This window comes from Physcomitrium patens, chromosome 20, assembly GCF_059467195.1.
Source record: "Physcomitrium patens ecotype Gransden chromosome 20, ASM5946719v1, whole genome shotgun sequence".
NCBI lineage: Eukaryota > Viridiplantae > Streptophyta > Bryopsida > Funariales > Funariaceae > Physcomitrium > Physcomitrium patens.
The window spans coordinates 4664879-4790939 of NC_143429.1; the positions used below are offsets into that span (position 1 = coordinate 4664879).

General features: G+C 36.5%; 12 protein-coding genes and 4 long non-coding RNA genes across 31 annotated transcripts; 9 read left to right on the top strand and 7 right to left on the bottom strand.

Moving 5' to 3' along the window:
* The first annotated feature begins 9358 nt into the window (after positions 1-9358).
* On the top strand, positions 9359-12814 carry LOC149987262 (uncharacterized). The gene is made up of 2 exons (XR_016498997.1): positions 9359-11297; positions 11604-12814. It is a non-coding gene; the product is annotated as an uncharacterized LOC149987262 (long non-coding RNA).
* Positions 12403-14008, bottom strand: LOC141044563 (uncharacterized). Of its 2 annotated transcripts, XR_016498998.1 has the most exons (3): positions 13737-14008; positions 13178-13260; positions 12403-12812 (listed from the first exon to the last, which is right to left on the bottom strand). It is a non-coding gene; the product is annotated as an uncharacterized LOC141044563 (long non-coding RNA). The 2 variants fall into 2 exon arrangements; XR_012216161.2 differs by having other exon boundaries at positions 12403-13260.
* A 10275-nt stretch (positions 14009-24283) lies between these two features.
* LOC141044591 (uncharacterized) lies at positions 24284-33867 on the top strand. 3 transcript variants are annotated; one of them, XM_073529408.2, is made up of 19 exons: positions 24285-25276; positions 25424-25553; positions 25724-25767; positions 25897-25972; positions 26094-26177; positions 26411-26538; positions 26911-27052; positions 27334-27453; positions 27676-27789; positions 27951-28030; positions 28200-28254; positions 28715-28825; positions 29190-29242; positions 29501-29599; positions 30121-30414; positions 30679-30756; positions 31114-31179; positions 31403-31648; positions 32362-33867. In XM_073529408.2, the coding sequence occupies exons 1-18, from the start codon at positions 25250-25252 to the stop codon at positions 31619-31621; spliced, it is 1920 nt and encodes a 639-aa protein (XP_073385509.1). In that variant the 5' UTR covers positions 24285-25249; the 3' UTR covers positions 31622-31648; positions 32362-33867. The 3 variants fall into 3 exon arrangements, with proteins under 3 accessions (XP_090101163.1, XP_073385509.1, XP_073385508.1); XM_073529407.2 differs by having other exon boundaries at positions 24286-25276; positions 31403-31643; XM_090245037.1 differs by lacking the exons at positions 30679-30756; positions 32362-33867 and having other exon boundaries at positions 24284-25276; positions 31403-32346.
* On the bottom strand, positions 33087-35712 carry LOC112273180 (uncharacterized). 2 transcript variants are annotated; one of them, XM_024501658.3, is made up of 7 exons: positions 35579-35712; positions 35184-35261; positions 35000-35048; positions 34688-34793; positions 34492-34544; positions 34094-34156; positions 33087-33942 (listed from the first exon to the last, which is right to left on the bottom strand). In XM_024501658.3, the coding sequence occupies exons 1-7, from the start codon at positions 35629-35631 to the stop codon at positions 33460-33462; spliced, it is 885 nt and encodes a 294-aa protein (XP_024357426.2). In that variant the 5' UTR covers positions 35632-35712; the 3' UTR covers positions 33087-33459. The 2 variants fall into 2 exon arrangements, with proteins under 2 accessions (XP_024357426.2, XP_090101165.1); XM_090245039.1 differs by having other exon boundaries at positions 34688-34866.
* Positions 35713-40313: 4601 nt separating this feature from the next.
* On the top strand, positions 40314-44809 carry LOC112273605 (succinate--CoA ligase [ADP-forming] subunit beta, mitochondrial). Of its 2 annotated transcripts, XM_024502546.3 has the most exons (13): positions 40314-40517; positions 40606-40716; positions 40861-40972; positions 41217-41281; positions 41542-41619; positions 41913-41987; positions 42162-42314; positions 42730-42864; positions 43006-43170; positions 43420-43542; positions 43842-43913; positions 44044-44121; positions 44517-44809. In XM_024502546.3, exons 1-12 carry the CDS (start codon positions 40404-40406, stop codon positions 44119-44121), a joined length of 1281 nt encoding a protein of 426 aa, XP_024358314.1. In that variant the 5' UTR covers positions 40314-40403; the 3' UTR covers positions 44517-44809. The 2 variants fall into 2 exon arrangements, with proteins under 2 accessions (XP_024358314.1, XP_024358313.1); XM_024502545.3 differs by lacking the exon at positions 44517-44809 and having other exon boundaries at positions 44044-44453.
* A 1878-nt stretch (positions 44810-46687) lies between these two features.
* Positions 46688-52862, top strand: LOC112273529 (uncharacterized). Of its 6 annotated transcripts, none has more exons than XM_024502430.3 (4): positions 46688-47083; positions 47433-47578; positions 51163-51499; positions 51688-52862. In XM_024502430.3, the coding sequence occupies exons 2-4, from the start codon at positions 47531-47533 to the stop codon at positions 52572-52574; spliced, it is 1272 nt and encodes a 423-aa protein (XP_024358198.1). In that variant the 5' UTR covers positions 46688-47083; positions 47433-47530; the 3' UTR covers positions 52575-52862. The 6 variants fall into 6 exon arrangements, with proteins under 6 accessions (XP_024358198.1, XP_024358197.1, XP_024358200.1 ...); XM_024502429.3 differs by having other exon boundaries at positions 46689-47291; XM_024502432.3 differs by having other exon boundaries at positions 46693-46870.
* Positions 52863-58086: 5224 nt separating this feature from the next.
* Positions 58087-59801, bottom strand: LOC112273530 (putative 12-oxophytodienoate reductase 11). The gene is made up of 3 exons (XM_024502433.3): positions 59594-59801; positions 59193-59464; positions 58087-59027 (listed from the first exon to the last, which is right to left on the bottom strand). The coding sequence occupies exons 1-3, from the start codon at positions 59713-59715 to the stop codon at positions 58237-58239; spliced, it is 1185 nt and encodes a 394-aa protein (XP_024358201.1). The 5' UTR covers positions 59716-59801; the 3' UTR covers positions 58087-58236.
* Positions 59802-61244: 1443 nt separating this feature from the next.
* Positions 61245-67622, bottom strand: LOC112272928 (AUGMIN subunit 3). Of its 2 annotated transcripts, none has more exons than XM_024501117.3 (18): positions 67072-67622; positions 66860-66896; positions 66465-66568; positions 66145-66340; positions 65834-65900; positions 65434-65537; positions 65075-65159; positions 64780-64837; positions 64468-64599; positions 64230-64299; positions 63839-63896; positions 63426-63481; positions 63130-63282; positions 62835-62946; positions 62406-62547; positions 62168-62243; positions 61761-61856; positions 61245-61442 (listed from the first exon to the last, which is right to left on the bottom strand). In XM_024501117.3, the coding sequence occupies exons 1-18, from the start codon at positions 67245-67247 to the stop codon at positions 61314-61316; spliced, it is 1851 nt and encodes a 616-aa protein (XP_024356885.1). In that variant the 5' UTR covers positions 67248-67622; the 3' UTR covers positions 61245-61313. The 2 variants fall into 2 exon arrangements, with proteins under 2 accessions (XP_024356885.1, XP_024356883.1); XM_024501115.3 differs by having other exon boundaries at positions 62138-62243.
* Positions 67623-69958: 2336 nt separating this feature from the next.
* LOC112273497 (eukaryotic translation initiation factor 3 subunit E) lies at positions 69959-74137 on the top strand. The gene is made up of 7 exons (XM_024502388.3): positions 69959-70294; positions 70961-71115; positions 71640-71867; positions 72467-72588; positions 72789-73008; positions 73224-73504; positions 73772-74137. Exons 1-7 carry the CDS (start codon positions 70087-70089, stop codon positions 73878-73880), a joined length of 1323 nt encoding a protein of 440 aa, XP_024358156.1. The 5' UTR covers positions 69959-70086; the 3' UTR covers positions 73881-74137.
* Positions 74138-78094: 3957 nt separating this feature from the next.
* On the bottom strand, positions 78095-81166 carry LOC112273129 (putative pectate lyase 21). 2 transcript variants are annotated; one of them, XM_024501569.3, is made up of 4 exons: positions 80777-81166; positions 80192-80552; positions 79880-80072; positions 78095-79729 (listed from the first exon to the last, which is right to left on the bottom strand). In XM_024501569.3, exons 1-4 carry the CDS (start codon positions 81148-81150, stop codon positions 78678-78680), a joined length of 1980 nt encoding a protein of 659 aa, XP_024357337.2. In that variant the 5' UTR covers positions 81151-81166; the 3' UTR covers positions 78095-78677. The 2 variants fall into 2 exon arrangements, with proteins under 2 accessions (XP_024357337.2, XP_024357338.1); XM_024501570.3 differs by having other exon boundaries at positions 80800-80941.
* A 2733-nt stretch (positions 81167-83899) lies between these two features.
* On the top strand, positions 83900-90530 carry LOC112273714 (uncharacterized). Of its 3 annotated transcripts, none has more exons than XM_024502812.3 (7): positions 83900-86850; positions 87220-87333; positions 87481-87601; positions 88006-88229; positions 89105-89247; positions 89379-89528; positions 90072-90530. In XM_024502812.3, exons 1-7 carry the CDS (start codon positions 86115-86117, stop codon positions 90216-90218), a joined length of 1635 nt encoding a protein of 544 aa, XP_024358580.1. In that variant the 5' UTR covers positions 83900-86114; the 3' UTR covers positions 90219-90530. The 3 variants fall into 3 exon arrangements, with proteins under 3 accessions (XP_024358580.1, XP_024358581.1, XP_024358583.1); XM_024502813.3 differs by having other exon boundaries at positions 87235-87333; XM_024502815.3 differs by lacking the exon at positions 87220-87333 and having other exon boundaries at positions 83902-86850.
* A 1990-nt stretch (positions 90531-92520) lies between these two features.
* On the top strand, positions 92521-94450 carry LOC112273391 (phosphoenolpyruvate/phosphate translocator 1, chloroplastic). Its single transcript, XM_024502106.3, has one exon. The coding sequence runs from the start codon at positions 92649-92651 to the stop codon at positions 93942-93944; it is 1296 nt and encodes a 431-aa protein (XP_024357874.1). The 5' UTR covers positions 92521-92648; the 3' UTR covers positions 93945-94450.
* Positions 94451-95386: 936 nt separating this feature from the next.
* Positions 95387-98762, bottom strand: LOC112273390 (ATP-dependent zinc metalloprotease FTSH 2, chloroplastic). 2 transcript variants are annotated; one of them, XM_024502104.3, is made up of 6 exons: positions 98668-98762; positions 97358-98323; positions 96956-97251; positions 96448-96761; positions 96083-96323; positions 95387-95939 (listed from the first exon to the last, which is right to left on the bottom strand). In XM_024502104.3, exons 2-6 carry the CDS (start codon positions 98247-98249, stop codon positions 95598-95600), a joined length of 2085 nt encoding a protein of 694 aa, XP_024357872.1. In that variant the 5' UTR covers positions 98250-98323; positions 98668-98762; the 3' UTR covers positions 95387-95597. The 2 variants fall into 2 exon arrangements, with proteins under 2 accessions (XP_024357872.1, XP_024357873.1); XM_024502105.3 differs by having other exon boundaries at positions 98530-98762.
* A 1593-nt stretch (positions 98763-100355) lies between these two features.
* LOC112273392 (expansin-A15) lies at positions 100356-102426 on the bottom strand. Its single transcript, XM_024502107.3, has 4 exons — positions 102161-102426; positions 101601-101734; positions 101169-101487; positions 100356-101065 (listed from the first exon to the last, which is right to left on the bottom strand). The coding sequence occupies exons 2-4, from the start codon at positions 101728-101730 to the stop codon at positions 100762-100764; spliced, it is 753 nt and encodes a 250-aa protein (XP_024357875.1). The 5' UTR covers positions 101731-101734; positions 102161-102426; the 3' UTR covers positions 100356-100761.
* A 2012-nt stretch (positions 102427-104438) lies between these two features.
* LOC112273393 (uncharacterized) lies at positions 104439-106094 on the top strand. Its single transcript, XR_002966993.3, has 2 exons — positions 104439-104912; positions 105040-106094. It is a non-coding gene; the product is annotated as an uncharacterized LOC112273393 (long non-coding RNA).
* Positions 106095-109320: 3226 nt separating this feature from the next.
* LOC149987263 (uncharacterized) lies at positions 109321-113590 on the top strand. Its single transcript, XR_016499029.1, has 2 exons — positions 109321-112547; positions 112832-113590. It is a non-coding gene; the product is annotated as an uncharacterized LOC149987263 (long non-coding RNA).
* Positions 113591-126061: the final 12471 nt, after the last annotated feature.

Below are 126061 nucleotides of genomic sequence, written 5' to 3' on the forward strand. Positions count from 1 at the left end.
TTTATTTGACTAATAAAATTTTGAATCAAATTACAAGAAAAATTAAGTTTATAAGAAATCTAATCTATTTGAAGATTATATTTTTTTAACCATAATAATTTTAAAATAATTGGATTAGATCGAAATCTTATCATATTAAATATTACTATGCCATTATGACCTTTAATTTTTACATCTAAAGAAACAATCTCATGAATAACATCTCTATGAGCATAATTAAAAGCTCTAATGATTAGTTACAATTCTTTTTGTAATTTTAACATATTTTCACTAATTTTAATGCTAATATAATTAATTAATAGATCCAAATTATTTTTTTAGTTAATTATGACTTTGATTATATTTTTAGGTGGTTAATTAGATGGATGCTTCTAATTAGTAGATTAATTGACTATTTTAAAATTAAAAAGAAAAAATAGTAAATTTAGAAGGTCTATAATTTCTATTTCTTCAATTACTTTAAATCTTTTTCTTAGTAATAAAATTATAATTTTAGTAGAATTTCTCTTCTAATTCTTATGAATTATATCTTAAATTAATCCAAAATCTTAATTTTCAATCCAAAAGCTAATTTCTAATATGACTATCATTAGAAAGTCCCTTAAACCTTATTACTCTATCTTCTTAATTAATTTTGAAGATTTTTAAGCTTAAATTTTATTTTGTAATTTAATTGGATTAAAAATATAAAGTCTAATTGTTAAATTAATTATGATCTTAAAAAGATGGAGACAAGCTAAATTTTTGGTGGATTTTCCTCTCATAGTAATTTTAATCACTCCTTGAAGTTGAAAAAAAATAATAATAATAAGAAAAAATCACAAATTCAAGGCTAATTTACAATTAGGTTTTGGATTTGCTAAGAGTTCATGCTTAAGGGAGTTTAAATTGGAGAATGGTGATTACGAAGGCTTTGGTGGCAAGGATCCTTGTTGATTTCCAAGTAGGCTAATTAGAATTATAATTATAGTTGAAATTTACAACTAAATTAGTAAATTAATTAATTCTTATGATTTAGATCTTAGATTTGAGCTTAAGAATAGTTGATCTTAGGATGAAAATATGTTTTAAAGACATTGGTGATATTAGTTTTATCAAAAAAGTGTTGGTTTTTGAGTTCTAGGCATTTCCAACCTTGAAATCGGGTTTGGGGTGAGAGTTATTGAGGACCCTTGATCTTGGTTAGGGATTTTTCAATTTTGATGGTGGAGATGTGTCTCCCACTTTTGAGCCTCCTCCCACCTAGTTAAGAGGGCTTGGGTGACTGAGGTCCCTCTCTCTCTCTCCATCTTCTTGTGGCAAAGCCATGGCAAAATGTTCCCCCATCTTGTGAATGCAAATCTTCTTCTTTAAACTTATATGGCCTCAGTTTTAACTTGCTCAGTTTATCTCTTTTTATTTTCTTTCTATAAAAATTTGTAAGAAAATTTTACTCACCCTTAACTTTATAATGGCATAAGGCAAACCTGATTTGAAGTCGTGATGAATTTTTGGCGAGTTTTCAAGGTGGCAGGGGTCTATTGTCTTAGCAGTGTAGGAGCATCGGCTCAAAAAAATCTATAACTCGGTGATCTCTGACTCAACTTTGATGTGGATTGTTATAATAAGTGCAATCTAAAGCTTAGTTCACTAAAAACTTTAAGTCATTGATTCTTGATCTATATCAAATTTTTAATGAATTTTTAAATGCAAACGGATCTGCTGCCAAGGCAGTGTTAAACAACTAGTTTGAAAAATTGTATCTTAGTACTTACTTACATTTTTTTGCTAGGATTTGTTGGAAAAAGAACTATACTAAATTTGGTTTTAGATAAAATTATACTTGTAAATTTTAAATTACTAAATGATTTTTAGTGAATTTTTAAGTAAAAGGGGGTCTGCTGCCTAAGCACCTCAAGTCGCCCTGCTTTGAAAACACACATCTCAAATTTCAAACCTTGGATCACCATGAAATTTGGTAGATAGAAGAGATTCTATGTCAACCTCAACCACAAAAAATTTCAAGTACATAGGAGCTATGTGGAATTGTTAGAAAATTTTTGAATGACAAGGGATCTGCTGCCCTCAACTTGACATACTTTAAGTAAGTTTTTCTTCCCTAATCACCCTTTAATCACATCTCTTAGCACCTAAATTACTATATTATCACTCATTCATCTTATTACCATCAATTAATGTTATTTAATAATTTCAAAGGACTTTTATCTCACTTGGAAATTAATCTTAAATTCTTATCTTTCCATCCATTCTTACTCTTAAGGTTAAAATAAAAATAAATAAATAAATAAATAAAAATTAATCTGATATTTTAATTTTTTCTTATTTTTTTAACCTTAACCTTTTAATTTTAATTTTTAACCTTCAACTTTAAACTTTTACTTTTAACCTTCAACTTTTATTTTTTTTACTTTTAAATTTTTACTTAACTTTTAATTATTAATTCTAGCTTAAATTTTATTTTATTTTATTTTATTTATTTTAATTTTTTAATCTTCCAACTTTCATCTTTTATCTTAAAAAAATCTTAATATCATGTTAGTGCTGAACTTAAATATTTAAGGCTGTTTATTACTGAATTTCTAATTCTAGATGAAGTTTTGTCATAAAAACTTCATTTGTAGATAACTTCTTATATAGAATTCCGATTTACATGATCAATACTACCTTGGAAAGCCTTAAACTAGCACTCTAGCATGGTATTCATTGTTTTTATTTTATTTTATTTTAATTCATAATTTTCAAAGTTTAAGTTTGATAGAATAAGTTTTGGAAGGCACTTAATTAAATGAACTACAAATGCTAAAAATTAAATCATAAAAAAGTGTAACTAACTTTATAAGTTATTGGATTAATCTTGATTATTACCTTATTTCGGTTTTCTTATCTTATAGATGATTTGCATCTCCACATTAATTAGTATTGGGCTCTGATGTAAGTTATGATCTAATTAAATCAAATTTAAGTGAGGGGAGAAAAATCCACTCACAATCTCCAAAAGATAGCAAATAATTATCTATGACTTATATATATATATATATATATGTTTAGTTTTTTTTTATTAATGATATTTGTAGTTTTTTAAAAAACTCTTTGTCTATAAAATAAACTGAGGCTCTTGAATCTAACAAGGCTAAGATTTGGTATTTTTTTGTCCTAAATAAACTTCAATTATAAAATAAGTTGAAAGAACTAAGTAGAAAATAAGACCTTTATTAGGTATTACACAAGATTTCTACTACATAGTCCCTGTTGTAGCTTGAAAAACTTATTTTTTGACACATTATTTTCTTTGGAAACCATGCTTTTCATTTTATAATTGTATTATTTCTTTGGATAATATTGAGTAATAAGCTCATATTATCCATTATTTATGCAAAAACCTTCTTCATGACAATAAGTCTTTTTTTGCTTAGTAAGAAATTTAAAATGTATTGTATTAATTTGGATAAGCTTTGGCCCAAATAAATAAGATATTGAAAACTTAGAAGGTGTCACTATAGCTTAACTTGTACTTCTTCAATCAAATATTTGTTCTTGAAATCTTTTAAAGAGTCAATTATCACATGCAATAGCTTCAGCAATAAATTGCTTTAGTGAATCTATTTTTGGCATTTTCAATAATGAATCTTAGATATTATCTTTTAACTTATATCAAAAATGATTGATAAGAACTTTTTTATTTCAATCCACATTATAAGTAAGGTTTTGGAATTCAGCAACATATAAGTAGCAATACAAGCTTAGTCTTTATTACTCTTTTTCAATCACTTTTTCTAAATGTAGCCATAAAAACTTTGAAAGATGAATTCAAATTATTAAAAAGTTACAAAAAAAAAATTATCAAAAGTCCAAATCAAGAGAGAGCACTTTCTCATAGAAGTACACCTATGAATTCTATTTGAATAAATCCATCAAGATATTGAAAAAGATGTAACTATAAATAGAGCTTAACTTGTTGTAAAAATCCTTGAAATTTTAATCTTATTCCCTCAAACTTCTTGAACATACTAATCTTTGCTTTCTTTGTACTTATAGAAGTAAGACTTCTTGAATTTGATTATAATGCTAATCTACTTGCTTCATTCAATTACACAACTTCTTGGCATAGACTCTAAACTTCTTCCATATGTATAGAAATAATACTTCTATAATTTATATTATAAATACATGACATTTCTACTCTTAGATTGTTGACAAGGTCATAAAAATCTGTAATAGTTGCAAATCTATTCCTACTTTTGTTGAGAATAGCATCCATAATCTTTCTTTTTATAGATAATTAAAAAAAAATTAAAAAATTAAAAAAAAATAGAAGAGGTTAATCCAAAACTTCTAATATCAAATGAAAATTTCTACAATGAAGGATAATCCACTCTCTTTAAGGAAAAAATCAATGTTAAAAAATTAAAGTATTTATTTTAAGGTAGATAGTCTACAACCTTCAAAATATAATAATAGAAGTAAGATTATCTATTCACTTCTAAAATAAGATAAAAATAATAAGTCAGTATTCTTATGAAATTATCAAGAACATGAATCTTGAAGAAATAAATCTTCAATACACTCTTGTGTCACTCAAAAATAATATAGTATTAAACTAAAATGGTTGTTGCTAAAGACAAAAAGACTAAAAAGTCTTGAAACAAGTTTAAAGATTAAGAAGGCATTGACAAGTATGAAGAAGGCTTCACTCTTTTTTCTATATATACTCTCTAACCAAGTACTACATAGCAAATTTCTATAAGACCTCCAACATGTATTGATTTTGCTAGACACACATCTTAACTTATAAGATAAGTCATCTAGATATGCGCCACATAATTAACTTGTTCTACAAGCTACCAACATGTGTGATACATAATTAATTTTTTGACCAATTTTTTCACCTATCAATCAATTACAAACATATGTAAAGTAAAAATCACATCTTTGAAGCTTCTAAGAAGCTATTCTAGAAGATATTATGAAATTAATTGATATTTACTTATTTCTACCTATTCATATAAGTAACTATTAGAATAAATGATTATGTCTATAATTTTAGGTCTTTTATCTTGTACCACTCTTATAATTCACTCTTTTATTTTACATGGATCTCAAAATTCTTGCTACCAATAAGTACATCATTGACATAGATAATTAATACAAGAACTAGTTCCTCAATGTATATTAATTATAAACAAAGATTTAATTTTGAATGCTTTGAACAAAGATTTAATAAAGATTTATCCAAATTCTTATTCCATATATATCTAAATTACTTCAAGTCATACAAAGTCTTTAATAATTGCAACATCTTACATTTGTATTTCAATGGAACTTCCAAACCTTTTGAAATCTTCATATAAATATTTTCTTCTTTAAATTCACTATTTTATTAAGCTAAAATAATATCAAGTTCTAACATACTTCAATTAAAGGTAGTAGCAATTGCAACAAATAAGAAAATTATTGCAAAATAAGAAATTGGTGCAAAAGTTTTTTAGTAATTAAGTCCTTTTATTTGAGTAAAATCTTTTGCAACTAATTGTGCTTTAAAATATTTAATAGAGCCAGATGCTTTAAAATATTTCTTATAAAATTTGTTAAAATGTGCTTTAAAACATTTACTAGCAAGCTTTTTTTTTAAATCCATTTTAAATCTATAGACTTCTTACCATTGGATAAAAATAAAAAGTTCCATGTACCATGATTCTTCAAAGAATTGAGTTCTTCATTCATAGCATGACTCCACTCTTAACAAAAAGGTGAATCCATGGCTTGCTCAATAGTCTTTAATTTTGTATATTCATCAACATGAACTACATCCATTTTTTTAATTTTTAAGTCATAATCTCTTCAAATAAAATTGATATTTTTTTTTCAAGGTATGTAATACATCCTACTACCACTTATAATATTTATCAAATCAATGCCATTTATATAATAAGATCTTCATAATAGAGCTTGAGTAGTTATTTCTACTTTTAGTTGATGGAATTCTACTACTTTTATTGTTATAGGATTTGTTTTCTCTTCAACCATTTTACTACCCAATCCATCATACACATATGATCTTGAGGCTTAAGATTGGAATATTTCTAATTCAATTAGATGTTGAAATTTTAGCAAATCAAGACTATATCCATGGTCTATATCTTTTCTAATTTTTTCTTGAGGAGTTACTAGCTCACCAAGTAATTCATCCTTATTATCAAGAAAAATCACAATTTGACAAATAATCATCTTCTTTTTCTCAAGTAAAAAAAATTTATATCCTTTTGCTACTTCTAAATATCCAAAAAAAATATCATTCTTTGCCTTTTTTTCAAGCTTTTGATGTTTCTCTTTTGATATATGATATCAAGCAAAAAAACCAAAATGTTAAACATTTTAAAAAGAAGGTTTTTTATCATAAAAAAAATTGTTTCATGTCTTACCATCAAGTCTTACAAGTAGAAGGTGATTACAAGTCTAAGTCACAAATTTTTCTATAAACGCTCAATATTCATAATCCAACTTTGCATCATCTAAAAATATTTGTATTCCTTCAAATATAGTTTATATCATATGCTCTATTAAACCAATAATTTCATGTGTATATACAAAAGTGATCATGTCTTGAATGCCTTCAGCTTTCAAGTAAAAACCAAGCTTACTATTTAAGAATTCAATGCCTTGATTAATAGAACATATATATATATATATATATATATATATATACTTTTCTTTCAATTCTTCTTTATCCCTGTACTTTCCAAGTCTTAAAAAATACAAGTACTTGGTCCTTAGTTTAAAGAAATGCAAGGCTATAATAGCTAGAATATTCATCAATCTACTTAGCTAATCATTTGGTGCTAGCAAAGCTAGTTGAATTGAAATAACTAAGATCAAACATTATCATATCCAAAATACCATTCGCATGCTTATGCTTGTGTGAGAAAGGGTGTCCATGGACCTTGCCAATAATACATGATTTACATGTAGGTATTTTATCCTTCTCCTTTTTGTTCTTTAATTCTTTTACTTAATTTATCTATTTTTTTTTCATATTATATACATAGAAGCATGTACTAATGCTTGATATCATTCAATAAGTATGTAACTCAAAATATATGAATTATAAATTATATCAACTTCTTCAATTTTGCAAGGTATAAGATAAGCTTTATTGGCTAATGTGTCTTGTGTGAGTAAGTCATGTGAAGGTAGTATTCAATTGATTCTATTGACATCTAAGTTAAATTTATAACCTTTCTTATATAAAATTACATATGATAATAAAATATCAAATATTCCAAGAATCTAGTGGACATCCTTCATAATCATAGGAATGTATTTTCTTATAAGGTCTAAAACTATAAGATGCATCTCAATTGAGCCTCTTGATTTATTAATGCCACTATCAAAGCCTTGGAGTTGGATAGTCATATTTTCATTAAAATTGAGAAGCTTACTCTTATATCTTTAAATTTATACATTCACTATACTATCAATGTGTATATTATGTCACAATTAAAACAATGATGCAATCATTATTTTTGAATTAAATGATGTCTCTTGGATTGAAAGAATAATAATAATTCTAATATTTATTATACTATTGCTATTTTTAGGATATTTTGCATCACCTCACTAATGTTTATTTTGTCCACAAGCCCTATAAGTACTTCTGAACTTATTAATCATAGATTTTTGTTTTTTTTTTGTAGATGGTATTTTTTTAAGACTTATTTTTTTCTTACATGCATTATTAAAGCACAAAATAGAGAACTAATCTTTTCATTCTTTTGGATCTCTTTCTCAAAGAGAATAGATTGCATTACTTCTTCTGTAATCTCTTCTCTTTTTCTCAATTTAATCAACCAAACAAGTGGATCCTAAGATTTTGATAATGTAATAAATATAAGAAATGCCATGCTTTATTTATCTATTTTATTACTAGCTTCAATATATTGATCTCTAAGATCAAAAATCTCTCTAAGAAAAATCTCTATATATTTTCTATCCACATATCAAAGATTATACAATTTCTTCATTAAAGATATTTCAATAATAACTCCCAAGGGCTTTTAGATCTTAGCTAATATGTCCCACACCTCCTTTGTAATATTGTAGTTGCATATATAAGTTAATTGCAAAGGCTTAACATTGAGTGTAATCAATGCTTATACTTTTACTTTGCTTGATTCTTATTTTAATTTTTCATTAATATCCATAGGACATTCTAATGTCTTGTCTATATGCATGTAGAGCTTGTAAATGCATAGCAAATGTTTCATAACAAATGCACATGTATCATGGTTTTTTTCATCTAACCAATCAATACAATGATCTATTAAAGAGGATGATATTGCCAAATACAATTAATGGAATAGCAACAAATAACTATAATGGAATAATTAAAAAATGATTTATAAAATATAATATATAGAAAGTAGTAGTAGTACCAAGCTATATTGGAGCAAAAAAAAAAAACTTATTTTTATTACTAGCAATAAATAGAGTTTAATTAAATAAAAATTAGCATGAATAGAATTAAATTCTAACTCCAGCAAAGCTCTAGTAGCTTCAGATTCGATTGCTCCAGCTCCAACAACTCCAAAAAAACTTTAACAACTCTTGCAGCTCCTTTGCTTTGGCAATATTCTAATTGCGATGGAGTTTTGGCAACAAGTAGATCATCCACATTAAAAAATCATCTAAGATTTCATCTATAGAAAACATCCAAATTTTGTCTGCAACATTGTTCATCTAGCTCTGATACCATATCACAAAAACAAGATGTATAATGAAAATATGATGGACATCATTTGTTGCAAAAAAAATGTGCTATTAGTTATAGAAAGGATACTTTCAATGTCTTAGTTAAGAGCTGGATAAGTAACAACTTTTTGTACATAAAGTATGGGACATTCAACGATTATGAAGTAGTATGAAAGATTTGTGTTCTATCAACATGGAGTGAGTGCATCCTAACTATTTTTGTTTTACAATTACATCTGCTTCATTGCAAAATTGATGCATAGAATCATGCTACTTAGGGACACAACAATCGTCTAATTGCAATCTTCTTCCAGATGAGTCTGTCGAAGAAGATCCTTACTTCCATTACGAATTTTAAGGACACATTGCCTTTGCTTTGACCATATTCTCACACGCAGACAATTTTGTCAAGATTTGTGATTGCTTCTGAGCAGCAAGAATGTGAAGAGAAAGTTGGCTACAAACCTTAGTAGAAAAATGGAAGTACTTGAAAAAGTCTGAGGAAACTTCATTCCTTGTGAAAGAAGAGGACTTTGGAACTCATGTTCGCTGTCTAATTTATCTATGCCCAGTAGGTTTGGGTGCTATCGCTTATAATTATTTTTCATTGTGTTGGAGGGGTTGTCTTGCCGTCGTTTCTCAAAGCTATGAAGATTTTGGAGTACGCCATGTGCTTGTATTTTGCATTATTTTGGGTGTTGCAACTGATGCTTTACTTGTACTGTAGGTCTGACTGAAGGTTTTTATATCTTCGCAAGTGCGGTGGTCTTCACCCACTTCTCGGCCCAAATGTGCAACGACGGCGAGTCTCCATTAGGGGATTGGAGTTTCAGGGTAAGATAGTTGTGCTTAAGGAATCTCTTCTTCTGCACGACAACTTCCACGCGGTAAGTGCTATTTGAGTTGCAATTTGCAGTGGGAAACAATTTGTTCTTTTCAAAATTGAACATTGACATTTAAGCATGCGTGGACCTCACATGTGTTAGCGAGATGCCTTGGTGTTTAGGCTTCCCATCCATTGCATCGGACATGTACCTAGACCGGGTATCTATTTTTGACGCTGGTAATATTATATAACAAAGATGAACTCAGCAGTTCTTCGTTGTAAAGATTGAGAGCTCTTGTAGTAGAGAAGCAGACTCGTTGCAAACACTTCAGTCTCGCTTTAATCCCCTGTGCCATCATTCTGCTCTGTAATGTCATTACTTGATTGATACTTGGCACGTGTAATATGGTATCAGAGTGGAGAAGATAGTAGAGAAAGTTACGAACATGAGTAACTTTATGAGCATGATGGGCCTTGTGGTAGCGCAGTCGAAGATGTTAGTGGGACCAGAAAATTACAAGTCTTGGAAGAGTACGATCTAGAGCGTATTAGAAAGAGAGGATCTATGGGAAGTAGTGGCTCTGATTGAAACGACGTCACAGAGATATAGTATAAGGAGAGTCATGTCTGAAATCGAAGCCTCTTCAAACATGACCACAACGGAGCACAAGCTTGAAGGAGCTGACAACAACACGGCGCCACAAACATCTCAAGAACGAGAACTCATCAAAAGGAGAAAAACGCAAGCTATGGGCTTTCTCAGACTTTTGCTAATCGACATGGTAAAACCATACATCTTAACCATAACTGATCCTGCAGTCGCATGGAAAATACTTTCTAATATTTATTCAACGCAGATAATCGCGGATGTCATGAAAATCCTTGATAAGTGGAAGAATCTCAGCATGACAGACGGAATGACGATATCAGTTTTTATGCAAAACATGTATGATCTCTTGAATGATATGAGAGAGATAAATCAACTTCCATCAGATATAGTAGCAGTTCATAAAATATTGAAAATAATTCTCGCAAAATTTGAAAGCATTTGTAAGGGTGCTGCAATCCGAGAAGGATACACCAACTCTGGCAAATCTAAGAAGTCGCTTGCACATGGATAAGATGGTGATTAAATAGCACGAGGAGCAGAACGGAGAGGCACTTGTATTAAATTTCAGGAACAACAACATCGACAAGCTCAGGACAACGTTTAGACATCGAGCTGCGAGCTCATCCAGTAGTTCGTTCTGTAAGGGAGGACCACGAAACCGATCACAGCATAGAAAGCGAAGAGGTGAACAAGTGTGTCATAGATGCGGTAAACCGGGGCATATAGCCCGATTTTGTAGAGCGCCAGAACCAATTCAACATCAATCAAGAGCCAACATCGCAAAGGAAATTTCGAGGAGTAACTTTCCAACATCGGAAGAAATTCAAAAGGCTCTGCAAGTTCTTTCAGTAGTATCGTTGCAGGATAAAGGATAGATTATCGACAGCGGCCCATTAAGACACTTTTCAAGGAATCAGAGTGTTTTTTCGAACATGGAGTCATCGTTCCAACAAGGTGCGGTTGCCACCGCAAATGGCAAATTGCACAGTGTGAGGGGACAAGGAAATGTGAACATAGTGGTTCAAAACGAAGAAATAAATTGCCTCCGTAATGTCCTTTACGTACCCGGTCTAAAGCAAAATTTACTATCAGTTGGGGAGTATGTCCAAAATACAGGTTAGTTGATTGTTTTTGGAAGGGATCAATGCTTTACTGTAACTCAAACAAATCCACCGAAGGTAGTTATATTGGGCTGTTAGGATGAATGATCCAGTCTATACAAACTGATCAATGATAAGATCCCACAGCCGGCAAAATCAGTGAAACACAGTCGAACGCCTAAACAGCATTTTGAAATTAATACTATAAATACATCACAGACATTAGAAGAAATTACCTAGTTATGGCACTGCCATCTTGGGCATGCGGGAAATTCAACACTCATGTTAATAAATTCTGAACACACTTCTGTATTTACTACAGATCTAATTACATGTCAATACTGCCTCAAAGGAAGGCAGACTCAAAACTAGATACCCAGATATAGAGCAAGCAGATCAAAAGATTATATGTATAAATATTACATGCTGATTTATGTGGACCATTGCCGGTGGCGTCATTATCAAGTACAAAATATTTTCTGCTCGTAATTGATGAATACTCTAGGAAAATGTGGATTTGCTTTCTTAAAAACAAAAGCCAAACTTTGGTAAATTTGTTGAATTTAAAACTATGATTGAAAGACAAACAGAAAAAACTAATCAAGGAGATAAGGACGGAAAAATGGAAAAGAATTTACTTCTTGAACTATTGGTTAAAATATGGCATTACAAGACATTATACATAGCCTTACACACCCCAACAAAATGGGGTAGTTGAAAGAAGAAATTGCTCTACCATGGAAAAAGTTCAAAGTACGCTACTGCATTGAAAATTGTCCACTTATTTATGGCCAAAAGCAGCAAAAATGGCAGTATATTTATTAAATAGACAACCTACGCATGTGAAATTTTAAAACAAATCTTTGGAAGACTTTTTTTCAGGAAAAACCTCAATTCAACCATCTGAGGGTTTTTGGTTATTTATCTCACATACTCATAAGTTGTCAATGAAGAAATAAACTGCAATCAAGATAATTAGTTGGCAGTTTTGCGGGCTACGATGAGAAAATTAAAGCATACATGATATTCTTGCATCATTCACCCAAAATTATATTGTCCAAAGACGTCTTTTTTTAAAAATCCAAGCTCGTGGACTATGAAAAATATAACCAGAAGAACAATTATGAATACGCTTCACTGGAATATCTCGAATCTGGGAATCCATACATAAATGCCCTTTCCCGCTAACGGAGGAGCCCACATAGACCTCGACATCAGTAATCCTGTGCCAAATTGAGCCTATTCAAATGACGACAAAAGCAATGGAGACTCTGCCAATCTCAGTGACCAGCAAAAGACGAAGCATCAACTATTTCGGGCAGCAATAAAAATAAAAATAAAAATAAAATATCCGAGAAGAGAAAATAAGTTATTGGTCTATCTAATATATGACATATTATTATTTGAAGGTTCTGATTTGCGTAGCTCTAACCAAAATTCATCAATTCCAATATGGACAACTCCTACCGGAACAAGAGCAAGGAAATTAACCCAGCATCGTAGCATCTCACAAGTCTTCCATTAGGTGAATCTGCAATTTACACAAAATGGATCTATAAAGCAAAATTAAACATATATGGGTCACTTCAATAACATAGCATTAAATTAGTTGCTAGAGGATTTGAACAAAAGGAGGGAATTGACTACGAAGAAACATTTGTACCAATGGTAAAATGGGCAATCATTAGAGCCATGATGTTGGTTGCCACTCAAAAAAATTGGAAATTATCTCAAATGGATGTCAAAATGGTATTTCTTCGTGAAGAATTAAAAGAAGAAGTTTATGTAACCCAACTCCAAGGTTTTGAAGTACCAGGCAAGGAACAAATGGTATGTAGAGTATATAAGGCATTATATGGATTAAAGCACATATATTATAAAAAAATAGATTCTTACCTAAAAAAAAGTAGGTTCTCAACAAGGCAATGGATTTAAATCATTATGAATCTATATGTAGATGATCTCATCATGATGGAAAACTGCACATAAAATCTCATCAAATTCAAGAAAGAATTACATGAAAAATTTGAAATGTCAAAATTGTTAGAAAAAGGAAGTTACTCTATATTTAGAAACAAAATACAGACAAATAAAAGAAGGAATACTTGTGATCCGAAAGGCTTAAGCACAAAATATATTGATAAATTCAGGGATGGAAAACTAAGCACCTGCAACAACTTCTATGGATAAGAAAAGAAAACTGAAAATAGATATGGAGGAAGAAGAAGTGGATCCTACACAATATTGTAGTAGCGTAGGAAAATGTCTAGATTTGACCCACATTCAACCAGACATACAATTTGCAATAGAAGTTATAAGTAGATTTATGGCAAGACCTCAACAATCTCATTTATTAGTAGCCAAAAGAATATTATGTTACATTAAGGGCACTCAAAATTATGAAATATTACATCAAAATGACAACTAAGAAAATCTTTTAATTACAAACACTCACCACAAAAGATAATAGCGCCCTATTCACGTAATGGATGGATTGACATTGCAGCAATAGTTTGTATTTTATCAGAGAAGACACCCTGGCAATCTCAAAAACAGGAGGAGTAACCAAGCAAACAAAGTTGACCGGCGAATCGTGACGGCGCTCCTAGAATAATGCCATTACTGCTTGTCACAAAATCAGAGCAATGGAAACTCGGAATTCAGAATTAGCTTCGAACGGCACCACTGAAATTAGAACTTGAAAGAAACCCTTCGAGATTGTCTCGACGCAAAACGGTGGAAGTTCATAGCCCCAGAAGCGAGGGAGGGTGATAGCGAGATGTCCAGGCCTCCCATCTCTCACGTCGGGTATGTACTTAGACCGGGTATCTATTTTGTACGCTGGTAATTTTGTATAAGATGAACTCGGCAATTCCCAGTAATAAAGATTGAGAGCTCCTGTAGAGGAGAAGCTGACTTAGTACAAACACTTTAGTCTCGTTTTGATCTCGTGTGTTGTCATTCTGCTCTGTAATGTCATTACTCGATTGATACTTGGCATGTGTAATAACCTGCTCTGTGTCGTCGTCAAAACCGGGTACCACTACACCTTCGAGGCGATTGCAAGGATTTTGCAACAATGCGAAGCGCACATTAGCAGAGAACAATCGTCTCAAGTGACTGATCGTTGTCCTCGCACAATCCTTTGAACCTCCGCTCTCCTAAATCTGCCGCAAGTGCTGTTTTGACATGTGTTTGCTTGTCCAATGGAAGTTTTTTAGCAGAAAAAACACTGGTTTAGCATTTGAGATGTCTGCAAGACTTTTAGTAGCCATTTCTGACACATAAGTGTACACATTTTCATCTTAAAAAGGTCATGTTCTATGAAATTGCAATTTTTACATGGTGTTTGCACCCAAGGTTGTCTTGGCTTGGTTATTTCTACAGCTAATGTGGGCTCAGTGAATATATGACATGAGTTTTTTATTATTATTATTATTATTGCTTGCCCCACTTTAAGATGAGGGTATCTTCCTAATTTTGTTATAACATTATTACTATTATTTATTTATAATGCGGCCAAGTTTTATTGTAAATTATTATTCACTCGCTAATTTGTCAAGATGTGAGTGTGTTAATATGGTGCATTTTTTTGTATTCTTCAATCTCTAGTTTCTTATTTTGTTCTCTTGCACTCATCTTTAAAGGTTTCATCTTTCTTCTCTATATAGTAATATTTACTTTTACACTTGAAATTCCTTCCAAATTAAGAATTATTTCTAAAATTCTATAAATAAATAAATAAATATATGACAATAGTATTAATCTTATTTCATGTTGATCATAAGAGCCTCTAATTTTTGCAACTATCTCTTTAGAAGATTTAAGATACTTGGTGACCAGAAAAAGAATTCCATTTAAGAATAAGTATAGAATAGGATCCTCTTTCTTGAGGGGATTTCTTTAGCACTAGATTATGTGCTGCAAAAGCAATGATAATGTTGCTAATAGCACCAACTTGTGATTTATTAAAAGATAGACATGAAAAGCATTTATTACTAGGAAATAGATCACAATGTTTTAATTATCAAGGCTAATGTCTAAAATAATTCATATGTATTATTTATTAGAAATTTACAAATAATAGATAGTATCCAAAAAAAGAATGAAAAAGAACTTTATGATTTTTTCAATAATTTAAGTAGAATATAGGATTTTCAATTGATTTAAATTTATTCTATTACTACAAAAAAAAAATCATTAAAGCATGAAAATATGACTTATATTTGATATTAGCATTTTAACAACATCAAAAGACTTCTTAAAATTTATTAAAAAAATTTAAGAAATTTTCAGAAATTTATAAAATATAATTTTAATATTTTTCTAAATATGGATTTTCTTCTTTTCAAAGCCATTACAAAGAATTGGAATTTTTTTTAAAGACCTAACAAGGTTTCTATACTAAATAGATATTTTAAGCATGATATTAAATTTAAAGTTACAAAAAAAAAAAAAAATACTATAAGAAGAAATTAGAATAATTAGCAACTATAGTGGTGATAATAGGAAAGAAAGTACATATTATATATGAAATGTAGTGCTTTGAATGTAGTTAGAAGGATACAAATAAGACCTTGTGGTTCCATGATAGCATGCACACCACTTGTAAGCCTTGATGAGGTTCAAATCCTTGACCACTGAATCAAATTGTTCTTGAAATAAAATCCAATTATATAATTTTTTTATTATTTACTTTTTAACTTCAAATTTTTATAAATTATTTATAGTAAATTAGACTTTTTATCCAATAAAAAGATAAATAATTTATGAAGATAACATGTTCATGATTTTTTCCAAATTGGCATAAAGAATGTATTGTATTTTCTAAAGATATCTTTCAAAATTCCTTCTACTTTTGTAATTTAGTTAAATATTGTGTAAGTTATTGACTATATTTTTTGATTCAAATCATATGTTGTTTGAATTGAAGTTTGTATGATGTTGAGCTTATTCGCAATCAATGCATTAGATCTTATATTCTCTACTCACTTTTATTGTAATGTTGCCAATTCAGTCTTCGATATTTTGAACTTGGATTTGAAATAGGTAATCGATTCTTATAATGTTAAATTTACAAGGGTGTTACATTCAAAGATTACTAAGTTTGATATTGAGCGATTTAACTTGATTATGCTTGTTGATTAACATCTCTTCCAATTTAGAGCAATTAGACATTCATATTTTATCTTTAGAAAATATTTCAATTATAAGTGTGAGGATGGTATAAAATATTTGGATGATTGTATTAATCTTTTATAAAAATTAACCAACTAAAGAAATATCTTTGATGGTTGTCGTGGGAGCCAAAGATATGACATTAAGACTATTGGTTGTAATGCCAAGGTTAGCGATAAAAACCAAAATTAATTTGAACTTGACTACAATATCTTGAGTAGATTGAAATTAATTAGTTTTGAATTGATATGTAGCTGCTGTCAAGGACAAGAACTCGATGAAAGCTAAAGAGTAAGTGAGACTTTTCTCAAAAAGAAATAGGACAAAATAGAAATATGTATATTAAGAAAGAAACTGGAATGGCTATTGCCAAAATACAAGAAAACTAGAGACCCTTGAAACTAGACTAGAACCAAGAAAGGAGTTGACAAGAGTGAAGAGGGCTTCACTCTTGCCTCTATATATACTATCTAACTAGAAGCCACGTGGCGATGTTCTATAAGACCTCCAATATATGTTGACTTTCTAGGCCACATGCCTTTGCTTGCAAGGCAAGTTTTCTATGGATAGACCACGTAGTTAGCTTGTTCTTTAAGCTTCCAACATGCGTGGCACATGGCTAACTTGTTGACCAAGTTTCTAACCTAAAAGTCAACTAAAGACTCCTATAAAGTCAAAGCAGCGTCTATGAAGCTTCTAAGAAGCTTCTCTAGAAGATATTACACAATTAACCTACTTTTACATACTTTTATCTATTCATATAGGTAATTATATGTATGTCCGTGACATTACCCCCGCTTCTAGGGACGAGTTCCACGAGGAGCGGTGATTATATATTGAGAAAATCTAATATGCGGCGAATTGTATTTGCTACATACTCTGATCTTTGTTCTCTTCGAAGATAGTTGATGGGTCCTCTTAGCCATCGATAGTGTCCCATTCCAGGGCGAGAAGACCACCCTGTTATTTGATCACTGTTGAGGCCTTCATAACTTCCTTCAAATAATACATTTGAAAGACCATCAGGAGTCGTTCCTATCTCCAATAATATCACCAAACATCGAGAATCTCTTCCAAGGTCGTGATACCAAACGCGTTGTATCTCACCATCTATTCGAGGAAGAACATGTCGTTCTTGAGGGTCTTCATTTCGGTTGCGTCATCTTGAAGGTTGTGACAATCGCAATGTCTCATCCGGTAAGTCAGCAAACGAAGGTTCTTGAGTTGAATCCGCTGGTTGTTGGCTCTCCATCTAATTAGCGTCACAAAATGCAAAGAAGTTACAAACAAGGATAGGAAATTGAATGTTATCTTGCCTCAATCTTGTCTCTTTTATAAGAGAGGTTTTCATCTAGGTTTTAATGGATGTCGTTGATGAAAAACTTTGACTTTAGCTGATGCATTTGCTAGATTCCTGGATGGCTCCGATGTGCGCTCACTAATATCATATCCGCACCAATGAACAAGATATTCCAGCTTATTTCGGCGCCGCCTTGAGTCTAATATCTCTTCCACCTCAAATTCTTCATTATTATCTACTTCTATAGGAGGCGGTGGCATTTGTCTTCTTCCTTGTATATCCACTGTCTTATATGGTTCAAGAAGAGACACGTGGAATACAGGATGGATCTTCATTGACTCCGGTAGATGTAACCGATATGCAACTGGATTGATCTGTTCAGAAACAGAAAAGGGGCCAAGCCTACGATAGTCCAATTTGTCACAAGGTCGAGTGGTCTTGATATTGCGACGAAGTAGCCATACCTTATCACCCACGTTGAGTTGTGGTTGCTCTTTACGATATACATCTGCATTTATCTTTTGTCGTTCTTGAGCTTTCTTCAACTGCGCCTTCATTATTGCATGTAACTCTGACAACCGATTTGCCATATCTTCTGCTGCAGGATTATCAACTTTTGAAAAATCAAAAGTATCAAGTCGTGGATGATAGCCATAATTGGCAAAGAAAGGTGTTTGTTGCATGGAGGAATGTACTGTATTATTATAAGCAAACTCTGCCAATGGCAGAAGGTTTGTCCAATCATCTTGTTGGTAGTTGATGGTACACCTTAAATACTGTTCCAAGACTTGGTTTACGCGCTCTGTTTGTCCATCAGTTTGAGGATGGAAAGCTGAAGATAGCTTTATGTCCACTTTTAAAATCTTGAAAAGAGTCCTCCAGAATCTCGACACAAATTGAGTTCCCCTATCCGATATGATATCTTTAGGTAATCCATGATAGCGATAGATATTATCAATGAAAAGCTTAGCTGTTTCTTCACCTGTGATAGATTTTGTACATGGCATAAAATGTGCCATCTTGGTGAAACGATCTACTATCACAAATATAGAATCATAAGATCTTGAGTTTGGAAGATCTGTGATGAAATCCATAGAAACAGAAGACCATGGTTGTTCTGGTATAGGTAATGGCTGAAGAAGTCTGTAAGGTCGATGTCGAGGAATTTTTGATCTTGAACAAATATCACATGATTGTACAAAGTCTTTAACTGACTTCCACATTTAAGGCCACCAAAAATCTCTTGATATGAGTTCCAAAGTCTTATTATATCCAAAGTGCCCTGCTGCTGGAAAGTCATGACGTGCTTGAAGAACACGCAAACGTGCTTTTCCTTCTAGAACATATAGGCGTCCTTCAAAATATAATAGATTATTCTTGAACTCGAACTTAGAAGAATCATGAGACTTGGAAGAATTATTCTCGATATCATGAACAAGAGGGTCTGAGGACATACTGGACTGGATTTGCTTGAGAAAAGTTGAATCAACAGTCAATGTTGATTTCACTGCTCGGAGATGAAATTGCTCCGGTTTCAAGAGGACCGTTCTTTGTTGCTCAAAAGCTGCATCTCCTTCTTTTGGTGCAAAATAAGAACGTCTAGACAGGGCATCGGACAAACCTTGTTGTTTTCCTGGCCGATAAGTGATAATGAAGTCGAATCTTGACAAAGACATACTCCAACGAGCTTGACGACGATTCAACACGCGTGCTGACATGAAATACTCGAGGTTCTTGTGATCTGTATACACAGTGACTGGACTAGAAGCACCTTCTAGATAATGACGCCATTCTTGAAAGGAATCCACGATTGCAAGAAGTTCTTTATCGTGGATCTCATAATTGATCTCGGCTGCTGAGAATTTTCTTGAATGAAAAGCTATCGGATGAAGTTTGTCATCTGTTCCCATTTGTGATAAAACTGCACCCAAGGCAAAATCCGATGCGTCTGTTTCCATAAAAAATGCCTTGGAAAAGTCAACACGATATAAGACTGGTGCAGAGACAAACGATGTCTTCAAGGCTTCAAATGCTGCTTCCGCTTCTTGATTCCATTGGAATTTATCTTTACTAGTCAAGCGTGTAAGTGGAGCTGCAACTCGTGAGAAGTCTTTGATGAAGATCCGATAGTAATTGGCAAATCCCAAGAAACATTGGACATCTCTCACAGTCTTTGGAATCTTCCAATCCATGATTGTTTGGACTTTCTTAGAATCCATCATAAGACCATCATTTGAAATGATGTATCCTAAAAAGTCAACTTGAGTAGTGTGAAATACACACTTTTCCATCTTGGCGTACAATCCTGCATCTCTGAGTTTTTATAATACTTGACGAACATGTATTTCATGTTCTTCAACATTCTTAGAATAAATCAGGATATCGTCTAGGTAGCAGACGACAAAATTGTCTAAGAATTCACGAAATACATCATTCATGAGATGTTGAAAAGCAGCTGGTGCATTCGTGAGTCCAAAAGGCATGACATTATATTCAAAATGCCCGTACCTGGTTCGAAACGCAGTCTTCCATTCATCTCCTTCTTTGATCCGTACTAGATTACATGCTCCTCTTAGATCTATTTTTGTATAGATCTTAGCTTGATTTAACTGGTCAAGGAGTCCTGATATCAAAGGTAATGGATACTTGTTCTTGATTGTGATCTTGTTGAGTCCTCGATAGTCAACACACATTCGTAAAGATCCATCTTTTTTCTTTACGAATAAAATTGGAGCTCCTGCTGGAGATTTTGAATGGCGTATGAAATTCTTCGCTAAATTCTCGTCAATATATGTCTTGAGTTCAGCCAACTCATCTTGCGATAAACTGTAAATTGGTCCAAATGGTGGCTGAGTTCCTTCCTTGAGATCGATTGAACAATCGTATGGGCGATGCTCAGGAAGAATATCTGCATTCTTTTTCTCAAAAACGTCTTGATAATCCTGATATTGACTTGGAATGCCACTTGAAGTCTTTACGCTTTCAGAAATAGGTGCAGCATAAATAGCAAAAGTTGATCCTTCTTTTGCTGCGTGTATAAATGCTTTTGCACCTATAAGTGCGGGTTTTACTATACTAGACTCATGGTTTTTTACTTGATTAATAGAACTGTTACTAATGCTCCGAGGAAAATCAAGTTTACGAGAAGTCCAATCTATTCGAGGATTATACTTTTCTAACCATGATAAGCCTAAAATTACTGGATTAGAGGGAGACCTAATTATATTAAAAATTATGCAACTACTATGACCATTTATTACTACATCTACAGGAAGTGTTTCGTGAGTTACATCTCCAGAAGACAACGGACGACCATCTATGACTTCTACGTGTACAAGTTTAGTTTTTTGTATTAATGATATTCTATGACATCTAGCAAATTCTTCATCTAAGAAACAAGCTGAGGCTCCTGAATCTATCAAGGCAGAGGCTTTGTAATTATTAGGTCCTAAACGCACATCTATTATAAAACAAGGAGATGGTTCTGAGGAGAGGATAGGACCTTCATTAGAAGTTGTACAAGATTCCAGCCGCATGGTCCCTATTGTAGCTGGACGTACTCGTTTTCCGACATACTGTCTTCTTTGATAGCCGTACTCCTCATTTTGTAGTTACGTCGCTTCTTTGGACAATGTTGAGCAGTGTGCTTAGGTTCTCCACAATATAAGCACAATCCTTCTTGTCGACGACGAGACTTTTCTTGCTCAGTAAGAGGTTTGAAACGTACCGCATCAATTTGCATATCCTCTACTTCTGAAGGTATGTGTTGAGGAGACGTCGGTGTTGCCATTGAATTGTAGTAACGTTGAGGCCTACTTTTGCGACTCTCGGATCGAAATTCAAAAAGTCGATTGTCGCACTTCACAGCAAAGTCAATTGCTTGACTCAATGTTTGAGGATCAGGTAAATTAAGCATCAATTTCTTTACCTCATATTGTAATCCGTAGAGAAATTGACTCACAAGTGCGGCATCATCCCACTTGATATCAGTTGCAAGTTCTCGAAATTGCGAAGCATATAATGTTACTGATCGATTGCCTTGTCGCAAAATACGGATCTTGTTGGTTGCAACACGAATTGCATCATGTTCTCCAAACATGGATCGAAACTCCGCCAAAAAAGCCTCCAGATTATCCAATATTGGATCTCGTCGTTCAAGAAAAGATGAAAACCATGACAATGCTGAACCTGAAAGAAGTGTACCAATGAATCTTACTTGTGACCCTGGAGTTGGATAGCTCTGGGGTTGAAGTTCAATCACTAGTTGGACCTGATTGATGAATCCTCGAAACTTGGATCTGGTACCATCAAACTTCTCGGGCAAGGCAACTCTCGGTTCTCTAACACTCGAAGGGTGTTCCATTCTGGGAGAAGGGACATGGTTTGGTGCAGATGTTGAAGCAGCCCCAATCATCTCTATATCTTCACTTCCTACCATTCTTGTTGCTCCTTGTGGTGGTAAATTGAGTTGATGCATCGCAAGCATTAACTCCCTCAATTGTTCTTGCATCTGTGCCATTGCACTCTTCATTTCAACAAGCTCTGCCATAGTAGCACTTAGAAAAGAGAAGATGTCTAACAACGCTCAAAAAAAATAGAAAGAGGGGAATTGATAACAAAGAAAATACTAAGAACAATATCAGTTTAAAAGAGGGTAATCCGCAACTTCTAATGCGCTTATGTCTTATCAAGAAAAAGGGGTAATCCACTCTTAATCAAGAAAAGACAAAGCTCTGATATTGTAAGTGTACTCTTGTCAATCTGTCAAGGACAAGAACTCGATGAAAGCTAAAGAGTAAGTGAGACTTTTCTCAAAAAGAAATAGGACAAAATAGAAATATGTATATTAAGAAAGAAACTGGAATGGCTATTGCCAAAATACAAGAAAACTAGAGACCCTTGAAACTAGACTAGAAGCAAGAAAGGAGTTGACAAGAGTGAAGAGGGCTTCACTCTTGCCTCTATATATATTACCTAACTAGAAGCCACGTGGCGATGTTCTATAAGACCTCCAATATATGTTGACTTTCTAGGCCACATGCCTTTGCTTGCAAGGCAAGTTTTCTATGGATAGACCACGTAGTTAGCTTGTTCTTTAAGCTTCCAACATGCGTGGCACATGGCTAACTTGTTGACCAAGTTTCTAACCTAAAAGTCAACTATAGACTCCTATAAAGTCAAAGCAGCGTCTATGAAGCTTCTAAGAAGCTTCTCTAGAAGATATTACACAATTAACCTACTTTTACATACTTTTATCTATTCATATAGGTAATTATATGTATGTCCGTGACAGCTGCTTTCTTATACATCTCTCTCTTCATGTGTTGCACCAAAATAAAACCATCAATATTAATATTAGAAGCAAAATACATGTTTATAAAAAATAAAAATTATAGACAAATGTTGCAAGTATTTTAAAGGGTCATTTGAAGGGTCATAAATAGTATAGTACTAGTCATATTGATCTTTGTTGTAGTGGCTTGCTTAAGTTTAAATTAGATTTGTTTAAGTTTAATTATTGTCTTGGCTAAAATTAAAAAATCTTTAAAGAATAATTTATTTTTAATTAAATTATTAATAAATCTATAAATTTATATAATTAATAAATACCATTTTTTTTCTTATTAATTATCAAATTTTTAACCTTCAATTTGAATTTCTAAACTACTTCTAGTTCTATTGCAATAAAAAAAACATCACTTTAATAGTAATTTTTTTTAACCAACGTCAAGAATTTAACTTAATTTGGCTGCAATCTAAGATACAATAATAAAAAAATAGTCTTAAAAAACTTGTTAAAGCAATTTATATTAAAATCTTGAAAGAAATTAAATACATATTGTTTTTTAGGTTTTAAATAGTCCACATATCAAAATATGGATTCCAAGCTTGCAATGTCCAAATATATATATATATATATATATATATATATATAAAGATATTGAAGTAACACTTGGAGAAATTTCTAAATAGATGTAGATTCATTCAAAGTCTTTTTTTTAGGAGAGATAGAGCCTCTTATTAATCTTTCCTTTTAATCTCTTACTTTCATAATGTACAGTTTGCTACCCACAAAGTATGTGATTATAATATCTTATTATAATTTGGCTACTACTTTCTCCACAAGTTTCCAATCTACGGTAGTTTTGTGTAGATTTGTTTATAAAAGGAGACTAATCTTCCTTTTAGAAAACTCAAAGGATAGAAATTCACTTGGGGTTTGTCAAGTTGGATGTAAACAACCATTTTGGCAATAAAAGTTGAAAAAAGTAATACCCTCCTATTCTTTGTTTAGATCCATTAGTAAATTGAAGGTAGTTGCTACAATAAGAATATAGTTGATATTGTAATTGGTTCTTGTATTCCTAGCATCTTTTCTAATGCGCTCTATCAATGTGCACAATATTATCAAAGTCAAATGGAAAATTGGTAAAATCTTTAAAATAAATAATAAAAATAAAAATAACTTCTTCAACCTTCAGTGAGGTACTAGCAACTAAGAAACTTTTGAAACCAAGCTTCAAGGAAAAGATTGTTTGCTACTTATATTTCTTCCATTGGAGAAATACAAATTGTAGATCCACAATAAATATTATATATAAAGAAATGATTTAGTAACCAAATGACTTTGATAATCATTAAGCTTGCAAAATGGATTTTTTCTTGTAATTTATAAATTAATCTATGTTAAAAAAATTATGGTTTTTAAATATAGTAATGAAGGTTGTTTTCGAAAATCAGACAAAATGACAAAACAAAAGAAACAATGGTGCTGGGAAGATGGTGACATATTTTAGATTTTGAAATAAATAAAATCGAGACTAAGTGAGGATCATTCTTTGCCACTAAAATCAAGTAAAGACATATAAATATACTAACAATCTAATGCAATTGTAAAAGTATGCTCAAACCATAAGCTCCAATGCTATTTTTGCTCTCCACGTATTAATTCTTCAATTATACACCCTTTCTTGTTTTTTCCAACCACACACTTCTTCAAGTTTTCAAAACCTTCATTTCCTTTTCAAAAAATAGTGAAAGTACTTGCAACTAGTGATCATATAAATAGCAATGATAATACTATTAGCAAGATTCTTGGATTTTGAGGCAAGTAAAAAAAAAAAAAAAAAATCAACATTGGATTGTTTACTTTTTCATCAATTGTTTAGAGAATATTTTGATGTCAAGCAGTGAATCAATACTTTTTGGCACATAAAAATTGCTTTGCTAAATGCGCTCATATAAGTATCTTCTTTCTATATTCAGCTAAGACCTAATATTATATTTTTCACAAGCCATGTCGTCACTAAAGATGCCCTAGTTTGTCTTTCCTATTGAAGTAGAGTTTGCACTAAAGAAAAAAGAAACACTAACAGATATTGTTGCATTTTTGTTTCTCTTCCAATAATTTATTCATAAACAGACACTTAGAAATGGAAATAGAAATCAATCGTTTTAAAAATTAAACAAAGTATTGTATCAAAATCATCATGGAGTTTGAAGGAATGCATTTACAAGTAATCTCACCACCTACCTCATACTTTACGGACAACGCAACAATATTTGCAAATTCTTTGTTTTCCTATTTTATATGTTACTCTTTTTTTCATTTACATATTTGTTTAGTTTGTATTTTATTTGGATCATTTGGGTTTCATGTGTAGGTCCAAATTAGAACAAAAATAAATTTATGGGATTGGAAGGTATCAAATATTCAATTACCAATTGGAAATGGTCATCAACCTTTCCAATGGTTGGGTTATGTGGCATGCAATTATATTGCCTTTGAAAACAGTACTTCCCTCTTAAAATCAAAAATAATATCAATATTTTTCAAAGTATATTGCTTCAAAACTCAGATTCAATATTATTTAAATATCGTTTTGACATAAAATTCTGTGACAAAATGGAATCATCATGATGAACACAGTTCGATGAGCTTAATTTCACAATCCTATTTGTAGGACTTGTGACCTCAAGATGCATTCCGCAAGGCATTTTAGTGAAGGTGTGTTTTCCAAATTAAGTAAAATGTGGAATTGAATTCAACATGAAGCAATATCAATGCATCATTCATGTACATCGAATTAGATTAAATGTGGGTTCAAAAAAAAAAAAAAACATACAAATTTTGTAGGGAAAGTTGGTGGATGTGGAAAGAATTATAAAAGATACATGTCATGACGGAGAAAATGTTATTGTAGAGTATTCTGGTAAGAATTTTTATACATTTGATATATATATATATATATATATTCATATACACTAAAAAATCATTCAATATCATCAATGTCATCAATATGCATATCAATTTAATTAAGATATGGATGTCAGGTGGTCCGGAAGCTTACACTCAATGTTGGGAAGGACGAATATCAGATCGTGATAAAAGGGAAAGGGCCTCCCTAATTAGAGCAGGTTCAACAAATTATTTACTCACTTGAGCTTTATTTTATTTGATTTTACTATATAGATGACTTCATGTTGTATGTGTACTCCTAGGTTTAATGATTTGTTTGCCACTAGTTATGCAATTCCAAATGAAACCAACACAACTATTGTAGACAAGAGCATTGTTTTGTTGAATTTCTTCATTTACAAAATCAAATGTTCTATGCTCAAGCATGAAATATTTAAAGAAAATTTTTTAGGTTATGATATGGGAGACAACACTGAAATATATGACTTGATTAATGAGATTGATGCATTGGTAACTAAAGTGGTGAACTTAATACATGATGTTGTTATTGAAGTGGATGAAATTCTTCATGGAAACAAGGTAGTTTGTGCTACCAAGTTTTGACTTATACTAAATTTTCTATGTCATTGGGAGAAAACCACAGAAAAAATATTTGAAATTGCTATTACAAGCTTCTCCTTTTCTAGTTTGATAATACAAGGATTTTAATCAAATACATCAAAAACATTTATTAATGGTGCAGCTTGAAAGAAAATAGAAATTTTCAAAAAGAAAAACGTATAATCAAATGGGAATGATTAAGTATATAAAGTATTCAAACCATTAAATCAAGGCATATATTCACAATAAATCGAAAATATGGATTTTTTTGTTGTTTTCTCTGTTTGTTGTTACTTTCAGATTTTATATAATATTATTAATTTAATAACTATTGAACAATTTTTATATTAGCTTGGAATACAAAATGGTGAAGATGGCACTTCTATGGATATACTCTTAAGTGCTCAAAACATACCATCACTGCAACCACAAGAAGCAATAACACAACAAAAAAAAGAAGAAGAACCACCACTACCTCAAATGCAATATCAACGTGAGGCATTTTAATACCTCTAAAATCAAGAGTAATATCATTTAAGAAACTACATTTAATATGAAAATTTTAAAATTAAAATTCTATCATATTATATATATATATATATATATTACATAATACAATTAAAATAATTAATAAGATAATAATTTTATATAAAAGATTATTAATATTAATGATATTAAAATTTGGGTTACTTAATTCAATAGCAAAAAAACTATTTTCACTTAAGTGTGCTATCATATAATGAAATATCACACTTTATGGTATGAAATAATCAGTTGATGAAGAAGGAAACCCACTTCTTGATGAAAGTGGTAATCCAATTTTATTGCCGCCACCAATTCCCGACCCTCCCAAAGATAAAGAAACTTATATGGAGCTTGCCCTTTCAATATTTGGTAATTTTTCTATTTGTTTATATATTTATCTTTATATATGCACATATGAACTGTACAAAAATAAATAAATAAATAAATAAAATTTCACAAATCACCTTTATGACTTTAAATATCATGGAATATTCTTTAATTTATTGTTTTTGTGTTTAATCTAAAAAATGAATTATTCGTGATGAATTATTATTGAAGCTTGTTCAAAACTTTTTTTTAATACAAGTGTAGAAGAATGGGATTATGGGATTATTAAAAGGATACAAGTAGCATTAGAAGACATGGATGGAGATTTGGCACGGCATGAGTTCCAAATCGGACGGGAAGTAATGAAAGCACATGATGGTATTTTCTTTTTCTTTCTTTTTTATTTTCATTTTCCTTTTTACCTATGTTGTTAAGACACATATTTTTCTAAATGCTTATTTACTCATTTATATAAAAAAAAATTCACTTAGGAAGTCTAATGTACTAAGTACATTTGTTCATTTATACAAAAATATCAGGTCAATTACAGGCACTTCTTTTGTGGTATAGTTCAAAGGGTTTTCAACTTCATGACAAAGACTTTGGAGTTTTGAATTTTGTGAGTTTCAATTCACGTTATTATTTTATTTTTGTATCTTTTCTATGTGTGTGTTTGTGTATATATATATATATATATATGTGTGTGTGTGTGTGTGTGTGTGTGTGTGAATGAGAAAAAATAATAATTTTATGAGTTGTAATAATCAATGCAATGTTGTCTTTTACAGCAACAATGGCAAAAGCTATGGCAAGAATTAAATGTTCCTACAAATATTTTAGATTGTAAGTTTAGATGCATAATACTAAAAAGTTGATCTATTACTTGACAAAAGAATTTTTTAAAAAAAACATGTTTTCTTCAAATAATAATAATAATAATAATAATAATAATTCTCTTATTTTTCCAAATTCCTTCAATAATATACTTAAACATAAAATTCTCAGATACTATGATGTTTTTTATTCAACTACTCTATCCATTTTATTGCCTTTGTCTTCAGAAATCTAGTCCTTCTCACTACCCCAATATTATTTTAAAATATAAGACATATACATATATTCTTATATATATAACCAATGTATGAGGTGTTTTCAAATTTGAGTATCTCTGTTAATTTACTAAAAAGAGCTCACATGTGTGAGCACACACACACATGCATTCATATATGTATATATATATATATATATATATACATATATAGTACAATCTATGTGTGTGTGTATAACATAGAGACAATGGCAGCTTCATTGATAAATCCACTTTGGTACAAAATGAAAGATGTGGGTCAAATTAAAGGATGTTATCAGCTCAATGCATATGGATTCTATGCAGCCATAATGCACCTCACTCTCGGTGCCCCCTCACCCTCACAAAATCATTTCTAGTAAACAATTCATGACACATGTTTGTGTTGATACCATAGACTATTTTTTAAATGTTGTTACATCATTTACATTGAAAAAGCATTCTACTTGAGACTTGTATGTATATATATATATATATATATATATGAACAGACATGTCTAAGTATACTTATCAGAAAATTACTGATGTATATCAACTATTAGTATAAAAACACAGAATTCAATAATTCAATGGTTGATGTCAAGGTCATGAAAATGTGCTCATGCATAATTTAAAAACTGTTTTTTTTCTTTTTTTTCTTTTTAATTTTTTTTTTATTTTACTCATTTGTAGTTATGTTGGGTTTACATAGATTTATATACAGGATATAAATCTACACCAGAGTTGTCAAATTTTTCAGAAATGGTATTACATCTTATTTATCCCAGTTTTCATGTTTATTAAGATATTGATTTACTTGCATTAGCTGTAGAATCTTATATGCACAAAAACAATCAATTATTTATTAGTTATTTACTTTGAGAATAAATGAATGTGCTCAGCTCAAGCTTATTGAAAAGAAACCATCTCTTACAAAAGTCAGCCTTCATTGGGTAATTTAAATCCAATGTTCAAATCAAACCTGATTGTGATACCATTTGCATCTAAAACATAAATTTGCAGATTTTTCATTTCCTCGAAGACATTATTGTGCCTTCTTTTAAGGTCATATTAAGTCCCAAACTTAAATTATTTCATGAAGTTGACACTTCAAAGCATGAGGTATTATTTTTGCTTACGAATTTGTATCGAATTATGGAGAGACTAACATTAGTCCCCTTCTACCTTGATTCTTTGAAAAAGAACGCAATGAAAAACTATGCACTAGAATTCCAGGGAAAGTAGAAGGGAGAATGATAATGAAAAAAATTATAAAAAAAATAAAAAAGAAAAAAACTAAAACCAAAACACACACATACAAACAAACTAACAAAAACAAGTTATGTTAATAACATTCTTGTATAAAAAATAACAACAAACATAACTTGATGGTGTTTAATTTTTATTATTTTGGGATGGTCGTTTAAGTAGTTTAAACAAATGATTGGAATTTAAATCAAATGAACATTTAGAATGTTGGTAGTTACTTGAAATTATAGTATTTTAGTAAGTTTTTTTAAATAAATAAAAAAGTATCCACATAATATTTAAAAGTACAAAAACAAATATATTTTTTCGAACTATTTATAGGATTCATATACCCACATGAATTTTTTTAGTAAGAAATATGAAATCATTTTCAGAGTGTGTTCAAAAGTATTGAAGAAACTATCTCCAATGCCATCTACATAAGACATTTAGGTGCCGAGAAAAAGGAGCTTGATTTGGCAGCTTTAAAGGCAGAAGAGGAAAAAGTAAAAGCAGCAAAGGAAGCACCTCAACCCCTTCCTCCTTCTCTTCTTCCTCCCCCTAAAAAGAAAAACCCTAATGGAAAGAAAGAAAAGAAGGGTAAAGTTAAAGAGCCTCCCCAAATGGAAGATAAAGAAATTCAAGTGCGTGTTTGTGAAGAAGTTAAGAACTTGATTCCATATTTTAGGGTATGTTATGAATTTTATTATAGAAAACAAATATATCTGATTGTATATATATATATATATATATATTCATTCCTAAGAAGAGAATGTCTTTATTATGTTTTTTTTATTTGAAAAGTAATATTACTATTTGTGCTTTCTTTTATTTTACAAATATGAAAATTTGATTGGTGCTACGACCATTGTGTTTGTGATTTTCTATAAAGTAGCTATTGATAATGTGAAATTTATGTTTGATTTCTGTTTTGTATTTTTTTTCAAATGAAGAAATGGAAAATATTGGGTGATGAGTTTGATCATGAAGTTGCCATATTGGCTATTATTTTTGCCTTACAAAACAATCTGGTATATATATATATAATGAAATAGTCACAATTATAAACTGATTTCATAGATGACCAATGGTGAAGAAAATAAATGAAAATAATGAATCATAAATGTGTATAAGTTCATTCTTGAATCAGAGTGAAGAAAAAAGTTCAGGAAAATTAAAATAAAATAAAATAATAATAACTATGTTTGAATATAAATAAATGATGTGAAATGGAGTTGTGGAATCAACGGGTTCTGTCAAAAGAATAGAATTATAAGATAGAAACTAAATCTCCTTGAATATTTAAGCTTCAAGCTTAACAATACATATACAAGATACCCTAACTTTTAGATAACTAAGCCTACAATTGAATTTATTACTTTGTTTAGGATGTGAGTGAGTTTACACCACTTCCAACTGACAAACTCACATTTGGAATTGCAGAATTTAAAAGGGTAATTTGCATATGTAATTTTCACATGTATTTTTATAACTCAAAATTCAACTATCTTAAAAATAAATAAATAAATAAATAAATAGAGATTCTCTAATGAGCATGCATAATAATTTTTTCAAAGATATAATTGATTTCAACTTTAAAATAAAAGAAATGAACTTATTGATCATAGTTATCATACAAAGCACTTTATGTAATTTTATTGGTTTATTGCTGTGTAGATGATGTCAGCCGCATGCCATGCCGCATACATGAAAGTCCCTATTAAACGAGTTTCTGAATTCTCATTTTTCCAAAAGCATTTAAATGAGTGCTTTAAGCGAGGAGGTTTAGCAAAGGATGTATATTCAGATTACAAAGAAAAGAAGCACTACTTGGCATCAATTTGTTTGAGATATGGGGGAAAATCTCCTCCTCAACCACCCATGTTGGGAAAATAAGCCAAATTGCTTTTTCTTCATTGTATGGTATATATATATATATATATATATATATGGGGATGATTTTTTTATATATATATAAATAATTGTACGTTGTGTCCATAAATGTTACCATGTGCGTTTGATAATGTGGGTGGATCTTATTAGAAATTTACACACAAGTTTGAAATGTTCAGTTAAAAACATAAAATAATAACATCACCACATGAAAACAACACATTCTATACTTATAATCTTTGTTTACTTTTGATGTTTTCAATGGAGCTATTTTTATTCTTTCATTGCTAAAATTGGTGCTTTGTTATAGAAAAAGAAGTCATTTGTTGTGCATCACAATGAATACTTTATACTTTAAGGGTCAAATCATTCAGTATTTATGGAACATGAAGTACTGTACTAAGTCTAATCTATGATGATGTAAACAAATAAGACTTTATCATGCATTTTTACACCATTCTGTTCTACTCTATATTGATTTAGTTTGCTTTTGAACTTTTCACACATTTTTCTTTTTCTTCTTCTTTGTTTATATATTAAATATTGATACTCAATTGTAGCAAAATTCTGAAATTCAGCACCATTTGTTGACCACCAATTCAATTGAGCATAAATATCAATATCAAATATGCATATCCTCACAGACATACAAAGCATTACATTGAATTGAACTTAATCAGCGTTTTTTCATGTAAACTAAACTAACCATAATTAGGGACCCAACTGTGTTTTCAACATTTCAGATTGGTGAACAACACCGACTTCGTCAAGAGATGACAAATCCTGTGAGCTCTGATTGAGAATCAATAGTGGAAAAGTAGCCTTGAACCAAATCAGAAATGACAAAACTCATCGCCACTACTTCAAAGTGAATGAAAGAAACGCAGATCCATCATGTTTACAGAATGGTTAACAAACTGATGAGTTCAAGAAACACCTCATTGGTTCAGGTTTTGGTGAACAATACCTAAAGGATGCAAATCAGAAGGTCTTGACAACTACCATCGTGAAGAGTCACACTTACGTTGCTCTTTCCTTCTTAACACTGATTTCATCAATCTGCGTTAAGTGGAAAATGGGAGTCATGACCGAGGAGGTTGGTGAAGTCAATTGCTGAGGTGAGCACTTCTCCAAACGGTTGCGATAGGGTTTGTTGTGAGAATGAGAATGATATGAGAATGAGAGATTATCGATGTTAGGGTGCTATTACTGATCTTCGGATTGGACCCACTCGATGAAAGGAGAGTATGTGAAAAGATATGACGCGGTTCCGTACCCGAAGCCAGGCAAACAATCGTAGGCACACGCCCACAGCAAGCATTGAATCCCTAGGCAGTGCATTAGCCAAATATTTCTGTGGAAAGCTGGACACGTAATGCCCCCACCACGGTTCAAACAATGCAACTTTGATAAATCATGCGTTTCAGGCTCCAAGCATGTGGTCAAGCAGTAAAAGGAAGATCAGAAATGCCAAATGGAATGTACAGCATTGACAGTAAAAATATATGATAGTTACACAGCATTTTAATATTGACTTGCTTCAGTTTCCAAACTCGTGGAAGTTTTCTGCACTTCAACTAACCTATCAAATCAACAGCTCTTCGTAACTAGGATACTCTTTGCATTGTCCTTTCATTGGTGAGCACCAGGTTTAGGGTTTTTGGTGAGCAGTTAGCCCTTCCAGATTGTGAGACCCTCTCCGAAATATGGAAGGAGCTGAAGACCAAAATTGGGATCGACGGTGATCAACACTGACCCACGAGTTCGAAGGACGCACATGAGGGGGAACATTTGCTAGAAAGATTCTCAAAGGGAGTTGATTTGTGACGACGTGTAAACCCCTATGGACCGCTTGCCGTAACATCCGCTTGAGACTCATTGCAATCGACCATTGAGGCATTCTTCAAACTCGTTTCAGTTGACGGTGCAGCTGAGGCATCTGCTTCGTCAACCAGCTGCCACTCTTCCTTGCCAGTGGGAACCTCTGATGCACTCTCCTTTAAACCTTCTCCAACCGCAACCACTTCTGAAGGTTGTGACGTGTCAACATCTACTGATCTCTCCTTGGATTCTGGGCTGTCAACATCAACCATCTCCACATCAGCCACAACTTCTGCTGCAGGTTCCTCCATGTGATCAGCTCGCACTAGATCATCGTTGGGTTTACCGGTAACATCTGGAGTTGAATCTACATTCTCCCTCTTCGGCGACCCCAAGGGTTTCTGATCCATGTCCTTCGCTGGTATGGGCGTTGGTGCTGGCACTGATGCAACCCCAGGGTATGGTCCTGGTGATGGTGCAAAGGTTGATGTCACCAACAGCAGCTGAGGACACGAGACAACAAGTGAAATGTAGTGAGTTAATTTATTCGACAGTGAGGTTGGGTTTGAAGCGTCAGACGAGGAAACAAACGATTACACATAAATCACGAAAAAAATAAATAAAGAAGCGAAATCAAGCGGACTAAACACTAACCTTCTCAAAGGCGAGGGCAACCTTGTCAAGATTGGGATACCTGTCTCGAGGATTCAACAACACCTATTGACAATGCACTCATCGTTGAACCTTCATCAATAACTAAATTCTTTTTCCTTACATTTCATGTTATTTTTAAAGCAAGATCGTGAAAGAAGAAACTATGTAAACTTGAAAATATATCCTCAAATATCTCCAAAAACCAATACGACCATACGATCATGGCTGAAGTATTTAGTTTAAGCCGAGGCAACAAGGGCTCAAGGAACAAAGTTTCCAATATCTCCGTAAACCTCATTTCCAAGTTGTACCTGAGAAACTAATTTTATCTGGATTGCACAAATGTCATCATAAAGCATACGCTTCGACAAGAAGGATATAAAGTTAGACTCGCTAACCTCACAAAAGCGCTGAAGTGTGAAGGGTGCTCCATCTGTGAATGACTCCAATCCTGCTCCCACATCGAAAACCGATTTCAGCACAAGGCTCTTAAAACGGAAAAGAAAAAGGACATCTCTGAAAACGATGACTACATTTTCATAAATCAACATCCTCAAAATTCCGAGGGAGGAAGCAGAGAAGAGTGAAAGGAACCTGAGGTGAGCCTGTCTTCGAGCTCCTGATAGCTTTCACCAGTAACAAGTGGTCTTGGGGGCCCAACTGTGACATCCGCATGACTTTTGTAATAATCTTGCAGTACCTGAATCGACACGCCACATCCAAGCATTCCCAAGAGCTCTTAATGAATATCCTCGATTCTTCACTTTGATTCGCTGAGAGATGACAGAACTGAAATTCAGAAAGGACACGAACATTCTACGCAAAAGTTCAAATGAAATAAAATTAACGCGACAAAGCATGAAATAGCAGAAGAAACCTATGAAGTTCCTTATTCGGAAGCCATACCTGTTTGAGCCGGAAAAGAAGAAGCTCCTTGAGCTCATTCCATCTATGCCTGGCGAAACGACAACGCAACAAAGCCGAGGTTGAGAACAAGACACACCGCTGCCGATTCACACCGTCAAGAAATTCATCCAATTCCCCATTCTCCGACGCGCAAAGTTCAAACCCCGCCAAACTGTGAACTTACCAATACAGTCCGGTCATGGCGGAAACCTCCAATATGCCGCGCAGCTCGTCAGTAAACTCGCGCTTGTCGGCATCCTGCCTGTGAAATCCTGTTTCAGAACCTCCTCCAGGCCATACATCCCAAACCTACCGCAATACATAAACAACCAAACCAACAAACAAACCCTAACCAGGCCCGAAAAGACAAACAATGCAGAAAGCAACATTACTCTCCAACTATCAAAGTAAAGTTGCACTAATCCAAGCAAACGAGCAGACCAAAGGACAATGTTCAAGTTCTCGACATCCAGAGCTGATCGCCAAAACAGGGCACAACAGTCCGGGACAATCCGACACCCTAACTGAGAATGAAAATGCACTTTCGCATGACTGACTGAGAGAGATAGTGAAATGCACCTGCAAAACGCCGAAAGCTCGGCCACGCAGGGCAAGTCACGGAAGACCTCCATGACAAGCGCGACGGGGCAATGGCGAGCTCGGATCGTGTCAAGGGGTGTCCGCAGTGACGAGCTACGGGGCCATGGCACCCCCTCCCCTGGTCTCTCTCTCCGTCTCTCTCTCGCCTCCTCCTTCCCTCCCTCCGCGGCACCTTGCCCATGGTTACACCCCAAGGCCACGGCTCTTCTCCTGGTCACGGTCGCCAGCACTACCTATGTTCGTCACCTTTACGTCAGCTCCCTTGTGAAAAAGACGAAGTAATGCTAGAAATTCATAATAGAATTTGGTGAAATAAACTACAAATTACCTGGGAGTATGTACACTATGCATGGCCTGGAAACAGTTCTGAAACTGAATTACATATGTAGGGGTAATTTCTTTGCGTAGAATTTTCCTGTTGTATTTTTTACTAAAATATGCCATATCCCTAGGAAAGTTATGTTGAAGCTTTGCTGATTTCAAATCCTCTCTAGAAGTGTCACATGCCAAGGAAAACATCAAGATACACGTACAACCTAGACCATTGTAAACACCATTGATGTGTTCCTTGGCATTGTCAGGGACTTCTTGGTTTTGACTATGTCAATGCTCAACACAAGCATCCCACAATTGACAAGGATGAGCCACATCATGTTGTGTATTGTTTTCTTTAGCTGATGTCTACTATTTAATGTTGCATAATTATGCTAAATCCACAAATGTCACATAATGATCCCCTGCAATAGTAGCCACAACATGCTAGCTTTTCTTATATTGCCACATTATTCTCTATGCAAAAATACCATGTTTCCATCTGAGGTGAAGGTTTAACAATATTTCCTCTTTTTTCTGTGTCTATGGTGGGTTGGATAGCACCTCTTGACATAATGCCTCTTTATCCTTAACTCAAATCATGTATATTATTTTCATCAACAATGTCTCTTCTGACCCCTATACTCAGCAACTTGCTTGCACTCATAGGCTGGCTAGGCAGAGAGGAGATATATATATATATATATATATTTTGAATACCTTGAATTTCCATAACTATACTCACAACACCAGCACACATTCCCAAAATTTGTATAATATCATTCCTTGTTGTCTTTTGAGGAAAGTATGACAACACTGGTCAATTCTATCACTTACTTGACCTCTCCACACATTAACAGCTATTGACTGATGGCATAAGAGTCATGTAAGGCCAGCTTCTTTGCATTCTTTCTATCTATCCCAAATATTATTCTATTTTAGTTTGTAAGATTTTAGATTAGTTCCTATCATTTGGGATGCCTATAATGTGGCTTGTGCAAGGGCTCAAGGCCTCTCATAAAACGATCAACCAAATTACTAAGTTATAAGTATTTGCTTGTATCTGATATGTTTGTATCAAGAGGAGAATCCAGTAACAGATTGCATCTCAGGTCAGTATGTATTCTTTACAAGTCTAAAAAACTGTACAGTGGGGTACAGAAATAATTCGAATTTTTTTCTAGAGCACCACTTTTGCTAAAAAAATCTTGTTGTTCAATTGAATGTTGTGATCATGTTGGATGGAATTTTTCCCCGACACTTGGCCATCTATTTTTGGAGTGCAAGAGGTGTCTAATTGCATGTAATTAGCCATGTGTCTTCAAAAGCAGATTGCAAATGTGATGATTAATGTGGAAGTGGTTAGGTGAGCTAAAAAATCATAGTTGCAATTAGGCATGCATGCAGCCAGCAAAATGGAGTGATAGCATAGAATGCTTGGATGGGGTGACTTATATAATCCATCTGAAGATGTGAAGCACATTGCACTGCCACAGATTGAGATTGTGAAGCACATACAGATTTTAGAAGTGTTCTTTTTTGGTTTTGGACATCGTTAGCTTCAGTGACTCCTCTCCTTCAAACTAGAAGTTGGTTTGTGCTATTTGAAGGCTTACAGCAAGCACCATGAAGTACAAAACATTGTCCCCTATTCAGAAGAATCAGATTGTGGGGATGAGGAAGGTTGGGATGAAGTGTAAGGACATTGCAGAAGTCTTCAGTGCTCCCTGTTCCACCATTTCAACTATCTTGAGTCATTGGAAGGTCCATAGAAGTGTGGAGTCATTGAAATCACAATGTGGCAGACCCAGGAAGTTGTCTGAGCGGGATTTTCGGGTGTTATGTCATGCTGTCAGTTCAAATAGAAGGCATACTCTGGTAGAACTTGCAAACTTGGTGAGTGTTTCCCGAACTACTGTTCGATTCTACCTCAGTGAGCTTGGTTTTAGAAATTGTATAGCACCTAAAAAGCCCTATTTGAATGTCAAACATAAAGCAGATAGGCTTGCATTTGCACGTGCTTATGAGAGTTGGACGTTTGAAGATTGGTGTAATATTATTTGGACGGATGAGTCGTCATTCGAAACTGGCAAAAATCCACGGTAAATTAGAGTGTGGCGGAAGGCGTACGAAAAATATAATTGGGATTGTATAGCACCAAGTTTTAAGTCTGGACGTAGTTCAGTGATGGTTTGGGGTGCCTTTACTGGCTTTGATAAGTCTCCATTGGTCATCATTCCTTTAGATAAGAGATCAGCAAGGGATTTTGTCACTATTGTTTATGAAGGAGTATTAAGTGGCTTTTATTTCTTACATGATGACCCTAAGCAATTGATATTGATGGAGGATGGCGCTCCAGTCCACCATAGCTCATTGCCACTGCAATGGAGACGTGCTCATGGTATAGAAAAGTTGTTTTGGCCTGCCAATTCACCGGACTTGAATCCAATAAAGAACGTTTGGATGGTTGTAAAAGATTTGCTCAAACATCATAGTAGACCTAATAGTAAGCTAGAAATGATAGAAAAAATTCAATCCGTATGGGATACCATATCTATAGAGTGGCTTCGTACATTGATTTCCACTATGCCTTATAGGATGCAAGCGGTGATTGCAGCTGGGGGTGGTAGTACGAGATGGTAGATATTATGTAACAAAAAGCTCTCTTGATGTATATTTTCACAACTTTATAATGCAAACTTATTACACCATGAAACTAGATTCTACTATCTTCGCAATGCATTTTACGGCTCAAAAATGCGTTCATTTTTGACACTGCTGGAGCTTTTTGAAGTTCAGTGATTTCTAACATTGATTCACTTTGAAAAAAAATTCGAATTATTTCTGTACCCCACTGTACAAGGTAGCAGGTCTCCTGTCGCATTACAAATACCTAATCACTCTCTCATCATGAACTGACTTATTGTGGGACATCATAGATGATCCCATGCAACATTTAATTGGCTTAGAGCGACTTCTCAAGCCTGTTATTTGTTGTGAAGTGGCCCAAATTGATCTTCTGCCTCTTTGGCTACAATAAACATAAACATCACCGTAGTACGTATGTCACAATAAGCTGGCATACCTGCTTCATGAAGGCAAGATGCTTGAAGATAAGGAAAATCCAACCCAATTAATGATATAGTAGAGCAGTGCTACAGGCTGTAACTCAACAATTATTCCTCACATTGTGGAAGCTCAAAGGTAATCTTTGAGTGCATAAAGAGTGCAGTAGATGAGGCTTAGGGACCATCTTCCTCTCATATATGATTGGAAGTGCCTTAACCAATATTGCATCATGAGTTGGAGATTTAATTGCCCTAGTTCTAATGCTTTGATAATCCACTTAATTTTTAGTGTTGTGATGGTGTCTTTTAAATGTATAAAGTTAATGCCTCTTTTGTCTCTAGGTTGACAATATTGAATCCATCATAATTTTGACCTAGAACATTCAGTTGTCCCAAAGGTGAGAAAGGCTCCCAATGAGGCCTTCACTTCTGCAATTCTTTATTCTATTCCCCCATACTGATATGAAGAAAAACAGCGATGAAAGCAAAATACTGTTAACAACCACACCCCATCTTTTAGCATTGATTTGGGTGGTGCACCAATAGACAAGTTGAAAATAACTTTCATGTAAATATCCTAACAATGTATATATATATATATATATACATATATATACACACACAAGATGAAGTGTATGTCTTCAATTAATCTTGTTGAAGCCATTCACATGACTGTATTAGTGCTGTAAACTTTGTCTGGTTTTTATTTGTTCTATTTTATCCTCCTTCTTTTCATTCCAATATGGTGTAACTCTTTATATTCTGTAAAATATTGACATCTTAACAATTCTGAAACACATTTATCTCTTGTAAAGCCCTCTTCAATTTTAACACTAAAATCCTCTACACACAATACATAATTACTTTTATAACTTATATCTAGTCCCACTCCACTCCTCTTCCATTACCAAAGAGGGACTACTAGATTTACTCTACCTTACCCTCACCAAGAATCACTTCTCCTTTCCCAAGTCCAATCGAAAAAGGAACGAGGAAAAGGACAAGTAGGATCAGACACGTAGGTTCCACGTCACAGGGTCAGCGTCCCTGCGGTGGTGACACGCACCACTCAAGTCGAGCTGACGTCATCGCGAGTTGCCAGCGTGGATGGCCTGCGATTCGGAGACGGTGGGAACGGGCGGTGACGCACAGGACGCGGGCTTGGGACATGTGAGCGGGCATGGGATTGGATCCCCGCGAGGGGAACTTCCAGTTCCCAGTAACACTGGCAGTGAGTGACGGGCGTCGCGCCCCATCACCGCAGCGGGCCTGAAACCCTAATTCCTCGTCCTTGCTTGGCGTTGCGTTGCTTTGATTTGCTTGTTGCTTGCTTGGTTGAGTGGCTTCTCAGTGCACTTTCAATTTGTGCCCCTCCCCGTTGCTGGACTCCGATCCTCTTCGGCGTCGCTCCTGCCTCCGTCGACATGGTGCGCCATGTGGCCTCCCGCCTTCTGGCTCGCCTCGCTGCTCGCTCAAGCCCTGCCCCGTTGCCTTGTCTCCACCAGCAGTCGCGATCTCTCAACATCCATGAGTATCAGGTGCGTGTATTTGCTCTTTGCTCTGTTTTGCCGTGCGCGATACCTCCTGCCCCTGTACTGAGCCTCTCTCACTCTGCTTTTTTTTCAGGGCGCTGCATTGATGAGCAAATTCGGAGTGAATGTGCCCAAGGGTGCCGTTGTCTCTTCCACGTCCGAGATCGCTAAAGTTCTCGAGGAGCAATTTCTAGATGACACAGAGGTGATCCTCTTGTGCTCTGCTGCGCTTCTGATTCTCGTCTCCTGCTTCAGTTTTGGCCGGTCCAACTTCGATTCGATCTTCAGCGTTTGCTTGCAGGATGATGTGCAATTTCAGTTCGTTAATGCGATCTAGTGCTGCATGCAGTTGGTGGTCAAGAGTCAAGTGCTGGCAGGTGGTCGAGGGTTAGGTACTTTCAAGAATGGACTTAAGGGTGGTGTTCACATTGTCAAGAGAGACCAGGTGGAGGAGATGGCAGGTACACCCTCCTTTCCATTTTGATAGAAGCTGGTTCTAGAGGGGTAGAACAATTTGGTTATGTTTTTCTTTATTAGACTAGGCATGTTGTTGATTCTATCATTGTCCGAATGAGCATCATCCGAACGAGCCTCAAATCGGCACTTGTCAAGTTTATTATTGTCGCTGAATGTTGGATTCGGTCGAAGTGCCACTCTATTTATTCAAGTCGTGGGGTATTAAGTTGGTGGATGTAACTTTGGCAGGCAAAATGCTTGGACAGGTCCTGGTGACTAAGCAGACTGGAGCAGAGGGAAAACCGGTGAACCAGGTGATAATTTCTTTTGTTGATGCTTTCTTTTGCTTGTACTCTACATGATTATGTATGAAGGCTTTGCTGGTACATGATGCAAGTGAATTTTTTTTGAAGTAATTTATATGACCACGAAGAGTTTTTTTTCCAGCTTTGATGGGTATGTTTTCATTAGATTCAAAGCTCTCTTGTTACTTTTATTTTGTGGTTTTATGCTTTCGTCTTCCTCTGTAACTTGTACGAGTATAGGTTGCTTATGTTGGCTGTTTTGGATTCAGGTGTTTTTGTGTGAAAAGCTCAACTTAATCAACGAGATGTATTTTGCCATTGCTTTAGATCGAGCTAGTGCGGGGCCAGTAAGTGCATCTCCCCTGATTTTAAAAAGAAAAACTTATTTATTCGGTCTTCACCCGTACGAGCACTTGGAAGGAACGATTTTAGTGGCACTAAGTTTTAAAGTGTGATTGTAACCTTGCACTTTTACTGTAATTTTTTCTTCAGTTCTTCAGCTCTATTTTCCTGCGCAGGAGGAATGGATAATGACCGCTGTGTTTTTTTTATCTGTGTTATTTGTAAGCAAAGCACTTGATCGATTGTACTTGTTATACGATGGTACTGTTAGGACTAAATCTGAAGGTGGTGTTGGCAGGTCATGATTGCTTGCGCTAAGGGTGGAACCAGCATAGAGGACCTTGCTGAGAAATATCCGGATCAGATTATCAAGGTTTTCTTTGTGTTGGTGTTTGTATTTGTGTTTGATGTTTGCAGAATGTAATTAGAGACTTACAGGCCGTTTTTTTTTTATTATTATTATTATCTTGTTCTGGGATTATGCTTCCTTGCATATAACGATTTAGCAGTAGCATGTGAGGTGAAATTGTGAGCTCTAAGTGTGCAGGTTCCAATCAACATCAACAAAGGTATTTCAGATGAAGAAGCCGAGAAAGTTGTGAAAGGATTGGCTCCAAAGAAGGTCGACATGCAGCAAGGCATTGACCAAATTAAGAAGTTTTACAAGTTGTTCACAGAAACAGACTGTACTCAAGTTGAGGTATACCGTTTCTCTGCCGTTGTACTTGTGGTTAGCTTGCTGTATTTGAAATTCATTCCATTAGTGAATACCTGGGCTTTTATCATACAGTAGTCAGGCTTTCAGTGCTTTGGTTTCAAGTCTTACTCGCTTTCTTGGATTCTACCGTGATTTTTCTGTTTTGTTTTTGTGTTTTTTTAATCTTTTTTATTCTTCTCCATTGGTTATAGTTTAGGTTGTATTTTTCTGTCTTTTCCACACGTGACTGAACGCTGCGTTGGTTATCGTCTTCGTGTCAGCAGGCTTTGATGCCTCTAGGTAGATTATTTTGTAGTCCTTATGGTGGTTGTTCAAGTATGCAGTACTTACAGATACTCTATGTCAAGGGGTTTAACAAGGGTTGAGCTTATGTTGCATCATCTGTATTTGGTTTCAGATCAACCCCTTGGCAGAAACGTCAACAGGAGTTATGATGGCCGCCGACGCGAAGCTTAACTTTGATGACAATGCAGCCTTCCGTCAAAAGGAAATCTTTGCCATGCGAGACACAACACAGGAAGACCCTCGTGAGGTTTGTTGTAGACAGCTTAGTACTTTTCTGTATGATATAACATCTGTTGAACTGCACTTTGTAATACGAAGATTATCTGCTTTGGAAACAATCTCAATTACTTCCAGTTTGATGGACTTGCCAGTGTCGTGGTTTCCTTAGGTTGCTGCTGGAAAGGTGGACCTGAATTACATAGGATTGGATGGTGAAATTGGATGCATGGTGAATGGAGCGGGGCTTGCAATGGCTACAATGGATATCATTAAGCTCAGTGGAGGGACCCCTGCCAATTTCTTGGATGTGGGTGGCAACGCAACTGAGCAACAGGTGTGCTTTGGTTCCAGCTCATCTGCTTGACTTAGCAATCCATCACGTTCTCGTTAACTTTTGGTGTATATTCAGCTTGCAATATGGTTAAGATTGAAGTAAACGGGTTTGTAACGTTGTTGGGAATTTAGTCCATTGCAATCATGTAACCATGTAATCAACTACCATAGCTGTAGTTGTTGCTGTTGTGAAGCAATTGGGTGGTATGTTCGTTGATAGTTAACCGACCTTGATATGTCGCTTGTGCAGGTTGTGGAAGCTTTTAAAATTCTGACTTCCGACACGAGAGTGAAAGCTATTCTGGTGAACATTTTTGGTGGGATCATGAAGTGTGATGTTATTGCTGCTGGAATTGTGGCTGCTGCTAAACAGGTATACTTGTCTAAGTGTGGCAGAAGAATGTTTTGCTGAGTTTTGTTCCTTCAATACTCGTAACATTCTGATATGGAAGTCTATACATAAGCATGTTCATTATTTTTCTTGGCTGATTTGGTGCTAAACCAGTTTTGGCATCTGAGAAATTTGGGTTAACAAAATTTATGGTTGCATAGAGAAGCTACGAAATAAGCAAGGTTGTGCACCATTTATCCAAATTAGGTTAATTGGGATTTGAGGGTTAGCAACGACGATCTGGCAGACTTCTTTTAATACCGAAATTGTTGAATCTGCAGGTGAATTTGAAAGTTCCACTAGTAGTACGTTTGGAGGGTACGAATGTGGATGTTGGGAAGACCATCCTGAAGGTATCAGAATTATGTTACCTTCGTCGTGCGATTCTGACGTTAGGTCAGGTGTATTGGTGGCAAACTTAGAATTTACGGTTAATTTTGGAATGCTAATATACGTGTGGAACTCCCGTGGTGCTTGGTGCAGGAAAGCGGTATGACCATCATCACAGCTGATGATCTTGATGATGCAGCAAAGAAGGCAGTTAAAGCTTTGAAGCAATAGGTGTATTTCCATCCCTTGCAATGTTTCTGAGGGCACACACCAGGGATTCGTGGGTTCGAGGAAATGTTGTTGTTATCAGATGAGGTCACCAGACAGGTTACACCAGATGTTGAACCCACTGTAACTAGTGAATAATTTCCAGTGATATTGAATATTCTCAGCTGATGTCATGTATCATTCTCAGAGGCAACATTATTTACGATTGTTCAGGGTTACTCAAATTTAAAGGAAGTGTGAAGAATACGCTCTACTATAGATGCGAGAAAATTATTTTTTCTCACGAGCCATGGTTTAGGGTGCAGTTTTTTATGAGATCTTATTTTTTTTGTGAATCTTGTTCGTTAATGAGCTTTAATGATCATGAGGTGCTTAGCATTCTTCGCCTTGTTTTTCAGTTACTTTGGAGCTCTTGTTGTCACCTGCCTGCACCTTACACTACATTCAACAGTCACAAACACGTGCATCAGGTTCGGGTTTGTCAACTGAAATGAATAAATTCGACAGCACTATCAGAGCACATAGTTTGCATATGAATATACCGGCCAGTGGTATTTTCTACCATGTAAGAACTTTTTTACAAATGATGTATTCAAAGCACTCACAATACCACTTAGGTGCGTGTTTACTAAAATATTGAGTTTTGATGAATAAATCAAGTCTGGGTACATGGCAGTAACATTCTTGATCCTATGCGAATTAGAAATCGTATTTAAGTTGAAATAATCATGTTCTTGCATTTTATGTGGGAAACTTAACATGTTTGTTATGTGCCATTGAATCAAAGTTTTACTTTACAAACACGTGTACATTAACACCATGGTTTTTGCAGCGAGATTGTCAAACATTATAATTGGGATCAAATTGGCTTAAGAATAGTTGGAATTTGTTATGAATGCATTGATATAAATAATAAATATCAATAAATTGGAGTACTATATGCTTCAACTACACATGTTTGCATAATTTTACAAGATTTTTTTTTTTGGAATACATTTTAAAGCAATTACTGTATTAAATCATCAACACAATTTTTGAAAGTGAATGTGAAGTTTGATGTATTCCTTATTTCTGATTATTTATACTTTAGATATGTATATATATATATATAGATGTCTACTTATTGATGAAATTTTTTAGTTTACTGAACCTTTATATGGTTTAGAATAACATTAATTCTTATGTAATTTTGTTACTATTTTAAATTAAATTAGATGTTTTCGAAAAGAATAAGAAATCATGTTATAACCGAAAGCTTTACAAAAAAACAAGAAAACAAAATTCAAACAAGAACAATCACATGAATTTAAAATTTAAAAAAAATAAATTTTATATAAAAATACTTTAGTTTTCTGTCATTGATTCTAAGTCACTACTTGTAATCATTAACCAAAAACACTATTTTATTATTATTTATTGTTTTATAGTTTTAAGACCACCAATGAAAGTTGAGCATATTGATGTTTAACATGAATGTATGTTTGCCCAAATCAAATCTTTACCAACTAGAGAATAGTAGCTGTAATAGTTGCAATAACAATAACAACAATACCCATTATTATTATAATTATTATTATTGCTCCCATGTGAATCCCGTTCAAAAAAATGTACACCTTTCAGAATGGTAAACATCAAAAGTACATGATCTTCATGAACAACAAACACATGACATGGAACCATCACTCACTCCAATCTTTCTCAATCATCAATTTGTTAATAATAAGTAGAATGAATGAGTGATGATCACTCCAACATGTTACACAACCCATCATTCTTAATACTATTTTGAACCATACTTGGTCACAAAGTCACAATTCTTATCTCCTCTGTCTAAAGTTTTAACCACCTAATTTCACCATATTGCACATTAGTATATTATTAAAAATCATTTATGTCAGAGGGGAACAAACGGGGAACACATGAGGAACATACGGGGAACAGATGGGAACACACGGGGAACTAACGGGGAACATAGAGGAACATACGAGAACAGAGGGAACAGTAGGGAACAATGAGGAACGTAAGGGAACAGGGGTTCTAAAGTAGGTCAGAGGCGAGGACGAGCCAGTGACAGGGTCAGAGTCAGACTGAGCCAAATTTCAATTCAGGAATCCACACTATTTTGACGCGGATTTGCACGAATCCGATTCACACACGACCACTTCTTAAAACAAATCCGTAATGCATCCAACCTCGACGCCTGGTAGCCCTTCACACTGACAAATCCCTGTTCGATTTGCCGCTCTCCTCACCAGCCGTCAGATCTCTCCTCGCAGCTGTATTTTTTCCACCGTCAGATGCCCACCAGGTGCTGCCTGAAGAGACGTGGAGAAGCAATGCGCTTGAGATTTTGGGCGGGGTCAACCGAGCCGTCCGATGCTCGAGCAGATCGTACGGTAGCATCATCTTTTCAAGCCAATTCCGGAACGACATCGTGGCCGTTAAAGACAAAAGAGTGTGGATCTGGGCCGTCGGTTTAGAAAGAAACACACAGGAAAGAAAAGGACAGAGGAGACTGGGGGGAGCTTCTCGAAATTCCATTGCGATTGTGCTTTGTTGTTGTTGTTGTTTGATTGACGTCATCGTGAGAGGGAAAGAGTGTTGTGTGTTTGCATCGGGAGACGGTAATTGACATGTGCGAGCGATTTCGAGGCACAGGGCTTGAGTCAGAGTGCCGTCAGTGCCTGGAATTGAGAGGGATTTTATCGTCTCGAAGTGGAGTTCGATTTATGAGCCGATCGGTAGTGTTGATGTGCGTCTTAGAACCTGGCAACGTTTTTGAGCTCGGTGCAGGGAGCATCTTTGTTGTTGTAGGTTTTATTTTTTATTTTTATTTTGAGACGAAGGAGGGGAAGTAGGTTTTGTGAGGTTTTCTCGAGGGTGTGGTTGGGAAGCGTAGTGCACAAAGGGTGGAGGGCGACGACGTGGCCTGGTTGTAGTTGAGGGTGCAGGTTTTCGAGTTGCGGTAGGTAGAGGTTCGGTGGATTCATCCGTGCTTAGAGGATTGTATACAAAGTTTTTAAAATTGTGTAGTTCTTGATGTGTTTTTGGTGAGGATCGGCGGATAGCTTCAGTTTCTTCAGGGATTTTGTCAGATATTTACGTTCTTTGTCTTTGTTGTCGGCAGTGTTGCGTATTGCACTGCTCATACTAAATTTGAGGAATGATCTGCGGTAGTGAACTCTCCCTGTGATAATCTTGCGACTGTGATTGTGACATTGCGTATTTTAGGCAGGCCATGAATAGTTGTGGCATTCTTGGCTTTTCCATGCTACATGCTTAAATTACTCTTTTATCTGGCGATGTTCGTGCAGGTTGTCTCGTAGGTATTGTAAGAGGGCAGGATTTCATCACCAGTTCAGCGGAGCTTGGGGAAATTGGAGGGATTGATATTTTACAGTTCCATAGAGAGATGGCTGCGATGTTCGGTGTTTCGAGATATAGCAGCAGTGGGGTTGAGGTATATTCTTCTTTCTTACAGTTTTGAGATGGTTGCGGATATGGTCTGTGATGTGAAGGATGGAGCGGAAATGTGAGGATGGGAGTGGGAGAATGGCAAAGGGATCGTGGTCGCGTTTTTCATCTTTCACGTGCTTGAGTGCGTATTCTAACGAGAGAACCGCCTAGTGAAGCTTGTTCGAGAACTTCGGTTTCCAGAATTGAGTTACTTCAACTCGTGCTGCAGTGATGGTTGATTTTTTTTTGTTTTCAGCGCTGACAGCTCCTTATTATATTGATTGGTTGATACTTAGCAAGCTTCTTTTAGTCGTGAGGTTTTGCAATCTTTAAAATGTGGGTACCAGTAACCGGATTAAATTAAGTGTAAGTTACGGCGTAGTGCTTCAGCGCTGGCGATTGGAACCCAAATTGGTCAGGAATTCCTATTTCGACGCATGCACAGTGCAAACAATAAACCCAGCTGACCAGAGTGGACCTTTTGCCTCAATTGAATTGATTTGTGTTAATTTTTAATTTCAAGAATCGTCTAGGAACGAGCTACCCTCGATTTTCTCCGAAACTCGTTGGTAAGCTTTGGAGGAAACCGTTTGGTCCTAGGCATGGTCGGTCGTAATGATGATGCTGGAGTCACCATCTCTGGAGAAATATGCGGATAAGTTAAGATTTCGTTCGGCAGCGGGAGAAACGAGTCGCTGTGAACAGGCAAGGGCTATCCGCGTTAAGAGTTTCGCTGGAAATGTTGTTAGTACCTGTCTTTATCGATCCATCCTCCTTGCACGGAGGCAGGCCGTCGTTGCTTGGATTAAAGTTGACGATCCTTTTCGACTTTACCATACTTTCATAAATTTTACGTGACGATGTCCTGGATCTATTGGTTTCTCTTCAGTGCTGGATCGATAACGTATAGATTACGACGATTAGGAGTATTTCCGTTTTTCAGCAAGAAGTTGGAGAGCTTTGTTTAGATTGAAACCTCGCCCAAGTCTGGGTCCCTTGTTTCTCCTGGATTACATCATCGAATTTACTTTTACCTTGGTTTTAATCTAGGGTTAGGACCTCGTAATTCCACTCCAACTGCTTCGTTTCTGGCATTTTCCTGATTGCCTTCTTCTGGAAGATGGAGTAAAATTCATGGTTGAGCGACTTGAGTGTACGAAGGTGGTGTATTTAGCACAAGCGATGTCCAGGATGCCTGGTGGCTTTTGCTCACTGTGCTGCTCAATATCCAGTCTCGGGTTAATACTATACATGTATGATCATGTGAGTTATCCTAGGTTAGTGTTGGTCGAAAAGGTCGATAAGGAAGAGTGGTGACTGACCTCAAATAAGTTCGCGAGATGATCTAGGGTCCAGTTGGGTGTTGAGAAACGACCATGGTGGGGTCCTATGTTGTACTCAATGAACATTCCGGAAATTTGTGGCATCGTCACTTGTGCACGCAATCGTTCAGGTGTTTGCAACTTGAAGCCCCTGAGGTACAGCATTGTAGGACAGATGCGAAGAGATTTCTGAAGTGTGTTAGTTGGAACTCGCTGCGGGATGCTTCAAGTTCCTTCTCAAGCTATTTAGTGATCGTGGGGCTTACTTCCTCCCTTCTTGGGTGAATCGCTTCACTCAAATTGTACTGAACACCGGGATGAAATAATAGACTTATAAGAGCTAGGTCTTTGACCTCATATGGATTGAGACCACCTTCCGAACGCACTGAGTATCTGGTGTTCTCCTCTTTGTGTGGGATTTGGCCGATTTGGGAGTGGTCTCCCTTGGTGAATGCAAACTTCAAATTGTATGGTATTTTATGTGAAGTCAGCAGGCATGCCTCAAATTTGGTTGGTTTGCTGTGCTATAAATGTTTCAGCCGGATATTTGTTGTTGTACTTCAGGAATCTATCGTCTCGATGTCCTTTCTCAATTGCCTTGAATTTCTTATTCTTGAGTTATTTTTTGAAACGGTCATTAATGATCCCATTACCAGCGAATCTCTCTGGGTAGTGCAGCATCACTTTGCGCTAACAGTTGTAGTCTTCAGTTCAATGCTCTTACCAACTAACCATAGTCGTATACATCGTCTGTCTCCGGAATATCAGCAGTTGCTTCTTCGAAAGCATATTTCGTCTTCAAATCAGGATCCTGTATTTAGGGTTCTTAGGGCTTCGAGTTTTGTGGAGATGCAGCTTAGACTGGTTTTGTTTCATCTTCTAAATTTAGTTGTGATTTTATCTGTGGATTCTACTGCACGTCATCTGAGGTCCTGTGTATTTCCTGGGTACCTCAGCCCATTCCAGTTTATAGAAAAGAAGTATAGGAGATGAGTGCTATTATCACAGCACTTGTTTTAATATTAATGTTGCTCCATTTGAATAGTCTAAGGTTTCTTTCCTTACTTTCTGTACTACTCATGCGAATCATTATTTTTTAATGTATAACCCTTCCTATTTCCTTATGGTACCTTCGGTTGAATTCCAAAAACACCTTTAGTAACCTAACAAAAATGTTGTGGTTCAGGATCTTGTATGTTGTTCGATATTATGATTCAATGCTTGGATCGTAATGGAGGCGTGCATCGAAGGATCAAATAGAGGAACAAAATGCAGAATTTTCGAACGAGTCCTTCTCGTTAGCCTAATTTAATTTCCTGTTACAGTCAGTAGATAAATAATGGGGTGCAAAGTATCCAAAAGCCGTGTAGAATCGCATGCACTAGAACTTCTTGGTTGTAGCAAACTCTCCCGAAGCTACTCATCACCAAGTCAGGTGATAGATGGTGAATATTCTTATAAAAATCCGAGAACTGATGTTGATCATGTAGTATCCCTTACGTCGAGTACATATGGTTCATTACGATTAGACTCTCTGCCTCGAAGTGTGAACCGTGAGGGTGTGAAACCTCATTCAAATCAGAAGCACGTGGAAACTGTCCGTATGTGGGGGCTCACAGAGCTTTTTGAAGATGAGAAAGAAACATCTCAAACTTTATGGGGATTGATGGAAGAGTCAGGAGTTTCTGGACATGATAATGGGATGGCATCAACATTTCATACAGTTGAAGATGTGGATAGTGTTTTAGATGCTAGGAAGTCTGTTTTGAGAGACTATCGTTTGCGAAAGGGTTCTTCGATGGAGGCACTAGCTGTTGATAAGTCGCATGAATTCGTAATGGATTCTGATAAAATGAGTACCACTTATTCTGCCATGTTACAGAAACGACGTGCACAAGCAGTGCAGGGTACTGAAGAAGCCAGAGAGTTAGAGTACTTAAGGAGGGAAAATCTGTCTCGGAGTCGAGAGTTCATTCCTACTGAAAAAAGTCGTGGTTTCCGAAGTCAGGAACTTGGTTCTGAAAGAAGGAACAATCTTTCCCGAAGTCAGGAGTTTGCCAGGCCTCCTATAGTTAAGCCTCTAGTAGGTGCTACACGTCGTAGTCTTGATGAGAGTGAGATTTTTATGTCTCAACCTGACCTTGTGTTGAGAAGTCCTATGTTAAAGGGCTTAGGTGGACACCAAAGGCCGAGAAGTCGCCTTATTCAGCAGTCCTCTATGTCGTCTGATGTTAATTCTGAATGCAAAAGTAAATTTTTGTTGCAGGGTCATGTTCAGCCTGTTGTTGAGAAGACAACTACCTTGCCTAGATCTGTTGACTCAACCAAGGGTAGTTTGAACTTCAGCTCAACTGACAAGAGGAGTCGAACTGGCCAACCAAAGACTGGAAAAGTTCTAGAGCCACGAGTTGCATCTGCTGTAGCTGCACTTTCACGCCCGAGAGAGCATAAGTCATCAGTAACTGTCCAAGATATGCCTGGAAGAAAAACTGAGGTTTTTCAAGACCAGTCATTTATTGTAACAAAGACAAATTATGGTGCTCCGAAAACTTGTGAACATGGGTTTGGTGCATCTATTGCACCTCATGATGCAAAAACTCAAGGTATGTAGAGGGCGAAAAGAATTTCTCTGATTGTGTAAAGCAGTTTTTTGTTGATAAATGTGGACATTCTCACCATGTCTGCTTGGACTATGCTAACATGTGTTTTTTAGTGTTGTGTTCGCGATACTTTTTATGGCAAGATTACAAATGCCTCGTTACTTCTAAATTTCTTTTCTTTCCCACCACAGAACGACAAGAAAGTATTGTGGAGGATGCAATTATTGACGGCTATGAACTTGTCACGAAGGCAGAAGTAATTGAGGCAGAACGTCTGGAGAGTCCACCATTGGATCCAGAATTGCTAGCGTCTTTCGAAGAAGCTTTAGAGATGTTTTGTGCAGATGACTGGTGCACTGTTCGGCTTGGTGAGGGTGAGGCAGCCGTAACTTCTGGAAGCATCTCAGACCTTGATAGTCCATCTTGGCTGCGAGATGCATCCGACCTTCCTGACTACACTTCTACTAAGGTCAAGCTGAATAAATTCGAGATCTTGGAAGACCATGTGGAAAAACCCCACTCTCGTCCAGAGTCACTCAAGAAAGTCCCGTCATTGAAGGTTGCACCAATGGATACTGAAGAGCAGAAAATGAAAATAAACGCTTTGGAGAAAGATGAGAAGTGTCCTCCAGGTGGGAAAGAGCGATGTGTTTTGTACACCACAAGCTTGCGCGGCATACGAAAAACCTTCGAGGATTGCAGCCAATTAAAGACTATTTTGCAAAATTCAAATGTTCAAATTGATGAGAGGGACATAGCAATTCATGCAGAATTTCGGCATGAATTGACAAAACTCCTTGGAAGAGCAGCACCTGTTCCAAGGTTGTTTATCAGAGGCAAGTATATTGGAGGTAGAGAGGAGGTTAGTCAACTGCATGAAGATGGAATTTTGAGCATGTTGCTTGAAGATCTACCCAAGCAAGGCGCCCAAGCTATCTGTGAAGGTTGTGGTGGAGTGAGGTTCATCCCATGTTCAACTTGCAGTGGAAGTTGTAAAGTGATCACTGAAGAAGGTAAGTTCACTTTCTGTAAAGAATGCAACGAAAATGGGCTGAGTAGATGCCCTCTGTGCCTTTGATTGTAAGGTACATCGAAGCCCTATACGATTGTGTATAAAAACTTGTATAGTATCTGAAGCTTGTAGCAGAGGTGTGGCGCTGTCTTACTGATCATCATCTGCTCTTTGTATTGAATTTATGCGAGGTTCGGTAGTGATGATGTGTTCATTAAGTGAAGTTTAAAAACAATTCACCTACAAGTTTTCATGTTTTCTTCGATCGATTGTGCATGTGTGACAAACATTTATATATTGTTGTTACACAAAAAAAGAAAGCATTTGAGAGGTCTCTGCCATTTAACACTTCCATATGAGTTTGTGTAGTGTCGGATTTTATCCACGACCTCATCGCAGTCCTCTTCCTGATTTTTGTATAAAATCGAACTTGGTGCGTCTGGTCTCATATGAAAGACGAAGTAATTTTTTTGAAAGAACACTAAGGCAATTACCAATAGTGCTAAATGTCATAGGTTTCAGAGAGGGTTGTTTTTTGAAGTTGTCTTTTATCAATTATAGTAAAGATAAGATGTGGATAAAAAATTGGTGACATGCAAGTACACGTTGTTATTGAAGGAAACCATTTCAACCTTAATAGAATCACTAGAAAAGGGTGTTATATTCTTTGACTCATCATTTAATCATTGATCCACTTGGTTTTTTTTCAATGTTCTATATATATAAAGTAAAGAGGGAAAGCATGTTATGCAAATTCGAGTTGTCCAAAGACCACAATTTATGGTGGAAGACCATAGAATAAGAGTTTGGCATGAGTCTAAGTGTCTCTATTAATATTTTAACCATGTTAGACTTATAAATGTTATGTATGTTTTGTTCTAATTTTTATTATCTTTTACTTTAATTTTTAGTGAAATACAAATATTTTAGATGGTAGTCTTTGTTGACATAGTATATGAAAAAAATACATTATAAGAAAGGTTTTAAGAAAGAAAAAGAAAAAGAAAAAGAAGATATATAATTAAAAAGATCTAAAAATGCATATAACAAAATCATTAGAAAAGTGGCTAAAAAATAATTGGCTATATCTAATAAATATATTTGTTTTCTTATCTATTATCAATAGACATTTTAGTTCTTGAATAAACATAAAAGCTCTATTTTTTTATTTATATTCTTTAAGTTCTTATCCTTGTCATTCTTTTTAGCAAGTATAAACTTTATACTTGCAAAAAGATGCCATTATTTCTTGTTTTATCAAGGAAATATCAACCATGGAGGTTTTAAAAAAATAACTACAAAACTTTGAAGTTGTAAAGCATTCCATATCAATGAACAAAATTGTTTAGAATTGTTTTATTTATCTATGTGTAGATCTCTATAAATATTTTTGCAAAATCTTGCTAATATGTCTATATCAAATTTATTAAGGAGTTTGTATATTTCAATCATGGAAGCTATTATTTGATTTTAAGTTTGTATAAAATTCTACTACTTCCTTCAAATTTAAAGTACTTCAAATTCTAATTTATATTACTTAAAAAATGTGGTAAAATAAATTAAAATTAGTTGATGTACAAGTTTTGGATGGATTCAATGACATATACAGAAAAGATTTAAATAAATATAAGCTAGAAATAATTGTTACCAACTTTAGAAATATAAAAGACAATACAAAAATTTAAATCAAATATAATTATTTTATTTATTTTATTTATTAAAAAATATATAATTAAATAACTCATATTACTAATTAGGTCAAAAGGGACTAAAATCAAGTATTTAAGTGTGTGATAATTAATTATTTTATTTATTTTAATGTAGAAAAGTCTACAAGTATTAAATAATATATATATATATATATATATATATAAATAATGATGATAATAATAATAATAATCATGGATCTAGTAGAAACCATTTTCCAAGTAACGAGTACGGTTTTATAATTATCATTAATTAGAAGAAAAAAATTCTTTAGAACAAAATAAATTCAATATAGAAAGAAAAACTTGGTGCAAAATTAGGTACATCATTAAAAATATAACTTATCAATGATCCATCAATAGACCATAATATCCTAGAAATATGAACCAATTCAAAATCATTATATCAAAAGTCTGATAAGGCACACATAATAAAGACAAATAAACAAGCAAATTTTGTAGTTCCAATCATACTCTTTGTTCTAAGTCTTTGCAGAGAGCTATTACATATGCTTAAATTAAAATAATATAATCTAATTATAGAAAATATTTATATTTAGTAAATAATAAAATAGTTTTTTTTAGATAATTATTTGAATATAATATATATATATATATATATATAATTAGTATAACAACCAACAATAATAATAAAAGATTAGAGATACAAAGTTCTATTACTCTAATATACAACATTAATTTGAGATTGAAGCATAATTGGTAATGGAGTCTATTGCTACTTCATTAAATTATCTAACGAATGGATAGCACATAATTTTCATGGTGATATCTAATAAAGAAATTATAAGCAAATAAGATTTTTCCAAAGCAATACATGTTGGTGTAATAAAGGAATCAAGTTCTATAGAAGTTACTATATTAAAATACAATGAAGTATCAAAATTTATTTTAAAAGAGAAAATTATAATAACCTAAATTTCAAGTAATATAATATGTTGAGGCTATGTATTCATTACAATATGAAGATATTACAAAATGCCATATTGTTATTAGCAAAATTAGACCTCAATTATTCAATACATTACAAAAAAAATCAAAGTTGAAATTGGTTTTTATAGAATATGTTTTTTTTCTTTATTTGCTCTGTACTTTTTTATAAAAAAAACACATTTGAACATGAAAACATTCTGAGCACAATAGATTTTGGTTCAAGAAAGAACCATAAGAATTACATGTTGATAAAGTAGAAGATTAGTCTTATCACTAAATTTTATATTTATTTCAAAATTTACAAGGCATAGTAGAAATTACTTATCTAAATCAACAAAAATAATATTCTTAATCATCAAACTACACTTTAGAATCAAATAAATAATCATTAGTCAACAAGACTAATTTCAATATAACAAGCACAATATTAGTTATTGTTATGAAGTGTTGCTCCTTGATGGTAGAAAAATCAAAATTATTAAATGATTCTTTTGATGCCTTCATCTTACATTACAATCCAATGCTAAAGAAGGTTTGCTAAAGCTCTATTTAAACAAAAAATCTAATTCTACTAATGATAAAATTACTACTATTGAAAAATAATCCAAAAGAATTAGATTATTGGTATTTTTTTTGTCAGTTAAGAAGCTTTAGGTCTCCTATTCAATGACTATTATATATCAAAGAATCATAATCTAGACAAGCCTCTTAGTAGGCACTAAGATCATGATAATTGTTTTGGAACCAAAATATAATTAAAAAATTGAACTAGATTTTATTTATAAGTTATAACATTACTTAATATTACTTATCATAATTACTTCAAGTACTCAACTGTTTAAGGCACCAATTTAGCTTTTCTTAAGTATAAAACAAATGTTTGTGGCTGGTATTTTTGGTTTAAGAATAATGCTTTGCAATGATAAGAATCTCTATAAAAGAGATCACAGTATTGAATTCTATAAATAATATGTCCTCTTATTGATTTGATTTTGTTTTAAAAACCATTATTTCTATTTTTTAAAACTTAAATACTCTATAAATTGCAATGATAAGAAGTCAATGTAATAGAAAACAAATTCTTCAAAAAAAACATCTCCAAGAGAATCTACACAACATAAATAGTAGTCTTGATCTATCAAAAGACGGATTTGAGTTTTTTTTTTTTTTTTTTTTTTTTCTTTTTTCTCATTTTTAAGATGTCAAATATTAAATATGTTATTATATAAATTTTATGTGACAAAAGATCCTCTTGAAGTATTAATATAAAGTAGTTACTTGTACTATATTATTTTTATATATAATATATGTATGCTTCAAGAAAATAATTGGAATATAATTATAAAAGGTTGTAATAGTTTTTTTTTAATAAAACAAAATTCTAGCATATTACGAGGTAAGTAGATGGTGGTTTCTGAAGACCTATTTTCTTTTCCAAGGTTTCTTTATTTCAAATACAAAACTTAAATATTCTTGAAATAGTTGAACAAAAAGAATAAACATATATACTTAATTAAATATATTCTGTATACTTTCAAATGCTTTATTTGAATAAAATATCAAAACATACATTTTTATATTACAAACTACTTTATTTAATATTAAAAAATAAGACCAGCATAAACTTTGGTTGAATTTGGACTTATTTAAATAATTTGCATAAACTTTAAAGTTCATCTATTGGCTTTTCATCACAAATAAAAGATGATAATAAGTTCTTCATTAATAAAATTAAATTTATAAATTTATTTATTGATATTAAAATAAAATATAAAATTTTAAAAGAATAATTATAAAAAATAGCATTTTTCTTTCTTGTTCACATTTCTTTTTTGTAATATGGACTATTATATCTACTTATTTAAATAGATTAAAATACAAGCAACTTTGTTCTATATCTACTATTTATATTTTAATCTTGGATACATCATGTTTTGTAAAAATATACATATACATTTATATATAAATATATATATATATATATATATATATATATCATGTGCTGTCTTTGTAGCACTTGTAATTAAAAACATTAAAAGATGAGAATAGGTAAGTGAAAGCCCAATAGAGCATTAAAAAGTCAATAAGAAAGTAATATAATACAAACCACTAAAAAAATAAAAATGTTTATTATGATTTTAGTATTTCTTGGCTATTTTGGTATCCCTCAAAGTTGATCATTGGTATGTTTTAGAATATTGAGTATTTTATTACCAACAATTATCTTATTTTCCCCTCATCCAATTTTAAGTGCCCTACATTCATGCCCTATTTATAACATATAATATATTTATTGTAATAATTTTTACATTACTTTACAATCACAAAATATAATGCATTGCACTTCATTGAATTCTTTTGAAAGTACATAACTTCAGAAATACAGTCAAATTACGATTGATTGCTTCGCCCAAAACATTCCCAACTCAAGAAATCATTACACAAGAAAAAACTTGAATCCACAACACTAGTTTCCGTCCACGTCGGAAGACAGCGTGTGGTATCGACGGCGCTGCCGCTGTGGTGCGACGTACCGCCACGCTACCGACACACCCCACGTTGTCTGTGGTGAAGAGTTCGGCCATGAACGACCCCAGCGTATATATTCTCGGTTTCTCTGTTAATACTATCCCAGTTTCAATTCCAAAATCTTGTTACTAACGTCACTGAAAACACTCATTTTGCTCGAAGTGTGAAATAATTTGAGTGCTCGAGGATCATTGCTGGGGCATGTACACATTCTGTGGAAATGATCGATACAAGAGTATCATCTAAATTAGAATCCACGACGGTATAGTTTGTTACCTCTACAGAATATACATATGTGTATGAGCATGGTGCATTTCGTCGATATCAAGAGTTAAGAAAATACGACTCGTTCGCATTCGCACTGTTGTGATGAGGTCTCGGAAGTGCCGATGTCGAGCTATTCAAAACTGCATAGATCATTCACTATTGAATTGCGTTTTGCACTAGTGCTGGAAAGAGTGTACATGAATGTGAGCGTCCACTGCTACATTGACCTACCTTCTAAAGGTAGACTAATGGCTAGTAATCAAACTAACAGTGGTTTATTTCTTGGCTTTCGGCGCCACTTCTTCCAAAAAGGGATAGTCGGTGTAGCCGAGAACGGGATCCTGAATGTAGAATGTTGACCGGTCGTACTGGTTCAGCGGAGCGTGCACGGAGAATCGCTTCGGTAGATCTGGGTTTGCAAGGAACACCCTGCCATAAGCCACGGCATCCGCTTTACCAGACTCGATGGCTTCGTTGCCGGACTTTTGGGTGAATCCTCCAGCAACTATAAGATTGCCTCGGTAAGCGTTCCTAATCGGCCAGATACTATGCTTGGACTCGATTAAAGTTTCGCTCTTAAATGTAAATCGAGGTTCCACGACGTGCAGATAGAGAAGGTTGTACTTGTTGAGAGTGTTGGCGATGTAAACCGAAAGGCCGGTAGGATCCGAGTCCCCCCCGTCGTAGTGATCTGTGAAAGGAGAGATGCGAATTCCAACGCGCTGAGCTCCGACCTCTTTCGTCACGGCTTCGACGACCTCTTCCATGAATCGACAACGGTTGGCCAGGGACCCACCATACTCGTCGGTTCTGTCGTTGACGCCATCCTTCAGGAATTGGTCGATTAGGTATGCATGTGCGGCGTGAATCTCTACTCCATCGAATCCAGCTTCTATTACATTTCGTGCGGCGGAGCGGTAGTAGTCGACATACTTCGGGATTTCACTCGTTTCTAAGGCCCGGGGGGTCGAGCAATCCACGTATCCATCACAGGTTGGGAGTTGCAACTTCCCTTCCGAGATCGCTCGATTGGTTGACGAGACAGGTGCATTGCCCTTGTTGTAGGCTGCAAGGCAACGTCACACAATAAGTACCATTGGACGAGAAATTACAAGATTCCGCCACACACACACACACACAAAGAAAAATAAATAAATACATATATATATATATATATATATATATAGTATCGCCGTTCTCTTTTGAGTCATATCAAGGGCCGCGAGCTTACAAGTATGAGAGACGCGGCCGACATGCCAAATTTGACAGATGAAGATTCCGCCCTTTTCGTGCACAGCTTGCACAATTGGCTTCCACGCTTCAACATGTTCCTGGGTCCAGATTCCAGGGGTATGCGGATACCCGTTACTGTCTTCTGAAATGCCAGTCGCCTCAGCGATCAGTAGACCCCCGGGACTAGTGCGCTGCGCATAATAGAGTGCGGCGTGCGGCTGCGGCTTGCACCCGTAAGAGCGAGACCTTGTGAGCGGAGCCAACACCACCCTGCATCACAACACCACGTTAATTCCACGTCAGGGTGCGTTTGATGTCCCCACTGCTCATCACGAGGTTTGGTTCACAGTTGCGAAGAGAGAAGCACTGCAACCCAACATCTTCCCCACATCGACGTACCGGTGAGCGAGCTTAAAGGGTCCCAGCTGCAATGGCGTCAACAACTTCTGTTCTTGTATTGTCTTCTCCGCATCCTGGCCTCTCACGCCATTGGCACCCTGTCCCTGTCCACCATCCTCCATTTTGTCTACGATATCTTAACCCACACTTCAAACTCAAACCGACTCGTGAACCCAGTTGATGCAATTACGCAATTCCTGCAACGAGCAACACTTGTGCACCGTAGCGATATCCGATGGTTCCTTAAATCTAGCGCTGACAAATACGAGATAAATGAAGAATGCATGCGAACAGTGAACCTTCGTACCAAAAAGGTGTGGTCACAGGTCACGCGATCGGCACCTCCGACGTGAATGATGGCTCTCGAAAAGGTGACGGTCCTAAAGCATTCCTCCAGAGTAAGGATGCTTCGCCGGAACCTTCAATCTCGCACCGCAACGTCCAGATTCGATCTCCTCAATTTTTCCCCTTCTAACGTAATGTAGCAGCAGAACGACCCACAGATTTCATGGAATCACTTCCTGCTTTTGGTCTGCGTTATTGCGTTGTCCTCATTCGCTCTCTCTCTATCTCTCTCTCTCGCTATTAAGGGTTCACACGCAACTAAACAGGTTCGCTTTATTCTCAAAAATATCTTGAAATTGTAATATGTTCGAAAAGAAGTGGAGCTTACGAAGATTGTGGAGGTGGTTCGGCACCTCCGAATCGAAACATGTATACGTTGTTGCATTTCAATCTTAAGTTCGTAACTGCTCGATTTCGTGTGGTTGGTACATGTTTTGGCTACAATCTCAAGTCTAAAATGTTTTTTCATTTCTCAACCGTTGAAGTTCGAAGTTTTACGATGCGGATTTTGTGGACAGCTTTAAGTTCACAATGCAGAGTCGAAGATTGATGCAAAAATGAGCTTCGCAGGTCCTTTTCATGTTCATTTTATGACACAAATTGGAACGAGAATTAGCTACAAATGCTGTAATACTTTATTAAATGCATTACCCTACACGTGTATTTTGCACATACAAATATTTCAAATGCATCCGATTTATCTTAACAATACATTCAATAGTTTAAAAATCAAAACCAAAATCTGTCTGCCCAACTTGAAACACGCTGTAAACTCCCGTTTTGTGATGATGAAATGTAATTACCGAATATATATGAACGGACCATTATGTATGTAGTACACTACAAATATTCTTATTCTTTCAGACACAATCATACAGCTCTTCAGATTGCTGACGAACGATTTAATTTCACATTAGGATTTTAACTCATTTCATACAATGCCTAGATATTGGATGTTATTAAAGAGTCCACCTTACTCCTTTTCCTGATAAAAGCATCACATTGGATGTATGTGAAGCTATGACATTCAAAGACAAACAGGGGCATTTACCAATTAATTTGAACGTATGTGAGTTAATGGGCGGTTGAGTTGAATGGAGAAACATGCATTGTTACCGGTTCGATCAGAGCGATATATGGTCATAGTTGGGGGCCACTTGCTTCCGCATGTTGATAGAAACCACCAACAATATTCATATGATTATGTAGAAACAAGGGACTAGCTGGTCGAAATACATCGAACGACAGGATCATTGAATAAGAAAGCATCATCGAATCACTAGCAACTAATCAATACATTGAGTAATGGAGCAGCGAAAGAAAAATTCAACTTAGATCTGATGTTGTACAAAGTCTATGGAAAATAAACACAATGCTAGGTTTGCAGAGCCATGACTCTGGCTGAAAGCTCTCGCACTTGGGTTCGTAAGCGGTCAGGTGCACAGAAAAAGTCCACAAAGACCTGTCTTTCCCGCCCAACTTCATGCGGGTGGTGCTTCACAATCTGCAAAATATATCCAAGTGTGTGACTAACTTAGAATGAATTGGGTACTTGTATCAACTTCAATTCCTTCATCTAGTGCCAATGAAATGTCATCTCAAGTGGTGTATGAGAAACTACAACCGTAGCACGTCTAGCCCACAGAATTGCACGTGAACCGCTTGACCTCAACCCAAACAAAAATTAGCCCATTGCTACAAATACAGACCTTATGAGTATGCGGTTGGATGTTGAATCACTTTAGAAGGATTGAACAGATTTGACTTAAGTTGTCATAAGAAGGGAAATGTGAACGCATTGGTAGCGAGGATCATTGCTTACCTCTGCCTTTTCACGGTGCTCACGAGTGACTTCTTCAATAGCTGAAGAAAGCTGTGAATTTACTTTCTCCATTTCACCAAGCTCCTTCATGAGGGGCTGTATTCAGCCAAAGCCAAGTATGTTAGCTTGTTAAGGTGAAGATGAAGGTAGATGCAACAATAAATCCTTGAAGGACTTGTCTCGAGTACATATTCCCACTTTTGGTTCGGCGAACCACTCCTAGCCTATGCATATATTCCTAAAATTCTTCCAAGCACAATCCAGCTCTAGAAATTAAGTTGAAGATGGCTTTTGCATGTTCATTCCACTGAGTAAAAAACTACCACATCTCCAAGATGGTGCCTCCTAGGCAAAACATAACTAGAATTAATACTAACCAGATCTGGAATTGAATGGTGGATGCATACCCAAGGACTCAGAATTGGTTGAGCGGTAGTTGACGACGCAAACAAGAGCTGCTGCATCTTGTGAATAACATGACACCTGCCAATTAAAAATATAAGTTAAGAGATGGTCTGCTCCAAGAACCAACAAAATTGAATCCAGAGTTCAGGTATGAAGAAAAGCACTCTAAATATGTCATCTTTAGTTCCTGCAAACCACACGATCGCTAACTCACGAATTTGAACAGAACCGCAAACTTACAGGTCATTGATGCACTTATGTTTGTCTTGGAGCAAAGAGTGATGCATTTCATCGCGCAAAGTTTCAAGCTCCACTTGCACTTGGTTTATCTGCTGCACAAGACCTGGTGCTGACACATACTGTGGCAATCCCCCTTGCTCATCTGCATGAGATTCAAAGTCAAGATAATCGAGGAATATTCTGACGGAGGTGGATCACAAGGCCGTTTAAAATTGTTTTGTATATATATTTTAAGAAAAAATTCAAGATAGTTCGAGTACTACTTGGTCTAGCCCCATCCCACCACTATTTTCCAGTCCAATTGAATACTTGAAATGAATGTGGACAATAAATATCTAAACTAGCATTTTATTTATCTGCAAGAGGGTAATTAAGTTAGGAGGAATAAGCAAAAAATTATGAGGGCAATAATTGGCCGTAATAATTTACATGTATGGATATTGAGAAGGTCGCGCACACGATGAAGGAATGTGTCACGATCATCAACACCTCCATGTTCTTGAGCCTCGGTCGCTGCCAATGCTAATCCTACACATCTCTCCTGCATTCCGAAATATTTACAGAAACAGCCATTCAGAATAGAAGAAATAACAGGAATAGCCTAACAGATGAATTCGTAATATGAATTTAACATTTTTGGGTGAATTTTTTCAGACATACTGCAACTCATGGGAACAGTTAGCGAAACCAATTACAAAGAAAACAAGAGGCTTAGAAGACATACAATGCGACCTAGAGTGTTAGAAGTATAAGCCTGCAATTCTGCATCCACAAGACGTAACAACTCGTAGGCACCATTCGTTGTTTTTCTTTCCAGATGACAGGCAACTTGAAGAAATCGATGCCTTGCCAGTTGATCCACCAAAAAGCCTATAAACTGCCAATCATAATATATTCACAAGATGAGACTTTGGAAGTATCTAAAAAAGTACTACCATCTGTCGTCATGAATGCTGCAAAGAGGAAAGACGAGGTCAGAAATGAAAATTTAAGCATTTGCAAATTCAATGTGTAGCGGACCTTTTTCTGCTGTGAGATGTAGTATTCCTGCCGCATTACCTTCAGGTCATAATCACCTGTACGAAAAGTCAGCACTGAACAGATTACCACGCTGAAATATGCCGAACAAGTTCATTCCATAAGGAAACAATCACTTTTCTCCGGTTACAAAAATGATTTTGATGAGCAGACCTTACATATGATAATAATTGTTTTTAAAAAATCAAAATACAAAAAGGAAAAGCATCATACATCCGTAACAAATTGAAAAAAACCCCTTTTAATTCATGCCAAGTATCCAGTGCGTATCTAATCTCCATCAGAAATTTTAAATAGTAACTGCTACACCGACTACGCCATCAAGTGCATAGTAACACAAAGTGCGGTGACATCATGCAAAATTTGATTCACTCTAACAGTATTTGATCCTCTACCTTGAAGAATATAAGTATCTTGGAGTTGGGCAAGCTCCCAACAGAGATTAGGAACAACCTGTTAGATGAATTCAGCAAATCCACAATAAGAAGTCATCTTGATTGGCGAGAAATGTGATCTTTCGTGCTCAAAAAATGACTGGCTATGGTAAATGCACACTGTGACATGTTTAAAACCAGACCCATGAAAGATAGATTCAATATCTATGAAAGAGCCTAAAAATCAAGTACATGTTCTACGCAGTACATGAAGACGGAACCAAGAGAAGCCCAACATAGTAGACCATCAAATATATGGTCCATCTAGCAAGAACATAATCAGCAAACAACCCCTACCACAAGTCCTACTCAAATAAAAATATGGGATGCATCAGATTTAGAAAATTCAAACCTCAGTCAACAATTTTTCTTCCTTTTGAATGAGGGTATAAAGTTCACTTCCAACATCTGTGTACCTACGCCTGCGAACATTCTTCCACCGATATTCACAAGTTCAGAGTCCCGAAAGTGTTTCTAATAATATAGAGATATTCAGTGTACTGCACCGTTCATTCAATTTAATGTCTGCACAGTTTTAAACAAAGCCACTTCAAGTAATATTGTTCAAAGAGAATGAAAGTGGAGATCACCTAAGAGTTTGAAGATCAGAGTGCACATGCGCTTGATCGGCAGAAGATTGAAGCTGTGCTGTTAGAAGCAGAGCTTGTTGTTTAGCCTTCTCCGCATGGGCTTCAACCCACTGCCTCTCACTTACACCAAATCTGCACGATGCTCAAGCCTTTTACCAACTGAGGAAATAGCATACCACTGTTGTACTCCAATTTATATAGAAACCAAGTCGCACCCTCTTTGAAATATGCTCTCAAACTTCGATATTGAACCAGCTATGTATTTGATACAGTAAACACGGGTCACCAGACTGCTCTTGCAAAAAGCCTTACATAGATCTGAGGCGTTGAAGCTCTACAACTCGTCGATGATAGGTTCTCTCCGAGTCCCCTGCAAAAATATTTTCAAATTCAAAAATACAAATTTAAATATAACCGTAATTGGACAATCTCTAGATATTATTCAAGAACCTTATCTGCACCTACCACAGAAATATCGCATCAGAACGTAAGCTTTAAATCTAAGAAACTAAAAAAGAAACACACTAGATAAAAGAATCATTCAATTTAATGTCTGTTCTAAATCGCTCTTGGAAAGTTTCGACGCATAATCATATGTGAAAAAAACCTCTTATGAAACGATTGGTCACGTCATCAAGAGTCACCCAGGCACATTTCGATTTTCCTTCTTCAGCCACAAGCCGGGAAGGACCCTACAACCACAAATTTGACACGTTCAAAACAGGATATTATCATGGTACAAAATAGCTACATAACAGATCGAGAGTAAAAGAATATCAGACTCCTAATAAAGAAACCACTTCCAGAAACTGCAAATTCACTCACAAAAGGCAAGAAACTACGATTAAGCAACAGGTACGGATACAGAAAAAAAGTGACAAAGGACAACAATTAACGCAACCAAACACATTCAACAGGAAAATAAATACAAGGTGCCATCATGGGCAAGTAAAGCATGGCACCAACCACATCAAATTGTTTGGAGAACCACTCGCTAAGAACTTTAGTACATGCTTGGTCTTGACTAGTGTATGGGCGCAAATCAGCGAAAGATATGTATATTCCGTCCTCTGCACAACGAATGAAAGATAATGGTTAGACGGTGCTAGGATTCCTCCAAATGGAATTTGAAAAAAAAAAAAAAAAAAAAAAAAAAACGCAGTTTTTTTAAATAGCAATAACAACTATAATCAAGTCGTCTTCACAAGATTAATCAATATCTGAAAACATCCCAGGTTACGGAAAGCCAGTGAATAATGAGTGAAAGTAGCGGGAAATAGAGATTTTAGATTCAAATAAAAATTAAATAAGCTCCGTATAAAAGGTCTTTCAGAGAGCTTTAGAGGAAAGTTACATGCAACATTACCTTCTCCAGAATGGTAATATGAGAGTTCACGGGCAGACGAAGACAGCTTCTCCAAAACAGTATTCATCTGAACCATAACAGTAAAAATACCAAAAGTAGCATGAGCACTGCATCTAAAATAAATAAATAAATAAAACTCTACACTTGCAATTCCAACACATGTAGTGTTCCGAAACAGTCGTTCAAAGTGATACGTTAACAGTAAGAATCAGATAATCGTACTTTCTGAAGTCACACAAGATAGAAACAAAACGAGTGAAGTGAATGCAACCCATGTGAGAATGTCAAACCAAAAAGTAAATGAACATTACCTCTGAATTCCTTCCCACTAACTTCTCTTCGATCATTGAGAGATTCCCAGCGGCTGAAGCTGCTGCAGCAGTTCTTCCTCTCCGGCCCTGTATAAGAGACGAGGTCTGGCCTCCTAACAATTCAAGTTGCGACTGTAGTCTCTGCAGCCGTTTCTGGAGTGCTAAAGCTTCTGCTTTGTAGGATGCAGTTGCCTCTCTGTTTAGATGAATAGAAACGATTAAATAATAACTTATCATCGCTCAAACACAAAAGAACACTCCAACAATAACACACCGCAGAGGTAACAACATCAATCAGTCGCTTATGTCGTTACACTCACTTGATTTCTTTGATGGATTCTTCAGCTCCCAGTATCGCTTCCTGGTTCGTACGCCTGCTTGCAAACGCCGATATACTCCCATAAGCAAAGTCAAGATCTTCCCCCTGATGTCCAATCCAGAACGTAGACGTCAACAAAAAATTTACTATTTGAGAGTTCAAATGCTCCGCGGTCAGAGTCATGAGTATCTACTCATGAACAAGGCGAAAAGTCATTCACAAAAGAAGCTATTCCTAGTTTACAAGCTAGCTCAACATCACAAAAGGAAAATGCAAATAAATTTGTTTTAAGAAATTAAACATAAGACAAACATTTTAAAAGAAGGAAAGAAGAAGGAGGATTAGTCAAAAATGAACCATCGGGGACTTGGATCACACATTTGAGCTAGTACTCACCTCAAGAAGTTTACCCTCAGCCTTCAGCTCATTATATCTGAAAACAACCAATTAAACGATCATTCAAAGCGTAGGTATACACAAAATAATATCAGTGGTGTGACCATCCAACATTTGAGCATCCATGGGATTAATCCTTCGACGGCATCATCAGGTCCAACCGAAGTGCAAAAAAAGAAATTAAAGGTGATAAGAAACCGGGCGTGGCTTACTGCAAAAGCTCGGGAAGCGAGAGCACGTTCGAAGGCCGGAGATTAGTGCACAGGAAGTCCAGCAGGGGTCGAGTCTCCTCATACTGAAACGGCCACTCGAAGCTGTCGGGGTCCAGGAGCTGCCATCCCTCGAACCCCAAGTGGGCCAAAGTAGAGCACAGCCTCGCCCCACTCATCTTTTCTCTCTCCTCAATGCAACACCCCAACACTCTAAAACCCAGAACCGACCCACTAAATTCTCCACATCATCCCTCTCCCACTCGACCCAAAACAACACGATCTCAACGTCATCAACAGACCCAAAACAAAACAATGCTCAATGCCGCACCGCAATGCTCGATCAACCTTCGTTGAGGAACAAACCTAACGAGCTCTTGCTGCAGAGCGCGTGGTTGAGTTGGAAGAATCGGCCAATCTGAGCTTGATGAGGAGATCACGAGCAATGCTGAACGGCATTGCCAATCAATCCCGGCGTTGGTGATGTAAATGCCCGTGAGAGAAGCGCAATGGGACACGCCCTCCGATCAGCAATCCGCGAGGGCTCTCACGCTCACTCTCTCGGCGCCTGTGCAATGCGGGGGCTCTAACGCACGACTCCAGACACGGTTATGGGATCTTCTTCACGGTCGAAGGGGCGCCAGCACGGCTTTAAGGCGTCCAACGTGGACTCTAAAACGATGACGTGGACTTTCGTCCACATAGGCCTCATCCTTCAGTTGGATGTTGTTCTTGAGGTTTTCGTCGTTTCAGTTTTCTGTCGATTTTGGATGTAATATTTCATGATGAATGAATGAATTAATTGATTAGTTAATTTGCTTTTTCATATTTACTGTAGAAAATAGCTGAGTTTAACTCATGCTTTGTCATTTATTAGTCACGTTGCTATATTTGCATTACACATCCCTCGCAGATCATTGGAGGTGATGAATATTGTATTTAAGTGATAGGTGTTCTGTTTATAGGAATTTGGAAAATTCAAGCACTCCATTGCTTATAATATGTATATATATATATATATATATATATAATTTTACCTTTAACTACACTTTCTATGATACACGTGAATAACTTGAATTTTTGCATTATAAAATGTAGGTTTGTAATATAATGAAAGCAAAGTTTTAAATATTTTTGAATTTGCAGTTATAAATTTGATAAGAAAGTCAAGGAAAGATTATAAGTTTTTTATTTTCAATTGCTAGCATCATCATTCTCAAGATCTGATAGCTGCAATATCAAAATTGTCTTCATGTAATTTATGGTTTATTCTATGTAAAGAAACAATATATATATATATATATATATATACATATGTCTGTCTATGTTTGTATGAATGAGAAAGGTAAAAATTATAAAATTACTGTCCTATGAAATGGTACGTTTTTTTAGGATTGATTTACAAACAGTATTTAATTTAAGGTAGAGTTTTAATGAAAGTATTTGTTCTGTTCAAATCATATTAATAGTAGTTAGTTGTTTCTAAATAAACGTTTTAGTACATTTCTGTGTTACGTGTAGATACAGGAAAGAAAAGAAATGCAAAATCAATGATTCACAATAAGTACTTCCGAAATTCATAATATCCAACAATCTTTGATACGAAAGCCAGTATAATATCTAAAGTCATATTGTTTGTGTTGTTAATGAGGAATAATTTGTATTTTTCATGAAATACCTGTGTAAATTTTAATTTGAAGTAGTAATTTGAAATGGGTCTAAGTGTATGATATCATGTCATAAATGGCAAGCGTTTCTTTTATTGATAATTTTTTGGACGTATTATCCATGGAAAAAATACTTTTGTACAACAAAATCATCTTAAAAGTTCTATTACAAACATTGTATTCCTTATTTAGTCATCAAAGAGCAACAAATAAAATATATTTTGAAAGCTGTAACAGGATGTAAAAAAAAACCCCCAAATATGTATATGTATCAATAAATATTCATTCCGAAAGTGCATCTTATTTTCAGCATTATACATGAAATCTCTAACTGAAAATATGCTTATTGACTGCAAAAAAATGTACTTCTTTTTGTTGCTAATAGAACCACACTACAGTAAAATTTTGTTTATTTAAATGCATAATAATATTCACATAATTAGTTATATATATACATATATATTATTTATTTATTTATTGATATTGATCTTACATATAATTTATTTAAAGCATTCTATCTTCTGGTTTAGGTGAATGTACTTTAAAACCTAGTGTAAAAAAGTTTAATTGTTGCAGTATGAGTAAAATAAAAAATATATTGTATAACATTACAACGTGATACAGTCAAGTTCAACATTTTAAGATCACTATAACACAAAAAAAACAAAACAATTGTTTTTAAGAAACAGGGTCGTTTTAAAAACACACAATATGAGTTCACAAACCAAAGTTAATAAAAGAAACCAACGAATCTTTTATCAAGATGAGTTTAAAACTCAACAGTCCTCAAAACAAACAAATCACAATTCCCAACATAAAGAACAAATAACTCATGTCCACAATATTCCTCATCTAGCCATGTAAAAAACTTCCAATCAGATAAACTATTTCACATCAAAACAAATTAGACCCATGAATTAAAACATGTATTAAAAAATTAAATAAAACTGAGGCCAATGTCTTCTCACACCAAGAGTTTAATCAACTTTTCATGCATAAACCCACAAGATTTATTTGGAAATAAAATTTAAGAATGATAACAGAAACTGGGTACAAAGTATCACAAAGCTTGTGGGTGCATTCAAGCTAAGGGCCCAGTCCCAGGCTTGGGATGAAATTAGGGTTTTCGGGGAAGTTAGGGTTTGCCGAGGACACGCGCCAGTGCATGGCCTAGTGTTGGGCTGCTTCACCCCCCGCGCGCGAGTTACCCGGCCTTTCCTTCGGTGGCGCTCCCGTCGCCCACACTCTGCCCTCTGACTCGTTGTCATTGTGTTGGATTCTTGTGTTTTTTTTATCGAGAGAGCTTCGTGGATTCTGTGGGGTTTTCGTGGGTTTCGTGGGTTTCGTAGCCATGGCGCAGTTTGATCTCACCGCCAAAGTTGCGCCGTTCCTGGACCGGCACCTCGTGTTCCCTCTGCTTGAGTTTCTGCAGGACAAGCAGATCTACAGCGATGACCAAATCCTGAAAGCCAAAATCGAGTTGCTGGGCAAGACCAACATGGTGGACTATGCCATGGACATCCACAAGAGCCTGTACCACACCGAGGAAGTGCCGCAAGGTTAGTGCGCGCGGTGGAGTTGTTGTCGTTTATATCTTTATTTATTTATTTTTTTTTTATAGGGGGTGTCTGGTGATCTGTTGTGTTTTTTCTGTTTTTCTGGTGTTTGAAGTTTCCCGGCGTGGGATGCTGCATGGACCCTTTGGAACAGATGCCCTTCAAAGTGTATTCGTAGTCTTTCAGCTAATACCGGAACGTGCCAGCGTTAATGACGATGGGGAAGATTGATTAGCGAGACAGTGAGCAATTTGTGCTACTAGTTGGTTCGCTTGAGGGTTCTCGATCTCAGAGAGCTCAAACCCTTTAACATTTGGTGTCATTTTGATGGGAAGTTGTTTCCTTTGTTTCGCGGTTAATTAATCCAGGTATGTCGGGCATAATGTCTGGCACTGTGTTCTGCTTGCCTCGATTGGAACCGCAGAATTTGTAGTCTTCATTTCTAGACTGGAGTGGAATCCTTGGCATTGATTGTTATGGTTCCCGCTTCACGTTTAATTGGTGGCAATCGGAGTTTCGATTCTGAAGTGCGCTTCCAATCTTTCGAAGTTCAATATGGATCGATGCGAAGTAATGTCCGAAGGGCTTTCAACGCCATTTTTCGGTATTTAGTGGTCAGGACATTCATCGAATTTAGTTCGCTGCTGACATGTTTGTGAGGTGATCCAGACATGGTGGACAGGAGGGTAGAGGTAGTCGGTCGGCTTAAGATGCTGGAAGAATCAGCTTCACCACTCATCAGCTTCTTACAGAACCCAGCTCTTGTTCAAGAATTACGATCTGATAAGCATTACAACCTCCAAATGTTGCAGGAACGACACCAGGTTAGGTTTTCGCTCAAGAAGTAATTTACAGAATGAATGGTTTTTATCCGTAGTTGAAACTGCTAATTTAGTTCAACTATGACTAGGTTGAGCCTGCGCTTATCGTGAAATCTCATGATGAATGGGGTAGCGAGCAAGTTTTTAGCATTGCTGACATATATCTGAGGCCTCCAAAACGTCAACACTACGGATGTATGTTCGCACCTGGCCTTCTACTAGTTAATCCTCCACTGGATAGGCACTACATTCTCGTATTTTACAGTGCAACACGGTGTTGCTCTTTCGTTAGGTGTCTTTTAGAAGTATGCCGTTGCCTTTTCAAGTAATCCTGTAGAATCTTTAATCTTGTTTCCTCTGAATAGTAATGGTTTACAGTAAAATCTTTAACACTTCGAAGAGAGTATCTTTCAGGGTACATGTGAAGACAGGAAAAGTTTCTACAATTAAGAGCGGCTTTAGGGTGGTAATTTGGCCTTTGCTCTATCTGATGAATACTTAACTCTGGTACTGCAATGGATTTTCAGATTGGGTCTGAGCAAATAGAGGCCCTCTATCATTATGCCAAGTTTCAGTTCGAGTGTGGAAATTACTCTGGTGCATCTGATTATCTGTATCAGTATCGGACTCTTTGCACCAACAGTGATCGCAGCATTAGTGCCCTTTGGGGTAAGCTAGCTTGTGAGGTATTGATGCAAAATTGGGATGTGGCAACCGAGGAGTTGAATCGGCTGAAGGAAATTATTGATTCCAAGGTATGGTCACTGCTCTATAATTAATACCCATGCGAGCTATTCGTTTAGGCAAAGATTTAATTCTCTGCTTCTTTAAGCTGATTTTTGTATTTTTATTGAAGAGTAGTGAGTACGACGTCGAAAATGAGGAAGGTAGTTTCTTAGTAAGGACGTTAGGATCGTTCGATGCAATGTTCAGTGAAGAAAACTGTAGACTGTTATTCACTTTGATCTAGAGTTGTGGCAGACACTTCCTCATATCCGTCTCTCTCTATCGTAGTTTGAGGGTGTGTCTACTATTAGACCATCGCCGTTGCCTTAGAGGTGAGAGCCGAGAAGAGTTTGGTATGTTGAGTTCACAACCTATTTTCCATATTTTGGTTAGTTCGACCAGTTTCGAGGATCCACTTTCCGGTGAATGGACTTCATTGTAAAGCAAGGAAGCCCGTACTATGACACTGTTCACCATAGCCATGACTATGTGATTATGTCTTCCTTGTTCAGTCTTCGATAGTCAGTTACGTCTCAGAAATAGTAATAGGACAGCAAAGGCGACCGTGGCATTTTCTTCCAACATGGTGCCCTGATTGCAGTTGTTTTTATTGTTTTATGTGTTGCAGAACTTTGCTTCTCCTCTGAATCAGCTGCAGCAGCGGACGTGGTTGATGCACTGGAGTCTTTTCATCTTCTTCAACCATGACAGTGGAAGGAATGGCATCATTGACTTGTTCTTCTCTGAAAGGTATCGTTTCATTAAAGTGGACTTCATTCGTTTACATGAGACATTAAGTCTGATATTGTACGGATTGTCTAGATTTCGTGTCCAGTCAAGATGGAATATGCTTATTAATTTTATCTTGTTAATTTTATGTTCGGTACATGTTGTGGATAGTTGTCCCAATGCGCTTTGTTTTGAGCAGCTTGATTTCATCACATTTGCAGGTACCTAAATGCAATCCAGACAAGTGCGCATCACTTGTTGCGCTACTTGGCTGCAGCTGCAATTGTAAACAAAAGGAGGAGAAACATGTTGAAGGAGTTGATTAAGGTTATTCAACAGGAGCGCTACACGTACAGCGATCCGATTACTGAATTTTTGGAGTGCTTGTATGTAAATTATGATTTCGAAGGAGCTCAGAAGAAGCTTCGTGAATGTGAAGAGGTGAGGTTCGGTAATTTTATTTTGTAGGTGTTAGGTTTACGACCTCATTACTTATATGGAATGAGTTGGTTTGAGCGGTTTCTTCAGTATTTCTAATGATGATTTTCACGGTTTCAGCAGTTTGTTAAAATTGGTGAAACACGCTGTTTGCCCTATGTGGGCATCGGTTGCCTGAATGTGAAAGTCATACCGGTTGGATCTTACCGTCTTTGCAGCTGATTGTGAGCGACTTTTTCTTGGGCAAACAAACATCTGAAAACGGCTTTGTGACAATTCCATTACGTGATGAGTTTATGGAGAATGCCCGGCTTTTCATTTTTGAGACCTACTGTCGCATCCACCAGTGCATCGACATCGGAATGCTCTCTCAAAAGTTGAACATGAACTACGATGATGCCGAAAGATGGATCGTGAATCTTATTCGCAATGCTCGTTTGGATGCGAAGATTGATTCGAAGATGGGCACTGTTGTGATGGGCACTCAGCACCCTAACATGTATGTTTTCTTTCTACTTGTCAGCGGTTTCTGTTGCGTTACTTGGTATTAGTTTTGATTAAGTTAGGTTTCGCACTGTTTATCCACAACTGTATCTATAATCGTTTTTACTGTTTAAGAGATGTGCGGTTATGATGCTACCATATATAGAGATCAGGTTATAATCTCGCTTTGCACCTAATGTTAGCTAATCAAAGAACATATATTTGTTTGCAGTTTTTGTGTGAGAAAGGGTATTTTCTTATTGTCTCGCTCGTTGTGATTCAGATACGAACAAATTATTGAGAAGACCAAAGTTCTTGGTCAGCGCAGTTATGCTCTTACCACCAATGTGGTGATGACCTCTGCAGCTGTCACCGCATCGGCCGCACGGTAAACAACACCATCTTAGTTTCGGTGTTGTGTCATCAGCATTTACTGTGTTCGAACGGTTGAGGATGTCAAAACTTGATCATGTTAGTATTTTTTTGGCATTCACCCAGTTTCTTCTTTGCGAGGACGTACTCAACCTCGCGTGAATTTCTAGCACAAGTGGGAACAGGTCAAAGACGGTTGGTTGCTGTGATTTCTAGGAGGAACTTGAAAGACTGGCTTAATCAAAACCCCTTTTTGTGGACCTTTCATACTTTGTTACATTTAATTGCCGATCGTAGATTTGTCAGAAAATATGCAACTTGGTTTTGATCAGCAGTGCATATGAAAGCTGCCTTTTCAGTAGAGATCTTCTATTGCGATCCCCCTCTGTATTTTTTTTTTTAGTCCAATCAGTTCAATACTCACCTCAACGATGTTCTCGGCTACAGTACTGGGCTGATATTGTTGATAACCATCAGTGCAAGCTTCGCAACAGCGTTCAGAGTCGTAGAGAATCGAGTGAAAACAGTCGTTTAATATGGAATATAAGCTGCATAGACGGTTGATCGATGTAGATGTGGTTTTTTGTGTTTCTCTTTCAGATTCGTTAGTTTGGGAAGTCTACAGATATTCTTTTGGATCTTTTGCTCTGGTTTGACTTTTTGGTTTGCATTGTTCTGGTTAAGTGAGGGTGTGGTTAGATGGTAAGCAGTGTGGACGTGGGACGCAAGCCCTTGACCTGTACAACGTTGTTGAATGAGTAACTTGTTGACTATTTGATGGTGAGTGGTTCCAAGTTCATAAAGTGTGACCAGTATTATTGATGCAGATTATGTGAGCACCGTTCCAGGAGTAGACGTAATTGAACTCTCGAATTACAAACCCATATGCTTAAGTACTGAGCAGATGATGACTTGCAGCAATGAACTCCTACCCAATTTGTAAATGTATGTGGATGTGCAGAGCAAATATCATATTTATCATCAGGATTTTTCACATTTATATCAATTAGCAATTCATCATATTGATTTTGGTTTTGTTATTGTATTCGAGAATAAAACTAAAGCTAATGCTCTATTGTCCTTGGGATACATATTCCAACATATTAAATAAACATATACACATAAATATATGTATTCATATGTATGTTCACTATTACTAATTTCAAGATATCCAAATTTTTATAAATTTTTTTTAACTACCTCAATAGTAAAATTATGGTAAGGAATTTTGAGAAGCCACAGATGATAATAACCAACTAGATACAAAGTAAGAGTATATTTGGATGGTTGAGAAAAGAATAGCTGTAACTTAAAATATAGTAATGTTTTTGGTGTTATGTGGTGTAAAAATGCTAGAATTTAAAAGGAAAATATCATATATATATATATATATATATGTATATATCCCTCAAATTTGTTAGAAATATCAAGAATATCCTCGTTTTCTTTATAATAGAAAATATACCCTCAGATTTGTAATAATAGCAAATGTATCTTTATTGGTGATAAGGTCTCACTAACATTCTTTGTTTAGTTGTCATCTAAGGTCTAGACTACAAGTTAAGATTTTGCCATGCCTCTTTTTGGCAAACTACTTCTTGAGTTAAGTGAGTATGCATTTTGGCCGATTTATGCATACCATTACCATTAGGAATGCATATGATATGCACTTGACTTTCCAAACTTAAACGAACAACCTTGAACTTTCACTCAAAAACTTATTGGAGCAATTCATCACACCTATGCACTGCACCCTTTGGATTTTTTACCATCCCATAAGTCATATTTGTACCTTAAAGTTTAGAGGCTTGTAGGCAAGTAATTAGTGGTGGGTGGTAGCATGCAATTTGAAAGATGCAAGCATCATGGCATGGAAAGCATTGCCATAGCAAAGTACCGCTGAGAATATGTGATGTAGGACATGATATACAAATTGACAAAAGAAAATGAAGCTAGATTTTTCCAATTCTTGAAAAGCTAAAAAGGAGCAAAGCAAAATCACAGTTTGTAATTTGGGAGCCAAATAATGACTAAATAAGGAATGTTGATGATATCTTATTATCAACAAGGGTACATTTGCTATTATCACAAATCTGAAAGATATATTTGCATTTATCAATCAACATATTTGATATATATATATATATATATATATATATGATATTTTCTCAATTTTAAATGCTTGTAAATAGCTTATTTTATATAACTTCAAATACAAAACATTAAATATAATTATGGCATAAAATTAATTCTAGATCATAATCCATATCATGATGATTATTGATAGTTGTTTGAACTATTATATGTTGTTATATTTTACATCTTAATAACAAATAAACAAAATTTTGGAATATTTAATAATTAAGAAGGAGCTTTATTTTATTTTAAACTTATAGCTTAAATCTAGTATTCAAATATTTTATAATAAATAACATTTGCAATATATCCATAATATCTATCATATGGCATCAAGGTAATGTTCCATTTGGATTCAGTATGTAATAAAGCAACATATAATTGTCTATCAAAAAATATTGGTTTATTGCTGATTATAGCCCAAAGGTAGAAATTGTTTTTTTTATTTAAAGATTTCTTAAATTTTATATAAAAGATAAGTTTTAGTAGAAATTATCTTTGTACTAGTCTAAAGATAAGTTTTATATCAAAGAGTTCTAAGTTGCTTGGTGGAATAAAGACTTGTTTTCTAGATTGAGCTCTAATTACAATTTTAGTGGTGATTACATGTGATATTGAAACTTTGTAATAAGACATATTTTATTGTATAAAGCATGTGCCATGTTTTGTATCATTTTGAAAGCTCTAACTTTCGGCTTGAAGTGATTATTGTACAATTTGTTAATAATAAGAATGTTAAGATATTTGTTTGCATATATGAAGCAATTATTTTATTCTTAAAAAATATTAGTTTTTACAAAAAAAACATCAACTTCTTCAATGAATTTTTTTGATTGAATATAGAGATTTAACTAATTGATACATATACTAGTGGTAAATAAAATTGTCCAATTTATGATGTATTGTTGGTTGTTTACATAGTCAATAATATTGCGATAATACTTTTTAATCATTTTACATACCAATTTAAACATAAGAATTCTATTTTGAATGTTAATTATATTTTTATTTTTATTAATATAAATAGCCTATGTTCTTTTTCCAACATATAAACAAATATTGTTCATAATGTCTATTTTTATCTATTCTAGTATTATAACCTTGCAATAGTCCCCAATTGATTGTAAGATTTATTTTTTAGTATAGATGAGCATATGTAAGAGAGCTTCAATGTTGCACTAGAAATTTGAGTTTCTATTCTATGACAAGTAATTCACAACATTTGATGGAATTCTCTAGCTAATTCAAACAACTTTCTATCAAATGGCTTTTTAAAACTAGTAATATTTCATTGTTACCTATCTAGAGCCTTAAAAACTAACTTATTGGCTACTTTTGTTTCATCTTAAATAAATGCCTTGGCATTCTAAAGTAGTTTTTCCAATTCAAATTCTTAAATGCAACAATTTGCTTCATCATATAAATTATAAGGAATCTTAAAAGTAAAATATCTATTTTTTTACTTAGAAATAATAGACTTGCAATGCTAAAAGAAGCAATTGACATGGCAATTTGTGCCTTCTTCTTACAATATTTAAACAAAAGAATATATATATATATATATATATATATATATATATATATATAAATTCTTTTTGTCTAGGTTCATTAATGAAATTTTTTATTTTTTTGCCAATGCTATTATTGTTAGCAACAAGAGTTGCATCATATGCAATGCATTATACTTTGATAAGTTGATCTATGTTTTTCAAAACTCACCTCATTTGTGCTAAGTTAAATTACATATTTTTTGCAAAAAATTAATTTTTTTATGGATTTATTTTATAATAATTTTTTAAAAAAAATGTTGATAATAATGTATTATTTTTGAGTGATGCACTTTGAGACACAATAATACTTAGTGTAGATTCATGGATTTGTTTTTGGATTTGGTGATTATTTAATTTAATTAGGATAAATTTTATTTATTAATATTAATAAATTTTAATATAAATTTAATTTTTTAAAATTTTAAATACCACCATAAAATTTATTACTAATGATACTCAAAAAGTTCTATTATGTTTGATAAATAAACAACCATGCATTTAAAATTGACCTCATAACAAATTGGTGCAAACAATTCATGCAAAGAATATTTTATTTTAATTTCAAAAAAAATTCCAATTTCTGGGGAATAAAATTTAATTATATATGACATATTGAGTTTGAAAGTTGCTAATTGGACACAGAGTTCAATTCAAGGGTTTAGAAAAATAACGGACGGAAGGCTTAAACGGTTACCGGCGACCATCGGGCGCCTACCAATGACTTCGTGAAATTGATAACCGGATCCAAGATCACATCCGGGTACGATTCTCAACTCCAGACCTCGACGACAGAGGTGACCATGAGCGCTTCGACGATCGTAGCTGAGTTTCGTTTCCAAGCCTGAGTCAGGAGTGGCCATCAAAGGATCGTGATCGTGTCGCGATAACAGTGGGACATGGATTTAGTTTCTGACTGCTTTCAGACTACTTGCGATGGTTCTCTCAAGCCCAGTTGGACCAGTTTACATCCAACTGTGGCGTCGAGCCGAGAAGATGACTGGCGCTCCGAGAACAAGTGGTTGGATCTGGACAATGAATCAGTCGATTTCATGTGGCTGTGAGTTTTCATGAATCAGTCGATTCCTCCGAGCATGATACACGTTGGAATTTGTTGGTGGGCAAGCATGTAGTCTACGTAGAACATTGGAGAAGTCTTTGACCGAAGACAGCACCGACACAATTCGGCAACACCTTATTCAAGGTTGCCGGAAGAATCGCTGGGGGATACAACTTGTCGCTCTTGTAAATCGTGTTTAGGTCATCGCTTGATTCAGTTGTATTCGGATTTAGAAACTCATGTAAAGTGCTGCCGTTGAGGAAGATGTCTTTGGTGCTTTTGATAAAAATACTGTTGTCGTAATTCGTTCCAATCCCGTTAAACCAGTGGGTAATCTCCGACCGCCGACTTGCAACGAACAAATTCGACTCGGAGTAAATTTTCCCGCCTACACGCGCACCCAACGCATAGTAACCCCAGTTGGTATACAAGTTGTTCATTACGTGACATTTCCCCCACCGGCAATGTGGCATCCGCTGCATCGAGTTCTGGAACCAATTGCGGTACACCGACACCCGCATTCCAGCGTCTTCCTTGTCGAAGTCCGAGGCGCCCAGCAGCATGTTGAAGTTGTAATTGGACAGATACGAGTTCGAGATCGTCACGTCCGTAGAGCCTTGCAGCACTGACACCAACCCCAGCTTCGCATCTGTGGAAGTGAGGTGATCCACCCAGATTCGGCTCGACCCTGCATAGATGTGCACCGTGTCGCTCTCCCCTACCGTGCTAACCTGAAAGTTGTGGAGAATGACATTGGAAACTCCGCATAACACTATGCATTTCCCCGTTATTGTGACATTGAATCCTCGACCATCGATTGTAGTCCCACTTCTGATCCACAGTAGGTCAGTGAGCGTGATCTCAAAGCTTCTGGCAAACGTGATCCAGACACCCCCATTCGCTTGACCACCTTGGTTCACCCCGTATCGTAAAGACCCCAGTGAAGGCTTCCTGTGATTATCCTCGTTGTTTGTTACAACATAGGATATTCCCTTCAAGCCTCCGGTGACTCCCGCAGCGTAGCCAAATGCGCATCGAGTGAGACCCCTCCCATTACCACATGCAGAGAACTGGCAGTTTGTCGGGTTTATCGTGGCGCATTCCTTAACATCGTCCCCGTCTGTGGCTGTTACGATGGTCTCAACGTCAACTATAATCAATTCTTACCAAAACTAGCGATTCATTCATGTGAACTTCCTCACATCTTTGATCTACTGCCCAGCTCGAGTCAAATGAATGAGAGAAAAATTGGCGGGAGAGTGGCAGATTCACGTACATGGGGTTAACAACTTAGATTCGTTGGAGTGCGACATGGAACCATCTACATGGTGGTAATCACTGCTAGTCTTATTGACGTTTTTTTCCACATCCACTACCGTTTCTGCGTCTGAAGACAGCTGTGTCAGCATCTGCATCACTGTTGACAGCGCAATTTTACTTATTTGAATGGTTGAGACTGGCAACGTATCCTGCAATTGCAAGTGACCGAAAATGTTAAGAGTGATCTCCTGGGTGCACATCTCCTGACGCAGAACACTCACATGAAATCAGCGAGCAATCACGAATCGGCTTTGATTGATAGGCTCACAGCGCGTAACGCCAGATATGCATTGCAGGCAGAGACTGCTTTTGCAGCACTGCTAAAGAATTTGGCCGTTTCCAGCAGCGGGGTGCGCGGGATCTGGTCAGTGAGCCAGTGCAGCGTTTCGTTAGCGGTCTGGATCTGCCGCTCGCAATCATCGGCAATGACGCCGCCCTCCGACGCCACCAGCTCCAGAATGTCGGTGATGTTGGCCAACGCCGTCATCGTGTGCTGGATCTCGGGGTTACTCCGTGGGTCCAGCTCCGTATCCGTCTCATCGGCAGACCCACGCACGCCACTTAGCAGGAGAACCAAAACCCCAACCGAGAGCAGCGACATTTTATTTGCATGATCGAGCTCCATGACGCTGCAATCACAGGACAACAGTCAGTCGTGCAATCAATGCTGCAATTCCACCACATCCCAGTCCACAAGTCTTGTTTCCATTTCAGGGCCGACTTCAGCGGCATGTAATTTCCATACCTGCTATCTAGTTCTCTAACACCTACTGCTTTTTACACAAACACCAAAACCTGACCACGTACAGCTCAAAACTCCTACCATGACAACTCCTGAATAGTACTTGCATACCATTGCAGTTCAGCAATGCAAACCTCGTCACCCAATTGCAGCAGGTGGGTACTGCCAACTTCTGACAAATCCAAGTCCGTGTGGTTCAAGGGACTGAATGATGAGCAGTCACTCAGGAGCTGGGCAATTGAGGCAGAGACTGGTAGAGCGAAGGAGATCAACTCAGGGGATTGTTGGGGCGATGGAAGAGAAGATGTGAAGCTCCATCCGGGGTGCGCAGTGAGTGAGTACGTGAGCAGTGGATGGAATGGGCGATGGGAAAGGGGGGCAGCAAGAGAGAGAGAGAGAGAGAGAGAGAGGGAGGGAGGGAGGAGGCGCAGAAAGGGCAGAGCGATGGCTGTGAGCCAGGATGCGAAGCGACTGGCATGAGACATAGGGGATGGAATTGAATGGGAATGGAATTGGGAATGGATTGGAAGGGGCAGGAGTGTGCGAATTCCCCACTTCGTGCGACGCCATTGTTTCATATCTCCCTGTCTCGTCTCGTCTCGTCGCGGCGCCTCCTCTCGCTCCGCGCAAGCGCTTCTTTTCCTTTCCTTTCGGTGCCATCTTTCCACTGGAACGTCGCCTGCCGCCTACTACCGTCGCCGCGCGTCAATGGGTGAACTCTGCCCATGCTGTCATATGTTAAATAGAGCCATCCTTTTACTAAATCATGATGGATGTGGTTGGTTTTCATTGGTTGCTTATCTAATAGTAGAGAAAGTAATCTAGAGGTCGTTATTTTATTTCATGATGGTGAGGATGGGTAGGTTGATTTTGTAAAAACTTGGGTCTATTTACCATTTCCCTATTGTGGGGTGTTGTGTGTGTATATATATATATATATATATATATGTATATATAAAATTTGGATCAATTTTATTATTATCATTAATTTATTTCCCTTGTAAATCTTACAAAGATTTCAATGGACAATTTTGAAGATAGGTTAACTATTTTAAATAATTGTGATTGGAAAAATTAAGGAAAAGAAAAAGAAATTAATTAATGGTATAACATTAAACTATCAGTATATTTAAAGAAAATAATAGCATTAAATATCCATTACTTTCCAAACTTCACCATTAGTTTATTTTTTTATTAAAAGACATTTAAATGAAAATTATTCTATGATAATTTTCATAATTTTAATTTTGAAAATTTGTTGATCTTTTTAATGAATTTATTTTGATTAAGTTTCAAACTTTACAAGAAGAAATTACGAAAAAAAAAGGGGAAAAAAAAGATGGCAGTTGGAACTATATAAAAACGATCTGTGAGGTTGAAAATAGTTAACGTATTTTTGTTGACGCCAAAAAATTAATAAACTGTTTTAATATATTAAACATATGATACATTTAGAGTAACTGTAATAAATCAAATCAATAGATATGAAATTGATTTTTTTAGGTTTTTTTATTTGAAAGATGAAGAAGAAGAATAGTGCATTTTGTTATTGAAAAATCATTTATGTTTATTTTTGTATTTAACTTGATTTAAAATTTTGTTCGTTTCTTTTTGAGTATATTTGCAAGTATTTTGTCGAACAACATACATTATATATGACATTTATGTATTTTTAAAAACATTTGAGCATCTTAAAAAACTAACACCATGATATTAAAAATGATGTTTGATAGACTACTTATCTTAGCTTGGAGATAGTGTGGAATATATAATTTGGTTGTGTGTATTATAAACTCTTTCACAAGTTTTACATCTACTATATTGATTACAAAATTAATTTCGAAAACCTACGTTGTAAGTTGTAATTGGTTTCATGATCGCTTTTAAAAAACCATATTTTTTTTTATTATTAAGATGCTAAAAATCTACAAATTATTAAAAACAATTTCGGTTGGTTTTGAAATAATTTGCTAATGGTTGATTACAAAGAAAAGTTAAAATCATCAATAAACAGACCCTAGTGTTGAGTACATTGTTTGATAGAATTATAAATTTGAAATGATGCAATTGCAAAAAATAAAAAATTCATTATATGTTTTTGTAATTTTTGACGATGTAGATTTGAACCCTTAAAAAAAAATTAATAATGAGTAAAGCTATAGGATTCTTTTAGACTCAGCAATTCTTTCAATAGACCATGGTGATGCCAAAAAATCATATTGCTATTCCTAGAATAGCTAAAAAATGAAACAATTTCGGTTAGAATTGTTTATCTTAGATTATTTATATATCATTTCTGAAAATAGATTTTTTTTCACTTTAGAAATAAAACTTTAAATAAACCCAGTGATTATTGCATTCTACTATGTGTATTAATAGGTCATCACAGACATAAATTTTGTTTATTACAATGTATATATTATTATCTGAACTATCTAAATTTTTTGCATGATCATGAAAAAATTTGCAAACATGTTGCAATTGCAAGACTTTATCATAAAAATAATCACATATATATATATATATATATATATATATAGTCCAATCATTTTAATTTTAACTTACCAACTACTTTATCTAAGTTCATAAATTGCTTACGCATTTTGCTGCACCCCATGGGGTTGGAAGAATTTTCACCAATTTTAGTCTATTTCATGATGATTTGTAACAAAAGACAAAAAGAAAAAAAAAGAAAAAAAAGGGGATCATTCTACCTAGCTAACATATGACCATTTGTTTGCTAGCCCAATATATTCCATGATGCCAAGAAAATGGTGGCAACAACAACACCAAATTATTACTTCATTAGCAAAACACGAACAACATTTTCATCTCATTTATTTATTACAAATGTCAATTTCTGAACAAACTAAAAGTGAACAAAAAACCCATCAATCCAATGCCACAAAAACTCAAGCAAAAAATGAATCCAAGTTTTTTGTTATTTATTTATTTATTTGTTCCATAACATGGATTTATTTCTAAGCCATGGAGATGGTATATAAATATTACACGCGATTTCAACCCACTTTTCTCCCCCCTGGTAAGAAAAAAAAAAGAAAAAAAAAAGAAAAGGCCGAAGTTAACCCCATGGTGGTAACTAAGTGGGAGGACGATTCTGTGGTGGAATTGAGCACCCCGTGGGGATGATGTCATGCACTCGGACATTATGCGATGGAATGTGCGGGCCGGGGAGCCCGCCTTTCTGGAGCCCCGGAGGAGCATTCTATGCTTCGAGAGGGCCAGTGGAGTCGTGCAGAGTAGATCATACCAAGAAATTGTGCGCCGAATGGGTTTGGTTGCTATTGTGCGGCAGGGTAGGAGCTGAGAGAATTGGAGGCGGAATTTCCATGGTGACGGTTGAAATGGCGAGGCCATTCGACGAGCGATCGTGCGATCGGATGAGGTCCGGAGGGCCGAAGAGAGAGATATGAAGAGTGCGTATTCTCACGTATTCATTCATGACTTGGATGGCGAAGCGGAAGGAAGGGAAGGCAACTCTTCCCGTGTGGTGAACAGCCTGGGTTTCTTATGTCATTTGCGGGAATTAGCTGGAGAACGTCCAAAAAGATGTTGAGAGTTTGTTGTTTTTGAATGCGGAGCGATGGCGCGCAACTGGTACATACGCTGCAGGTTTAGGATCGTGTCGGCGGAAGTTGACTCGTGGTGCAACCGGAATCGGTTGAAAGAAAGGGGAGGAGGCAAATGGTTTGGTAGAGTTTTATTCGGGGTGTAGGTTGGCGTGCGAGGGGGCGAGGCGTGGGAGAAGAGCGCAGGGCATTGCATGGAGAAGAGAGAGAGTGAGGCTCCCGGAGAAGGTGAGAGTCGGTGTGAAGGCGGCTGACAAACAAACAGGCACAGGATGGAGAGAGAGAGAGAGAGAGAGAGAGAGAGAGGGAGATAGGGGGATGCAAGAAGAAGCCCTAATGCATAGTGGAGGATGATCATGGACAGAGCAAGAGCGCGCGCAAAGCCAAGGCTTATGATAATCTAAGAGCGAAAGATCAGGTGTCAGTCATACCATGCCACCGTGCATCCTCCTTCCTTCCCCTCTACATTGTCTTTCTTACCACTCTTCTTCCAACATACCTTTTCCAGTCCCAGCCCCATCGTCCCTCTATGCAATGGCCAGCCTAGCCCCGCCTCCGCCCTGCCCTTCTCTGTCCCTTTTCCTTTTGTTTACCTCCCTCGATCATTGAATCTTCTTTCCCTTTTGTTGCAGTATTCTTTCGTTTTGAATCGGTCATCTGCTTTTGGTTTACATGTCATTTGTTCATTTTTCTGGCATTCATATAAGCCTCGGGGTAGTTCGGGCCGTTTTTTGGGAGTAATGTAACCAGCAGAGGAACTGGGCGATGGTGATCCATGCAGCCATCGTCTTCGAAAGATAAATTATGCTCAAGTTTGTCGGTCCTACTAGAGGAGGAGATTTGAATCTCATCCTCTGGGAACCGTTGTCTTGGAAATGAACACGAATTTAGTGAATTACTACTTCATTGAAAGGTCAAGGTTGGCGTGAGCGTGTTATTGTTTCATTACCACTCAGTCTGACATATGCGTATGCCCTTAGTGAAGTCGAATTTTATAACCTGATCTGTCCATCTAAGATTGTGATTTGATTTTTCAATTTTTATTTTTATTTTTTTAGATGTAGAATTTTTTGGTTCCTCTTTTCAAATTCTGTATTATTAGCCCATCCTGAGATGTGCCTCATTTGTGAGTGCTTTGTTCGATGTCTGGCATCCATTTCCAGCATTATCTATAATTTTTCATAAATGGTGTATCATATTGTGATGTGATACTTTCAAAACTTCTTTCTCCCTTTAAATTTTCGATTCATCTGTTGCTCAACGCATCCCTGAAGTTTTCTAGAATGAAATTCAGATCTATCCTTTGTGTTGTGTGCCGCTCAATGTTATTCTTCATCAATCACAACACAATTTTTTCTGATAACCTGATTGTCTCCTCAGCCTATTTGCCTCTGTCCAGCTTCTTAATGTATATTTTCTTTTTCGCTGAATCCTCCATGGATTCCAGAATTGTGTAGGAAAGATCTTTTGAATGTCATTCAAATGATTTTTCAAATCCACTATTTGTATCTCTATCATGTCCAGGGCTTGTATACCTTATAGTTTGTAGCCATCTTTCATTTGTACCAGTATTTTTTTCCACGTTTATACCCTGACGTACCGACTATAATGAGACTGGATTCTGAATTTGAAATATATCTCTGTAATATCGCAATGGAGTATGCTGTCCTCTGAAGGTCCACTGGTGATAGTGCCTTCTGTCGTGATTCCGAGCCTCGCAAGTCTTACTCACGTGTAACACCCTTACCGAGAGGCGAAAAATTGGGACATACTGGAGTGATGACGGAAGTATCATTTTGGAATCGCTAAGGCAGGACGTGAGCATCATCATTTGAGCGCCGCTCGTGACTGATGCGAGAATGGCAAGTGGGCAGTTAGACTCTCCTACCTGTGAAGGAGTGGTCCTTAATTCATCGCACAGTCCGCGTTTCGATATCAACGAGTTTTTGAAGACTCCAAAAGACGTCAATGCTGAAGAGCAGTTCTTTAATTTTGCGACATTCAATTCTCCAGCACCCGCCTGCAATATGTTAACGCCCCTTCCCTCCTTCAACAACAGGAGGTCTGGAAGGACTGAAGGAGCCCCAGAATCAGACTTCAGTTCCTTGTTGTTTGATAGCAGGGGAATTGATGGAGAGATAGCATATGCAGATGATTCCTTGAATGGGGAGTTGATCGCTTTTGATGAAATTGATGCTGATCTTGCGAAAGATTCATTTGCCCTCTTCAGCGGCTCGCATGACAACTACATGAACAATACGCCCATTTCGCCTGTGAAACTGGAGGTGCCATCTTATGTCCCTTCGCCAGGAAGTAGGCTTCCTTCCATGACCTGCCCTCCCACAATTTTCACAGCAGGATCGTACATGGTAGGGAATTTAGTTGGTCTTGTTGACGTCGAAGATCGGGCTTTTGGAAGTATGGAGCATGGGGCCTCAACTTCCGACGGTACACACCCTATTAATTGTGGTGGCGCACCATTGGACTGGGGTATGTCACGGGAGGGCCTCATTCAGCCCAACTTCGGACAGTCACACAATCAGCAATTTCAGTGCGCTTCATGCCAGATTCTTCGCCGTATTATCCACTCAAACGGTACTTCCTGACTCCTTTTCTGAAGTAAGAACAGATAGATGCCGTTGAAACAGCTCTTTTTGTGGCACAATGTAAAATGCTGCTTCACAACTGAATTAGTAGAATCTCATCAGCTAATTCTGGTAATAGAATGTGAGATTGTGTTAAAACTCCCGCACGGTTAATATTTCCAGAGGTAGTAGTGCTGCAAAGTGGAGTGAACCAAAGGTTGTATCATCTGGAAACGATTCTTTCTCATCAGACCTTTGGCTAAGCAGCACATGTTGAATGATTTGTTCTGCAGAGCAGACATTGTAGTCAGTGAGGTGGTTTTGACTGCTTAGTTTACAGAAAAATAGTTGCCTCAATCCTATTTTGTGCATCCTCTAGTTGAAAATTACGCAGTGCCGAATGCGACGAGTGATAGTTTGAATGTTTATGGTGAGATTGTTGAGTCAACACTGCAGAGATTGCTCTTCCTGGAAACCTCAAGCTGGCACAATAGTAAGTGTCGTGACACGCTCTAGTTTTTTTTAACTTATGGTCTTTTTTTTGTATTCTTTTTTTGTTTTCTTTTTCTTAAAGGGTTCAAATCCAAACTTTGTGATAATTTGCTGAAAAATAAAATAAAAATTACGGTATGTGGGTCAGGAGTTCAAGACACAAAGCTTGAGATTCATGGATGTGATGGCCAAAGCTATCATGCAGTCCTGCAGACTCGGTTCTGTATTGACGATGGCTTTCCCGCATCTTTTGAGCAACAGATGGTTGAGTGAGTTGTTAGTTGCTGATTTGGTGATTTTCATACGGACATTTGTTATTATCTCAGTCAAATACCACTAGAAACACCGTTGAAAACGAAGATTGTAACATAGTTTCTAGTCCTATTGTAACAACTAAAATAGTTATGCTATGCACTTGCAGCACAATGTGCATTGCCACAGGTTTTTCTGGGCCATTATGCAAGTCATCGAGATCAAACTTGTTACTCTGTCCTGATTTTCTCTGGTGTACAAGAAATTATGGCTGGTGTCTGAGAGTGACTGGTGCATCCATTTGGTGCACATCAAAAGTCTCCCACATGACCATGTTAGCAGTGCCTATATGTCATTATGACTACTGTATTACTCACAAGAAAGTCTGCTTGACTTGGCTAAGTTTTAGATAATGTGGCAGGTTTCCTGTTGGGAACGCCGAGTACGTGAAGCAATTTCTGTTACAGTATAGCCTTTTGCGTAGAAAGGAAGGTTTTGTACTTCGGCATGACTCCTTGGCTTCGCATGCAAGTGGAGGCCTTGGAATAGGCATGTCGTCAGAGCGGGTGATGGGTGCAAATTCGGGGTGTCTTCCGAAGTCAATGGGACACATTATTCTCCCAGACGTTCTTTGTACTTCCTCTGGTAATTTTTCTGGGTTACTAGGTGCAATTTCTACATAGACTCACGATGCCTTGATTCATGTATTTTTCCTTTTGATTCGATCTATGTATCTATTATCTTGTTCATTTTTTCTGTGTTCCAATTTTCTTTTTTTGTCCTCCTTTGTTGTCTACAAATTCTTGTCACCGATCTTCCATATTTTTTTTGCCTCATCAAGCAGTACTTGGCCTTCAGCTTGTTTGCCTTGTATCTAGCTGATGGCAAGTACTTTGCAGTGGCACTCCCATATATTCTATCATGTCTTTACTTAACTTTAAATATTCTGTGTGTAAGAAACGGTCTATTTTCGTGTTTCAAAATCTAAATAATTGAAGTCAGTGATGATTGTGAGGTGTTTTTTCTGTTGGATGATGATTTAGTCATGTTCTTGCAATCAGCGTTAGATGTAATGTGAACTTAAGACTGCAAAATCTGGAACTCGCATGCTTTTTGAGAAAATGTCGTCAGTTTGATATTACTTACTCGAATGACGTTGAAATTGTCTCTATATCTGATTTCCTATCCTTTATCCCAATTTAGTTTTTCTGCATGATCATAACTGTCTACCTTCGCTTCGGTTCTTCTTCATATCATATAGCTATCCTGTAAACGCACCTTTGTCGAGAGAGATCAGGAAAATTGTGCTATGAATCTCTAGTTCACCCGATTTCTGTCTGGAAGTGTTGTGATAAATTTCAGTTCTGGCTGATGATCATGATTCGAGATGAGATCGCTGGGCTTGGTAATTCAAACAGACACCCTTCAGGCCAACATCTGGGGTCTTAGCCACATTGGTGCCTTCATAGAGGATGCTGCTGACCAAAAAACAGGTTCCTGATTTGTGGTTTTGGTTGTAGACTTTTCCAAAAGCGGATGTGCGTATGGGAAAGGTGGCCTTGGACAGAACAAGCTTCACCATTGTGGAAGCATAGACAGCACTGATAACGCAGATATGACAATTGGACCAGCCAAGCCTCCCAAGAGTAATGCTGCAGCGCAGGTGAGCAATATTTTGACTTAAGTGGCACGATACTAGAGCATCTAAAATGTTGGTATGAACCTCATCACTTCTTTCCTCTTTGAAAATTTCTACATTGCAATGTGTGCCGACAAGCAATTCTTTAATTGCAGAGAGAGAGAACGGGAAAACTCAAAATGACAGATTTGGCGCAGCACTTTCATCTGCCAATCAATGCTGCTGCCAAAGAACTAGGAATTTGTCCTACTGTTCTGAAGAAAATATGTCGGCGTAATGGCATGCGTCGATGGCCTCATCGCAAGGTCAGATTCCTCCTACTAGAAAGTTCTCATATACGTAGGTTTCTTTTAATAATTCTGTCTTGTAGATCTTCAAATCCGATTTCTATTAGTTTAGGTTATGGTTTTGGACAACGTAGATTCAGGTCTATTGAGATAGCTTTCCTTTCAGATGTATTCCTATCGCTTTAACCCCAACAAAACCAATTCAATAATGACTGGGTCAGGGTATAGTATTGAGAAGTACCAATTTCTGAATTATTCCATGTGTAGCATAATTTATCTTTTGAATCTTGTCCAACGTAGTATTTATGCTACTGTTACAATTAATCCCAATTCTCGCAATGAAGCACTGCGATGGATAGGGTGCCGTCTCTCTTTATAAACTTTAACAATACATTGCTGACATCTTACTCGTCTACGATTGTGAGGGTTCATTGTAGTCTCGTAGATTTCTACTCTACTGGCGATGTTCAATCGCTTACTTGGATTTTAAATTGGCTTTTTGTGGGTCTGTCTTAATAATGGATGGGTTAGCGATCTGATTCCATGCTTGACTTTTGTCAGATTAAGAGCATAGAGCGCATAATTGCAACGTTGGAGCAGACAATAGCAGAGGGTGCCGGTCAAGGCGATGAGAGCATTCGCATGGAGATCGCTATGCTGCGAAATGAACGAGCACAGCTCTGTGCAGGATTTTTGGGTGATACATGACCATTTTTCTTTCCCATGGAATCAGCCAACTTTGAAACTCCACCCAATGATTTTTTCTCTTTTCTTTGACCCTCTTTTCCTCTCTCAACTTAAGTGCAAGTAGACGAATTTGTTGAATGTGAAGATCCAACTCTATTCCGTTGTAAAATCAATAGGAAAAAGAAATCTGAGGTCGAATTTGGCTATCTCCCTTCACATATATTGGTGTATTTGGGCAGAATCACCAAAACTTTTGTCACTTGATATTCTAATATCTTTGAACTCTTTGAAATATTATTTAACAAGTATTTGAGTAAATCACATATTTCAGTATTTTTGTTTTTTGTTATGAACTACGAAGGCAAAATCAATAGTGAATGGAGAGGTTGCTTTTATTACTAGATTTTAGTTTCAATGTATCCAAGACTGTTCAAAATGAAATTAGTTGGAGAGGTTGTGAAATTTATTCAACAAATGAGAGTAAAAAAAAATCACTAAATTTTTACATCTAAGCATCAGAGATTCAAATGGAATCTTCGTGTTTTATATTTAAAGATAGTTGGAAGAATATTGTGAAATAGCAGATTTTTTTTTTTTTTTTTTTTTTTTTAATATATTACATGTATCAGTAGTATTTTATATTTCAAAACATTCTATTTGTGAGTAGATATTTAATCTAGACCATTTTAAACAGTGGTCCATGAAAGAAATTGTTTTAATGAAAGTTTGTTGATAACAAAGTGATTGTTTCATTGAAAACTCAAAATTTGTGAAGACACTTTTTTATTTTATTTTTATTTTTATTTTTATTTAAGTATTTCTGATATCAGCAATTTTAAAAAAACCTATATATATATATATATATATATACGAAGGATTATGTCATCTTCACAATGTTATATTACATGCACCACTTTCTAATATTAATTTTTTATGGTGTGGTTTTTTGTAATGTTAATTTGAAGAAATACTGCTGGATTGGTTATGATTTGTTACTTTTTTTTATAATTTTTTTGATTGCAATGGTGCCTGTTGATGTATTGCATTAGTCATTGAAAGATTCTAAGTTGGATGACTTTTGTTGGACAATCCTCAATTACGGTAGTAAATCAATGAAAGATGCTTATGAATGTTTTATGTTTTTCAATTCATTTGATAATACATATAACTATATTAAAAAGTAAATGACATAATTCTAATAAAATTCATTTGTTCTTGGTTTTTATTCAAATATTTATTACTTTTTGTATCGTGTTTAAAATCATAAATTCTTCTAATCTAAAAGTAGATTTGAGTTTTGAATCAAATCATAGCCAATTCTATAATTAGTTCTATAATAGAATCATGTAATAAGTTGAGACGAAATCTAAATTTAAACTATTTTAAATTTGATCAATTCTTACCAATTTTTAATGCAAAGAATAAACCTTAACAAGATAACATATCAATATAGAATATACACATTTAAATAAATTATATAAATTAATACCTAATCACTTCTTTTGTTTTTGAATACTTTTAGCAATTTTTATGGATAACAAATAATAGGGGATATCTAAAACATACAATATATACATACATTTATATAAACCACATGTAATTACCCTTGTATAATTGAAGAAAACATATATATATACACACACACACACACAAAATCCTTTCAAAGTCTTTCACTGATTTATTTAATTCAAAGTTGGTCATGGCAATGAGAGAAACTTTGCAATATATCTGTAATCAATTATTCATTTAGTTTCAAGTGTTTCATCTTGATTGATTGAATATATATAGATATATACATTTATTTATTTTGCATATTAGTTAGAATATTCCCCCTTCTCCCACCAGAGTACTTTCTAGCCAAACCCAAAAGTTGTGAACACCAAGTTGTATAATCATTCATTGGGTAAAATTCGCAAAAATAAAAATAAAAATAAATAAAACTTTAAAGAATCTAAATCATGATAATATAAATAATAAAAAAAAAACTTTAAAGAATCTAAATCATGATAATATAAACAAAAATAAATAAATCAAGATGGGCATCTTTACAAAGGTCCAATCGTATTTCACACACACCTTCTCCATCATAGGAAAGAAAAAAAAAGGAGGAAAAAAGTAAAAAGTAAAAAGAAATCCATTGAAGCCAATGCAACTAACCCCCATAACATGAGGGGGGGGGGGTCCTTTCTTCATGGACAACGCTCGACGCCAAAAAGTAGTTTCGTTATAAAAAAGGCGTCCCCGCAACCTTTCACTGTAAAGGTCCGTGGGAGGTTTTTAAAAATAGGTGGCCCCGCGGGACGGGGATGCCCCGAAATTAGAAATTAGGTCAAACCCCGTCGAAGAAGAAGAAGAAGAAGCCTTCGGAGTGTCTTTTCACAGCCTTTGGGAGCTGAGTGAGGCTGCAGCGTGTGTGTATTGTTGCTGTTGGAGCACTCGGCGTCCTCGGCTATGGCGATGGCGGGCTTGCAGTCCATGCGCCTCCTCGGCGGAGACAAGCCATTGACGAGTACTGCCCTCGGGAGATCCTCTCTCCCTCGTAGTCTTCACTGTACCAGTGCCGGTGGGCGGAATTTGGTTGTGAAGTCGTCGTCGGAGTTGAACGTCGTCGGGGGGTTGAGATCGTCCTTTCTGCCATGTCTTGACCGGATTTTAGTTAGTGCGAAGGGTGATGTTCCTAACGTTGCGAGGCGCAGGAGGCGTGGTGTTGATGTGCAAGCTAGTAGTGCGGCGTCTAGTTCATCGGATGGGTTGGGAGGTGAGGCCGACGCAGGCAGTGGATTGGAGTCAGTGCAGGCGGGTGGCGTCCCTTCCCGTGAGTCAAAGCTCGCGGAAACGCTCCAGCTCGGGTCTCTGTTCGGGCTTTGGTATATGTTTAACATTTGCTTCAACATCTACAACAAGCAGGTGCTGAAAGTGTTCCCGTACCCGATCACGATTACGAGTTTGCAATTCGCCGTGGGTGCTGTGATTGCGCTCCTCACGTGGTTTTCTGGATTGCACAAGAGGCCGCAAATTAGCCTGGCGCAGCTCAAATTGATTCTGCCTTTGGCGTGCGTGCACACTCTAGGAAACCTGTTCACTAATATGAGCCTGGGAAAGGTTGCCGTCTCTTTCACTCACACCATCAAGGCTATGGAGCCGTTCTTCTCCGTTCTGCTTTCAGCTCTGTTCTTGGGAGACATGCCGAATCCTATGGTTGTGGCGACATTAGTACCTATTGTGGGAGGAGTGGCGTTAGCTTCTTTGACGGAGGCTTCCTTTAACTGGGCTGGTTTTTTGAGCGCTATGGCCTCGAATGTGACATTTCAATCGAGAAATGTCCTTAGTAAAAAGTTTATGGTGAAGAAAGAGGGATCCCTCGATAATATCAACCTTTTCTCGATCATCACAGTTATGTCATTTTTCTTGCTTTTGCCAGTGACTTTCTTCGTCGAGGGTGTGAAGTTTACACCGAGCGCATTGGCAGCGTCTGGTCTAGACGTGAAGGTCGTTGTAACGAGGGCGTTGATCGCTGGCCTGTGCTTTCACGCGTATCAGCAGGTGTCATACATGATTTTGGCGAAGGTGACCCCAGTGACGCATTCTGTTGGAAATTGTGTGAAGCGGGTGGTTGTTATTGTGACTTCGGTTCTGTTCTTCCGAACTCCTGTTTCGCCAGTCAATGGCCTGGGAACTGGATTGGCCTTGTGTGGTGTTTTTGCGTACTCTCGAGTGAAATCCAAGAAGGGAGACAAGAAAAAGTAGATTCGCTTGGACATCTGAAGACCAGTGGTTTTTCATACTTCTAATATTTCATTCCGAGTTGTAAATGTTATGACACTGCATTTGTTCTCCCCTCTACGGAGGTTTAGGGTTGAGGATGGTTATTTATGTGATGACACTCTTGATATACGACTTGGTTAAATTTTCACTTTGGAAGTTGCAAGTAATAAGTTGGTTCTCCTGAAAATCGAGGAAATAATGAGTCTCTCGAAGAGCAGCTTCTGATAGAGGGAATAGTGTAGTGTGAATTTGGTGCTTCGGAAAATTGAGAATTATCAATTCCGCCTGCCATTATTTCATCCAGAAAGTAAGTAGGCGGACAGCGTCCTCAGGTAGAAAGTAGGGATGCGGTATCATGGGTCTGTTTATTCCTCGTCATATGCATTATGCCTTGTTACGCGCAGGTCTGTCTATCATGCAGTGCACACGCATGTTTTTCGAAATTGTCCAGCTCTCTCAACTTAATATATTAAAATTTCTTTCTCTTATACCCTCAGCTATAGGTCAGGACGCATCACGACTATGATTCGAATGACGCTATACATTGATTTTTACTTTCACTAGATTTTACCTCTTGCATAGGAGATCTTTAAAGTATGTTAGAGAATATGTTAAAGAGAGCATGACACTGAGGGCCGAATTTGTGTTGAAGGAGACCTTTTCTTTCACGGTATCTACAGCAATTCAAACTGATCATCAGGGATAGCTCCAGGGTTCTCTTCCTCGTAGATCCAATGCTTTAAAACCATGTAGCTCAAAGAAGTGAGGATATCTGATGCAGTTGCCCAGAGTTAGGATTATGAAGAATTTTGGGTTTGCTTGGGAGTCTTAGCTGCAATATCATACTTACGGCTCCTATTCCACAGTAAAGATCTCTCGTGCTCAAGCATATTACTCTGCAAGTCTTAAAAGTAGAGGCGGTGGGCTTGTGAGGACGACACATCTCGATAACTACCTTGGTTTTGATAATAAAGAACAGCTGGCCATTGCCTGATCTCTTGCTTGCTTATATCGAAATATGTTTCATTTGAGGCTCAGATTTCTACAGTCTTTGTGTTCTACTACGAAAGTTCAAGTGCTGCGATTTATCAGGACGACTGAGGATGGAGAGATACTCACCAGACTCTCAAACGCACAGGGATTTAGACAGAGAAACTGAATGCGGGATTGCGCGTAATTACCACATTCCGCAAATGTGGCGATTGGCATTACACTGTGATGCGGAATGTTGTATCATTTACTTGACACGTGAGTCTGTGTTTCGGTTGACATCGGACGAGTTATTTTGTCAGAGAACGAGTAGGTGTGCATTGACGTGGTTAAACATCATATATAAACCGAGTCCTGGTTCATAGTCTAGTAACAACTGAATCTTTTTGAAATAAGCAAGTTCCAAATTTCGACTCGTTGACATGCCTACTATGTAACAAAGTATGTAGTATAAAGAAAAGTAATTACATATCTTCATGTTATTTGCAGAGAGATCGGCTGTTGTTGCAGCAGTACAGCTCCTCCCAAACGTAACATACTGATAATTGATTCCTCATCTATCTCCATTCTAGACAAGATCACAATATAAGGCCAACACACTTCTGCGTGTCCAGTATCAACTCTTCCCATAGAGCTGGGTTCGGTTTAAACAGCCACAGGCTCGGACTGATTATCCTTGGACAAGTTGCTAGACGGAATCTCAGTAAATTCAGACAAAATGGCTCGGAATTCGTCTCCACTGAGAGTTTCCTTCTCCAGTAGCACCTCCACTATCTTGTCGATAGCTGTTCGGTTGTTCCTGATGTGGTTAAGAGCAACATTGTAAGCTTCGTCGGAGATTCTCTTAACAGCTCGATCGATATCCTGAGCCAGCTTCTCCGACATCTGGTTGCGAGCCATCATACGCATGATCATGTCGCCGCCTTGTGCGGATGGGTCCATCAGTGCCCACGGGCCGATGTCAGACATGCCGTAGGCCGTCACCATCTGTTCCAAGGGGTTGTTTGCTTCAGAAGCAGTTGACTTGATTCAATTATCAACAAGGAAATTGTGGAAGCCCGAATCGTTTGCGAGACAATTATCGCTACAAGTTGACAAAGCTCCCAAATGCAATCAATGCATTCACTTACCTGCTTCGCCATGGAAGAGACTTGCTGCAAATCACTGGAAGCGCCAGTGGTCACTTCAGCGTCACCGAAAATAACTTCTTCTGCAGCGCGCCCACCCAGAGCCCCAACGATGCGAGCGAAGATTTGTTGCTTGGTAATAAGGGTAGGGTCGTCGCCTGGGATAAACCAGGTGAGACCACGGGCTTGACCCCTGGGAATAAGGGTAACCTTTTGCACCGCATCATGCCCTGGTGTCAAGGTCCTGCACCACACAAAGTTGATCGATACTAGACTTAGATATAAAAGCATCTCACAGACATTTACTGCAGGAAGAGGGAAAATGCCAGAGCAGCTGCAGTTGCAATTGGATGGTGAATGAGGGGTACCCGCAAATGGCATGACCAACTTCATGATAAGCTACGAGGCTCTTCGATTTTCCATCGGTCATAATGGTCCCTTCCATACCAGCCACGATCCTATCGATGGAGTCGTCGATTTCCTTAGCAGAAATGGCCGTCTTTCCTCTTCTTCCAGTTAATATTGCTGCTTCGTTAAGAAGATTCGCGAGATCAGCTCCACTGAAGCCTGGAGTGCGCATGGCAATGATGTCAAGAGACACATCATCGTCGAATTTCTTGTTGCTGGCATGTACCTTCAGAATGTCCGTCCTGCCCTTCACGTCAGGAACATCCACAGTGACCTGAACAGGAGAGACAGAAGAAGGCGTTACATTGGCACAAACTAACACTACCTTCATCGATGTGAAGTTGCATCATGTATTCTGATACTACTCCAGGCACACTGATCTAAAGTTCAGCGTAAAGAAATTGGAGACTCGGCGAGTGAGAAAAAAAAGAGCTACGGTAAAGATCGTGTCACAGAACATAGTATAACCTGACGATCAAAGCGACCGGGCCGCAGCAAAGCAGCATCAAGTATATCAGCCCTATTGGTTGCAGCAATTACAATAACACCTGTATTACCCTCAAATCCATCCATTTCTGTCAGGAGCTGGTTCAAGGTTTGTTCTCGCTCGTCATTTCCACCACCAATGCCAGTACCCCTTTGCCGTCCGACAGCATCTATCTCGTCCACAAAGACAATGCAAGGAGCATTCTCTTTGGCTTTCTTGAAGAGGTCACGCACTCGTGATGCACCAACTCCCACGAACATCTCAACGAATTCAGAACCTGCACCGATCAATCGAATAATGAACACCAGAGGCCGCAAACAGACATACAATTGGTGACAATTACCGTCTGTCGATTATTCTAGTAGACAGGATTGGCAACGGACCTGAAATTGAGAAGAACGGAACTCCCGCCTCTCCGGCGATGGCCTTAGCCAGGAGAGTTTTTCCAGTTCCAGGAGGACCAACCAGCAACACACCCTTGGGGATTCTTGCACCAACAGAGGTGAACCGCTCGGGCCTCTTAAGGAAATCCACTACTTCCACAAAGTCTTGCTTGGCTTCATCCACACCAGCTACATCTTGGAAAGTGATACCCGTGTTGGGCTCCATTTGGAATTTAGCCTTGGATTTGCCGAACGCAAGTGGATTGCCAGGCCCTCCAGGTCCACCGAGTCCACCTTGGTTCCTGTTGAGAAAAAACAAAGTGCCGACCAGAATAAAAGGAAAGGCCAAGTTACTCAAGATGTTCAAGACCAAGTTTCCTGGATCATCCTGGGGACTGTGTGCTGCGAAGTCGATGTTCTTAGCTCGGAATTTTGCCAGGAGCTCTTGACTTGTACCAGGGAGTTGAACTCTAACCCGTTGCACACGATTGCCAAGCTCCGGAGAGACTGCCTCTACTATGGCAATAGTGCCATTCTCGTACAGATCTACTTTCTTCACACGTCCTTGGTCAAGATACTCCAAAAACCGTGAGTAAGACATGCGAGAGGATGCGACTCCTTCAGACTCTTCCGCAGCTTTTGCGGATTGAAGCGTTAGTGAAGGAAGGAGTAGTCCCAAAGATGCGAGACCTCCCTTCATCAACTCTCTTCTATTTTTAACGACAGGCTCGTTCGCATCCTCATCTTCACGACTGCTCAAGGATGCTCTTACCGTTTTGGTTGCAGAAATTTTGCGGGAATTTGACGGCGAAGAATTTAACCCAGGCAATACTTTCGTGAATGGGAGGGTGGGGGATGGTAGAAGCTTCGCCATCCCCGTCGCTGTCGCCATGACTGTCCACAAGCTGAAACTTACTTTGGGGATAATGAAAATCTTTTGGGGTTGAAGTTCCTCAAATCGTTGTCCTGCAATATCGACACCATGCAATTACCAATTTGAGAACAACTGCCAGAAGTATCTCTAATCCCTCGAAAGAAAGAAGTACATCAATTTTCGTTTACAATTCCACGTATTGCGACTCAGGCCATGTCCAGAGACAGGAAAAACTCAACAGCGAGACACATCTAATCACGAGATTCAAACCCGACAGTGGAAGTTTACAATCACGCACCTCACAATTCAAGCATTCATTTCAATGCTCCGGACCCAATTAAAACGAAGGTTGATGACCAACTCAGACCAGCGGATCACACGAGATCCAAATTTTCAGACAGAAACAGCCAACGAATTGTGTTTCCAAGGAACCTACCTCAAAATCTTCAGGAAGCTGAAACCGAATAGAGTCGACTAATTCATTAGGCTCCTAAATCGTTCTGTCAGAAAGTTTCACATCGAGCCTCGAGCATCGTTTGGAAATGTCGCAATGTGGGGGAGAGGAAGAAGATAACGTGTCTCAGTCCTTGTTGGCTCCTGTTTTTGGTTGATCGGTATTTAAAGAGCTGATGTGGCGGCCAATGCCATGGACAAGCGGGCGTGAGCCTCTGCCACTCACAGCGACTGGTCAGTGTTTTTTTTTTTTTTCCTGCACAATTGGCGACCACCTCAAATCGACCACAGATGTCCAGATTTCAGAGCAGTCCCTTTTCTTTCTAAGCTGCAGAATCATCTTAAATTATCTAGCGAGTGAAATGACCTTGAAGACGATGTTACCGAGGGTTACCTACATCTGAATGCATTTGAATTCATTGAGAACTGGGTACAAATTGGGTCATGCAAATTGAACGGTGTGGGTACTCGGCGACATTGTTTGTGGGTTTTGATACAAATTAACCCGCGGAATCGCAGAGGTCGGTCGACGCTAGAACTTTCTGGGGTTCTATCGTGGTTGATGTCAGATGCCAGGCGCAATCTCTGAGTGCCGAGATTCTGTCGCTTTTGAGGTGAGTTTGCATAGTTGGAACTATGAGTCCAATCGAAGAGGCAATTTCGCTTAAGAATCCTGGGTCATCGTGGAATCTGGGTTGCAAACACGGCAAGAGGCCCAGCGGCGTGGTTAGTTGCAGTGTATGGTTGTCTGTTTCGATAAGGACTAGATTCTCCAACTACCTGTTGCAATCTGATGAGTCTCTCGTACTGCTTTACATGCTCTACGTCCGCAATCTGATGTTTTATGTCCGTGTTATTTGCCACTGGTAGCCTTACGAGGTGATGATTCAGCATGATGAGTAAGGTAACGATTGTGAACCTATACGTGCTTGCCACCTCGTCGGTGCACCTGAAGTCAGCTGTAAGATAATAAAAAAGTAGTAGGTAAGTATGATTCCCAACAGCAGTTATATGCCATCCATGATCCCACCGCTCCCGGTATTACCTGACACTGGAGGTGAATTGCGGCACACTGAAGAAGATTCATCAGCTCGTATTCATGATCACAAGGAGAAGAAAAACATTGTCAGCTGCTTTCGTTTTTAAAAAACATGGTTATTGTCAGACCACACTCTAAGATAAACTACCTGCTGTCAGTTGGAAGTGGTTGACACTAACTTGTCTTTTTTTGGCGATGTTTGGTGAGAGATCATCAATGTCAACAGAGAGCTGGCATGGTGGTAGCCAACTGATTTCGTCGTTTCGAAACCCTCTGGCAAAAGAGTTTGGAAGAATTGTTCAGACAGAAGTTGGTGCCTTTGCGTGACAGTGTTGACCAGCAATGTCCAAGGCCTGTCGGCTCAGTTGCAGCTTCGAGGAGAGCCGGGTCTTGAACTGGATAGGTCCTCATATCCAATCCTAGTCCACATTCAAATGAGCACACAAGGTTCACGAGTCACCACTAGACTCTGCTTGGCATTAATTACAAAACATTGATTTCAACAGTGTCACAAGCTGCACTTCCTCAACTGCATCACAGATTTGACATGTGAGCACGAGTTAAATCTCTACTATCCACACTTCACAACGTGATATTATTCACTGAAACACAACGGATACAAATGCACCGCGTTAAGTACAAGGGACTTAGTTTCAACTGTTGCATTGAAAGGAAAGGTGAAGACCACAGTGGAAAGAGACACCGACAATGTACAAGCTTGAACGATTTTAGGGGTGTTGTACCGGCCACTCAGACTAGATAACCTAAGCTCCTACTCTTCTTCAGATCTGGACTGTCTACTGCATATACACATATTAATAATTCTCCACCACATTGGGTTGCCGTACTTAGCATCCTCACCGTGGGCCATGGATGGCTATAGCTCTAACACCGCATTAGCCAATGTGGCACCCATTGCTTCAATAACTTCAAAAATGAATTCACCCAATGCACTGATCCTCCTGAATGTTCAAGTGAACATGGAGCTGATGCAAGTCAGGAATGGTTTAGTAGACATTCTACGTCTTTGATTTGGAGTCAGAATTGCGATCCTTCGTATGTTTGGCCGAACGCCCAATCGGGAGGCGCTACGTTGTTGGAGACCACAGTCTTGCCGTCGCTAGTCGTCACCATAAAGGAGAGGCTCTGGCCGCTCATGTTGACGGTACTCTGCCATATCTGCCCAAAGTTCCTGGTCATTGTCACCCAACTAGTTTTGGAACCTCGAATGGACACGGATTGCACGTCCCCCATGCCTCCGACGTTGGTGACAAGCACCAAGTTCATGAAGTTGTGACCGCTCATGGTGAAGTGAATGCCACCAGTCCTTACACAAGAAGTCCTGAAATTTTCAAAAACATCACACAAGTTAACAATCACGACCTGTCGGAAAATTCTCGAGGATTCCAAAACTGACAATGAGCGTGCAAATCACAACTGCACACCTTCGGTACATCACAGGCACAATGCCGGCCTTGTAAGTTGCGATTTGCTCGAAGGCAGGCATGGACATGTCGAAATGATGCAGAGGGAGGTTGCACCATCCGCCGTTGTCTTCAGGCAAGGAGGGATTAGGAGGGCAGAAGTTGGTGACAGTAACTTGAATAGCTGGGCTGTCAGAGCGGCACTCGGAGGAACTCCCCGCACACTTCACCTGGTAGCACGCACCGCATGCGAGGCCACGGTCGAAAAGAGCTGAGCTTATGGCGACTGTGCTGGTGCCATAGCCAGTGCTGTAGAGATCTCCGTACCCGCAAGCACCACCTGAATGAACAACCGGAGAGATTCACTTTATGTCTTAACTACACAACCTTAGGGCAGTGAGTTAAGTGAACGAGTTGCAAGTTTGGACTCGGCTATGGTGGAGCCTCGAGTACCTGTTGTGCCACCGGCATCGCTACCACCGTAAAATGTAGCATGAGCTTCGTTCCATCCACTTTCAGCACGAACTTGTTGCGCCAACAACACCATGAACGCCACCACAATCTGGGCTGAGAACTTTGCCATAGTTCTGCACAAGGAATAAGCCCATTCCGTCCTCTGATTAGGCCACGCTCAACCCCACTACTAAATCATTATTGCAGAGCATGTGCAAATTGACATGGCGATAAAAGAACGCCGTCGTTGATTCTTAAACGCCCTTGCACTGACTGCGGCAGCTTCAGAACCCCGAAACTAATAGCTCGCACATACTCAATCTCAATACCCTGATCCTGAGCTACACCTCTTCTGTCTCGATCTGCACCCAGAAGTCCTATTCACGACGCTCATCACAAGAGCTTCATTTACCCTGCATTTTTTCACTTAAAATGTTTACCCCAACTTCGCTTGGGGACATCACTCGGTAACCTAAGAGCACCACACAAGCAAATGCAATAACCAACACACGACAAGATTGCTAAGAATAAGCACAAATGCACCAAACCCATGGCCATACTTCGAAAGTCTATACGCTGGACAAGAAAGTTGTCACACTTCACACAACGAACACCACCACGCGATCACAACCCAATCTCGCAACCTTCACGGGCGGGGAAATAACCCAGCAGACAAGGGCGTCGGTTTCACGGGGTTAGCTCTTGGTGCAGGAGAGACACGCACGAGAAGCACACATGCAATCTGTGGAGTAGCAGAAGCAGGGAGAGCGTTTGGTCACAGCAGGTGATGAGGATCATAACATGCAGCGCCGGGAAGAGTGGGTGCATGAGTGGGTGGATGAGTGGGTGGGAGGGTATGTGTATCTATGTAAGTGTGTGTATGTGAGTGAATGAATGAATGAAGCTGCAGGGACCAACAACAGCCCCTGCCCCGGCTCAAAATCCCCCGTTCACAGCGCACTGACGTGATGTAGCCTCGCGTGCCTTGGTGGTGCTGGTGCTGGTGCCGCAGCGAGGGCGGATGCGAAGCGCGCAGGCGGAGAGCGAGCAGCAGAAGCAGCAACAGCGGCGGTCGGTCGGTCAGTCAGTCATGTGCATGGCTGCCCCCTACAGCGTCGGCCGGACTAAGTACCCCCGTTATCATCCATTGACGTTTTTCATTCATTACTTTTTTCATGCGTACATGCTGCCTCCGACTTTCTGCCGGGCCGGCACGTTTCCGTCACCGGGGACGGAGAGACCCGTTCACACCGACCCTTCGTTTCACAGGGTCAACGATAACTCGGAAGCGGATGAATGGAGTGCATTCGTTGGTCGGATTGGTTCGACCTTCTTTCTTTTCTGTTCATTTTCAAACATGCGCATTGAACAGATTGTCTTATTTTTCTTTTCATTTCGTTTCATTTGTTGTTGTTTTTCTTCTCTTTTTTCAGTAGGTTTTGTGATTTACATAATTAAATCTTCACATTTCGAAATTGGGTGGTGCTTTGTACATGATGATTCATATGTGTGCATGTATGTGTGCGTATATATATATATATATATATATGTGTGTGTGTGTGTATATATATTGCATTTGGTTTATCTGTGTCTAAACAATATAATTTTTATTACTTTTATACATGCATTTTATGCATTTTTCATTATATTTTTTATTTTAATTTATTGGAATTAATATTTATATTATTTAAAATAAAAATGACAGCTTAAACTTATGGTAGAAACATTACACAGTACATTCTTATGTAAAGTGTTAAAGCTATTAATATAAAAGTGCAACATTCAATAACATAGCACAAAGTGGCTATGTTACCTTATTCAATCACACACTTTATATATATATATATTTATATTTATTCATAAAGTTTGATTTTAAATTTTATATATATATATATATATATATATATATAAACATAAATATCATAAGTTGTTTTGTTGATTTTTTGTATTCTACTAGAAACCAATATGTAATGTACATTAGAATTTAATGTGTCTTATTTTTTATAAGTTTTTATGTATTTAATACAAACATATTATATATAATCATTTATATATATATATATAATATGTATATATATAATATTATATATATATTGTTTTCATAAAAAAATAAAGTAAAAGTGAAACAATAATTTAACTTTTGATCAATCAGAGATCAAAATCTGCATATTATTGTTGCAAATCACCAAGAGTAGCACTACAAGATTTCTAGCTATCGATTGTAATTTTTAGTAAATATTTTTTATGGCCAATGGCACAAGTTTCTACTAATCTCTCTCTACATATAAGTATTTATATATTTAATACACAAAAATACACAAAGTTCAATAATAATGAATGAATAGTGAAATGATGTTGTATTGCCAAACCTAGTTTTGGTTTTTCTTCTGACCTCAGTAAAGAGAAATCCAAGCATGCCAGATCCTCAAAAAAAGATTGCATGGTAAGGAGGAGGAGCTGAGGCACAGGAATGAAACATATCCACACACACATTCACACCCTTTCCTTTCTTCAGCCCTCCACTAGTGTGTGGTGAGTGAGTGACATTATTACTCCATCTAGTATGATTGCCCATATCATTACCAGAATGGGGTCAAAAGGAAGAAAAATAAAACAAACAAACAAAATAATAAAATAAAATACATGCACGCTATACCTCATCCTCAAACACACACATATATATATATATATATATACACAAATGGGAAAGGGTAATATAGAATCCCACGCAATTAATGAGTGAAGCAGGTCCATCATTCATTCATCCATCCATCCATCCATCCATCCCCTCGTTTTCTTGTGTGTGTGTGTTGGGGTTTCGCGTTGTTGAGTGCGGAGATAACGGGGACGGGGGGTGGGGGTGGCCTTGGCCACGCCTGGTGTCCGTCTTCAATGCGCGCACTGACAGTGCGGGCTGCGAGCAGCGACGTGCCTGAAGCAGCAGCAGCAGCAGTAATGTTAGTAGTAGCAGCAGCATTAGCAGCAGCAAGGAGGAGAGAGACAGGCAAGGCAAAGACAACGCGGGGAGTGGGTGGATTGGTGGGTGAGTGAGTGAGTGAATGGGTTGAGTGGGTGGGTGGATGTTTGGCAGAGTCTTCTTCTTCTTCTGCTTCTTCCTCGTGTTTTCTTGCATCCTCTCGTGTTTCTCTTTTTGGCCTCTGAAATGGGCTGTTGTTGCTGCGGCGACAACATGATGAATGGGCGTCCACATTGCGACAGTGCTGGGCCGAGGTCAGTCAGCCTTTCGTGGCTTTGCCTTCATTCACTGCTGTGCTTGTCGTGTTGCCGCTGACAATGGAATCCATGGAGGAGGTGGGTCTTCGTCTTCGTCTTCGTCGTCTTCCTCTTCCTCTCTCTACTTTCTTGCTTTCTTTCTTTGGTGACTGTGTGAAGCGCCCATGGACTCTCAATCGCTTCGCATCTGCTGCGAGGGAACCAGGTTGATGTGCCTCATCGCCGAGGGTAGAGCTCCATCGCAGTGAGCCAAGTGGATGGAGACTTGGAATCTGGGTTCTTTCTCTTGTCCTTCACTAACTTGCTTGTTGATTCTTTGTCTTGGTTTGCTATGTTTTGTATTCTTTACTCCTTTTTCATTTTTAACACACACCCTAAAACTTGTTGCACTCCCTTCCGATAACCCAAGTGTGGATGGTGCCTCTTTGTTGACTATTTTGGATTCATGTTCATTACCTTTGCGCATCTTCACAATTCATTATTAACGCTTTCATTGGCATTTTTATTAATATTTTTTGTATATTGTGGTGTTTGTTCTGCTTGTTACACTTAGAATTGTGTATGTTTCTATCTTTTTACTATTTTTGTTTGTCATATATATATATATATAATCTGTAATTGGTAAGTAAAGTGCTAATGATGCCTCAGAATAGCAATTGAGCAATCTTGAAACACTGTTGTATATCTAGTGGTCAAAATATGTGCTTATTTATGTTCCATCAAAAAACATGTTGCATGGCGTCTTTTTCTCATACAAAGATCATCCAATACCAATTATAAACATGTTAAATGAGTCGTCGTTTATCCAAATTTATCAAACTAAGTGAGTTGTTTTTGTTCTGAATTTGTGATATGCAGGAATTTAGGTGTTTTTACATCCAAATTTTTCTTATTTTAAGTAATTGTGGTAGAGATTTGAATTCGTTACTGGATTATGATATTTCGACAAATATTTATACTAAATGTCACATGTAACTATTCATCTAATTCATATCAAATGAAAATCATATGGTGAAAATTATTTTGAGTACTGTAATATGTCTATAAATAAATATGGGAATGTTAAAGAGATGCAAGTTTCTACTAAATTGACCCACCCATCCTAAATATCATGAAAAAAAAAAAAAAAAAAAAAAAAAAACCTCCAGATTCATTTCTTTACTATTGGATTTGCAATGGTGGATATATTTAATATCCCATATATATGTATATATTAAAAAAAAAATAGGAAATTTTAAAATGACCCAATTTTTTGTCAAATTGATCCACCTGTTTAAACTGTACCCCCTTGTTCCCCCGTACCCGTTCCCAGCCCCATCCCCGTTCTCCTTGTTCCCAACCCCCGTCGCCGTTGAAAATGCTGAGATTGGTTTTGTGAACCGACTCCGTTGGCCTCCTAGCTTCTGCTTCATGATGTTGCGCAAGCAATCCCTGAAAGTATCTCTCCTCGTCGCGATTAACTTTTGGGAAAAAATCGGGGAAGGGGTCGCCACGGGAAGAGGAGCACAAGGTCTGCCTTAGCCGGCAGGCCGCTCCGATGCATTCCTCGAAGGAATAACTTTAGATCCTCAGCAGTCGTGGTTTCAGACAAATGCGCAACAACGATCTGTGGCATTCGACATTCTCCTTTTCGGTAGAGGACGCCCATGTCTTCGAGCGCAGCTTCTTCCTCTCACAATCATCTCGCAGCTTCATCTTCTTCATTTTATCTCGCAGCTTCATTTTCATCTTGCAACTTCGTGTAGAGGGGAGATAAAATGTGTATTGGTTTGGCGTTTGGGTAATGTGTACGAGGTCGAGTTCACGAGCGTATCAACTGTAAGATCTACGAAAGAAGCGAGGTAGAACGGCAAGGGCGGTGGGGAATTGTGGAAATGAAACCAGGCGATATTATTCATGAAGACTGGATATTGCAGTTGTAGATTCTTGACACAGCTGCCAAAAAGAAATTACTGCCGACTTGCGACAGGCTAGTCGATTTCCCATCAAAATGCAGCAAACATGTTTCCTTGATAATTGTACTTATTCCTGGAGGTGAATGGTAGAAAAAGTGGTGTCTTTCCTTACTTTAAAAACAAGTAAGTATGGTACGTACAAAGGTTACTAGAATGCAAGTACACATTGTACAAATTTGAAAGTTCCAATATAAATCATTAAAAAAAAAACTTAAACTAATTTTTTTTTTAATAATTAAAAAACAATTCAAATTATTGGTTGACAAACGCTACATAAAAACCACAAGGCATAATTTTCTGTTCACTCATACATTCTCCTAACAGTATCAACTGATGATTATATAGATTTATTTTTATTAAAAAAAAGAAAAAAAAAAGAAGAGATTTTATATATTTCATAATATCAAACTTACTTTGGTTTAGATCCACCACAACTTTGGTCACAATAACTCAACACAATCAAGAACTCCACGTCACTTCAAACCGCATGTTCAACGTCCATCTTTAAATCTCAAATTTTTTGTTGGAAGAAAATTAATGCCTAAAAATTTCATTAAAAAACAATATCGACCATTAGGGTCAACCAGAATGCACATCTTGGGCATTAAACTTCACTCAACTTCACACGCATCAAATTCATTCCAGACTGATTTTGCTTCAACAAGCCACGTCTGCAAAACCTCATCAACTGCAATGCAAGTTCAACTATCAGTTGAATCTTAGATCAGGTTTCCACTCACTCTCCGATTTGATGCACAAGGTCCAAACCAGACCTAAAATCTTGTGCATCTTGAGCCACAAGATCTGACCCAGGACAACAATCTTGTGCATCCAGACTCACAAGATCGGGCCTGGATCATGAATATCTGTGTAACTAGTCCCATAAGAACGCATCAGAATCAAGGACTGAAGCCAAGTTCACCTATCTAGCTTATTCCGGCACACTGATGAGCTTTCTAGACGCATGTGTTCACGGAAACAAGAAGGTTCATTCCGGCACGCATGCCATATCCCTGGGGGGGGGTTCAATAGTGGTTGATAGCATCCTTGCAATGCATCTTGGCTGGTGATGAAACCGATGCGCATCGACATCAGACCACGACAAAGACGACTGTCTCGGTGAGTTTTTGGTGCCAGGACTTGTGAGCTGGGTGATGACTAGTACTAGTACTAGTTGCATGGAAGTGGTTCATTGTGGCTTCGTTTAATGACCTTGATTGTGGTGTGTTTTTGTAATGCTGCAGGGCCGTGAGGACTTCTTCATGAGAATCTAGAGAGCGTCGTGTGGCTCACAAAATCGTGCGTTGCTGAGAATCGCATCAGGTAGAGACTGATACTTGATCGGACGATCCCACCGGCGTCGAACATCTGGAGTGCTGATTTTTGCAGTTTGTGTGGTTGGTCGTTGGCGTGTTGGTGATGAACACACTGCCGTGCTTTCGCATCTCTTCCGTCCGACGCACGTCGTTGTGGTGATGGAGTAATGCAGGAAACAAATAAGAGACTCGAAACGTAAGCACCGTGGTTGCACATGAGTGCATCAGAAAAGAAAACCTGAATATGCCATGTGGAATATTTGTGACATTTCAGTAAGTGGTGAAGTGTAGCACAGACTATTGATATCATGCTTGTATTTATACCAGCATGCTTGCTTTCCTGGATGTGTAATTTTGTATATGTTACATTGAAAGAAGGAATAGTACTGGACCTGAACTTGTGACTGGAAGTGCACAAAAGTTGAATGCCCGCCAAAATCGGCAACCCACGCTGTATAAACATCAGCATAACTGCAGAACAGCCAAGAAAGGTTTACCTTAAAATGGGGCATTGAATTGCTAGTTTAATATCCGAACTTGAAGCGTTTAACTGATTCGAATTCTATAATCGATTGATGGTTCTTTTTTTCCTACGTTTCCATTGCACGACAGTACTGTAAGTCTCACACTATAACATCCCCCTTTGATCTGTTATCAACAGCCTCAACCCAAGCTAGTTTCTTCACTCTCTGCAGTCATGTCCAAAGAAATCAATCTGTGTCAGATTGTAACCGATTTGGAATTCAACTATGATGCATAAATTTCAATTTTCGGAGTAAGAAGACTTGTCCCACACCGCTTCTCGGGACAGGTAGACCTATCTGCATTCAACTCCAGGAACAAAGAGCGGTAACCTTGTTATAAACTTCTCAGTTTCATTGAGTGTGTACACAATTGCATACATATAACCACAAAAGTCATAAGAATTTCTACTGATGATGCACGCCATGTTAGCATTCCGCAACCCTACAATTGTCTCCTCACATTTACTTCATTCCATGTGACTATCACTTCCAAGACCTGTGTGCACGTGCTCAGAAAGGATTCCCTTTCCGTTATCTTGTGGAGTCTTAAAACAATGCTCAAGTTTTCTTATGTAACCTTGCATTGAAGCGCCGTCTTAGCATCAATTGCAGTTGCTGCTGCTGTCAGCAGTAAACAGTTTTGATATGTAGCACATGAGCAAGAGATAAATTTGAAGCTCAGTAGAAATGTTATGTTACAAGCATATGGAGCTTGTTCATGAAACACTTGAACACTTTGATTCTAGGATTTATTTATTTTTTTGAAGATGTCTGAAGTCCCGTATGAGGTGGGTCCCTCAAACTATGGTCCTGGTTCCCCTTGTTTGTAAATACGAAACGGTGATGGTCCACTCTTTAATCATATTAAGCAAGTGGAACACACAGTATAGCTTTAGAAGAACCAAGTTGGGTTAGAATACATGGTTAGTTGGTGGGTTATTAGAGGGACCCAGCATCAGCCTTTTTTTTTTTTAATTTTTAATTTTTAATTTATTTTAGTGTGGCCTATCAATGGTTGTGAAGATAAGACAAGCAGCTGTATCACCAAATACTGCTTTGTCTCATAACAACTCAACCTCTAAGCAGTTGGCATGGCCACATTTGTATCATTAAAATTGGTGTATTTTTGTTAGCCTCTGTAATCAATCAATAAATAAATATATAAATCAAGTACTAAAACATTTATGATACAATATAAACATTATTTAGTTAGAGTTTAGAATTTGTTTTTACTAACAAAACATTGGTTGGATTGTCTTTTATAATCTCTTTTTCTAATTCATGGTAAATGAGTTTCATCTGCCATTTGAATTTAATCTTGGATTGGTTGACATTTGTTAATATATAATTACAAAAATGAAGTATTTTTTTTAATGGGAGCTACATGTCTTACTCTTTTTTTTTATTATTATTATTGCAAAGGCACTTCCACCATTGTACAAGCTAATTGCAATAATAATAACCAATCAAAAATTAATTGCAATTTTAGAAACACATACCAATTTCCTTCAATTATCTTTTGAGTTTTTCTTTTTTTTTTCTTTTTTTTTCTTTTCTTGTACACTTATACACTTGTTGTGTTAGCAAATATTATTGGAACTTTTGTTATATTTAAAATTTTAATGTAGCTACTAATAGCAAGCTTTAAACAATGTTCTAATTTATTTGCTAATATTAACAAGCCACATTCTGGTTTGATTCAATCATCTTGAGAAACAAGTAAGCTTTTATTAATATTGGAACATTTAATTAGAAACTTGCTTTGGGATTAGAACAAAGACATATTACACCATCTTTTGTAACAATTTATTATGGAAAATAAAATAGTTTGTTTTTTGTTTTGTTTTGTTTTGTTTTGTTTTGTTTTTTTTTTTTTTTATCAAAATACTAGAATTTAGCCTAGTCTAATAAATCATATCAAATAATTTTTTTTAATAGAAATAATTTTAAGACATAGTTTTTTTTTATCTTATTAGTAAAAATCCATTTTGAGTATTATAAAATCTTTATTGATCTACAAAACAAAAAAATTAAATAAAATTAAAATATACTCTAAATATATTTTTTCTATTAAAATTTATTAGTCTTTGTAAACTTAAATTAGGTCTTTAAATAATTATAGATATAAAAGAAAATAATTTAAACATTGTATAAAATATCAGACTATATAAATATCTTTATTAGTTTTTTTTAAATTAATAAAATATATTTTTGATATCAATATTTAGGATACAATAAATTTTTAATTGTATTTAATATATTATTAAAAAATAAGTTTGGATTTTATTCCTATTAAGTTAAAAGAGCACCAAAATACAATATTCAATAATACTTGCTATAAAATTCTATCACTTAAAAATTACATATTTTTTTTTTTACCAATCTAATACCAATAGAAATTAATCTATATCTTTTTATTTAATATGTATAAAATATATAATAAATATAAAATCAAAACACAATCAATATATAACTTGCACTTTATAAGTTATGCTTAAAACTTAAATATTAAATTGAATTTTATCATCAAAAAATTTAAATGATTTACAAAAACTAATAATAAATTATATAATACAACTAAGTTTATTTATCAAATAATCAATTTCTAAACAACCACACATATTACATAAATAGAAAAGAGAAATAAAACATAGAAAGATTCAATTTATTAATTGTGGTTTGTGACCTTTAAACTCTATAAATAATTTTAAAAATAATTATAAATAAACATTACATTAAAAATTACCTAAATGTGTGAAAAACTAAGTCCTAAAGTACTAGGCTTCAACAAACCAAACATCTACACCTCTGTAGATTGCAATACGAATCATATTCTCTTAACACTTTAGCAAAGTTGTGGATAACACGCAGCTTCTTTTCAAGGGAAGTAGCACATTCTAAATGGTTGGAAGCAATATATTCTCCAGCAGACACCATTGAACTAAAAATATAATACAAGTGCAATTGTACGTCTGTGCACGGCGTTGAACACAATCACTTGTTGAAAAGCAGTTATCGACGTGCAGAATAGAAACTTAGAATTGTAAATTCGGCGTAGTCTACTGTGTAATGTCGCACAAAATTTTTTATGCCGATCGAGATTACATAAGCTTTTCTGGTTTTTCTATCACTCGTCCCAATCCTCACTTGAGTCATTGATAAGAAATCGCTGCGATTGGTGCCAGTTTCTTCACTCAGGCAGTTCATGTCTCCATATTCTTCACAAACTGCAAAACATTTCTAGGTCTGTAATATTCTCTAGGAATTTCGGAACACCGATGCTTAGTTGACGTCGATGCCAAGCGATTTGATCATGGCTTGTGTCCAGTTTACGATGCGTTTGTACATGTGAGTATGTTTGGGAGAGTCTCCTCCTTGGTATGTGCAACGCCAGACTCGACAGCTCAGTTGCACAAGGCCCTTCATGCGCGATGGAATTTGTTCGAATTGTAATGTTCAACAAGGTTTTCTCACAATTTTGAAACAAGAACAAAGTACGCTAACTGTTTGCCTTCGCATAACTCAGCGACAATTAGAAAAGTAATCCTCACTAATAGGAATGTGAAGATGTAACGTAGCTCCGCAGCCTTGTCAAGTTACCAGCAAATTCGTGAAACACAAACACAAACAAGGTCAGTTTCAAGCATAATTGTTCACCTACATGCCGAGATCTGAATTTTGAAGATGTGGTGGACATAAAAGCGAGACGACAGCCGCAGCTGTCGATTAAACATAACTAGAGGCCAGAAGCAGCTGAACCACACGACTGGCTCTCCTGCACAGCGATTTTTGTTTTTGCCACATTTAATAATTTTGTCTAGGACGTTCATGTCAAAGGCTGAGAGGTATGTAAAGGCGAAGTATGACTGACTTAAAACTGAAGCCAGGTGTGGAGCCTAACTTGCAGACACCATCCCGGTGAGGTATTCGACTCCGAAGAGTAATTTTCAAGTTGCGTCACAGATCAGGGTTATCAAGCAATGCTTCTCCATGAATGACCGCATATTTTGCACAGGCCCGTGTTCTTACCTCAGGCATAGTGTACACAGCTATGATTTGGTTCGAATCCACATTAACTATGCCAAGCTTCCCGCTCTACTCTCAGTTGTTTCTGTGTGTGTGTATGTGTGTGTGTCAATGTGCCTGTCTTCGTCTTTCCCTTCGAAAAATGTTTTGATCGACGCTCTTCTCTAAGGCGCCAGAAACCGCACGGTTTTGGAGGTGGAGCTCGTGGATCCCTGTAAGCATCGAAGGGGATCAATCAACCCACGCCAAGAGCGTGGAAGTGTCAACTTTTGTTTTCCTGTCACCCGATGCAGCCATGACGGGCAAGAACGTGACTCATTGCACTCCCATGAAGGGTAAGAAGCATGATCCATTGCACGAACCCCTTCATCATGACCATTATCTCCATCTTTCTCCTTCCCCCTGCTTTTCTCCTCCTCCGTTGTGAGCATTCAGGAGTGTGAGGATTCCGCTGCCTTGGGGGACTCAAGCACCCCTCGTACCGCAGCTGAAGTAGCGAGTCACCAGCAGATCCACACTGCTCTGCCTTTCCATAGCTCCAGACATCACCTCTCTGGCTCGGTGCTTACTGCCTTGGTGGCTATGGCGGAATCTCCGTGGCCTGTGCCTTGCAGGCGGTGTTTGTTGCCGCCACCAGCGTCGATCGGTTTTTCTTCTGGTGCTTGAACAAGGGCATCAACGATCGTGTGTCAGTTCACCGAATTGTCTGCTCTTCCACGCCTAATGCTTGTTAACCAGTTCATGGCTGCTCCACTGTTTCTTCTAACACTGCTTTAGATCATCGTGTTAGGGTTTGAACGGTAACAAACGTGAACAGGGTGACATTTCACAAACTTTGGTGCTTTGTTGAATCTAAGAAAATGTATAGAGTGGAATCTTTTGAAACTACATAATGAAAATGGTGTTTATCAGAAAAATTCAGCAAAAATGTCTATATTTTGAGCGTGCAGTTTTATTAAATTTCATGGAACAGTTTCATGGAACAGAAAATTAAATTTAGTTCGCTGTAGTAACCATTATTTTGTATACGTGCAGATATATCTATATATATATATATATATATATATACACACACACACACACACAAAAGCATATGTGTGCAAATAAATATTAAATGGTATTTATATTTTTAAAATTGAAATTAACTTAACACACTTTAGTATTATTGTAAATCATTCTTACGGTCATAAATTTTCCTGTTCTAAATTTATATTAACAATTCAACATTGCAGAAGAAGTCATTGATAAAATTAACTTTATAATCTCTATAACAATCATGAAGGAAAGTTTATTTTTTATTCATCAAATTTTGCACAACATTCATGAACATATAACTTCCAACTCAAAACTTTGATGTTAAGCTAAACCATGCTGATTGATCTTAATGGAACATAAGTGGTTCAATTGTGAATTTGAAATGCAACTTCTAATCATCATGGAATCAAAATCTATAGAACACGTATATATGTATATATATATATATATATATATATTCATTCAAAATACTACTATCTCTAATGTATTGTTTTTAAATTAAGGAATAAACCAAATTTTAGTAATTGGGCAGTATCACGTCATTACATCTTTTCATATATAAAATGCACAAAAAATATTAAGCTCTCTTGGTCTGCTACATGTGCATGTTAGTTTTCAGAAATCAATGTGCACATACTTATGCAAAAAAGGTCCCTTGAACAGAAAAAAAATAAAAATTAAAAAATAAATTAAAAAATAAAAATATATTTGATATTTTTTGTTTAAAAATATCATCACTTGCTAAAACAAGTACTAATACAACCCTCAATTATGCTTCAATGCATATTAATAATTCAAATTTTAAATGGAATTGTACATATAGGAAGATATTATACAAGGTCTAACTTATTCACCAACATGGATACCCTTAATTGTATAATTATAGGATAAATTAAGTTCTTTTTGGTACATATCTGAAAATTAAACAAATATTTAAATATATTTGGCATGGTTGTTAAGATAACGATTTTCAATTATTCATAAATTTATTTTTAAATTAAAACTACATTATTGGTAGATGTTTTTTCACAATGTTAAAACATACTATTAAAATAAACTTCAACACATAACAGGAACCATTAGATACATTTGTAACCTTACTGACACTAACCACAATAATACCATTTTAATTTATGAGTAGGTTAGTGTTATTTTTTTTTATCATTTTTTACTATTATTTTTACTTGCATATTTATGGAGATTTAATTTCCTTTCTATGTAATATTATTTAAGCAAAGAAATTGATATGAACCACTTAAATAATCAGTAGCTTTCCACATGCAGTTGGTTTTTGTAAAAATTCAAATAGATAGATAGATAGATAGATACATATGAAAACACGCTCCTTAAATAGCTGTCAGAGTCTTGGCAAAGCTTTCTACATTCAACAGTGAATGCTATTCTAATACTTTTTTCGAACACATAATTTTCATATTGAAAATCAATAACTTATTGCGATGTTTCATTCTTTAGAATAAATTTTTAGTATATATTTTCCATAAAGAAGGGTATTTTTTTATAATGATTAAACCTTATGATGGAACTTAGTCTTAAAATCCATTCAACTATTTATGGATTTATGATGTGTAGATGTTTCTTTTATTACTCAATCAAATAATTAATTGTAAATTTTAAATTAAAGGGAAACTTATACATGATAATAAACTCTTACATGTTATTTACACTCTAGGGGTGTTTTTACACCACATTCTTTTGTGTTTCAAAACTCACTGTATGTTTTTGAGCAATGTCTAAATTTCTATTACCAATAAATAATATATCAAACAAAATACAGTGGATAAATGATTCATTGTAAGTAATAACGGTTTGAATTTTCAGCGCACTGCACATCTTGATGACCTGGCCTGCACGTGATTTCAATCTTACATGGAATTCTAGATTTTATATATATATATATATATATATATATATGTATAATTTTAATGATCATTATGTAAACACACAACTTGTCTAATAATATCAATTAAAGCATTGTAAAATTTTCATAAATTAATCGTGAGAGTAATTGAGCTTGAAGAACAGAATTTATGGAGTTTTCTTTCACATTAATGGTACGAATATTAAAATATATAATAATTCATCAACATCTGAAACTTATAATGGCAGTAATAGTAGCAATTACAATAATAGTAATAATAATAATATAATTATTATTGTTAAGTTAATCTTCATTCGAAATCAACACCCACTAGTTTAGGCATTCCAGCAATAATCACCACCTCCTCTCAAATGGATTATGCTCATAGTTTTTGAGGGTTTTATTTATTTATTTTTCTTATCTTATCTTATCTAATTTAAGCATCCTTGGCTTATCACACATTATTGCCTTTCAAAAACATGTTTTTATTAAGGATATCGGTTCTGAATTGACACATATTCACACAATATTCACATACTTTACAAATTGAGAGTAGAAAGAAAACTCAGAAAAACAATAAAGGGGTTCTGAAAAAGTAAAAGGAAAACTAGCAGTAGGTCCCTCTTGAATAGGAAGGGTGCTGAGGTGGGAGGAGCATCACCATTGGCCAAGGCTGCTTTCGAACGGGTGGAGGACGGCCCTGTCTCATACCCAGCCCGACCCAGCCCGGCCCAGCCAGGTGTGGACTGCCGATGGAGGTCCGAAGCATGCAGGGTAAGAATTTTGCACCACATTGACAATCACTTTTCTTTGTTGTTGTGGACTTAGACTCCTTTGCAAAGTTTGATGTATTCTAATTTTGCAACCCCGCCCTGAATTATGCCCCTTCATAATGAGCAATAATTCTTTTAGTGGTGTTATATATATATATATATATATATATTTGTATTGCAATCATTGAAGTCTAATTTTAGATGAAACCATACAAGATGGTGCATTTCTCAGGGATCAGTAAATTACAATTTACAAAGAAGATCTAGGGCATTGGGGAATATAGAACTGGACATCAAAAACATTGACAAGGGATGTTATTGTGCATGAAAGTGTTGAGATCATTAAATGTAGCCGACACTCTCCATGATATTTACTATAGACAACAGTAAATACTATAGCTATAGTATTTAGAGTCTAGTGGAGAAGTACTGTTTATCCTCTCCTCTTTTCTCTTCTTGTATACGAGACACAACGAGATCAACAAATTTTTATGTGTGAAGCTCTCTCTCTTTAAAAACCCTCTTATGTGTATGACTTACTACTACTCTTGTGTGTGTGTATGACTTACTATTACTCTTATGTCTTTCTAAACATTCTCAATACATTATCAGCACGACTCTCTTCTATACACTATCACAATTTTTTTGCTCTAAACTTTGACTCTTCAAACTTCTTGCTACCATTGCTCAGTGTTTGCCTCATGATCTTGTTCTTCTTGTTGGCACCTCATACATTAGTTGCTTGCTTAGAACACTTGTTCCACTCTTTGCCCTGCTTGCTTAGAATACTTGATTTAGCCCAACTCCACCCCAGCTTGCTCCCTGCTCCCTACTCTGCCCCATGCCTACCGCCAAACTGCCACCAAACCCGCCACTGCCATCCTGTTGCCGCTACTGCTGCCGCCCGCCGTCGTCGCCGCCCTAATGTTGCTGCTGCCATCGTCGCCTGCCATTGGCCGCCACCGCCCGTCGTTGCCACCCTGCCGCCCTACTGCTGCCGCCATCTTATTGCTTTTCTGCTGTCTTAATTTACAACCTCCTTAAAAACAATATATATATATATATATATATATATATATATATAAATTCAAGTTTATCATTTTATTTGATTTTATATTTTAAGGTATGTTTTATTCAGCTTTTCTACTTGATCTTGTATTTTCTTTATAGATTTATTTATAATGAGTGCTTCAACATATTCAACTACTTCTACTATGGTTCCAACTATTACCAGTGCATCCCAATATTTTCAAGCTCTTTTATTTCTACCATTGACTGTGGATGGAAATAATTATCTATTGTGGGTAAAAATAGCAAAAGTAAATTTATTTACAGAACAACTCTTGAATGTCATTATGTTTGAAGAATCTCCTACAATAAGTATTTCTATACCTCCTGCTATTCGTTGGAAAGCACTTCTTCTCCTTCGTCGTCATCTTGTACCTGCATTACAACATCAATATTTGGAAATGGAAGATCCTGCAAAATTTTAGAAGAATCTTAAATCTAGGTTTGATCATCAAAAGACCATTTTTCTTCTACATATATGTCATAATTGGATACATTTATGTTTCTTGGATTTTCCAAATTTAAATGCTTTCAATAGTGAAATGTATAGTATTGTCTCACAATTATGATTATGTGGACAAAACATTTCTGAAGAAGAAATGATTGAGAAAATTCTCTCTACATTTCCTCATGTATCTACTGTGCTTCCACAACAATATAAGAACATGAAATTTCAGAGTCATTCTGATCTCATGTCCTATCTACTTCTTGTGGAGAAGCAAAATGAACTACTCTTGCACAATGCGGAAGCTCGTCTTATTGGAACTACAGTTCCAGAATCTTATGCACTTAATATTTCAAAGCCTAAGAAGAAATTATATAAACATGGAAAACATGCTCATAAGTATCAGGGTAGTCATAGTTAAGACCATTTCTACCCATATGGAAAGAATAAATGTTCTACTATTAATTATAATAGAAAACAAAAATCAGAGATGCGTTCTTGCCATAAGTGTGGAATGATTGGATATTTAGCACATACGTGCCATACTTCAGAATATTTTATTAAAATATTCTAAGAAAATAAGAAATTACGAGATGAGGCTTGTGAAGTTCATACCATGGATGCATCCATGGATTCAATTGGTGTTGATGACTTAGAGGCTTATATGAATGATAGAACCTCTAATGATGAATCAAATGATGCACTCATTGATTTTATAACAACACATACTATCTTACAAGATAGACGATTTTTTATTGAAAAATCTTCAACTTAGCAAACTAAAAATATGATAACCATGGCTGGAACAAATGTGTTTTGTTTCTAAGAGGGCACAACAATGGTAAAGTTACCTACGGGTTCCATCATAAAATGTAAGCATGCGATGTTTGCACCCTCAACACCTTGGAGTCTGATCAGCTACCGAGATGTGCGTATTAATGGTTATCACATCTCGACTCCCACTTTAAATAGAAAAGATGTTTTGGTTCTTGCGAAGAACCATAAAGTTATTGAAAAAGCTTTTGCTACAGAAAATGGTTTATACCGAATTGTGATTCGACCTCCTATTATATTTAATTTTACATCATCTATCTCAGAGAGTCGTGTTTCTCTCTGGCATGGACAATTGGGACATCTAGGATCCACATTATTTAGAAAGATCATTCCATGTATAACTGGGCACAATTTAAAGCATGTAGATGTGGACTCTATGAAATTATGTCATGCATGTATGTAAGATAAAATGATTATTCGGCCTTCAATTTGGAAACTTCCACAAGAATTACCACTAATGCTTAAAAGATTGTATGGTGATATTTGTGGTCCCATTAATCCAATATCAGGACCATTTCATTATTTTTTGGTCCTTGCTGATGCATCAGATAAACAATCACATATTTCATTATTATCAACTCAAAACAGGGTGTTTGCCAATCTTATATCTATGCTTATTCGCTTTTGGGCACATTTTCCTGATTATCTTATAAAAACATTGCATGTAGATAATGCAAAAGAATTCGCATCAAAGTCTTTTGAAGACTATTGTACTGCAACAGGAATCGACTTGATATATTGTGTTCTATATGAACATGCTCAAAATGGACTTGTAGAGTCATTTATAAAGCGTATACAACTCATTACCCAGTCACTCCTCCTTCACGCAAATCTACCTGCATCTATGTGGGATCATGCAGTTTTATATGCTGTAGCATTAATATGCCTCTGCCCTTCTGTCACGGACATACTCATGTAAGCTAGTAATTACATATACAAATAGGTGGAAGTAAGTAAATGTAAATAAAAGTAAGTTAATTCTATAGTATTTAATATGGAAGCTTCTTAGAAGCTTTATAGATACTACTTTGACTTCATAGGTGTCTTTAATTGACTTTTTGGATTAGAAACGTGGTCAACAAGTTGGCCATGTGCCACACATATTGTTAGCTTGAAGATCAAGCTAATTATGTGGCCCACACGTAGAAAAACTTACCTTTTAAGTCAAAGCATGTGTCCTACAAAGTCAACACATATTGGAGGTCCTATAAAAAGTTTCCACATAGCCTCTAGTTAGATAGTGTATATAGAGACAAGAATGAAGTCCTCTTCACTCTTGTCAACTCCTTTCTTATTTCCAGTCTAGTTTCAAGGGTCTCTAGTTTTTTTTTCTTTTGGTAATAGCCATTCTAGTTTTTCTTTCAATATATATACTTATTAATTTAAATTTTGTTACCTTTCTTTGAGTGAAGGCTCACTTGTCTGAATTGCTTTTTCATTGAGTTCTTATCCTTGACAGATTGACAAGAGTACACCTACAATATCAGAGCTTTGTCTAATCTTGATTAAGAATGGATTACCTCTTTTTCTTGATAAGATATAAGCATATTAGAAGTTGCGGATTACCCTCTTCTAAACTGATATTGTCCTTAGTATTTTCTTTGTTCTCAAGTCCTCTCTTCTATTTGTCTTGAGCGATATTAGACATCTTCTCTTTTCTAAGTATTATCATGGCAAAACTTGTTGAAATGAAGAGTGCAATGGCACAAATGCAAGAACAATTGAGGGAGTTAATGCTTGCAATGCATCAACTCAATTTACCACCACAAAGAGAAACAAGATTGGCAAGAAGTGAAGATATAGAAATGGTTGGAGCTGCTTCAACATCTGCACCAAACCATGTCCTTTCTCCTATGGTGGAACGCCCTTCAAATATTAAATAACCAAGAATTGCAGTATCCGAGAGGTTTGATGGCACTACATCCAAGTTTCGAGGATTTATCAATCAAGTACAACTTGTGATTGAACTTCAACCCCAAAGCTATCCAACTCTAGGATCACAAGTTAGATTCATTGGTATGCTTCTTTCAGGTTTAGCACTATTGTGGTTTTTATCTTTTCTTGAACGACGAGATCCAATATTGGATAATCTAGAGGCTTTTCTGGCGGAGTTTCGATCCATGTATGGAGAACATGATGCAATTTGTGTTGCAACCAATAAGATCCGTATTTTACGACAAAGTAATCGATCAGTAATGTTGTATGCTTCACAATTTTGATAACTTGTAACTGATATCAAGTGAGATGATGCTGCACTTATTAGCCAATTTCTCTACGGATTACAAAATGAGGTAAAAAAAATTAATGCTCAACTTACCTGATCCTCAAACATTGGATCAAGCAATTGACTTTGCTATGAAGTGCGACAATCTCCTTTTTGAATTCCAATCTGAGAACCGTATAAGTGGACGTCAACGTTACTATAATTCAATGGCTACACCAATACTTCTTCAATACATACATTCGGAAGTAGAGGATATGTAAATTGATGCAGTATGTTTCAAACCTCTTACTGAGCAAGAAAAGACTCATCGTCGTCAAGAAGGATTATGTTTATATTGTGGAGAACCATAGCACATTACTCAATATTATCCAAAGAAACGATGCAATTACAAAATGAGGAGTATGGCTGTAAAAGAAGACAATATGTCAGAAAATGAGTTTGTCTAGTTACAATAGGGATCGTGCCGCTGGAAGCTTGCACAACATCTAGTAAAGGTCCTATTCTCTCCTTAAAGCCTTCTCCTTGTTTTACATTAAATTTTATTTTAGGACCTAAACATTACAAAGTCTCTGTCTTATTAGATTTAGGAGCCTCAACGTGTTTTTTAGATGAAGAATTTACTAAAAGACTTAGCATATCTTTAATAAAGAAAATTAAACCTGTTCATGTAGAAGTCATAGATGGTCGTCCATTGTCTTCTAGAGATATTACTCACAAAACCCTTCCTATAGAAGTAATAATCAATGGTCATAATAGTTTTGTAGTATTTAATATCATTAGATCTCCCTCTAATCTAGTCATTTTAGGTTTATTGTGGTTAGAAAAATACAACCCTCAAATAGATTGGATTTCCCGAACTCTTACTTTCTCTAAAAGTATAACTAATAATGTAGCTAATCAAATAGAGAGTCATAAATTCAGTTCAATTAAATCCATATTTATAGATACAAAAGCTTTTTTACATGCTGCTATAAAAGAATCACCATATATTATTTATGCCACACCTGTTTCTACTGGTGAAAAGACTTCAAGTAGCATTCCAAAACAATATCAAGAATTTTAAGATGTATTCGAAAAAAAGAATGTGGATACACTTCCAGAACATCGTCCCTATGATTGCTCAATTGACCTTCAAGAAGGAACACAACTGCCATTCGGACCAATCTACAGTTTATCACAAAATGAATTGACTGAACTCAAGGAGTATATTGAAGAAAATCTAGCCAAGAATTTCATATGTCATTCTAAATCTCTGGCAGGAGCTCCAAATTTATTTGTGAAGAAAAAAGGTGGATCATTGTGGATGTGTGTTGATTATCAAAGACTCAATAAGGTTACCATCAAGAACATGTATCTACTACTTTTAATATCTGAACTTCTTGATCAGTTGAATCAAGCTAAGATCTATACAAAAATAGATCTTCGGGGAGCATACAATCTAGTATGCATCAAAGAAGGAGATGAATTGAAGACTGCGTTTCGAACTAGGTATGGACATTTTGAATACAACGTCATGCCTTTTGGACTTACAAATGCACCAGCAACTTCTCAACATCTAATGAATGATGTTTTTTGAGAGTTTTTGGACGATTTTGTGGTCTATTATCTAGACGACATCTTGATCTATTCTAAGAATCCAGAAGAACATGAACTTCATATTTATCGTGTGCTATAAAAATTAAGAGATGCAAGATTCTATACCAAGATAGAAAAGTGTGTATTCCACACTACTTAAGTCGATTTCTTAGGTTACATCATTTCAAATGATGGACTTATGATGGATCCTAAGAAAGTTTAAACTATTATAGATTGAAAGATTTCAAAAATGGTAAGAGATGTCCAATATTTTTTGAGATTTGCTAACTACTATTAGATCTTCATCAAAGATTTCTCTCGAGTTGCAACTCCACTTTCACGTTTGACTTGTAAAGACAAACTCCAATGGAATTAAGAAACAAAAGTTACTTTTGACTCTTTGAAGACAACATTTTTTTCTGCACCAATCTTGTATTGTGTTGATTTTTCCAAAGCATTCTTTATAAAAACAGATACATCAGACTTTGCTCTGGGTACGGTTTTATCACAAATGGGAACAGATGACAAACTTCATCCAGTAGCCTTTCATTCAAGAAAATTCTCAGCAGCAAAAATCAATTATGAGATCTACAACAAAGAACTTCTTACAATTGTGGATTCTTTGCAAGAATGGCATCAATATCTAGAAGGCGCTTCCAGTCCAGTCACCGTGTATACGGATCACGAGAACCTCGAATATTTTATGTCAACACACGTATTAAATCGTCGTCAAGCTCATTGGAGCATGTCTTTATCAAGATTCGAGTTCATCATCACTTATCGGCCAGGAAAATAACAAGGTTTCTCCGATGCCTTGTCTAAATATTCTTATCTTGCACCAAAAGAAGGAGATGCAACTTTTGAGCAATAAAGAACGGTTCTCTTGAAGCTGGAGCAATTTCATCTTCGAGCAATAAAATCAACATTGACTGTTGATTTAACTTTTTTTAAGCAAGTCCAGTTAAATATGTATTCAGACCTTCTTGTTCATGATATCAAGAACAATTCTTCTAAATCTCATGATTCCTCTAAATTTGAATTCAAGAACAACCTACTCTATTTCAAAAGATGCCTATATGTTCCAGAAGGAGAGACACGTTTACGTATTCTTCAAGCTCGTCACGACTTCCCAGCAGCAGGATATTTTGGATATAATAAGACTTTAGAGCTGATATCTAGGGATCTTTGGTGGCATCAAATGTGGAAGGCAGTCAAAGATTTTGTACAATCATGTGATGTTTGCTCAAGATCAAAAACTCCTCGTCATCGACCTTTTGGACTTCTTCAGCCATTACTCATTCCAAAACAACCATGGTCTTCTGTTTCTATGGACTTCATCACGAATCTTCTAATCTCAGGTTTTTATGATTCTATATTAGTGATAGTAGATCGTTTTACCAAGATGGCACATTTTGTACCATGTACAAAATCTATCATAGGTGAAGAAACAGCTAAGTTCTTTCTTGACAATATCTATCGCTATCATGGATTATCCAAGGATATTATATCAGATAGGGAAACTCAATTTGTATCAAGATTTTGGCGGACTCTTTTCAAGATTCTAAAAGTCGATATAAAATTATCTTCGGTATTCCATCTTTAAACTGATGGACAAACGGAGTATGTTAATCAAGTTTTGGAGCAATATTTAAGATGTGCCATTAACTACCAACAAGATGATTGGATAACTCTTTTGTCATTGGCAGAGTTTGCTTACAATAACACGGTATATTCTTCTACAAAACAAACACCTTTCTTTGTTAATTATGGTTATCATCTATGACTTGATACTTTTGACTTTTCAAAAGTTGATAATCTTGCTGCGAAAGATTTGGCTATTCATTTATCAGAGCTACATGCAACGATGAAGGCACAATTAAAAGAAGCTCAAGAACAACAAAAGGTCAATGCGGATGTCTATCGAAAGAAACAACCACCATTCTTCTTGGATAATAAGGTATGGCTACTTCATCACAATATCAAGACCACTCGTCCTTGTGATAAGTTGGACTATCGAAAGTTGGGACCATTTTCTATTTCTGCACAAATCAATCCAATTGCATATCATTTATATCTACTGGAGTCAATAAAAATCCATCTAGTATTCCACGTATCTCTTCTTGAACCATACAAGACAGTGGACATACCAAGAAGATGACAAGCTCCACCTCTTCTTACAGAAGTGGACAATAATGAAGAGTTTGAAATAGAAGAAGTCTTAGATTCAAGGCATCGCCAAAATAAATTGGAATATCTTGTCCATTGGCACAGATATGATATTAGTGAACGCATATGGGAGCCAATAAAGAATCTTGCAAATGCAACAAAGGCGGTGGAGGCTTTTCATCGATGACATCCATCAAAATCAAGATGAAAACCTTCTTTATAAAAGAAACAACATCTAGGCAAGATAACATTCTACTTTCAATCCTTGTTTGTGTCTTCTTTGTAGTTGTGATGCTTAAGAGATGGAGAACCAACAACCAACGGATTCGACTCAAGAGCCTTCATTTGTTGACCTATCGGACGAGACAATACGATTGTCACAATCTTCAAGATGATGCAATCGAGATGAAGATCTTCAAGAACGACATGTTCTTCTTGGAATAAATGGCGAGATACAATGCGTTTGATATCACGATTTGGGAAGGGACTCTCGATGTTTGGTGATTTTGCTAGAGTTAGGAACAATTCCTGATTGTGTTCCAAATGTTCTATTCGAAGGAAGTTATGAAGGCCTTAAAAATGATCAAATAACCGGGTGGTCTTTCCGCCCTGGTATGGAACACTACCGATGGTTGAGAGGCCCTATCAATCATCTTCAAAGAGAACAAAGATCAGAGTATGTGGCGAATATAATTCGTCGCATCATAGATTTCCTTAACATATGATGACCGCTCCTCATCGAACTCATCCCTAGAAGGAGGGGTAATGTCATGGACATACCTATGTAAGCTAATAATTACATATACAAATAGATGGAAGTAAATAAAAGTAGGTAAAAGTAAATTAATTCTGTAGTATTTAATATAGAAGCTTCCTAGAAGCTTCATAGATACTGCTTTGACTTCATAGGTGTCTTTAATTGACTTTTTGAATTAGAAACGTGGTCAATAAGTTGGCCATGTGCCACATATGTTGTTAGCTTGAAGATCAAGCTAACTATGTGGCCCTCACGTATAAAAACTTGCCTTGTAAGTCATAGCATGTGTCCTACAAAGTCAACACATATTGGAGGTGCTATAGAATGTTGCCACGTAGCCCCTAGTTAGATAGTATATATAGAAACAACAGTGAAGCCCTCTTCACTCTTGTCAACTCTTTTCTTGTTTCCAGTCTAGTTTCAAGGGTCTCTAGTTTTCTTGTCTTTTGGCAATAGCCATTCTAGTTTCTCTTTCAATATACATACTTATTTATTTATATTTTTTTACCTTTCTTTGAGTGAAGGCTCACTTGTTTGAATTGCTTTTTCATCGAGTTCTCTTCCTTGATATCTTCTTCTCTTGAAATTGTTTCACCACATGAGCTCATTTCGGGTCGTGTTCCAAATGTATCTCACTTACGAGTATTTAG

Bases quoted from the DNA above. Each gene is read 5' to 3' on its own strand.
- LOC141044591 (XM_073529408.2), top strand. From the start codon at position 25,250: ATGGAGTTTGAAGGAATGCATTTACAA. The intron at 29,243-29,500 runs GTATTACATCTT...ATAAATTTGCAG, and splicing joins TGTCAAATTTTTCAGAAATG to ATTTTTCATTTCCTCGAAGA. The intron at 29,600-30,120 runs GTATTATTTTTG...AATCATTTTCAG, and splicing joins TTGACACTTCAAAGCATGAG to AGTGTGTTCAAAAGTATTGA.
- LOC112273180 (XM_024501658.3), bottom strand. From the start codon at position 35,631: ATGGAGGTCTTCCGTGACTTGCCCTGCGTGGCCGAGCTTTCGGCGTTT. The intron at 34,794-34,999 runs GTATGGCTTCCG...GTGTCGATTCAG, and splicing joins TTCTTTTCCGGCTCAAACAG to GTACTGCAAGATTATTACAA. The intron at 33,943-34,093 runs GTTAGTGTTTAG...TCGTGTCCTCAG, and splicing joins TTGCCCTCGCCTTTGAGAAG to CTGCTGTTGGTGACATCAAC.
- LOC112273605 (XM_024502546.3), top strand. From the start codon at position 40,404: ATGGTGCGCCATGTGGCCTCCCGCCTTCTGGCTCGCCTCGCTGCTCGC. The intron at 43,171-43,419 runs GTGTGCTTTGGT...TCGCTTGTGCAG, and splicing joins GCAACGCAACTGAGCAACAG to GTTGTGGAAGCTTTTAAAAT. The intron at 43,543-43,841 runs GTATACTTGTCT...TTGAATCTGCAG, and splicing joins TTGTGGCTGCTGCTAAACAG to GTGAATTTGAAAGTTCCACT.
- LOC112273529 (XM_090245311.1), top strand. From the start codon at position 50,236: ATGGGGTGCAAAGTATCCAAAAGCCGTGTAGAATCGCATGCACTAGAA. The intron at 51,500-51,687 runs GTATGTAGAGGG...TTCCCACCACAG, and splicing joins TCATGATGCAAAAACTCAAG to AACGACAAGAAAGTATTGTG.
- LOC112273530 (XM_024502433.3), bottom strand. From the start codon at position 59,715: ATGGAGGATGGTGGACAGGGACAGGGTGCCAATGGCGTGAGAGGCCAG. The intron at 59,465-59,593 runs GTACGTCGATGT...GTTGTGATGCAG, and splicing joins CCCTTTAAGCTCGCTCACCG to GGTGGTGTTGGCTCCGCTCA. The intron at 59,028-59,192 runs GTAAGCTCGCGG...GTTGCCTTGCAG, and splicing joins CGGCCGCGTCTCTCATACTT to CCTACAACAAGGGCAATGCA.
- LOC112272928 (XM_024501115.3), bottom strand. From the start codon at position 67,247: ATGAGTGGGGCGAGGCTGTGCTCTACTTTGGCCCACTTGGGGTTCGAG. The intron at 65,901-66,144 runs GTAATGTTCATT...GTTATGGTTCAG, and splicing joins TAGTGGGAAGGAATTCAGAG to ATGAATACTGTTTTGGAGAA. The intron at 65,538-65,833 runs GTAATGTTGCAT...TTCGTTGTGCAG, and splicing joins ATATTACCATTCTGGAGAAG to AGGACGGAATATACATATCT.
- LOC112273497 (XM_024502388.3), top strand. From the start codon at position 70,087: ATGGCGCAGTTTGATCTCACCGCCAAAGTTGCGCCGTTCCTGGACCGG. The intron at 72,589-72,788 runs GTATCGTTTCAT...TCACATTTGCAG, and splicing joins GACTTGTTCTTCTCTGAAAG to GTACCTAAATGCAATCCAGA. The intron at 73,505-73,771 runs GTATGTTTTCTT...GTTGTGATTCAG, and splicing joins GGCACTCAGCACCCTAACAT to ATACGAACAAATTATTGAGA.
- LOC112273129 (XM_024501569.3), bottom strand. From the start codon at position 81,150: ATGTCTCATGCCAGTCGCTTCGCATCCTGGCTCACAGCCATCGCTCTG. The intron at 80,553-80,776 runs GTATGCAAGTAC...CTGTGATTGCAG, and splicing joins TGCATTGCTGAACTGCAATG to CGTCATGGAGCTCGATCATG. The intron at 79,730-79,879 runs GTACGTGAATCT...CCATCGTAACAG, and splicing joins ATCTAAGTTGTTAACCCCAT to CCACAGACGGGGACGATGTT.
- LOC112273714 (XM_024502812.3), top strand. From the start codon at position 86,115: ATGGCAAGTGGGCAGTTAGACTCTCCTACCTGTGAAGGAGTGGTCCTT. The intron at 87,334-87,480 runs GTAAGTGTCGTG...TATGTGGGTCAG, and splicing joins AACCTCAAGCTGGCACAATA to GAGTTCAAGACACAAAGCTT. The intron at 89,529-90,071 runs GTCAGATTCCTC...GACTTTTGTCAG, and splicing joins GTCGATGGCCTCATCGCAAG to ATTAAGAGCATAGAGCGCAT.
- LOC112273391 (XM_024502106.3), top strand. From the start codon at position 92,649: ATGGCGATGGCGGGCTTGCAGTCCATGCGCCTCCTCGGCGGAGACAAG.
- LOC112273390 (XM_024502104.3), bottom strand. From the start codon at position 98,249: ATGGCGACAGCGACGGGGATGGCGAAGCTTCTACCATCCCCCACCCTC. The intron at 97,252-97,357 runs GTCCGTTGCCAA...TGATCGGTGCAG, and splicing joins TCCGTTCTTCTCAATTTCAG to GTTCTGAATTCGTTGAGATG. The intron at 95,940-96,082 runs GTAAGTGAATGC...CCCTTGGAACAG, and splicing joins TCTCTTCCATGGCGAAGCAG to ATGGTGACGGCCTACGGCAT.
- LOC112273392 (XM_024502107.3), bottom strand. From the start codon at position 101,730: ATGGCAAAGTTCTCAGCCCAGATTGTGGTGGCGTTCATGGTGTTGTTG. The intron at 101,488-101,600 runs GTACTCGAGGCT...TTGTTCATTCAG, and splicing joins CGATGCCGGTGGCACAACAG to GTGGTGCTTGCGGGTACGGA. The intron at 101,066-101,168 runs GTGTGCAGTTGT...TGAAAATTTCAG, and splicing joins GTGCCTGTGATGTACCGAAG to GACTTCTTGTGTAAGGACTG.